The sequence below is a fragment of the Pagrus major genome, chromosome 15 (genome assembly GCF_040436345.1).
Source record: "Pagrus major chromosome 15, Pma_NU_1.0".
Classification (NCBI taxonomy): Eukaryota; Metazoa; Chordata; class Actinopteri; order Spariformes; family Sparidae; genus Pagrus; species Pagrus major.
In genome coordinates, this window is record NC_133229.1 from 26,387,485 (window position 1) to 26,531,663 (window position 144,179).

At 41.5% G+C, this 144,179-nt stretch overlaps 1 protein-coding gene across 1 annotated transcript; it reads right to left on the reverse strand.

Annotated features, from left to right (window-relative positions):
- Nucleotides 1–17,176: 17,176 nt before the first annotated feature.
- LOC141009049 (contactin-associated protein-like 4) lies at nt 17,177–88,299 on the reverse strand. Its single transcript, XM_073481458.1, has 26 exons — nt 88,215–88,299; nt 68,254–68,364; nt 60,971–61,164; nt 55,956–56,103; nt 53,144–53,347; nt 45,084–45,259; nt 44,828–44,974; nt 42,830–43,097; nt 42,174–42,323; nt 41,927–42,098; nt 38,108–38,214; nt 36,171–36,290; nt 35,717–35,917; nt 35,271–35,433; nt 35,008–35,135; nt 34,657–34,827; nt 33,095–33,313; nt 30,959–31,198; nt 29,432–29,632; nt 28,337–28,344; nt 28,041–28,101; nt 25,670–25,803; nt 25,128–25,215; nt 21,383–21,598; nt 19,314–19,385; nt 17,177–17,364 (listed from the first exon to the last, which is right to left on the reverse strand). Exons 1-26 carry the CDS (start codon nt 88,297–88,299, stop codon nt 17,177–17,179), a joined length of 3,972 nt encoding a protein of 1,323 aa, XP_073337559.1.
- Between the last annotated feature and the right edge of the window lie 55,880 nt (nt 88,300–144,179).

Here is a 144,179-nt window from a genome sequence, read left to right on the forward strand (position 1 = left end):
TTAAGTAAATGTAATGAAGTAAATGTAAATCGTTATTACCCACCTCTGATAGCACTTACTAATTTCTCAGTATGTGTTATATGATTGCTATCTAATGTGACGTGGAAACACTCCTGCATTCTTTTCTGCATTGATTTCCTAATCCTCGTTATAAAATCACTGAAACAGGGATATTGAATTATGACTTTATTTATAGATCAAAGCGGTGTAAAATCACATTGCAACAACGATAACAACAACAACAACAACAAAAGTGGCAAGGTAAAGCATCTACCCTCATCAATTGTTGACAACTAGCCTACATTATGGAAACATCAGGTTACTTTTTTTTTATCTGCGCCGTTCTTTTTCTGTAGCCTCTTCACTTGGGCTACATGACTGCACAGTAAAAACAACATTTCTCTTGGTGCTGCGTCTGCCAGCTGACCCGTAGTAGGCCTACGCCCGCTTCCTCTGAACTGATGCGCGTTCCCGTCGGGGGCAGTCGTTTTTCGGCAAGCAGTCTCTTCTCGGCACTACACCGTAATTCAACCCTCATTTTTCTACAGAAAAAGGAATAGCATTGTGAAAGTGAGGTTTATAGGGAACCAATCTGCAGACAGTGTCATTTTTCTACAGCCATCACACTGTGCAATCAGTATTTACTTCAGAATCATGAGCTAAAGCAAGAGAAGTTGTCTATTGCCTGTTTAAGCAACAACTTCATGAGCCACTAGGATGAAGTTCAGAGTAGCAGGCTGGCCACACTGGAGCATGAGCAGCGCGTGTGAGTCGACGGGGTCAAGGAAAATCCTGTCATCATATTTACTGACTGTACTATTTATGTACACACACACACACACACACACACACAAGACTTTATATCCTGTTTTTTTCTTCAAATATTACAGAAGGATATCTTGTTTTATCCCTTTTGAAACAGCAACTAAACACTGTTTTCCCTCCTTTAGTGTCCTCGTCTGTCTTCTCTCATGCTGAGCTCTTACAATGGATAGATGAAGGTGCGTTCGTTTGCACTGAAGCGTGACAATGAAGGGAAACTAATATGAAAGCTGGCTGCTCGGATCGCCTTTTCAATTACCTTTTAATGAACATGGTAAACTTCACTAAACAGTCAAATTAACTTTAAGTGGCTGCATAGCTATCTTTCTATCTGCCCTGGTGTGTGTGTGTGTGTGTGTGTGTGTGTGTGTGTGTGTCAGAGAGAGAGGGACACCCACACACAGCGTCCGAGAACGGCAAAAACATCACAACAAAGTGACAACAGCTGTGGAGAATTAGGAGCTCGTCCAAAGTCTTTGTGTACATGTGTGAGTATGTGAGGACGCACCATTGAAAAGGTGTGTGTCTCTGCGTGAGTGTAGATCTAAGCTCGTGCTACCATCAGGGATTCATAATGTGTTTGATCCCTGTTCTCTCTGAGGGGAAGCGAGGCGGGCGTTAAGGATGAAAGATGTGAGGAGGCGCTGCAGCCAGCTCAAACACCGCCAGCTTTCGATGGACGACCTCAGCTGCCAAACCCACTGATCAGATCGCTGCATCAGTTCTGAGAGTCGCAGCCTTCACACATCATCTCTAACAGCAGCCTTTAGAGGATCCTTCTTTGTCTCTCTGCATGTTAAAACAACCAACGTTTTGTAAAAACCAGCAAACAAATCAGTCCACTGGGTTTTTAAAGCTCTAATTTAGTCTTGTCAAGTGAATTGCCATTGATTCAGGGAGATAACTTGCTCATTTCTGCTCATACCTGCTTGAAACTGTTGCTCAGTTCATGTCAGGCGGCTCAGTTTCTGAGCAGTTGCACCACGATGTTTCGTCATTTGCAGTCAGAGCAGGAAAGTCTTCAGGTTGCATAGACATTGCTTGGGGAAAATGGAAAGCGCTGATACGATCTTCCCACTAATTGTCAGTTTGGGTTTTTAATATGTGAGAGATGCTGACAGAGATTTGCCGAAACAAAAGCATGGCCCTTATAGCACCATATGCTTTGTGGCTCAAGGAACCAGGGATTCACGGTAAATGATGAAGCACGTGTTCCAGTCAAACACTGGGTGGATTTATAACACTGATCAGGACTGTCATCCAATGGTTGTCTACGAAAACAAGAAATACGGCAATTCTTGGAATTTATGTATAAAAATCAGTTAAAGATATTGCAGGATGTAATCAACCAGCTTGGCAGGATAAATGCTGATAATGGATGTTTCTACAAACCATCAATATGTTGAAACTGTATGTTTCTTTAGCTTGTTCTTGTTCACAACACTGTGCTTATGGTCTGGTTAGGTTTGGGCACAAAAAACACTTGATTATCATTAGAAAAAGATCATGTTGTGGCTCAAAATATCTGTTTTTGTCGCCACAAATACGACTGAAAATTGTCCCGAGGTCTCCTTAAAAATATCGAGTGGTTTGACGCTTAAAGAAACACAGAACAGACATGAAAATCAGGTCATAAACTTGTAACGTGAACGTTGTAGGACATGTTTTGTACAAATGTCAATACGGTACATAGCGTATGACTCGCACAGATGTGGATTGAAGAAACATCTGGGCGTCTGGGCTGATGTAAGTCAACAAAGAGCAGCCACAGTGAGCTGGGATGAGGAGTTGTATATAAAAGGCTGCACACCTTCAACTCCTCAGCGAAGTAACCAACTCCTACAGGTGAACTCTGGGAAAGCACCACATTTAAATGAACCTATGGATTAACAGCAGAGATGGTCACATGTATAACACATATGTGCTTACTTCGTCAATATATCGCTAAATAGACTACTTCACATGGCGTACTTCGATCTGTTATGGAAACATGAGGCCATCCTTCATGAAAGACTCAGCTACAAACTTTTCAGTCGTCTTTCGTGCCTACAGGGATGAATATTTGACACAGGACAGTTTTTCAGAGGAGAGAATCCATTCACCTTGCACACAATTAACTGCTTTTTAATATTTATGCATCAATTATTTCCTCCCAGAATGCTTCAGGCCTGGCATGCGTCTCTCGATGTAGTTAAAATATTAGTGGCCTTTTTTGATTGGAGATATTTTGATTAATGTTGGTGTGTAACACAGAGACACAGGAGAGGAACAAAGTTTGGTGTGCTGTGCTGCTCAGGCTGACAAATCAAAAGTCAGCTCATGACACTTCTGTTTGCACGCAGTCAGTGGATGGAAGATTACCCATGAGGCTCTGGGACTGGGCCATGGCATGCAGACAGTGTCTGTGGATGTGACAGAGTAGGGAGCTCTCAGTCAGCCGCCCGCAGGGAGCGAGACTCGGCGACGGACTGAATGCTGAGTAGGTTTCAGAGACTCAGACACACCTCAACACTTCAAACACTGATGGCTGAACAGCTGCTTCGAGTGTTAGTCACTACACTACATGCAGTCATCAGTGTGATGTGATACTCAGCACATCACTCCACCTACACAACAAAAACAACAGCACAGAAGTGAATGCTATTAACACTGAGCCTTTGAAACTGATTAGAAATGTGCATACAAGGTTAATTCCAGTATTTCTTTACTAATCATTTCTTTTTCCTCTCTAACCTTCAGTCTTCCAGCTGGTGTCTGCTGCACACCATCAGCATGTAAAAAGATATATTATGGCTTTTTTTCATCCCCTCAGAAGAAGCTATTTGCTTTGTGCCGTTCATTTTATTTAGTGTGAAAAACATCCACAGAAAAATAAGTAACAAGTAGAAGTCACAGTAAACGTGAAGCCGTAATTAGTTTTTGTTTGAAACGATTAAAAACAATACAAAGTACGAAAAAAGTGACTGTGACGAAGTCTGTAAAGTGAGTTTCATTTCCCGTTGGTGTCAGGTGACGGACAGTAAGCATATGTATATATATGCTTACTGTCAATCGTTCTACACCATGTTGTTGTTCACGAATGGACAGAAAACACACAACAGCAGTATCTTCATAGATCTTCTTCAAAGAATAAAAAGAGAGGGTGTGGCCGAGGAGGGATGTATGACTGTTTCAGGAGCTGTCGCTGCCGCTGAAAGGCAGCAGACTGTTGAGGGACCCGGAGCAGATGGGCTCCTTCAAAACATACAGGTGAGAATGTTTCTCCTCGCTGGTTTTCAAACTTTTTAAAATGTACCTCCTAATGATCATAGTTTCAGATTTTTTTTTTTTTTACTAACAGGTGCACTGGAAGTGTTCCACAGTGCTCTCCTCAAATAACTCCCCAAACGCCGGGCTTTCTCCTACATGGGGAAGCGAGCTCGTCTTGCCATCTTCGAGCACAATGAAAACATCGTGAGAAGGAAGCAGGCCAACGCAGCTGTGTTATGATCTATTAAAAGAGCTTGCAACAATTGAAATTAGAATTTTCTGAGCTGAGTCAGTTGCCAGTTTTTTGCTGATGTTTTGCTTTCATGGGGAGGGCATAAAGTATGAAGTTAGATTTGTTATTTGCTTTTGGTTCCTGCTTTTTCTTATCTTAAGATGTATTTTCCTTTAACCATCATCGTTATAGTCCTGCAGAGTATCAGCCATATTCATATAGTATGCTTTTAAAGATTTTAACATTCGAACCTAGATGCAACATTTAGTTTTCTCTAGCAGAAGATCCATATTTCACTCAAATGCTGTTTTCTGTCTGCACAGTAGGTGTTGAAAAAGGTGTTCAGTCCCCACACCACAGTCTTATCAACATGCTCATCCAAAGAGATGACTGAGAGATGACAGGTCTGTTTTAACTGTCCGTAAGATTGTCTATAAGGCACCAAAGAGGGAAAACAACTAGCCTGGCTCTTTCTAAAAATGATGGATGGATGAAAAAATCCACAAGCACCTTTTTCTTCACTGAAAAGGCCTGCTACAGGGCACGATATCATGTTTTCTTGCATATTGGGAAACCAAGAGGGCACTTTTAATGCATTTTTGGTCAAACATGGGTTAGTGGAGGGCAGGGTGTAGAGGTGTCGATCCACATTTGTTAGGTTTCTTAGATATATCCATATCTGCATCAACATGCATGATGATGATATGGTAAATACATGTGCCTGATGTTTTTCATTTTGATAATGCAGATCTTAAATTCTTAAAAAACATTCCTCTTTCTGCACCTGAGCTGCACCAAAACACATCACTTGTTGGTTGACCCACAGCTGAACTTTCCAACAAATCGTATTAAAGTCTGCTCACACTTTGGAGATATCCTGCTAACCACCAAGCAGACGAACAGAAACATTTGTGGGACTGAGCTTGGGAGTGAAAACATAACCTCCAGTGGAGGGAGTAATAACTGTTCAGCGTGAAATTGTCAGATATCCTCTGTTTTTGGCCACAAAGACAAAAAGATCCCATGAAACTTATTTCTCAGTGTGTTGATGTGCTGACTGAGCCAACAGAGGTCATTGTTGATCCTAACACACTGATTAACAAACATGGCAAAACTACACGTCTGGCTGAAAATGAAACGATGAAATGAAAATGATGTATTGATTCAGATCTCATTGTAGCTGCAGGAGCTGTGTTTCAGCTGAGTGTGAGTTTCTCCCACTGATTAGGATGCTGCTGTGATTTTAGTGGGAAATACATGTAACTTCTAATTTGGGCAGAGTTACTTCTGCCATTTTTTTGCTGAATGTGAAGTGCGTTAAGGCCATGATGGATTGTGTACATATATGCCGGCATGGCTGCACAGTATCTGTCTTTGTCACCATGCAAAGACAACAAGCGTCCTTTTTCAAAGAAGCCAATAAAACAGAAGAAATCTTCTGATGCAGCAGAAAATCTTTGCTGAGTGCAACCATTCCTACATCACATCTCTGAGTATTGTTTTAAAACTCACCTGTTCACTGATGATAAAAAAAAGCAGCCTCTGTGGAAGCCCACCAGCCCTCAGCCTCTGATCTGTGCCACTTTTATGTTCATATCAAGCTGTCTTGATGTTATTGAAGCCCTGCGGAGCTCTGAGTTGTGCTCGGTGAAAAACCCTGGAGATCTGAGTAAAAAGAGAAAATAAAAAGGAAAAAATCGAGCACGGCTGGGAAATTGTGTGGGATGGAAGTTGTTGAAGTTGAAGTAACACAGTGTGTTTTATTGACTGACGATCCTTATTTTAAAGCTGCACTCGTTTTTTTGGCCACTTGGGGGCCAAAGAAACACCAGAACAACTTGAAAGGCAAAGATTAACATAATACACAGCAACATTATCATTTATTTGCTTAATAATCAGTCAGATATTCACTCTTCTTTTGCTAATTTTTGCTCTTGTTCAATACTCCATAAAACATCTGTTTACAGTCTGTCTCAGGCTGATACATTTTTAATTTTCTTCACCAGCTATGTAACATCCCAGAGAGGTAATGGGGTGAGAGACGAAACAAAGCCTCGGGCTTCTGCTGCCATGTTTGTTAGTGGTCAAATAAACAGCGAATACAAACTTGGAAATTGATACGAAAGGTTACCACTGAGACAGATGAGGTGAGCAAATTTATAAACAAAAAAGAAAAACTCTTCACAGCTCTCTCACTGGAAAAAACAAATCAAATAAAGAGACACCAAAACATGTTTACCCACTCTTAATCCAGAATACCACAGTGGAAACAAACAAAATGAAATCTAATGCCCACGATCAAAAGATGCTTATGTAAATGCCGCTCCACGTTATGATTCCCACAAAGCTCACATCAAGGTTAACTGCACTGCATCTAGTTAAATCCATTAAATAGTGAATTTAAGCTCCTTTGATTTGGCTTTTGCCCCCAACTCGCTGATTCCAGAGGGCAAATTCTAATTTCATTTGATGCAAGCTAGACAATACTCGCGTTTGGAGTAGCTGTGTCAACTTTTTAGCAGAAGTGGCTCTCGGAAAAAAACATGCGCTGCGTCTATTTTTGATGGAAGTGGACAGCAGCTGCGTCAAGCTGCATAGAACAGATCGAGGCCGGAAGTCAGTGGTATAGGAGTGGTATAGAGCATCCGGTCATAAAAACACCCTGTGCATACTCGGCATGATACGACCCTAGTGTCGTGAGTCTGTGTGTTTTGTTTTCTTGGTTTCCCTCCATGCCTGTGAGTGGAGGATGGCACCTGATCTCCCTCACCATTACGCCTTGGTGGTGTATAAGCTAGCGATCCAACATTTAGCACCAGAGTTTGCTCATGGTGGTCATTTCTGGAAAACGAAGGGCTGACCACAGGAGAGAGCAGTCTTTTCTTTATTCAAACACCTGCAAGTGGACGCATCAACCACAAGTGATTGTGGGCTGCTTTTCTTTTTATACATGCACACAACCTAAACTTACACAAACCCCTTCAGTTCACACGTCACCACTCTTGACATAATTAGCCAAGAATAAAACATCATAAGATGCAAGAAAACAGCTTAAACCAACTCGTTCAAAGACGACTCCTTAACCCACGTCCATATAGGAGCCAAAGTTAAGTGACTCAAATAGCTTTCAGGTAGGTAGGATGTAAAGGATGTCAGTCACTTAGGGAATGTAACGTGCAGCACTATGGCTGTGACATTACCACTTCTGTGTTTTGAGCAATCAGTCACTGGAGAGGTGGACTCGGCTGTGACGTCGATGGACAAGGAAGAGGAGGAGACTTGATTCGAGTCAAACTTTGTTGCTAACTTTGTCCGTGTGCTGCATAGATTAAATAAAAGAACATGTGACATGTTTGAATACATAGATTACACATATAATTTCCAATAATGATGGGTAACCCTCTCAGCGGAGTCAGGAAAAGCATGACAGTCCGAGCTCGACACCAGTTTATCCCCGCATGTATATCCAGAAGGTCACGGATGAAAGAGGGAATGTGCTGACAACTAAAAAAAATAAATACACGACTGTCAAACAATGCAGTGATTATAGATGTTCATACAGAGATACATCATTGAGAGACATTAGTGTTGAGTACAGGCAGATGTGTTTACTAGAAAGCAACAGGCCATTAGATAAAGTGGAGGAGGAGGAGGATGACGAGGGAGGTTGACTGTGGCAGGGAGGGCACATTTTTCCTTTTAACAGCGAAGACATTACAGTTTCCTCAGAGGGAGACACTCCATTTATTCAACAAGATGATGAGGGTCCACATCAGAGCATCACACACAGGAAAACTCTCTTTATCCGTCAGGCACTCTGAGGTGTCAATAAAGAGTCAGAGAGAGAAAAAAAGCCTTATTCTTGATTTGCTGAAATCTGTCACTGTCCTGCAGAGTTCAAGGATCTGGAAAACAGTAATCCATCACTGCCTTGGCTCTGTGGACTCCTGGCTCTGACCTTGAGCCATAAACAGCATTACTGATGTATTACAGCAACCGAGACTGAATAATTACACAGAAGAGGAGGGGACCTTTAGCACGCCGCCCGGCTCGCTCATGCGCGGCTATAAATATGGATGGAGAGTGATTTGAACACTGCAAAAAACTTATTATATGCAGAGTGAAAAGCGCCGTGTGGGTGGTGATTGTGATTGAGCTGGAACGCCAACTCGGGTGGCTTCCATGCAGAGCTGTCACTCTGAACCCCTCAGCTGTGCTAAATGAATATGTACGCGGCTGCAAAAACACACGAGTGACGACTGCAACATGGTGAGAGATGGTTTTGTGATGTTGAATCGTGTGTGGGCGGAGGTGCTTCACCCTTTGTTCAGTCTGATGGACTTCACATGTGGTTTATCTGGACTTTAAGCAACAAAGCAGGGTAGGGAAAGAAACGCACGTCAAAAGAATATTCATAGCTTCCTTTTCCATTCAAAATCCTTCATTTGCCTTTGACTCACGTGAAGACAGCGTGACACATAAGTTGTGTAAGATAAGATTTTTGCGAAACTCAGTGTTTGAATCATTTGGATCAGCATTGTAAATGTGGATTCTATGACAGCACTGGTTTGAGAAGCTTTTCACATGACATTATTTAGTCTTAACTTTGGTTAAGACAAAACTGAACATAAACACCCTCTGTGCCAGTTGTGGCTCGCTATCTTGCGGCTAATGTGCAGTGACCTATTTTGGCTGTTTGGGGCAAATAAACCTGAGGTCAAACTCTTGTGAGTAACTCAGACTCAAATGATCCCAGGATTAAACTCAATAACTCAATATTAAACAAATAACGGTAACCGATAGCTTGTTAGCCTTAGCAAGCTTCACCCACGCTCCACCTCTTTGCCCATTTATGATGAGCCGGGAGTGAGGCTCAGTCAGGTACAGCCAAGATGGCGACATCCTGTACCACCTGCTTCAGATCTTTCAGGACATAACAGATACTCGTGCCTCCGGCCTTCTTTAAAACAATGCTCAGTTGTGTATGACAGTCATTTCCAACATTTGTATTTGACCCTTCCTGTCAGGGAGAAAGGTCCTGTTCACAAATGCCCAGGATTAAAGGATAACTAAGGGTGAGGATGACTGAACACGTCTGCGAGCTGGACTTTCCAGAACTGATCAATGACTTCACTTCAAAGTGCCAGAATAAAGCCGCTGGTTTAGGTAGAATACTTGTGCTTTTTCTTTCGCTTTTATACACTACAGTTGCTGTGGCTCTGTACTACAATCACTGTCCATTATATCATTAATTGATATATTCTTTCATAGTTTGCTGGTGGTTTTTATTTAAATGAATGTGTTTGCCTCCTGAAGATGCATAAACTGTGTCGTGGCATGTAAAGAACGAAACACCCTTCAAGTGGCAACAATTTAACATCATCACAATAACAAATGTAATTTCAAAGTTATACATACTGTGTTGTTGTGCAATGCAGTGCACATGTAGGTTTAGCATTTTGCATGTCAGGGTCCGTGACGAGTTTGTGTCACTGTAAAAGGCGCCTATGAACAACATATTGCTGCATTTTATTTGGAGGACATGCTGCTACAGGTGGTCCGTGTTACTTTACTTTAATAGGTAATGGTTACAGTATTTCTTCCTAATTTAAAGTGCCTGGGCTACAGTAATTCAACAACATTATAGATCTGGAAAGTCAGCATTTTCCCCTGTCAGTTAGGTATTATATTTAGCATTTTTATGTGTACATGCAGTTTATTCCCTGCAGGGACAGGAATGATTACCACAACATTTTCAAATGGGCTGAATCTGCCTTGTGGGGCAAAAAAAAAAAAAAATCAAACTGAAGATATTTGTTTGCTCGGCCGCAGCGAGCTGTCTGAAAAAATAAATGTAGAAAACTCATCTGAGCTTAAATAAATCCATTTGCAAATGCATCGTTGGTATTCCCCAGGTAACCACTAACATTTATTATTTAAACCTACCTCCATCTTTAATACATCACTTGAAAATATTTATATTGCTCCTTACTGGGTGCATAGATTTTACTTGGGAGCGCTCGGTTCACCTCAGAGCAGGTCAGCAGTAACGAACACTTCTCAACATCTCGCTCAGTGATTTTGTATCTTATAATATATAACTAAAGAGAAAAGTCAGTCTGATGCCGTTTCCAACAGATGTTATATATCTTGTTAGGTCAAGATTCTTGACAGAAGGATCAATAAATAATAATAATCATAATAATAATAATACATTTTATTTATACAGCGCTTTTAAAAACTCTCAAAGACACTTTACAAGAATAAAATACATACAAGAATACATAAAATCAGGTGCATGGTGCATAAAATCAAGTGCATGGTGCGATAAAAGGAGAAATATGTAGAAAAAAAATCTTTTTCACTGTTAGATTTAAGTTGAGCTGAGTTGAATCAAGGTAAACTATGACTTCGACAAGCATCTTCACATCAGCGGTGTCAGAAGTGATCTCCTCCCACGCTGCCTCCGGTGCCGGCCGCGAAAATGAGAAACCTGGCAAAGAACTGTAGTCAGCACATTTGATCAGGGACCATATGGAGTGTTAAAGATTAAGTTATATAAGGCATAAACATGTTGCCACTAATGATTACAGCACTTTTCTCATGTAAGATACATTATCCCCTTACGTTATGCATTCGCCTGTCTAGATTACAGTGTATTAGGAAATAAAACTATTTATGGGCAGTCAAAGAGCACTGATGTGTTTGTTAATCAGTTTTATCTGATAGTCAAAGCGGCATTCACGCTACACCCTTCGGCAACCACGCAACACTGACTGGCTGCACCTGATTGGATGAACGCTATTTGCTGCTCCGGGATTTCCAACCTGCCTAACATGGTGGCTCGTTTGGAGACTTTGTCTTATATTACAAACATCTCAGCGAATGTGTTTCCAAAAACATTTTAGGCGAGCTAAGCCATGCAGCTGCAGAATCTGTCTTCATTTTAACCCGACGATGTTTAGTTTTTTATAGTTATTCAGGAGTTTCAGAGGCAGTGTGTGTAAAAAATAAGAAGCCTTTGCTAACATGGCTTCAGGAGCACTTTGTTAATGCATTCCTATACAGCAGTCGGATCAAAATAGCTCTTTCTCTGTTTGTTCTCATGACAGCACAGCTGTCAGGTAAGGTGTTAAATATGAACAGCAGGGAGATCTTATCACCGCGACAGAGAGGTGCATTTATAGGATTCAGTTAATGAGGTGATGAGTCAGGTGTGAGCTGAGGCAGGCGACCTGAGTGCCTCTGACTGACAACTGAGCTGTGGTTAGTTTGAAATGCTCAGCTCAGCTACTTCATGTCTTTTTAATGAGCTTTTTCTCCAGTAAAATCTGATTAACTTAAACGTTTATATCTATTTCCAGCTTTACATTTGAGAAATATTTAAATAAATCTCCTGTCTTAAACTTATAATGAGCAGCAGATGAACAATAATGAGTCCACTGGCAGATATGACACTTTAAAAAGACTAATAATGCTAATTTAGTCATTTAGAAAAACACACTAATCTACTGTTGAAAGAAAAAGACATACGATGAGAAACTGAATGTAAGAAACTAATATTTTCATGCAGCCAATAATGAGGTTTTTTTTTGTTGGATGAAAACAGTAAAGAGGCTTTTTTAAAACGCAAAGAGATAAATTCCACTTCATCCTCAGAGAGTCTGTGATTAAAAGCCGTCCTCTAGAATTGTTATTATGGCCGTCGGAGATTAGCCCAACTTCTCACACCATCCGTCATCATCATCCTCGGTGTTATCTCAAAGTAGGAGTTATGTGCAACGATGTTGTGAGTCACATAAATATCCCCAACAGACCGGTGGCAGTTTATGACCGGTCCATCCACAGCAGACAGCAGTTCCTTCAAAGAGACCAGTTAAATTAGCCCTGAATAAAAGCCCTCATTATACTGTCACGAGTGGTACAGCTGGGCTTTTATTTTTTAAAGCTGCTTGTGCATACAGTTGTGTGAAACATTGGAAAAATGTGAGTTTTGTTAACATCAGCATATTATTTACTTAACACTGGGAAGAATACTACGGTGGCCGACGGGTGCAAATCACAACAGCAAGTCAGAAAACATGATTGCAAATTCCAAAAACACAACAACATCATCATCATCATCATTTTCTGACTTGCCGTGGTATTTCTGACTTTCTGTTGTGTTTTCTGACTTGCTGTTGTGATTTGCACCCGTCGGCCAGCGTAGAATACAGATATAATAGTCATGTTTTTGACATATATTTTAACATGTTAAATTTTTAATCTCCATCTACAGTATATTGGCATCAAAATACACTTTTTCCTCTTTTTTTGGAGAATATTTTAAAGGCGTAATTTCTAAATATGGCTGTAAATCAATAGTAGCTCCAAAAACAAAGGAGGCAGCATATCATCGAAGAAACCGTCAACTGCTGCTTTTTGCTAGCTATCCATGGCTGTTAAAGCTCAGCTAGCCGTGGACCCAGTGACCCGAGAGTTTGCCTGGGTCAAGACTTTGCGTCACAGGGGACGTCACCACAGGCAACACACAATATGTAATTTCTGCTGCTGAAGGGGTCTTAAAAGAAAGAAATGGGTTTGCCAAGTGTTGTGTGGGGAGGGCCGTGGGCAGAGTGGGCGGACGCGACCCCAGCGGGAGGAGTAAACACAAAGAGTCACATCGGACTCTGCTCCAATCTTGAGCCGTTTACAGATAGAAGGAAAGCTCGGAGTCACCGTGACGCAAATAAACTTGGTCAAACTCACTTTGCTGGATGGTGAACGTACCTCTTCTGATCTATCTGACGCGATTCAGGCACAAACGTTGAAAGATGAGGTAATGTTTTTACAAATGTTCCTTCCTCGCTCTTTGACTCCTCCAGGAAGTGACGGTGAAACACTCCGTTAACTTGAGTAAACTTCTGGATTTCTCTGGGTTTGAACATTGTCGGAGAATTGCAGAATTCTTACATATTAAATCTTTTACTGGTCATGAGCGGGGGCTGGAGGTTAATATGAAATCTTCCACTGCATCTGTGCTGCAATCACACTCGAAGTAAGATGAGAGGAAAGAGGAGGAAGGTGAAGAGAGGCTCGACAGCCGTGCTGTGCTCTCAGGTGTGATGTAGGTGGGTAACTATTAGTGTCACTCTCCACCTAAAAACAGCCTCCAGTGCTGACAGCTAAAACTGACTGTGATGCTGGTGTCATGTGGCAGGTCGTACTGCCACTGTGTCGTTCCCAACTGACATCTGCAGCAAAAAAAAAGTTGTCATGAGCCACATTCGACTCAGTGGGAGTTTCGCTTGAGCGATCCAACCTGTGGCCTACGTGCTGCTGACCCGTGACGACTGCCCTGTCAGCGGTGAACATGCTGTCAGCCGGGCTGTTTAACAGCACTGGCCAGCTCACAAAGAGGACTGTTACACTGCCAGCAGCAGCGGCACACAGCTGAGAAGTCTTTTAACATCAATAAATGTCACATTCATATGCTGGACACACTTCCCGCCATGATTATGATGGATGTACAGGCGGTGCAGAGCCAGAGGTCTGTGCAGTTGTTTGTTTTCAGGTGGTTTTTTGGAGCTGTTTGTGTTTGTGCTGCTGCAGCCTCGTGGGATCTCTAATCAGATCGCAGGCGGCTGTTAATTATCCAGACCGCATAGTGTTTTATTGACATCACAAAAGCTTTCCCCTTTTTTTTTCAATTTATTTATAACCTCTTCATTAAATGCACAGTTTTGTTTATTTCTGAGGCTTGACAGCTGCATCACAATTTAAAAATGCATGATGAATAATGTCCACAAGAATGAGCTTTTAGTTTCTCAAGTGACAAAACAGAAATATCTATTTCATGAGCCAGCTGCACAGAGGAGGGACGGGCACACCGAAAGATGCAAGCAAACTCCTGCACACTGTCTAACTGACAAGAATACATTTACTTTTATTTCAATTTCTGTGCCCTGATGAGACGCTTCCTTTGTTGGTTTTCCGCTTACGTCCAATCCAGTCACCACATTAAACAGTGATTGGTTGGCAATGTAGGTTCACCAAGGGCTTCACTTTCTGTGCCAGCTTAAAAAGTTTGTGGTTGTGGTTGTGGAGGAGGCAATGCAGCACTTTTTCAGATTTACTGTGGAGTGTTCTCGCCTTCTCAGCCACAATAATATGGTATTGCAAAAACAACCGCCCTTGACAGATGACGACTTGCTTGAATCAGTGTGATGCACAAAATCTTGGATCTTTGGATGTGATCATCTCCTCTGTTTCCTCCATATATGCCGACAACAAGCAGAAGGTGATCTAGTCTCACACTGCCTCCTCCAGCCCCTCCCAGCATGAAGGAGATCCCAGACTTTACAGTGTCGGACATCTCGTCTCAGCAACAGCACGTATGTTTCTGCAAAACCACAGATAAGTTGAAGCTGAACCACAAACACGACTGACTCGAACGGCTGTCACCCAGCAGCCTCGTTGTATGTAACTAACTGTTGTTGTTCTCTCTAATGAGGTGTTATTGGAAGCACTGGATGTATCCCTCTCTGTAAATTATACCTGCTGACAACCACACACTCGTCTGGATCATCAGAGTCCTGTGTTTGTGTGTGTGTGTTTTTGTGTGTAAAGCAGGAGGACAGCAGGCGGCGTGACGCCCCATCACATCTCAAAGCTCTGTGTCCCCGTGTGATCGTTTCAGCATGAAGAGAGGAGAGGTGGGCCCGTGACAAGAATAAGCCTGACATCTACAGCACATGAATGCATCACAAAGCAGCAGACGGTGAAGTTATCTCCTCTCTGCAGACAGATGCTTATTAATATCTTGCAGAAATGTCACATGGTGAAGAAAAGACTCATTCAGTAGCAACTTCTAAAGGGCTCAACAAGCACACATGTAAATTTATGGTGATCAAACTGAGTGTTTTTCTGCAGGAATAATTGAGTCAGACATTAATTTTCTAAACCTGAAATGATTTTGCTTTTTGTTTGAAAGGAGTTCATTGATTGACCTCATGTTCATTGATTTAACTCTACTCTACTGTATTAATTTACAAACACCACTTTTACAATAAATGCTAATTGAAAAAGAGAATAATAAATGAAATGAATGAACAAAAAGGTTAAAGGAGCAATAAAAGACGAGCCCGCCTCAGAAAAAAGATCAAACATTTTATTTTCACTGAACAGAAATTGTTTCTTACTAAAATATCTGTACAAATTAAAATCTTACAGCGTCACTCATGTACAGTTATCCTCCACACTGTTGACATCATTGTGTTGTTATAGTTCAAAAGTGATGACACCCCAAACCAGAAACTGATCCCTCAAAACAATTCAAAGTGACGTTCAGTAAACGCCTCACGCTGCATAAAGCTGCTCCTCAGTCTGTGTGTTCATTAGTTGTACAGATGACAGGGCTTTGTCAAAACACAATAAGCTGAAGCTGATCATGTTACTGGTTTTCTGTTCAGTTCATGTTTGTCCGAAGTGGTGGAACAGCAAGCAGCGTGCCACGTCTCCCCGTCAAGTGCTGCAGGGATGATTTTGAAGTTAGCATCGTCCTGGTTCCCTCGACAGAAAGCCTGTGGGATTCTTCAAGTGGATTTTGGATTATTGCCGAAAATAATGATACTTTCACATTTGGTTCAGCCAAATAATCTTCACAAATTAACGCCACTGTGATTTTTGAAGCGTGAATGCAATCACCAGAAGTGAAAAGCTAACTCTATTTAAAGGAACTACAGTGGCGGATGCAGGATGTTTGAGGTGCAGCGGCGAAATAAAATGGGCACCAGCTGTATGTGGTGGGGCACCGGGCGCGCAGAAAGTGGATGGAAAGACATTTTCTCCAGTGGAAGGGCACTTTATCATGTTTTATCTACCATAGGGGCATCCAAGAGGGCACAGTTGCTGTTCATACTGCTGAATCAGTTTTTAATTTCACGCGTTCGGCTTCCTTTACATAACCTGTTATTGATTACGGTCACTTCACATGAAATTCTTTTGAGCTCCATCAGAAGATAAAACACGATTTTCCTTTTCACACTTTCATACTTGTTTTGCTTGTCAGAATCTGTCTTCAGAAAAATGACATTCCTGTTAAAAATACAAATAAAATGCTTTAGTTAGAACGATGTCGGGGACAGAAAGACTGGCATCTGTAGTTAAAAATGGCAACTGTATCCGTCTCAATACCTTTACCATTCGAAACTATACGGAGAGCTGGAGGAAGGAAAAGGCACGGAAAGGAGGAAATTTAAAAAATAACATAGGAGCTAAGCTTCGCTTCAGGCTGTAGCGTAATGAAAGAGAATCACGGTGAATAAAACACACAGAATTTATGAAAGAATGAGAAATGTTCAATGTGAACGGATACATTTTGCTTTCCCACAGTCGGTGCAAACAACATGAAAAAACATGAAACTGAATTACTGGTAGCTAGGCTCACTGTCTCGATTACATTACAATTATTTTCCAACATTTTCAGTGTCAGTAAAATGTATTTCAGCCACCTCAAAAATACAGTTCATCCTTTCAAACATTTCAATAGCACAGAGAAAAGACTGATTGATATAAAGTCATAATTATAAGATTTACATCATTAAATATTTACAATTGTTCTGATAGTATTGACATACATTTTGTTCTTGTGCATCTTTATACAGTCTTTACAAAAATACAACCACAGAAGAAGAAAAGAAACAACACAAACCCAAAGAAGACAGAACATGAGTGAATCGTTCTGTTTGTGTCTTCCTGTCTTGTTGAGCCACAGCTCGGGCTCAGTTCTGTAATGTAAAGCACTGAGGCTTGACAAGGCATCTCCGTCTCCGTCTCCGTCTCCGTCCGTCTCCTCAGCAGCTCCGACACTGTGCAGCAGGTCAAACCTCCACCTTAAATAAAATACTCCTTCTGGTTCTCACTCGGACCGTTCTGTGAGCTGCTGAACGCCAGCTCCGGGCTGTCCTCGGGTTTTACTGTCTTTACTTCCTGGCTCTGGAATGTTCCTTTCCTCCTGTAGATGACTCGGGCCATTACGGCTAACGCAGACAGAACCACAAAGATCACCACCGCTATCACACCTGCAGAGGACAGAAATGGTAAAAGTTACAGCGGATCAGCGGCGGGAATGTGGACCGTCTTTACTCAGTTTAGACCGATGTAAGAGCGAGCAGTCGGTCATTAAAGGGGCTCGAAGTGATGATTTGTACCAATTTTTATCAGCCATATGTTAAGTGACATGAAAAACGAGAGCTTCCGCGTCCCTCTCGATTGCCTATTCAAGCCTGTGGATGATTTGTTGAATTTATTTAATGCTGCTGGACTGTAGATTTCTACGTGAAGGGCCGTGGATGTGACTTTAAGCATGTTCTCGAGTGCCTTGTCTCAGCGCCTCTCTGCTCAGATAACAGGGAGCAACAGTAGCTAACATAAACTAACAACTGGCTTCCTGCACAACACAGAAGCTCCTCAGAGCCCCATTAAAAACAAAATGTCAAGACTCAGATTTTGTCGCTGCAAAAGTTGAGACGGGCTTTTTCTTTACAGGGAAAATAAAGAAAATCGACCTAAATTAGACAAAAGTACACAAAGTCCTTGTACATCCACTAAAAGCGCTTGTTTTGCCACTCACTGACCGAGGTTGTTACTCTAAGTGTCTGGCCACATTACAGACTTGATTCCTACACAGACAAAAAATTTTTTGGTAAAGAGTAAGATCGTTTTTGTCTCTGAGGCAACAACAATGGTGGAAATGCAGATCAGAGTTGGAGAGAGGAAGCTTGGAGTTTACCAAGAGGAAGTGCCAGCAAGAATTAATTTCCAAAGTCATGGCTGAATATTTAAAGGGGCAGAAATTTAAACTCAGAATTTTAATATTTACAATATTCATGAGGTAATAATACAAACTCAAAATATTTATTTTATCCATGACTGATTAAACAATTCCTCCAGGATGTTTAAAATTGTCGTTTTACGCTTTGGCTTTAGTTTGTTTAGGAAGTGCTCCATAGTTTAATAAGTTTCAATTGGAAATTCACGAGACTCAGCGGAGCAAAATGTTGAGATTCCCATAATAGATGGAGCATATCAGTTGCTGACACATTGTGGTTATCCTAACTTGCATGACTTCACTTCAATAACCACAGAGACAGAAGTGAAAAGAAAAGAGCCTGGTGTAAAAATCAGTGTAATAACTGATAACAGTGAGGTGAGCTGCAAAACATCAGCTTCCCCACACGACCGCAGCACATGATGTTTTACAAGGTTTGATCCTCGGCCAGCTATTTCAAGCAAGAATAAAACATTTTTAGTCGTAAACCTTTACTGCTAAATTCAAACGCTTCCTGTAGCTGTGTTTCAAACAGTCGCTGGCTAATATGATAACTGCCTCAGTTTTACAGATTGTGAAATGTGAAATGTATCTGTGAGTTTGTGAAGATCTTAAAACATTCATACTTTGGTACATTTTTAATTGTTAGCGTGCAGGAAGCAGATTACACATGACGACTTCAAAATCCCTATTTTCAAATGGGAAAGTTTAAAATTGGGGACGAAACATTTCATTCGGAGATAAATCTCTTAGTTAAAACTGTTCAGTGACCCAACAGGCAGCAAGAAAAACATCAGATTGCTTCGGCTCCATCATTAGTTATGCAGTCAGCTCATTTTCCCCAGACTCCCCGGGCAATTTCATCTATTAGAAGGTCTCTGAACCAATGTTAGCTTAAAAAAAAAGCACATTTAATGTGGACAATAAAGTCATTTGTATTCTAATTAGTTTGGTTTCCTTTGTGTGCTTAGACACAGTCACGCTGTTTGAGGGACGACTCGGGGTTTCATTTTAAACTGCTGCACAGCATGCAAATTTTATGAACGCGCTCCTGCCTGACAAGCAATGAATATTTCAAAACAAATGAAAGGTCTCCACAAAACTTCGTGTAAAGGTGCAAAAAAGACCTGGTAGGAACACAAGTTTGAAACAGCGTCTTAACTGATACTGATTGATGAAAAAGCCTCGCTGCTATAGTACCTCCAATTAGAGCTGAGTCACTCCTGACGGCATTCACCAAAGGCTGACCTGTTCCCGCTGATCCAGACTGGCCTGCAGCAAAGACAGACAGGAGAAATAGAATACAGAGACGGAGATGTAGACGTGAAAGGAGAAAAGAAAGTAGAGATACAGAGGAAGGATCACAGGGGAATAAAAAAGAAATAAAAACAAGAAATGAGATGAGGATAAAATAAAAAGGAGAAGGAGGAAGGAGTTCAGTCAGGACCTGACATATAGAAATGTGAAAGGTTCTGCAGAGGGATGATCACAGGAGACATGTGGAGGCAAACAGGAGTCATATACAGGCCTACCATCATGGCAGACGCAGCTTATTGGATACCACAGCGCACAATCCTCTGTATGAGTGACCACAGGGGAAAGATACAGCACAGGAAACTCTTTCCTGGTCTGAATTAATTTCCTCATGTAGTGCCCATTAACCCAATGCCATTACATTATGAGAGGCCCATAGGTCTCATTGTAAAGACCGAGAGGTAGCACCCACACAGAGATCTGGACAGTACCGCCCACGATAACCTCAATAATATCCATTCATTTGAGCCCCTTGAGAAAAATGCGTGCTGTAATTGTAGGCATCCACCTTTAATGTTAGACTCTAGTTTCTGTGAGGGCACGCAGGTTGTTGGAGAAAAGCTGGAGTTTGGGTTTTGCTACTTGCTCGTCGTTATCCTCTCACTTTTTAAAGCGATATGTTGCAACTTTTCATTTCTTTAGGTTCAGTTTTATGTTTTATGTTGTGACAATGCTGTGCTTATGGTCTGGTTAGGTTCAGGCACAATAACCAATTTGTAAGGGTGAGGAAAGGATCATGTTGTGGCTTTGAATACCTGTTTTGGTCTCTACAAACACAGCTGGAAAATGTCCTGAGGTCTCCTTAAAAATATCCAGTGGTGTCACGCTTACAAAAGCTGAAACACAGTCTTGAACACCCAAACATTTGAATGTATCATTGATTTGTGGAAACGTTAACAGCCAACATTTTATCCTGGCGGCTGGGCTGCTCCGTCTTCCTTCCTCACTCTCTGATGTATCATCTGACGTTTTCACAGAAGTTGAGTAAACTTACAGATTTTCTTCAGTTTGAACATTGTTGGGAATGTTTGAGATAATTTATGTACACAATTTAACAAAATAGAGAGCAAAGGTCTCGTCTTTTTTTTACACTTCAATACGGAACAATATGTTATTTATTATATATGTAAATCAGACCAGGAAAAGTCCTATTTTCCAAGGAGCATTTTTATCCATAACACTGTGTCATAAATCCACTGTTTTTTTGTTTGTTTTAGATTTGCTATTGTATGCTAAGTTAAGCTGAGTCCGAGAAACTTTTGTCTCACAAGTGTTGAAATTCATCTGAACTTTGAGTTCTTCTCACCTTTTGTGTAAGTGAAAATAAACTATGATGATACAGCAGCTATTGTGTGATAATATTTCCATTGTTTCAGAGAGGACAAAGCTGTTTCTGGACATATTTGAATAAACAAGTCTCAAGCCTTTGGGATGCCATTTCCCACAGCAGCTGTTGACATTTGAGAGCCAGTGTGTTTCTGGAGAAGCACTTTTTATTGTGGTGCACTACAGACTGGAGCACGTCATACTGTGTAACATAGACTTTGAACGTCGCTACAAGTCTTTTGTGTTCAACAAGCAAACATAACATTGGTTTTGTAGCATTCAGCAACAGCATTCAGCATTTTGGAAGATGCACTGTACGGTTAATTTTGTATTTCACTCAGAAACTGGAAAACTTCCCCGTTGTTACTGTTGCTGAAGTACACAAGTCCTTTGTTTGGTGTTGTTGATAGGTACCAAACAGCCTCAGGGTGATCACCGCCACCCTCAAGGCTTACCCTGATTTGCATGTAGCCAAAAACAACAATAAAAATGCAGATATGTGGCTAAATGTCTACGGCACACGTGTATTAAATCAGATCTGCATAACGGTTACTTGATATGACGAATGCAAATGGAGCCTGAGGCGGTTACAATGCCAAGAAAGAAAAACAACAAATGTTTCCTCTGACCTGATAGGTGGTGTGTTTTTTCTGCTGCATAGGGATTAGCTGAAGTGGAGCCACAAATGGACTGGACCAGCGGGCCGGTAACAATGACAGGGCTGGTGTCTTGGTGGAGCAGAGCAGCTTTCAGAGGGCTGACGGAGTTAAAGAGCACAGCTGACAGACAGCCTGTGAAACCCAGAGAGGCAAACCGAGACAGATCCAGGTCCAAATCTCCAGAGTCTGAGGAGGAAAAGAGAGAAACAGAGCTTGGTGTATCAGAACATTAAAAAAAAAAAAAGTATTTGGATGGAGAAATGATCACGTTAAGATCTTTTACTGGGACAAATCGTGAGGTCAGCCACGGGACAACATGTTGGAACGTGGAAAAAGTTCATATTCGAGCTGTATTAACCTGTTTGAAATGTACAGTCCATAAGCAAATTAGGCTGAGGGCGCTCTGAAACGTATCAGTAAACTAAGCTAACGTTAATGTTACGTTATTTTGCTATGAAAATGGAGGACGGTCGCAGCAGAGCCGTCCTGAGCGGACAGTAACGACACCAAAAACACCTGAGAAGCGACATGTGGAAGCATTTTGGGTTTCTACATCGTAGATGGCAAAGTCACAAACAAAGACAACAAATTTGCGGATTCAGCTGTTAGCTAAATGTCCAACTGAGGCAGTTGCGCTCGGTACAATCTCGTTTGACTGCATATTAATCAGTACGTTTCAGCAGGCCCCCTGCCCGAAGCTTGTGAGAAGGCCATGACGGATAAGGCAAGGTAGAGGTGACGGGCGTATAGGAAGCAATAAGTTAATACAGCTGTTAAAACAGTATCATTCTTGAAGAAGAAGGGGACGAACGTGATGTCAGACGGGCTGTAAAGTTAATAAGGTAACAAAAATCATGATGTGTTGCGTGACACATCATTGATTTTTGGAAAAAGTGACAGCCCTTATTGGGAGTGAGGTTATTTTTTGTTTATGTTTTCCTGTCAAGTAGGATGTGAGGGATGCACTTTTTAGTAAGATATCCTCCAATTATGTTGATTTATTTTGGCATGATAATTATAAAATACTATACTAATACTAATTAAAAAATCCCCTGGAGGGGAGAAGGCTGAATATTTTGCTCATGACAGCGCTGCAAAATTACCTTTGTGTGTATGACACATAAATCAAAGAAATCAAACCAATCATAGACCTTCCCTCAATATAACCTGTCTGATTTATAACCCATATATCAATGTCTGAATCTAATGATGCCGATAAAGACAGGCGTTACTTTTTACAGTGTGCTTGCAGTGGCAGTGCTACACCTGGAAGCGGGAAGTCCCACAGACTCTCATCGTATTAACAACCTATTTCTTAGTCTGTCTCTGAAGGTGCTGTTCAAAAAGAACATAACTGGGTCATGACAAAGTAAATTACAGTGGAGCTACGTCTCTGTTAGATATCTGATCTGTTTAACAGGCTCACCATGTGGAAAGAAAACAAGAGCAGGGGTAATTGGTGGCAAAGTCTTTCATGCTGAGGGAGGCTGACTCCCTGGTTAGATTTCAGCTAATGCAACATCAGTGTCCTGATGTTTGTTTTTGTCCGTGTCTGCTCGGGGAGAATCAGAGGCAACAGCTTCTTTTGTTCCACGCTGCAGTAAACCCACTCTATATGAAAGCATTGGACTGATACTGAAACATTCATTATACCCAAGTGGTACCTGACCATTGGTCCACAGAAGATGCAATATGTATGAGGTGGGATCATCCAGGAACCCTTAACCTCACAAGAGAACATCCTCAAAAGTATTGTGTTTTTTATGCGTCTGGCAGTGTGAGTGCGCTGTCTGGAAAGTTTGAGAAGTTGCTGTGTACACACCGTGTTCGAGCACAGCAGCAAACAAGAAAGAAAAGCCTTCTTGCTGAGCTGAGTTGCAAAATATGAGCTGAGGATTTATCAGCACATTTTTGAATACATCGCTTACCAACAGGTGGTCTAATAAACATCTGGAGCGCATGCTGTACACAGTGAGCGCCGGCCTTAAAATTGATCTGCGTTTCGGCACAAGTGGCATAATAGGCGCAAATCCAGAAAAACGTTGTGGCAATAGAGAGAGTCTGTTATCTCCACTTGAGACGATGCACTTTTATTATATACTCCATGGATTCCTGTATTAGCTGCTAAGTAGGAGCTCTGTTTTTTGTTTGTGGAATATTCTTCCAGCCTAAAAGCTCAGCCTTACTGAGATACAGTGGGCTCGTTCAGCTGGTGGAGCATTGCAAAGTGAGCAGGAGTCAAGACAAGACTCTTCGAAAAGTTACACTGGAGTGCAAACTGAAGCAGATGTAATGGGAACCAGATGAACAATCATCAAAGTATCAGTCTTAGTGAGTCAGTCAGTCCCACCCTTTGACTGTAAAAGATACGGATGGGACTTGATGAAGGCTGTGTCTTAAACCTGCATTTTTTTAAATGGCCAGCAGGAGGCGACTACACTGGTTTCAAAAAGAAATCCCATTGAATCTAAGCTTGTGAGAAAATCAGCCTACTTCTCACTTGATTTATTACCTCAGCACACAGTTTCCTAATGAGTTTAAGGTCTCAGTTACTAATTTCAAGTCTTCCTAAACACAGCATGATCTGTGTTTTGTAAATTATGGTCCCATTTAGAGGAAAAAAGATGATAAAGCAGGGTATGCTTTAGGAGAGACAGATTTGCCTCTTCGCTAGTTATGTCTGTTGCTAACCCGGGCAGTCTCAGCAGAAAAAAAGACAACCTGCTTCTAAGGTTAAAAAGGTGCATCTTCTTTTCCTGAACTTTTGATTATATAATGCCTCTTTTTCAATTGTGAAAACTAATAAACAAAGCAGAGAAAAAACTATGAAGTGCATTGTTTTACAGGTCAGGGATAGGAAAGATCCTTCCTCTGTGGCTCTTCCTGAGGTTTCTTCCATTTATTTCCCCTTCTCTGCTAAAATAGGTTTCTTGGGGGGAGTTTATTCTGACTAGAATCGAGGATGTGAGGACAGAGGCTGTCGAACACCATACAGATTGTAAAGCCCACTGAGGCAAAGTCATTTCTCATTTTGGGCTATATAGATAAAACTGACTTGACAACTATTGGATTAGTTGCCATGAATCTGCCATGTCCCCATCAGGATACATTGCAAAAACGTTCTTGATGCACTGAATATTTTAGAATTAACTCAGACGGGATTCAGATTTGTTGACCGCAACCCCTCGGTGCAGGTTGGCCTAGTTTGCACAAACCATAGATCAAAACAGATTATGATCTACTGTACATCCCAAGAATATAAGAATAGACAGTTTCCTGACACATTTTTACTACCGCTGCTGGTTGAAGCAGTGAGGAGATTAATGTGGATTATATTCAAGTGATGCTACGAGAAGTCAAGTAAGACCACAAGTACAGCAGACTTTAGACTGTATGATGTGTTGATCAACAGCAGAAAGACCGCAATCAAGCCGAGAAATGCTCATTTGGAAAGTAAATATTAAGCACATCACCCCCGGCAGTCCGACTGCACTCTGCCAAAAACTAACGATCTGAATCCCGTCTCATCTGGGTGCTGATGGCACCAGGTATGAATATTTGTTCTCTGTTTGATCTTCACTCCCTTAATCCTCCAGACAACACTTTCCAATACCCCATTGTCTGGTACGGCAGAATATCTTTTGAAATTAGTCTGCGTCTGAGTGCTCTGCAGCCTCAAAGGCATCGTCTGGATCGCTGTAGCTGTCTCACTTACTGTGCACTCTGCCAAGAACCAGCGACCTGACGGCATTGAATTCTACATCAGATGTCACGTTGAAGTCCTCTTTGGTGTTCTGGTCAATCTGAGAATTAAAAAAAAATGAAAGTTTCAGTTTAGTTTATCAGTTTTTGAAGAGAAAGTACACGTTGACATCAGAGGAGGGTAAATGTGTCAAAGCATACAACCGATTACACAACTGAAAAGATTTGGTTTTGAGATTTTCCTCATGATTGCAGAAACTTTGTATGTTTATCTGAGCCTGAAAAACCAATTGAGCATTTTACGCAGGGGGATGGAGAACTCAAATCTAGCAGAGAAAGTCTTTTGAAGTTTGGAGAAAAATCACTCTCGGAGGTGTTTCCGAGCTGCCGCCAGCATGTTTCACCGCAGCTCAGCCTTTATTATCAGCTTGTCGCTGAAGTCGACTGACAAGAGAGGATGCTGAGAAAACCAGTGTGACTCAGGGTTTAGTACCGGCTGGAAGGAATATTTCAGTCTTTTGTGTGTTTGTGTGTGTGTGTGTGTGTGTGTGTTACCTGCACAGAGACAGCATCTGCCAGTCGGCTGATGGTGACAGCATGTAGCTGTCCGTTGGCCAGGTTCCTCACTTTGCTTCTCAGGATCTCAGGCTCTTTGCTGCTGTCCAGTCTGTACCTCACCTCCAGCTTGTCTGGATCAACAAAACAGAACACTGGTTTGTTCCTGTGTGTCTCGAACAGAAAGCAGACCAGACTTTCCGATAAACAAGTAAAGCCTTTTATTACCTCTACTAAGGAGGTAGTGTTTTTACCCGTGTCCTACTGACAGACTACTGACAGATTTCCTGGAAACTTGGATAAAGGGGATGATGCAGGGATTATTTCTTACTTTCTTTGACATTGCGAGATATCGATAACTTTCTCAGGGAATAGTACATGGATACAGACAGAAGAAATTAGACTTATTTCGGTTGCTGGGTCGATGAGTCTAGTGTGCTATGGCCTATACCTAATAAATATTTTAGGATAGAGGAATAAGATTAGGTTGTTCTTGGGATTATAGGTTTTTTTTTTTTGAATCAGCCATCCATCCATTTTCTTCCACTTATCCAGGGTTCCTCCCCAGCAATGCTTTCCAGCTCCCTTCTGGGGAATCCTAAAACGTTCCCAGGCCAGATGAGGTGTATAATCCCTCCAGCTAGTTCTGCCCCGGGGTCTCCTTCCAGTCGGTCATGCCCATTAAACCTCCAAAGGAAGGCACGAAGGACGCATCCTAAACAGACGCTTGAACAACCTCGACTGGCTCCTTTTCGACACGGACGAGCAGTGGCTCTTCTTCCAGCTCCAGGAAACTTACCATTCCTTTAGTCACTACTCTAAACTCATGACCGAAGGTGAGGGTCGGAACATGGATTGATAAATCGAAAGCTTCGCCTCACCGCAACGATCTGGCGCTACGCCCACAATACTGCTGACGCCGCACCGAACTGAACTGAGCTGTCCATCTCACGCTACATTTTCCCTGAACAAGACCCCGAGGTGCTTAAACTTCTTTGCTTTAATCTAACACTAACTTCAACACTTTGAATATTCAAGAGTTTCAGTTTTAGTTTCATAAAAGCCACCCACTTTAAAACAACTAACAGAAGTACTAAAGTTTGCTGAAGCCGCCCTCTCACCCATCATCTGCTTTCGACAGAAGTTTTATTTCAGAGAGTATCAATGTGTATCAGGAGGGAACTGAATGTTCCAGAGCAACAGCAGCGGAAGAACAAGACGGAAAAAAGTATTCAATATTGTGCCAAGTGCTGCCAGTAATGGTCCTCAGAATCAAGTTAATTTGTATGATTATCACGTTGCTTCAGCCGGATAACTTTTTATTCCATTTACATGAATACCCTGTCACGTCTGTGTGGGTGATACGACACATAGGAGACGTATACTTTCCATTTTACAGTGCTAATGCATAATAACTAGTGCATATTAAAATATTTTGACTCTAGCAATTCACATGAGCATGTCTTGGATGATAATTGTAAATGCATGTATTCCTGCTCCGGCCACAGTGTGATTGGATAGAAGAGTTTCAATGTATACAGACGAGGCAGGAAGAGAGAAAAGTGAGAGCAGAAGATGAAACATTAACATCATACATTAATCATATTTTTCAGACCTGCTAATTATTTTTTTAACACTTAAAGCTTGCCTTTTTTTCCCACCGTACTTATTAGAGGAGAGAGTCAGTCCTGCAGCATCCTCACACGGTAAAGACCACGATTAAGAGGTCACAAGCTAAAAGACAGCTGATAGTCTGGACAAGCTGGTGGGCCGGCGAGAAGCTGGTGACGGCTGAACTTTTCACCGGTTGTTAACATCAGAGTTTCACTTTTATTTAATGAGGAATTAGTGAGTCTGAAACATAAGAGAAGGTGAATATATGGCAACTCAGGTTCACAGTTCCTTCATTCCTCTTTGGTGATTTGACGTTTTATTAGTTTTAATAAAACAGTCAAATGAGTTGAAGGGACATTGTACACTCTTCCGGGCTTTTCATGACGCTAAGAAGAATAAAGATTACTTTAAAAACATGAAAGAAAATACCAAATCAGTCCAAAGTACACGTTAAACCGTGAAGGTTACAGCTTCTCTCATTGCTAACGACACAGCAGAGCATCACCCGAGCTGCTCACAGTGTTCCCACAGAGTTTTATCCCCTGAAAACAAACACTGCTCCTGAGTTTCTGATGAACGTACGCTTCAGTTTTAATGCAGCAACCTGCCGACCGCCTCATCATCATCATCCTGGTGGCCATCAGCCTCCACCAGTCTGGGTTATTACAGCAGCCTATTCGCAGTCTATTTGCTGCTAATGTAGGTGGAATCCCGCTGCAGCCTTCGTCGTCCTTTATTCAATCCAAAATGACCCCACTTGCTCCTCTTCTGACTGAATTCATTAGAAGTTGATTAAACAGTGAAGCGTGAAGCAGCGGAGGAGAGGAAAACCAGATGAAAGGAGTGATAAAGAGAGCTGGAAGAGTCAAGGAGAAGAAGAAGAGGTGAAGGATGAGAGGAAGTTGTTGATTAAGAGGTGTCTGATCGCCGATGCATCATAAAAAAAATGCAGTAAAATATCTCTACCTGCTTTGGAAATGCAATTAAACCTGTTATTTTAATACGGTGCTGAATAATAAGCTGTTAGCTTGTTTCATTTAATTAGTAATTATATCTACACACTCATTTTCACTTTATGAGGAACAGTGAGCCTAAACGAGCGCACTCTAATGAAAGAGTCCTGCGATAAATCTTCACTTTATGGAGGTCATAACGTTCAGTTTTTATTGGGACTGTTTTAGAGGCTTCGATTCAGCTTCATGGTTAAAATGTGGATCTATGGACCCTCTAACACAGTGAATTGTGGAAGTTAAAACCCTAAATGTGACAGCACCATGCACATTATGGATTCCATATTGTAACAGGGAAATACAGTGAAGGTGTGTTACATGCTCCCCCCTTTCTGATCATGTGATGCCCTGATGTCACTGAAGCATGGTCGGTTGTCTTCTTCCTCTCTCCAGGTGAGCCTGCTCAGGCTGATTGAGGAGTCAATAAAGAGGGGGAGGGGACTCAAGGCTGGTCTCTTTTCCCATTCCTGGCCTGACAGCAGCAGCAGCAGTTCAGACTGGCCACATGGAGCTTTGATTGTTTGTTCTTTTCCCTTTTCTGGCGGGTCCGGTGGTTCAGTTTTGTGGCGCTATTTCTGCTGTAGGGTTTAGTTTGGGGAAGGGTAGAGGCCCGGTTTCGACGGCCCTGTAAGGGTTGGACCGAGGTGGCTTCCCTTCTTTTGTTCTTTTTTTGGCGGCCCGTCAGTTTGTAGTTAGTTGGGGAGGCTGTGGGGTTAGTTAAGTTTAACTTTTGATTGATGGTCATGTTCTGCCTGAAATAAAACTCTTCTATTTTTGGACCTCTTGACTTGTGTAATTATGTTAGACCTCTTTGAACCACAAGCTTTCCTTTGGGGTCGTAACAAGGTGACAGTAGGAATAACAGGGTTATGAAAGCTGTGGAGTTTGTTTGTTGGGTAAAATCAGTAACCAAACTCATACTTAAGTAAAAAACTTAAAAAAACTTACATGTATGTACACACTGTATACTGTGTGTCGATTGATTGTTTCCAAAGTAACTAAAGTTATCAAAAGCCTCCTTCGTTCAGTAGCATTCCTGCCAGAAAAGGTGTCTCAAGGACCACATTGTGCCATGATGACACACACACACACACACACACACACACACACACACACACACACAGGACCTGATGCTCACCGTGCTTGTTGAGCAGCAGAGCCAGGTACTCTCTGTGGTACGAGCCGACATAGAGGAGCAGAGCAGGACTCTGGCTGGTCCTGAAGCTCAGGGAGATGTCTTCTGCTCTCAGGGTCACGTCAGGCAGGGCGCCGCTGCTCCTGTTCAGCTCTTTGAAGGTGTAGCTGATGGATGTTCCCGGCTTGAAGCTGGCTGAAACCTCTACAGCGAGGGAGACACGATGAATGGATTTTAAATTTGGCTGCTGAAAGATTGAAAAGAAAGTTCACCTTACAGCTTCTGCTTGTTATAATATATAACTTTTTCATCCTGCGAATACACCCACTTAACAACTCACATGACAGGATGATTTGCATTTAAATGTGAATATATATTAGTAATAGTATATTCTATGTCTTCACACTGCATCTAAGTAGCAACTAATCCTGTAGGGGACTGGACTGTAACTGCGCCTCAGCTGCAGCGACAACGCCTAATTAGTGAGCTGGAGAAGAAGCAGCCGCAGAAAGAAGCAACTGACAGCTGAAAAGAACAATAAAAAAAATTTGGCTGCTAATTATATCACTGTTGTGTGTCGGAGTTGTGATTTCCGTCGCGGGTAAAGCTCTGGGGCACGAGCTGCAGCGAAGGTGGGGTTGGTTAATTATAAAATACACGTGAGACTGTGCTATTGTGAGGATGTGATGATTCAATGTTCCTGTGATAACGAGCCGTAAGTAAGTCTAGGTGTGTGCTCTTAAAACAACTTTATGAGATGCATTAGACGGTAACAAACAACAAAGTTTAAAGAAATGTCAGAGAACATGTTAAATGCTGAGGATTTCCCAAAAACCTAATTGCAGTATATTTACCTCCGTGTTTACCAAAACATTTTCTGTCATTTTGCAGACTGTAACAACACGGATAAGAAAGATTTTGAGACATTCAGGCGTACTGCAATCTTAGAAGACAAAGGTCAAAACAAGATAAATGATCAGCCAACCACAGACTATAAATGGCTTTAACATATAAATCACATTTCCCACAGGAATATGATGATAAGCAGCTCTGTATGTGTGTGTATGTGTGTGTGTTTTATTTATAGACCACTTTCAGGTGCTGCACTCGAACACATATTCAGGCGGCCATATTGTAGGTCAGCAGCTGGCCGACCGCTGTCGACCGAGTCCTGTGAGTGGTTCAGTTGTGCATTTAACTGTGGACTGATTATTTAACCTCTGATACTCCCTCTGTGAATTATTTTGCATGGCACTGCACCAGTTTAACCTCCTGAACCTCGCTAATACCAATTGCAACAAACTCGTGCCGTGCAGCCAAAAGCAGCTCCGACCCACAGAACTAGTTTGTCTTTTCATTAGACTTTAAAAATATGACTAAGATCTCAAGATAAATCTGTTCTATCAGAATGATTATGAATTGACCAATACCATAGTACTCAGGTTAGCTATTACTTCTGTTGTCTTGCGAGTCATTTGTAGTTAGCAGTAAGCTCATTCTCCTGTGCACCAGATGACAAAGCCTGCGTACCTCTGTCGCAGAAGGCTCCAGTGTAAGCAGATGGGCCACAGTTGCAGGAAAAGCTGTTGGGTCTCTCCACACATCGACCCTGGTTCTGGCAGAGTGAACCGTAGCTGTTGCAGTGACCTGGACATCCGGCCTGAACCCCCGGGGTGATCTTGGCTCTCTCCTCCAGGTCCAGGGTGACACCGTTCAGCTGCAGAGAGCGAATACAACCTCGAAAGCCCTTCTGCCTGGACGCAGTGCCTCCTGAAGACACAGCGGAGACAGGATGATACTGGTTTTAAACTTTTTAGCTGACATGATACTTTATTAATGCAGACAACTTTTGAAAGCATAGTTTTAAATTTGACAACTTTAACAAAAATAAATGCAGACCTTTTATTTATTGAGTCTTTTCATAACATGCAGAAATGAATGAAAAGCAAATCACATCATCTCTGTGATCAAACTGGGAGGTGACACTGACTGATACCTGATTATAATACTAATCGCTGAAAACACTCCTGCACCTCCAGAGAATTCGTCGCCGTCCTCATGCCGGTGTTTTTTAAAATGATGAGGTGATGAAACGCACTGAAACACAAGCTGGCAGGTGAAATATTCATGGAGTTGGCTTTTCTTTTTGTCAGCCAGGCACCTGCTGATCGTTGAGATGCGGAAATTTGGCGAGCTGTCAATCTAAGTGACAGTCTGCTTGTCCTGCTGCACTCACTGACTGTTACAGGAAAACATTTTCTCCCTTTCTCGGGCAGAATTTTAACTCAAAAAGTTATTGTTTTCCGACTTTCTGGAATTACGACCTCCAGCTGCCCTCAGAGTTCAGGCTCTGCAACATTATAATTGTCTCGGGGTGCCAAACTGGCAACCTCAGGACTCTCATGATGAGATAAACAGCTTTCCAAGACAGCGAAGATGATGAGGTTAGTATCAGGGTCCAGAGTTTCGTCTGGAGCTGTCAGGAAAGGACTTCCATAACTAATGGACTAGTCCAAAAACTGTACCAAGGTTACTGGAAGGAAACTAAACTAAAAACAGAACTTTTCACTGCATCAGCTGAGGGATTTTCTATCAATTTGTGAGGATTTTCTGTCAGTCTATTAAGTGTTTATAAAGGAATTACTTCCACACTGGCTGTGTACCACATATTGTTGAGGTTTAGGAACAAGGATTGTTAAAGGTGGATTTATTGTCACTTTCAACATGGATCAATAACAAGAGACAGCACTGTGCAGTATGAGCTAGGATGGGTGATGAGTTTTGCTGAAGGGTTTAGTTTCTGTCACTATCTGATATTTTTCATTAGAAGCAGAGGACACAAAGATGTTAAACCACCAGCCTTGACCGCGAGGGGTCAATGAAATAGTTTTTGTTGGTCGTGCGGGTGGAAAAAGAGAAGGAAGGTAAGACTAAGGCAAAGACAGAGAATACGGCAACAATAAAAAGATAAAAAGCCTGACAGCCACTAACACAACACCCCATTTACAGCTGGTATTAAAATTTGATTCTAAAAAAAAGGAGAAATACATGTTAAAACGAGGTGCAATGCTTGTTGATGATGATGTGATTGGATCTGCCTGAGGAAGGTGTAAATGCAATCTGTGAAACGTGCTGTCATCTGTACACAACACAACGCCGATACAGATATTAGTTTCTAGTTGTTGTTCAAATTTAGAGAGTGAGCAAGCGAGGAAGCTGAAATGAACAAGACTGTACTGATTGAATGTCTATTTCCAGCGATAAAAGGGCCAAAAGTTGCGTTATTCAACAGAACGTGAACTGAAGAACGTGAACTAACTGTGCGGGACTCATCTGTTGCTGCTGATCTGCTGTTAACAAAGCATTTACTTTATCTAGTCACAGAGAAGCAAACACACCAGTTCTGCAACAAACCAAGACAACCTGACATTGTATTTTTATATGAAGAAAGGAACAACTTAAAATAGTGTATTAAATATGCCGAAATTGCAAGAGAGTGCAAGTAATTAAGAATTTGTTGCAGACATCAATTTTCAAAATTTATAAATGCTCCTCTAACTCAACAATCCACAAAATACCATCATTTTTTAAGGGAGTCTGGGCTGTTTTGTTGAGCAGCAGTCATGTCACAGCCACACATACACACACATACACACACAAACACACCTATAAATAACTGGCTGTTAAGCTGCAGGTGGATGTGCCCGTCAGCTGGAGCCTCCTGCGTGGCAGCGGGGAGCTCATCGAGGCGAAGCGAGGCTTCTTTAACGTTCCGCTCGGCTCGGATGCGATGCCACCTGTCGTCGTTCAGCGGGGAGCCAGCCTTAACACGAACCTCCAGCGGACCGTTACCCACGTCGAAGGAGAAGAGGACCTCAGTGGAGGCTGTGTGAGGGAAATCCAGACTTATTGTACATAAATCAACAAATCTATTCATCGTTATTCTGTATCTCCCTACAGTCTGTTCTTCACATGTTTGACAGTCCAGGTGTTTTCAACAAACACACACAACAACAGTGCCAATGTTGCATTGACCAAACTGTTACCAGCAGAAACACACTGCATTGTTGCAAATATGCTGAACCTGTGTGGTTTACTCATTGATTTCCTCTCATTGAGTATAAAGTACCTTTTATCCTCTCAAACCCTCTGTTGTCACTTGTTTTTTACCTCTTGTTACACTTTACTGAGCCATTACTCCCTGAGTAACTCACCATCTGTGTGAGGGATGAATATGAAGTGATTTCGACCCAGTCGCCAGAATACGTTAGCAAAACGTTTCTGCAAAACCACAGATTTCTGTTGCAACTTTATGTTTGTTCAGGTTCAATTTCTCTCTTGTCACAACGCTTTCCTTATGATGTGTGTTGGTTTAGGTACAAAAACGAGTTGGTTATGGTGAGTAAGGCATCATGGTTTGGCTTAAAGTAACTGTTTTGGTCGCCACAAACATGTCTGGAAAGGTCGCCAGCTCTCCTGTAAAAATATCCACCGTTGTCATGCTTACAAATGCCGCAACGCAGACTCAAACTGTGGTCAGTCCATAAACGTGTCATTTGAATGTGATATGCGGCGTTTTTTGCAAATGTCTGCAGGAAGGTTAATTGCTAACAGAAGATCCTGGTGACTAGGCTGGTGATTTTTGCAGAGACACACAAGCTTTGGTTTGCCCAGCTGGTTAAAAACTCAAAGAACACATTACTTTACTAAGTCTTTAAAAGTAAAACTGGTGTTTTTTTAAAAGAAAATACAGCATGTGTAAATTAAATCTGAAAGAAAATTGTGCAGTCAACCTTTCTATCCATTATAGATTGAGGTAATTTAAATGTATTCCCCCTCTCGATTCCACCCTCAGGTTCATAACTGACTTTAAAACTCATCACGTTTACTTTACGACTTTATGAAAGTTGGCTTGCTGTCATTGGCAGTGAGAAGAGAACAGCACGATATTTCACATACATTTCGAAAAGCACCACTCGGCCAACTACCTAACTAGTTGGAAATGTAATGCAATACCACTGCAATGATTTCCCACGGGAGGAAAACTAAATGGCGTTGATGCTGGAAAAGTTTTCTAGGCTTGAGGAGGTCTGAGGTGGAGTCCCAGGCAGGAGCGTCACCTCCAGCTGAGTTCAATCCAGGAGAAACTTTAACTCCCAGGATGATCCTTCCTGCTCACATCCTAGTGAAGTCTGGATTAGACATCTAACCTGAGCGGTTTGACTCACAGCTGAGTTCGATCCGGATGAAGTCTTTGATGCCCAAGTTTTCCAGGAAGACCCCAGAGGACGAGGTGGTTTTGAACAGGAAGGAGATGTCGGCGCTCAGCTCTCCGTGGAATGTGGGAAAGTGGAGGTAAGATGTCTCCTTGTCAAAAAACGCAGCGTTCCAGACATTTTCTGCAAATAGATTAAAAGTTATTAGTTCTGGTTTGAAGTTACAATTAAGGAGCAAAGGAATTAGTTTAAAATTCAGCTTTTACAACAGACAACATCTGTGTTGTACTGACATGTAACACACACTAGCGTCATTTCAAACACATGTGCAACGTGACATTAAGGGCTCTGGACCCGACTTACTGTCTCCATGGCAACGGAGATGCCCCACTTTGTACGCGCTTTCTGAGCCGGGTCTCTGGACATCACCCAGCACCAGAGACCTGACAGGGAGGGTCTCCTTATGGGTCAGCAGGCCTGAGTCGTTAGCCCTGGAAGGAAGGGAAAGGATGAAGCAGAAAAAGAGCAAAATAAGATTAAGCAGTTAAATTGTCATTGTTATCAGCTGCAGGAAAAGACAAAAAACAAAAAAACAGGAAGAAGAAGCAGTATAATTCACACAGTACCATTCAGTGCGGTCAGCGTCACAGTTGCAGTGGTGTTTAGGGTCCACACAGCTCTCCTGCAGGCCGCAGGCGCACCGCTGGCTTCCTGGTGGAGCCCCGCCCCAATACGTCTGCACCTGTCCTACACCTGGACCTCCAACCCACCAGCTGAGAGGAGGGCCGTCTGCAACACACAAATACACTTCATTTTATTGACTTACATTGGGAGCTTTTCTTGACTTAACTTCTGCCTGAGTAGTAATCCCTCATTAAGAGTGAACGTAACATCATGTGTAAAAATCAGACGACTGGTCCCCTCAAGATCACACACAACTTTATTTTCAGTAGATTTCATCATCAGTGACACAGACCAGGCAGCAGTGTCAGTCCGGTTCCTGCTCGTACTGTACAGCCATCTGTTTTAAATCATCTCTACGTGGTGTCACAGAATATCAACAAGCTTTTACCCGGCGTGTTGAGGAGGCGTGACTTCCTGCAGTGGTAGGTCAGCTCCTGTTCGCAGTGCTCCGACTGGGTAATGATGGCCGCCAGCTGCTCCTCCTCAGAGCTGTATTCAAAGTGAGCCGAGTGCTGATTCTTCCCCAGCGACGGTTGGACTCTGGTCAGCTCCGTGTTATTGTGCTGGATCACCATCCAGGTTTTGTCCTCTGACGGAGAGAGAGAAGAATAACACAAAGCACAGTAGACTTTCTTTTTGTATGTCTGTATCTTTATTTTTCATCTCGTATTTGTATGTGATGTGTTTGTGATTGTATGGAAAAAATCAGCGTTAAGATTCTTCACACAGCAGGTTCAACACTCAGGAACAGAGGATGAAAGAGCGAGAGGGGGAGAGTGGACATGAGTGGGCCTGCATGGTGTGTGTTTGATGTGTGTGTGTTTGATGTGTGTGTCCGCTACCTGTCATGTCGCAGTATATTAGCTGTGGTCTGATGGGTCCGCTGCCATCCACATCAATATAATAAAACCCTGATGTGTTGCCTTTGTGTTTGTACGCCTCACAGGACTGCTCGTATATCGCTGAGGAGAGAGAGAGACACACATCATCGTCATCATCGTCATCGTAATTTATGTTTTCAATATCCTTTGTTTGATAGACTGAACCTTCCTCACAACAACAGATCCACGCTGACACTCCTCCCCACACTTATCATACAAAGTAGGTGCTATACAAAATATATTATCAAATATTACTACAGGAAACCTGTAATACATTCTGCTATCAACCTTTTAAAATTGCTTTTCCAAAAGTTTATGCTGGCTGAAGTATTCTCTGTGCAGCCATGCAGGACATTTTTTTGAACAATTAGTAAACACCTCATGGTAACAACAAATAAGTCACAGCTCCAGGGTTCAGAATAGTTTGGCAAATAACCTCTTTGGGAAACCACCGATTTAAAAAACAAGATATAATGTAGTAATTAGAGGTTCGCTCAGGGGGATGTTGTTACCTTTAGACTGAGCCAGGCTATCTTTTTGCTCCAGTCTTTATGCTAAGCTAATCTACCTGCTGCTGGTTGTAGCTTCATATTTAATGGTTATGTGAGAGTGGAAACAATCTTCTCATCTAACTCTGAAAAATGAGGTGAATCCCAAAATGTCTGACTATTCCTTCAACTGAGGTCTTTGACTTATGACTAGAAATCACCAGTCACCAGAATATAATGTTAGCTTTTACGTTTCAGCACTCCAGGGATAGGTTCAAATTTGTGCCGACAATTGTAAGTGTGAAACCACTGAGGATTTTTAAGGAGACATCAGGACATTTTTTGCAGTGACAAAACCAGTTAATACCAAAACATGATCATTGTTTTTGTGCCTAAATATAATCAGATTACATCTTGGGGTGCAACGATGAAGTTAGCCCGCGGTTCGATATGTACCTCGGTTTTTGGGATCACGGTTTCAGTTTGATTCGGTACAGATTTTTTGTGTGAGGAGAAAACGTGACAGTATTACTCTCCAAAATTCTGTCTTTATTTTGCCCTTTAGCAACAACAAAAAGCGTTTTACATTTCTGGTGTATTGTATAACGTTAAAAATATCAAATTCTATAAAAATAAAAAACTTTCAAATGTGAAAAGTGCCAAAAGTGCCTCTTGGCCTTCGACTACTGGTATAATAAAAAGTAAAAGTGCACTTATCCTGACAGCTCACAGCTGGTAGCCCATATATAATCCGAGAGAAACACACAACACGCAAAAATCTGCAAGCCATAAGTGCGTATTGAGCCGTGGATGGCGTAGCGTATGGTTCATTATCATATTGAGATTCGTGGCACCCCTGATAGAAATGTAAAGTTGCAACAAATCAAAGGCCAAAGTTTCAACATATCCGTGGTTTGCAGTAAAAGACATTGCCAACATTTATTCTGGCGGTTGGACTGTGATAACAGTCTCTGAAGATGGTAATCCATCCTGGATGATTGCAAAAGGGACACTTTACTTGGTCTTTAAAACAAAACAGTAACATTACATCTGAAGTCTCTTTCACATCAGAGCCACATAACAAGCTTCTTTATTTGTCCCTATTTTTAAACCTTTCTCTTCATCTTCCTCTCTTGTTTCTCCTCTTCCTCTCAACCTCCCTCTCCTTTCTCGTGTCGACTGTTTCTCTCTGCACTGGGACCTCTCAACTCTTCGCACAATGATGATTGCCAGAAAGAGGTTTGATCTCAGCCTGACCTTCCACCATCGCCACAACGTCTGCAGGGACTTCAACTTAAAAGCAGCAGGTTGTGTTGTTAGAGGAAGCACAATGTACAAGAAAGCTAATAGAGCCCACGCTGTGTGTGACGTATAGAACGACAACAACCAAACAAAGCTTCGGGCCCTTACAGCTGTGACAGGTGGCGCCGCTGTAGCCGGTGGTGGAGCAGTTACAGTGGAAGGTGCTCCATGATTGACTGCAGCTGCCTCCATGTTCACAGTGACTCAGAGAACACCTGAGAGACAGAAGAAAAGCAAACATTTACACCCAACACTCGCTTTAACCTTGCCCCGTGTTTTAGAGGTGAGTACGGTGCAGTTTGTACGAACATGTACCATTACTTTAAGGAAATCACACACCAGCTGGTCCAGGAGCTCCGCCTGGATGATGGTCGGCTCAAGGCTTATTATTATGATTCATTTTAGGATGAGTCGGGGACAGTTCGACAATGACATCAGGTACTTTTCTGCTACGAGTTGAACTTTCAACTATCACTAGTCAGGGGATATGGTATAAAGAGACTGTTTTCATAGCAAGTTGTGCTGATTGAATGGATCTTGCACATGACTTCCATGTAGACTACAGTAAGTTAGTGTCCCATTTTTAACATCATTTTTTTGTTTCAGCCACAGTGTGGTTAGGTTAACGTGACAGAACTTCCTGCTCAGGTAGAGGAAAAGATTGGGGGATTTGTCTTTTCATCACTAGGGTGCACTGATTTGACCGTCCCCCTTGGAGTAAATCAGAGAGCAAGACACCCCAGAAATTCCTAGAAATGTTTGTGAAAAGAGCACAAAATATTAAAGATTGCAAGTGGTAACCAAAATCAGAAAAATCAAAAGAATTACATGAAAAGAGCACAAATTAGACACAACGTCCTACAGTGTAGGACCAGGGTTTACTTGTCTGACACCAGTGTTCAGTTTAGCCTTAGATTTAAATGTGAGGAGGAAGAATAATTATGTTATGTTATTAAGGAAAGGTTTCCTGATGATAAACATCAAACACCTCCGCTGTCACCCTAATCGAATCCCATTAACAGACTTTTCGATAATTCTTGTTTTTATCTGTTCAAGCAATTTGTGAAGAATGATCGAAATGATAAAAAATGACATCAGTCTTTGGACGAGATAGGATAAGAAGGCAAGAGGAGAGGATCAGAAATACTTCCCCTCTTATTCTTCCTCCACAGCAGCAGTCACGGTGCACCGGAGCACAGCGATGACTCCCCTAGTGTGAACATGTCTAACTACATGTGTGTGAAGCAGTGTGAAGTGTATTTTCCTCCACCGATAACAGCTGAGGCTCCAAACTTTCCATCACAACACAGACTGGAACAAAGCTCTGTAAACAATGCTCACACATTCAGGTGAATATTTGTCTTCTGTGGACTTGAGAGAAGCTGTTTTCCTGTTGATCAGCAGCGTGTTTGTAAGAAACTCTGCTGTTTTCTTTCTGATTCGGAAAAAATAATCCTGGAGTTATGATTTTGTCTGCAAAAACTTCATGTGGGGTTTTCTCACAGTCCGTGGCTTTCAACACGTTTGAGCAAACTCTGCTGCTGTTAACTCGGTGTCAGGACTGAGCAGGGGGTGGCGAACAAAACAAAGAAGGGAGGAGGTGGAGGGGAAGTGGGACAAAGAGAGAGACAAAATGATGGAGATACTACTGAGAGAGAGGGAGAGGAAGGAGAAATTAAAGTTGAGAGATGGACTGAAGGAGGGGAAGGAGGGAGGGGGTGACAAATGGGATGCAGTTGGGATGAATGGAGCTCGGCGACGACTGGGTAAACATATTCGGAGGGGGAAATGAGGTCAGCGAATTGTGACTGCAGGGAGACGGAAAGAGAAAGAGAGAGGGAGAGGCAGCATGTATTTTTAATCTTTTAGTCAGTGTTAGAAAAAGCCTTACTCAGCAGGCTTGTCACATGGCAGCGCTTGCTTTTTAGCACCAATTTCTTTGCCTTGCTTGTTATCTGGAAGTAAGCTGGGATGGAGGCAGGTGCAGCACTTTGTATAGACTCCACTACTCTGTGCTTTTAAAATATACGCATTATAAACTCCGGCAGCCCATTGTTGCCGCGCTTATCTGCAAATATGCATGTCTTGCAAAACATGTGTCTCTTCCTCCGAGTCCGCTGATAGACTCGCTGTGCATGCGAGCAGTCGAGCGGCGCTTATTTCTGGGAAGCACGACGAGGGTTGGAGGTGAGGGGTTGGAAAGTGCAAATCAGTTTTTCAAGTTGACATTTTCTTGAAACAAAAAGCTGCTCAGAGGATAATATGTTCGTCACACGCCAGTGGGCTGTAATGATTTGGAAAAAAGGTCTGATGTCATGTTCTGTGTTAGTGCTCGCACACAACACAACGTTCGGATGAGACGGTGGAGCTCGACCTGACATTTAGTTCAATGCAGAAAGAGCAAAGAGAAATATTAGAGGCCGTGGTTTCTCCAGTGTTTAATGATAGGGAGATGTCTGGATTATTGATTCTGTCCAACGCTCCTGTGGATTTTTTAATGTACAGCATCTATGTTGGTTTGACAGAGCTTTTGTCCCCGGCATAACTTTAATATCCTTACAAAATATAATTTTGTCCACCAAGCAACTGCCATACAACTGCTTTTTTTTTTTTTTTTTTTACTGTTCTGTACATTTAAAATGGATGAGTTAATCTAAAACAGATGCACAGAAACCTTTTAAGAACAGAATTATAATGAACCCAATCACCAGATTTTGAAGGTACCTCAAAAACTACAGGGGGCAGCATAACCCCTCACTGCTGCTCACTATGCTGGACTCTTCGGTGTCCATTACCTGTGGAGCTAAGTGGCACTAAGTCGTTTAAAGACAGGGATACAGTATGGAGGTGATTTATTTATTTTGTGAGTTCATTGGTGAACTCGGGAGACAAAACGGTTTGAGGCTAGCTGGTTAGTATGCTAACTTCAGTATACATCTCTGCAACACAGTACATAGATCACTTTGACATAACGTCAACACTGTTGTTTCTTTACACTCTGTTGATAATGTGAGTTCATTTTCATGTTTTAAACCACAATCTGTCCATCAAATTGTTCTTTGAATATTGACACTGTATGTTTGTGACATTATATTCTGGCAGCTAGGCTGTTATAATGCACCAGCAGCTTCTTTTGTTGACGTGTTTTTAAATTAAATCTCAACACTTCAGGATGTACTCTTTAAATCATAGAGTGAAGTTTCATTTAACATTTTTTTACACCATGGAAATAGTTTTGAAAAGAGCACTGGAGTCCAGATGAACAAAAAAAACAACCCATAAGTGTCAGCAAGATGATAATAGTGATGATGATCGTCTGGCAACAACAATTGAGAAAGCAGAGGCAGAAAGCGAAGCGGGCAAATAAGAAATATATTTCCAAACCTGCCAATACACCCTGTCCACTGACTTGGAACAAAATATCTCAGGATTTTTCCAAACTCAATCACACAGTGAGGCACCGAGCCAACCCACTCTAAATGTGTGTGTGTGTGTGTGTGTGTGTGTCCTGGATAGTTTATTCTCTCTGTAATAGTCCATACAGTGTGCTACCACTGCCTCTCGCAAATAAATCACTTTCTGAAGAATCAACGAAAGCCAAACCACATTTCGGCTCAGAAGAAAAAAAGACGCTGCTCCTCATATGATGCCAGACGGACAAAACAATAACTGGACGGTTTTCTTAGCGAGGAAACATTTTGGGAAACGTTGAGCCAAACAAATCCCTCTGTATCCAATCCACTGCTGTCTAATAATCCATATGTAACCCCATTTCACAGGAAACCAGCCACAAAGTCTTCAGAGGGAGATTAACTGGGTTTACAAAGGACAAGTGGTAAGAAAATAAATCTTGACAATGTCTTCTGACGCAGAATATTCAGTATTACATAGAAAACATTTCCTACATAAAGCTAAAAACAAATGTACCTGTCAATGATGCCACACATGTCGATCTGCAGGTGGCTGTAGTTTCCCATCATCCTCTGCTGCACCACGATCAAGTCCACTGGTTGGTCGTCCACAGCCAGCAGACGCATGCAGCCCTGGAAAGCCCTGAAGGGGTTCATACACTCCTGGCCATTTTCTTCAGGAGGACAACCTGCAACAGGAGAGGAAACATCAGTCAACCAATCCAAGAACAAAGCCTGTTTATGCATGTGTTCATCTGTCTTACCCCCGAAGAAGAGTTGACTTCCTGTGGCAACAAGAAATGAGGGACTGGCGTGTGCAGAGGCTCCTTCATCTCCGTCCACGGTGACGGTCAGATGTCCTCGTCTGGAGATCAGCTCCACAGAGTGCCACTGACCGTCATTCAGAGCTGAACCTGAGGACACACACACAACATACTGTACACAAAGATACACAAAATATCGACTGTCTTGATCTGAATTTCATGAATGTGTATGATTAGAATTTCAGTCATTCACTTATCGATTCTCTGTGATTGCTCTGTGTCACAGGGAGGCCAGAGGTCGGTCTGATTATTGAAACTGATCATGATTCAGCATTTTAGCTCAAACACTCGGGCTCGACTCTACTGACATGACTCAGGCAGAAATGTTATACAAGGTCATGTTTTAAAGTTTAATTAAAGTTACATTTTTTCTTGTTGGCCGACTTCCTTCCTCACTGCCTGACTCCCAAAATTTAGAGCGACAGGGTACCAAATGAAACCCATCGTTACCTTGAGTAAACTTGTGGATTTCTCTGGTTTTGACCATTGTTGAAAAAAATGGAATAAAGAGGTGAACAACTTTACAAAATATATAACAAAGATCTTGTAGTTTTTTTTATTCTATATCTAAATGTGAGGTTCTGGGTCGGACTGACCTGCGCTGAGCTCCAGCGGCGCCCTGCCAGACTTGTGGATCTGTAAATGGAGCCTGGCTCTGCTCAGGTACAGCCACACCGCCCCCCCTTGCTTTGGGAGATCGAAGGTCAGAAGCATCCCCGCCTTGTTCCACGTACGAAACTGAAGCCCCACCGACGTACCCGTCGATGACGGCTCTGTCACCCCAGGCAGGCAGAGGAAGCTCTCGGGGCTGGTGAAGGTCATGGCGACGAAAACAGGCTCGGAGCAAGAAAAGGTCACGTTACCCTGAGATAAGTGGAGAAGGAGAAGATACAGAGAGAGAGGGGTTATTACCGTAAAAGAAGGAAAAACATGATAATGAATGAATATGAATTCATTTCCAAGGCTGTGTGGCGGCGACGTGATGCACACAGATCTCATCAGCAAGTCTCCTTAAAGAGCACAAGCTTATTACCATAATGATAATAGCCAGGCTTAGAATAAGCACAAGGAAGAGCAAACTAAAGGCAGCAATGTCACCCAACAGCTTTCTAAGGTCAGAGAGGAAGTTTGGGAGGAGCAGGAGGGCTGAGAGACAGAAAAAAGGAAGAGGAAGCAAGAAATAAAACTGCGATTAAGGGACTGGGAGCAGTCGGACGTCTCTGCGGGCAGGCTCGTTGTTCTGAGAAGTGGTAATTACAGTAAGTCCACTGCCAGAGCAACAACAGTGATATGTTACATCCCAGGTTCCCTACTGGGTTTCTATTTTCAGTGGAGTATGCAGCAACACAGACACCTGATCAAATCTAAAAGCTCTTTGCGGGGGAGTTAAAGCGATATACAGTAACTCAGACTGAAGAGGAGAATGCCGTAGAGATTCAGCGGCGCACACACACAAACACACAAACGCACAACCAACACGTCGTCTCATTTACACTGAAGAGGATGTAAGAGAGGAGATAATGTCTCACTTCTTAAAATTTTAATAAGTGCACCTTAAGATAACACTGTCACTTTTCAGAGATAAAGATTGTGTACTTAACTAAACTTAGTCTTTTGCCTTAACGCTTTTATTATTATAAAAGTCTTTTGATCATAACATGGTCAACATTTTGCAGACAACAGTGATTGATACATAATTGACAATATAAATGAAGTATAAGTGTAAGCAACAACAATAGTCCAAGGACACCTCAAAGTGTATTATTGTGTTTCTGCACTGACATCATCAGCTTGTTTGTAGTCAGTTGAACACATGGTCAGGTCATTATTAGCTTTTGTTACTACGGTGACCAGCAACTTAATAAGCAGTAATTTGCAGTGTGGTTTCAGGACGGTGGTTTAACTGTTAACTAGATGTTTCTTTGAGGATTTTAATGAACACCTGTCAAGCAGTCAAAAACTTGACATTTTCAAGGGCCAGTTGTGGGAAGTAACAAAGCACACTGCGGTAACAGACTACACTCCCCGACCCTCACGTTTTCAAGTGGTTTGTTGGCATTGCTTTCATAAAGAAAGCTCGATCACTTTCTATTTTCCTCAGCGGAGCAACTAGTAACAACGCAGCCTGGCACCACATAAGAATGGTGCCAGGCTGCCAGCCCAGTTTAAGAACAATTTGGAGACACACTTCTACTCCACTACAGAGGGAATTATTGTACTTTTCACTCCTCTAAATTTATCTGACAGCTTCAGTTACTTTATCAATATGAAATATAATCAACTAATAAATTATTACATTACATAGATTTAAGGGGGAATTCTGGTATTTTTAAACCTCGGCCCTACTTTTACTTTTAGTACTTTAAGTATGTGCTTGGTGGTATTACTACTCTGAGTACCTCTTCCACCACTGTCAATTGTCTTGGTATGATAGGTGCTAAATGTCCCAGTTGACATTGTGTTCTCATGTATCTCATGTCCGACCAAGAGTTATTATTCATGTCCCCTTACAAGCCCTCAAATTGTGGCTCCACAGTGGTAAACACAAACCCACACACACACACATTTCATCTGCACTTTGTGAGCCGGTTTACCTTCACAGTGACCCGCTGGTCTTTCTGTTTAGCGAGGTCCACCAGATTCACGCCGTTATAAACAAGGTTTTCCAAACAGCCTTTAAAGTTTCTGTGTGACCCGACTGACCTCCAAGAGCCGAGGACCCGATATGCTCCGACACTCATCTGCACAGAGAAACACAAACATTAAACCACACGTATCAAAGTTGAGCGACTGTGACTCCATGTGGGTGTTCTGGATGTTTGTGTGCAGCCCACACCGACACAAACACACCTGGTCGTGGTCCCAGTGGGTGAATCTCGGTGGAATCTGCACCCACAGCGTGTTTTTGTCCACGGTGAGGTTGAGGTGGGTGCTGTGATGCTCCACCGTGACGTCGTGCCAGTGTTGGTCATCCAACAGGCTGCCCAGAGACACCAGCTGCTGGGCGTCTGGAGAGGAACTCCTGCCTGGAGGAAGAAGAAATAGTTAGATGAAGACGTGGTGATGGTAAAAGATGATGATGGGAACAATCTGACAGAGGAAGTTAAGATATTGAATTTTTAAAACAAAATAAAATACAATAAATGAGTGCAGACGCCTGAAAACTGATATTGATATCAAATATTTGAGTTCGCTGAATGTTCTTTCTTCTGGCTGTCAGCTTGTCTCTTTTGTTAATTCTTAAGATTTTTCCTCATATTTTATTCAGGGAAGAAGTCCTGCTTTGATATATTCTCCTCTGTCTCCTTCTCTCTCCGGGAACAAAATGTCCCTCCTAGTCTAGTACTCGTGACCGGCCTTACATCTCAGAAGTAGAACCGAATCTACATCTACAGCTATGAAAGACCAGGAAAAGGTAGGTGATAACACCAAACACTAAAGGTAATAGAGAGAGAGATCGAAAAGGCATAAATAAATGACAAAGGAAACGCTGTCGGCTCTCTGCACTCCCCCAAAGTGTTGGCAGATCTGCTGAGAGAAGGAGGTGAAGACAGACCTAAATGCACTTGATCATTAAATATGAATTAGATATTGTTTGAAAGGAGACAACGTTGTCTTTGTGGGGAAAGGGAAAGAGAAGAGAAAGGGAAAGAGAAGACAGACAGACAGAGGCCCAGACAGAGTGAAATGTGTTCAGTCATCAATCATCATTGATCAGTCAGACAGACACTTTGGCACCGCAGAGAGAGACAGGAGAGAGCGAAGGAGACAGACAGATAAAGAGGGAAAGAGTGACGAGTACTTAATCATCAGCAGACAGATGTGAGCACATGTCAAAAAGGAGAGGAAAACAGGGAAATGAAGGCAAGGTCGAGTATATTTAATCATTACTGATACACACATCTTTCATTCAACGTTTGTTGAATGAAGAGGTTCTGTGGAACATGTACAGGAAGCTGGCTGTTTATGGTGGCGGACCCCAACGTTAGCTACTGAGACGAGGCACTCGAGAACGTGCAGAAAATCCACAGTCCAGCAGCATCAAACGACTTCAACAGGCTTGTATAGGCAACTGAGAGAAGACGGGGAAGGTCTCATTCTTCACGTCATGTTACAGTACTGAGTGTGTCCCCAAAATGTTCTCTGGTAGTCAGTCTTGCATTGTAATCCTGTTGGGCAGGATGCAGTGACGGGGGAACACAAACCATGGCATTAAATCCCTGCAAGAGAAAGTAACCTGCCAATTGCAAAGACTCAAAATCTTAGAAAGTATTTGTTTAAAATCTAGTCAATTACACTTAATATAAGACAAATTCACCTAGAAAGTGGCAATTTCACAAGATAAATGGGACTTCATTTGAGGCAATTTTCACTTTTTTCCATTGGCAGTTTGTCCAAACACCTTGGATTCATTGTTTTTGTTGTTGTTGTGGTTATTGAAGTGGCATTTTCTCCAGTTAGGTTTCTAGCTTATGTATTGGCAAAACAAAATCTGTCTCTTTTGTTCAGCCCTGGCTCTGTAAATGGGAAACAAACCAAGCCACACAACACTATTAGCGCCAATCAGCAATAGGTGGCACAGGACGAGGGGAAGGGGACGGGGAGGGAAGATGGTGGGCATATACTAAGACATCTGAGAGTTGAAAGGCATGAAGACGGGTGTGGAGGTTTCTCTCTTTCAGCTTGAGGTGGGTAAAATGAATATTTCAGTAGTGTCAGGTAGCATTAAATCATCTTACACTTCAGTTTTCCAACATGTGCTGTTGTTGTGATATAAACGATCTCATCCTTTCCGGCCGTTTCCAGTAAGTAAACGATTTTTTAAAGTGAAGTGTCTGAACTTCTCCTGTTTTTATCACACGGGAAGCTGTTTAAAGTTCCTCAAAGCTTGCTTTACTTCTTACAGTGTAGCTTTCTGCGTTAGATCATTCCAGACAGCTCCCCGAGGCAATATCACCTAATCATCGGCTGCCTTGCTCCTGCTTCTACATCTCTGAATCTAATTTATTTGGAAGATATCGACAGGTCTTATCAGATGACAGTGTGGCTGTAATCACTTCAGCATTTTCATTTTAATTCCGTTCAGCTTAAATGATCAAGACGGCAACACACAATCAGTCAACACAGGCGAGATGTGAAACCCTCGGACCTGCTCACTACAAGTTCTCCTGGAGGAAAATGTATGAAATCTGTCCAAAAAACAAAGTCAGAGAAAAGGTTATTATTACATTAACATTCCACTTCTGTTTTAGTTCTTACTTTTGTGAGACTTTTCGAGACGCATTGAAAATATGCGTTAACTTTCTGTTATTGTGCAGGTGCTGTCAAAATGTCAAAACTCTGTGTGCTGCCAGAATCAAGCAGACACTGTAATTGTTTCTTTTCTTTTATTTGTTCCTTTTCTATTTCATGTCTGTGACTGTCTACATAATCAGTCAACACGACCGGCAAGTTTTAAACATCAACAACAATCAGCAATCTCTGAACATATCCACCGCTATGACTCCAGAAAGAGTTTGAAGGAGCCTCGCTTCAAAAACACTCTGACTTTATATATAACAAGCCACTACATGAGGGCCCATTTGAGCCTCACAGGCTTACAGCTAATCAGCTTGTCATTGTGAGTCAAACATGGCCTCTGTGTTAGTCAGCTGTGAGCTGTAAAATTAAGCACAGCCGGCTCTCTCCGACATGAATGTGTTGATTCTCGGATGAAGGCTAAGCTCTTTATTTACAACCCTGTAAGACTGAACACAAGTGAGACGCCTTCCTATAAATCCAGCCGGGCAGAATAGCATGGCAAGTCAATACTGCAGTATTGAACATGACACACAGCTCACCATTCACTGAGACAGCTGAGTTGACAGACTGTATCCAGAATGAGTCATCATCGGCATCCAAAGAGCATCTGTTTGTGTATATGTGGGTGCTTAAAAAAGGCTCTCAGTAATCAAGATTCTCAATTTTTGTATAGAGAATAAATCAAATAAAATAAAATGGAGCAAGACAGACCAGCGCTTCTGACATATTTCTGGTGCTTACAGTCCATTCAGTCTGCGCATGATGGAGATTCCAACAGCAATGGAGCCTCAAGGCAGAGCAGTTTTAATACGACCACAAATCAATCTTCTCCATTTCAACAGCGTCTATCTGAAACTCGGAGCTCCACAGGCAGCTCCTGTCAACTCCTCTGGGAAGAATTTGAGCCCTTTCCTTCAGGTCATAAGTGAACCACACAGATAGAGAGTGTGATAGAGTTCAATTCCCTGATCTGTTTTTCCCTGTGCTCTCTGCAGGCTGTCCTTATCAGAAAAAACGACCATATAGGTCGACTATGACAGCAGCTTATTATGTCTCATTTTTCCATATCTTCTTAGGCAGTAATAAGGCAGCAATTTGTCAGTAAAGGAGGAAGTCAGGGGATGTAAGAGACCCAACCATCAAACCCAACCTCCGGTGGATGCAAGTCCACGTTCACGTTACATGTTTATTACCTGACTATCATAACGGGATGCAGAGGGGATGAGTTGGAGGCGACAAGGCTGCCAAATCGGTGACCGCAGCTCGAGTCTGCGTTTCAGCATTTGTAAGTGTGAAACTACTGGATATCTTTAATTAGTGACCATGGTTTTTCAACATTTGTCAGCGTGACACCACTGGATATATTTATGGAGAACTGGGGGCAATTTCCAGTCATGTTTATAGCGACAAAGAGCGGGTATTATTGAAAGGAAATCGCCAAATTCCAGCCTTGTTTTTGGCAACCAAAACAAACATTTTAGGCCAAACCATGCTGTTTTCCTAACCCTAACCAAGTGTTTTTTGTGCCTCAACCTAAGCAGAGCATAAGCACAGCGTTGTGACAAGAGAGAAATACAAAACTGAACCTAAAGAAACGTACATGACCAACATCTTCTGGTGACTGGATTGGAAGTAGTTATTAATTTAAGCCGAATCACAATGTTTTCCTAAACCCAACCAAGTAGTTCAGTCTTAGAGCGGTGATGGTCTGGTACGCCTGCTGTTGGTACGCTGCAACGCTCATGTTGTTTTAGTAACAGTGATATACGTCTGACGTTTTGGCCGTCCCCCCATTCAGTCGTTGGATTTCTATCATTTTGTCTTGTGTCCATACGTGTACACAACGTACATGAACTGCACATACAGCGTGCCTTCATGCAAACAACTTTCCCATTATACAGTTTCTAAACTTGAAATTAAGCATACATAGCATATAAAACCATTATATGCATTATTCATATCTAGCAAGCTGTCTCATCTTTTTCAGGGAAAAGGAACGCTTAGTTTTTCTTACTGAAACCTTCATCCTTAACAAACAAAAAGCTAAGCCAGAAGGCAAAAGATCAGTGAACACTGATTCCTGGCATATTCACTTTCACAGAAGTAGAGAAACAAGCTGAGCTTAATTATGAGCCAGTGAGCTACACAACTACAAACATTATGATGAATGTATAGCAGCAAGGAAATGAGATGCTTTTGGAGAGAGCGCATGAATTTTAATAAGCCAGTGTATTTATTCAAACAGTTTGGACGGCTCCAGGCAAACAGAGTGGAACTAAGTGTCTTCTGTTAAGTGCTTCTGAAGGTTGTTTAGGGTACACCGGGGAGCAAAGCTCTCATAATGGGGTTTTACAGTGGGGGCCAGACCGGCACACACTAATGAGAATCGAATGCAGGTAAAGGTGCATGTTATTTATCTCTGTTTTTCAAAGTAAAAGTTTTAAAGGGGTACATCAATGGCCTAAATATTACGTCTTCAGAGCCACAGAGCTATGAGTCAAGACACACGTCCACAAATGTATCATGGACTCTGATGATTATGCATAGGAGCTCTGCGTGACAGACAAAGCTGAATAACCAAACGTTCAAATCCCAAAATCCATCAGTGTGCAAGGAACAAGTTACATGTCATGCAGACAGAAAGTCTGGTTCCTGACAAGAATCAAAAACAAGTTGGAGAGGACTGCTCCTGAAAACAACTCCCCCGACCTGAGAAAAAACATTAAAAAAACCCATATTCATTGTGTTGCAGCGAAGAAGAAAGAGAAACACAATTAACCTTGTTGTCACTCTTCAAGGCAGCGGCATGTCTGAAATGAATCAAGTCAAGTTCAAGCTTCAAATTTACATTTATAGCACAGCAAAAAGAGAATAAAAAATTGGTTTACAAATGGAAAATGTTCCCCTCAGTCTGTTTTCTGAGGTTTTATTGACAAGCATGCACAGAGACACCTGGTACACAAAGATGTGCTACAGAGGAAAGAGCGAGGAACAAATCAGAAGCATCCAGATAATGACCTAGTTAATGAGCAGCTCCTGAATCACTCCGAATTGAGGACCATAAAATGATGAACGATGAGGCTGAGAGGTGGTTGAATGATTAGTTTGTAGATATCTATATGACTTGCAATAAAAACCACTTTCTTCATAAGTTGTTTCTGAACCAGCCACTTATTCATTATAATTACCTCATCTTTAGTGAAAGTGATACATCACAGTAGCTCCTTATCACTTCATGATAATCTGACTGTTACCTTCCATTTTATGACCTCTCAAGTAAAGATCTTACCGGGTGGACTGGCATGGCAATAAACAACAGGTAGGTAGAGAAGAGATGGCAAATAAAGCTAGAAGAGTATGTACAGAGTTGATATTTGGTGTGAGGACTCTTGATATGTTGAAACTTTACATTTCTTTATGTTGCTGTTTGGTAAAATGTTGAATATTTTGTCACAACCCTTTTGATCTGGTTAGGTTTAGGCACGAAAACCACTTGGTTAGGTTTAGGAAAATTATGTTTTGGCTTAAAATACCTCCTGTGTTCACCACAATCACGGCTAGAGATGTCCTGACTTCCCGTCCGGAGGCGTCCTTCAAATATCCAGTGGTGTCACGCTTACAAATGGGGAAACGTAGTCTTAAACAATGGTCACCAGCTTGGCAGCCTTGTCACCAAACTCCACCACCATCCCCTCCACCTTACCGATATGAAAGCCAGTATGTATTGGGAAAGTTATATGACATGTCTTTTTAGAAATGTCAATATGGTAGATGATGGCACAATTGTGCACATATCAATGGTTTGCAGAAACATTAACTGCTAACATTTTATTCAGGCGAGCATAGCAGAGACTGGGGTTTTCCCCTCCAAAAAACATTTGACAGAAGTCAAAGCCAGTTTTTCAACTGTGCACACACGAGTGTTCTCCTGCTACATTCCTCCGACCGCAAAGAGAATAAATTTAGTGAATTCATGCATAAATCTAATCCACCAACTGCTGCAACAGGCTAAGACCTTTAATTATGCTTATTAAATTCACAAAAGTAATGTAGGTGTCTGCTAGGAGGACAGTCTCTCATGAGATGTGACTGTATGTGGTGTTGCTCTTAAACAAATGACTTCAGGATGGATCTGGATATGAAGCAGCATAAACTGCAGGACATGAGCTCCGCAGTTTAGATGCCACTGAAATGAAGAATAGTAGAGCAGGGTGACACATAAATCGAATGTCTGTGAGTGGAAATATTTCTCCAACGCTTGTCTGAATAGTATTTCACTGCTATGTAAATCAACAGCGTAACAGAATATACACACCAAACAACAACTGAAAGAAGATGAGCTCAGCTACAAAATGAACTCTCCAGCAGTTTGGTATTCAACTTCCAAAGTTGAGAGAACTGGTCAGCAGATATCGACATAGCCTGACTTTTAGTATCTGGTAGTGATGAGCAATTACACCATTATATGTATGTGTTCAATCAACTAAATCATCTGTATCCGAATCTGTACTCGGATTGGGTGGGGCTTAAAAAGCAAGTGGGTGGTGCTTAAACCAGAGAGGGTGTTACTGACTAATAAATTGCTGATATAAGCCTGAAGTGATCATAAGGCGCTATCTTTATCATTTTTTTGGAAAGTATTTACAGAACAGCCTCAGAATTGGGAATCAGATCAATGTTTTGATGTTTTTTTTATCTACGTTCATTCATTGTTCTCCAGAGGGAAAGTCCAATGTATGTCTAACCACCCCGACCACCCCCTGACCCAAACTTTCCTTGCTCTTTATACTACTGCACTAGAGCGGTGCTTCAAGAAGTGACACAAGAGGGGTAGAGCGTCAAACTTAGAAGCACAGGGCCACTGACCAGGCTGCTGTATTTGATGCACTAGGAGTGACAACAGACTGTATGAGTTGAGCTCTAAACACTGGAAAGTCTCAAAAGTACCATCATCTTTCAAAACCGACACCATCACGTTGTAACACAGGTTTTCTGTGCAAAAAGTCTGAAGCCCAATTAGAAATACGGAAGATGAAATCCTCTGGGTCATTATTTTAACCCCCTCCAGAGCTAAACAAGACATTATACAACTGTCTGCTGATGACAAGTAGACTACACTTAATGTGTAAAACCAGCAGAGCATCCCCTAAATTCATGATACCAAAGCATGTACTAGACAAAGAACAGAAACTAGTGGTCAACAAACACCATGATATTATCCACCAACAGATCTATGGGGAGAGCAATAAAACACACAGCGAGGTTCAGAAATCTCATTGATTATTGATCTTGCTAAGCGCACAACCACAAATTAATCATAGCAACAAGATTCATGACATGCATGTGATCACATGCAGTAAATGCTTGGCTTGGTGACATTAAAGGATCAGTCCGTAGGAATAGGTGTCATGGCTTCTAATACAACCGCTACCTATATATTTGCATCATCTGGATGTGTTTCTTTAAGGTACAACACACTTGATATCAGTTTAAATTATGTCTGACCAATCAGAAACCAGCTCCAAGTACCTGTTTTATAATTCAACGCAGCCCTGCTCTGACTCTGAGCAGACATGACATTTCGTGCATGAGGATTTGGAGAGTTGTACCTTTTCGGAGGAGCAGGAGGAGCTTTCCTTTCTCTAACTCAAGGGTGAGGCTGTGCTCGCTATGTCCCTCTGCGTGAAGAAGTATCCCAGAGTTCCACAGGGTTTTAAATTTCAGAGAGATGCTCTCCCGCGTCATCTGTCTCGGCCTGGGACTCAGCCTGAAGAGAAGGCTGCTGCGGCCGTCGAAGCTCACCACGTCGGAATCTGAAGAAGCGACAAAACCACACGTTAAACAAAGTTCAACACTGCGAACTTTTAACTGTCTGTGCCTGTCATGTCACTCTAAAGAAAATGATACACTAACACTGACTGTCATGTTGCTGAGTGTTGCTCTGCTACGATTCTCACGCCCACTGTGTCACTATCGAAGCATCAAATTAAAACTGTCAGCTGTGATGCGTCAGTTACTGCATGCAGTGCGATTGGGTCTTTATTGCTGACAGTGATGCTGGAAACAGCACAAACCCCAAATTTACTGTACAGTTTGTTTCTCTTCCTCTTTTCTCTTTGGATGAATCAAAGTCAAAGATGGTTTCTTCACCATGTAATCAAACTGAACCAGTAGACAAGCCTGCTATTTTTACCACCCTTGCTCTTTCCAAGATCATTCATTTCTGCACCATGGTTACAAAAACATTTATTTTTACCAGCCACGACAGTTTCAGCTGGTAATTGTTTGTTGCAGTTTGGTTAGGTTTTGGCGCTTAAACTACTTGGTTTGGGTTATGAAAAGCCACGTTTAGCTAAGTGACGTAATTTACATACATTAACTTGTTTACGTAATATATAAAAAATCACTTTTAACTCTTGGTCTCAAACTGGACATGAACTTCGGTCTCTGGAGCTTTAGGAAGTGACAGTGGTACCTGTAGCATCAAACTTAGAGGCGTGAGGCGACTGACTAAGCTGCTGAATTGCTCACATTGGGATTGAGTATGAGCTTTTATATTCCTGTCACAACTGCAATATGCAGTCTTGAAACTTTACAGGTGTGTAGTTGAGATCAAAATGAGGGCTGCTTTTGAAGATGGATGTGGTCTGATGCATGAACACTGAGTATTCAGGTAATAATGTAGTAAAGACTACTGAGTAGTCACGGGTCAGAACGGTGTCTTGTTGATTGGCTGGTACACAAGATCGTCTCTACTCCATAAAATGTTTGGTGCATTGAGTTGTCTGATATCACAATGTGATTTACAACAGTTTCATAGTTTTACCCGTGTCATTTCCTCATTTTGTAATTGCCTGTTCCAGCACAGTTGGGTGTGTGTTTGTTTTTTAATCTAGCTGCAGAGATGGATTTGCATGAACGCTGTCTGGGGCCAAGGAAGAACTGATTAACTTTTTTTATACTGGCTTGACTTCTTACAAATTACTTCTGCATGCATTCATGTAACATAATGAAACTTCCTCTAGCAAACAGCATAGAGGCCTTCTATTTCTGCCATGAGCACAGCTGTTGTGTCCTCTCCTCTGCCCTCACTTCTTCTCCTCTCATGCTGTTTCTGGTTGTTCTGCCCATTCCTCACCTGTCCACCAGGTGCCAGGGAGCCTCCCGCAGTTTGTCACACTTGGCTCATTCCTAACTAACCCTGATCTGCTGCCTGTTTGCCATCTGCTCCACATCACCAATCTGTGTTGTGTGTATACTGTGAGATAAGGTGTGTTTCCGTCCATCTTTACATGCACATTAAAATCTGAAATTTGACATGCTGGAAGATAAATACTGCAAAAAGGTTTTTTTTTTGCTTGGGTTTTTCATCAAGACCCATCCATTATTCCCTGACCCATCCTCCATCCAAATACTGTAAATCCATTTAGTATTTTTGTGTAATCCTGCTGACAAACCAACAAGCCATCCAACAAACATAACCTCCTCGGCGGTGGTAACAAAGCTCATAGAAACCGATTTTCTTGAATAAACAATGACATTATGGGGCATTCTTGTACTGTAGGCAAGCCACCCATCCATGCTTGATGTCAGCCTCCTCTCCTTTGTGTCAGCCATGGCTAATGAATAAAAATGCCAAAGGATACGGGTGGATGAGAGAAGACAAATTAATTAAATGAAATAAAATACTGTGAATGCCATCTTAGATGATGGAAATACCACGATGTATCATGTCTAAGAAAGCAGACATTTGCTCTTTCAATCTGCCCCTGATGAAATTTAGTTCCTTTAAAAGATCCCTGGCATTTCAAGACTTCTTTAGATGTTGAATTTTAAAAATGAAAAATTAAGACATCTAATGCTGAATTTAGACTTCATGATATCAGCCGGTTGGGGTTTTGGGAACAAAAACAGGCGAAGGGCACGACAATTGATTTTGACCCTCCGCAACAGATTCCACAATGTGTTTGGAGACGTTGACCAATAGGATCACAGAACTGCAGAACTGTAAACACGCCCAAGCAAAGAGAAATGATAATGTAGCATCGAAGCTGTGATATAGACAAAAGCTGACGGTCATTTTAAGACCTTTTTTGGGTTCCTTCAAACATAAGACAGCCAGAATCATACACTTCACTTCATTGGGGAAAAAACAACGTTCCTCATTCGCAGTGACATCATGCAAGTTGTGAAGGATGACGAGCTCTGTCATGTCACAGCAAAAAGTTTGACTATAATCACCCAACTTCATGTACAGAAGTTCATTAAATTAACAATTAAAAAACATGGATGCTTATAGAAATGCTTGGATTTAAACAAACATAGAGAATCTTACGTAACACTCATGTTCAGGTGTCGACTGTCATCTTTTCAGTTTATGTTTGTAAGTGAAGGATTAAAAACAAAAAAGCCCAAACTGACTATAGGGACATCCGTAGGTCTCCAGTCTGAGTCCAATCCGACCGTTTGGATTCCAGTCCAGGGGGATCAGGCGGACGTAGCGAGCGATCACCGGGTGCTGGAGCTTGTGCTGGACCACACTGTCTGCGTTAGTGTTCCCTGGAAATGCCTTTAAAAAAAATAACAACATCATGTTAGCAGATTTTCTGTCTGTCCATCCATGCATCTATCCATTTATTGCTTGTGTGACGCCTCAAAGATAACTGTTAAAATTCTCCCTCTGGATCTTTATTGTCGTCAAATTTCTTTCATCTTTTTATTGAAGTTGAAGTGCAGTCCCCAGGGCTTTTATGAGAAGTGATATGTTTGATTTTCCTCTTAATGAGGGGAATATTGTGGAGATAGGGCCACGTTCCTGGTGAATGCTTTCTCAATCAGGTAGAAAATTAGATTTGTGAAGCACTAGGTGTACTTTTATATGTTTTAGACGCTTTGGTACACACTCAGTCCATGGAGAATAACATTTATTAACCTCTGCAACGCTCACACACTCTTTACCTTTTAAGCTTCAAGTTGGACTCGATCTCAAGCCTTTATATAATCTATAAACCATATCCTTTTGTCTGCTTTCCATCGACTTTTATTATTCTTTTCAGGTGCTTCGGCTTACAATGGCAATGATGTAAAATAGTTTTAGGAAACAGTGCCTGGCCACATATTTATGACTCAGTGTCTGTTTGATTTTAGTTGTGATGTTCTTACTCTTGGCCAGCTGCCATTTCAGTGTTTTGCTTAAAAACTTTGTTCTAGCTCTGGGCACTTCATCCATTTTTTAATTTATATGCAAATACAGTAAGCTCAACATGCAATTTAATTACAGAACTCCAGCACTGTTTGAAAGTAAAATAGCTGTAGCGTGGCTTATTGAGCAATGTCTGTCATCAAATACCCAAAAGTCCTTGAACAAAACCACTGAATCCCTTCTGGCTCTACGCCGCTGGTGTAGTTGATCCTGACCTCTGACCTCCATATGAAGGAAGGCAATATAAGACTAGTTCTGAATACTTGTGACATTAAAGTGTCTACTCGGTGTTGTGATTTTAAATGAGGATGAAAGTTTACACATGAGATTTGATTTCCTTAGAGAAGGGAGACCTATTTTTGAATATATAGTGTGACGACTGAAGGACATCTGCATATTCGCCTTTCTGTGTGTTGCTGCTCCTCTGACATGTTGTCTTATCTGAATGAATTCTCATCATTTGGAAGTCATTTTTGTAGCAGTGATCTCACGGCTTTAAAATGAGTCCTAACCTCCAACAAATTCCTGCTGAGGAGGGCGAAGAGAACAAACACTTCATTTAGTCGAGGCATTCACTTTTGAAATACGACCTGAGTAAAGGTAGAAAATCCTCCAACGGGAGGCTTTGATTAAAGACTGAAGGACGGAGGTTTGAGGGAAAGTCAGGGAGCAAAGCAAGGAGAGGAAAGCTTTTATACGGGAGCTGAGAGTAAAAGAGGGACAATGTCAGAGAGTCACACCAAACTTAACTTGGACAAAAGTCTGTATAACAAGTACCAAAACAGAAGAATACTTCACTCACGCTACACTCAGCTAAAGCAGCTAACCTTCAGCATAAGAAATAATATAATATCATCATATAATAACACGTTGAAGACGCAAAATATCGTAATACTACTTGCACATTGACTCTTAGGATGACAGCGTGCATTACAAAAACTAAATGTTTGTAAAAATGATTTAAACTTAAATAAGAAATGCATTTTAAAAATTCAGGAATCAGTTCCCATGTGTGTCAGTATTTCAAAAACAAAGCCCCTGAACAGTTACTTCTAGTATTGAGGATTTCACTTTAACATTAAATATTTAGAACATTAAATATTCATGACTAAATATGTGCCATCAAAGCGACGCAGCTACTCTGCGTCATGTGGGCCATGCGGTGGTTTGATCATGTTTGATTGGCAGGACTGGCAACATAAGCCTACGTCATCACATTTTGGCTGCATTCTAATAATCCTTTTTTTTTTTTTTTGCTTAGGAAGGTTCCTGAGTGAAACGACCCAAAAGTTAGTGGCAGTCATTATAAGAGCTGGTCGAATTCTCCAAACGCTGAGGAAAGGTGCTTGAGTGCCTCTTCTCTCCTGCAGCATCTGGTTCACTCAGCAAGCAAATTGTGAATTTTTAACAGGAGTGAGAATCCCACCACCTACCCCCGCTAGAGACTACTAAAGATCCAAGACGAAACTGACAGAACGGTGGGATTCTGAGAAAATCGCCACGGGCCTGGACATGAGACATACTGATTTTGAACTGCCTGTGGGGAGAATGAAGATGAAAGAGTCAATTCTTGATTACAAGCTTTGGTTTTGCTCTCTACTTTCACATATTTTGATAGAAACACTTTCACTATCTTGTTATAATGTAATTAAAACAATGTTATAATTCTCAATAATTTGTTAGTTATAGATCCAGGTCTGGATAAGATTGTGTCTCGGTCCAGACATCCATCCGCCGTTGATCTCAGGAGGGATGGAAAGGGAAGGGAGGTTATGGGGATTTTTCTAACAAGGGGAAGGCATCTGCATTATTACGGATCATCACACTGCATTTTATTTTAGGATTGATGCTACTCTGATGGGTTGTTTTCTCTATGCTTGTCTCAAACGGTTAACTACAGTGGTTTATGAGCTGTAGTCTCCCCAGCAAACACACCGACCCCTTCAGCCTCCTCCCCAGTCTTCACCTGGGGTCAACCATCCTCTGTGCCTCTTTTATCATCTTCCCCTGTCAAAAAATCCTATTGGATGTATTTAGCATGGTGTACCAGCCCCTTGCCTCTGAATACTTCAAACCACTGACAACAACAGAAATAGACAAGTCTCTTCTCACTGTAAAACATCACTGAAGAACATAGTGAAATCAGTTCATCAGTAAAGTTTCATGTGACTAAATGTAACTCACATCCGTTACATTAACCTCCACATCTTCACTTCTTATTGCCGGTTTCTAGCTCTTCTCCTGTTTAGCACAAAGAACCCATATTTGCGTTTCAAGATGAGGCTCATTAACAGAATTGCCTTCACCTGTCCCATAGGGAAACTTTACCTCTATTAACACTTCAGGATGCTATATTCCCTGATTAGGATAGTATAGATTCTCAACGCCAGCTGCTCTTTCACACCTTTCCAGTGGATGTGAAGCGAGACAGAGGAGAGAAGAGAAAATTAGAGAAAGGGAGAGCATTACTGAGCCTCACAAACTCTCTGGCCTCTAAGCTTAAAAGAAAGAAAAGGTCCTGGAGGAATTGTGACTGATGAAGCAGCTCAGCAGTCGACTCTGTTCCCCGAAAGCCAAATAAACTAGGCTGACTAATATGTGGGGCTTTAGGAGGACTTTCGAGACATGCCGCGGATTTATCCTGATTTATGCTGAGTGTGGAATCAACAAGCTTTTAAGCTGCGAGAAGCCTTTTTTCTTGTTCTCTCGCTCTCTCTGAAGGAGTCTTAGCCTGACATTAGTTTTACCCTCACTGTGAGAGCCTTACCTCGCATCAGCTTTAAATTGAAGCCGTTCGCCACAGCATCTCTGTAATGGGGAGAGTTTTCTGTCTAAACCGGGCGCTGCCTGCGAGGTAACGCTTGACTGCCTTTGCATATCCAAGTGTAATGTGGTCAGTACAGCAAGTGAGAGAACTCCTAGGTGGAAAAAAGATACATTTCTAACGGAAGAGAGTATGAGATGCTGGTTTCTTTGTTAATTTTAAATAAATTGTAGGGTTTCCTCGAGATACAGCCAGCCAGGCATTCTGCGCAGTGGCAGAGCTCGTCATGGTGAAAGCTGATTTTTCTATTTTATTAATAAAGGGGAAAGATTAATAATGGTTGGTAATGAAAAGCATACTGGTATAGTTTTTATGCTGTTTTTATATCCAAAAGGCGTTGTGCTGTCTGCTGGATGATGCTTTGGATGGCGCTGTTTTACAAGTAATCTCCTTAACTATCCAATGATTCACTGCAGTGCCATAAAATGAGTCAGGAGGCATTGTTTTCCCCGGTCGCTATCGGTTGAATAACTGAAATAACTTTGGAAACTGGCAAAGTGGGAGAGTGATAGAAATTGAGGTAAAAACAAGAGTGAACAGATGGGAATTCCCTCGATGAAGAGCGCTCCGGTGTTGTGTCAAAGTCTTGTTGATATGTGTTTCCTCTTACCACCGGGACTCGAGATGGTTCGAAAACCGGCATGCTTTCTACTAGATCAGTAAATAAAGAAACCTGCCGTCTTAATACAGAGTGTTTGGTTTGTGTTTTGGTAGCACTGAGACTGGGATTTCTTGGTCAAATTGGGATTCTTGCAGTTGCTTTGGACAGTAGCCAGGCTGCTAGTGGTGGGGGGGTTGAAAAGTTGCCTATTTCAGCTTTAAACAACTTTTTGCTCTTTTTGTACCATTTATACCAGTGCTTCTTTTTACAACTGTGTGTTATAGCTGAATATTTTACCCATCGGTGCCGTCCTGTCTTCTGTTCAGTTAGACTTTGTCAATGTTGGCCTTCTAAACCATCACAGGTTTTTTATCCGGGACATCCTGGTTGAATTTCGATTGTTGTCCTTTCACAGTTTCTTTTGTTTTTGGTGAAGTAAATGGTAAAATTTAGTCAGCACAGTGTATAAGGATGTTGCACAACTGCACGTTACATGTATTATCAGCACACTACATGCACAAATATTTGTGTCAACCTTTTCATCCCAGCTGGAAAAACAGGTGTGAAAAAAACAGTGTCTGAATTCCATTTTGCTGGTTCGGTTTCAGGGTCCTGTTATTGTGCATCACTGTCATCCTCACTGGGACACAACTGAACCGTTATTATTACTAAGACCTGTGCTTTTCCTTCTGTGACATGCCAAACTGACTGCTTTGAAATCAGGCTTTTGTCTCTCCTGGTTCTGTTTTGATGATACCGACTTTCCTCCTAACACTGACAAGTCATTACACACAACACAATGCACTCACGTCTATACTGTCTTCCTGTCGATACTGTCTCCAGTTGTGTCCCGTGTCGCTGAACATCAGCAGGTAGGCCGTCAGCCAATCGGAGCTGCCGTAGCGGCCTTGCGTGGCAACAGCTGTGATGTGTGTCCGCTCACCCAGGTCGACCTCCAACCACTGATATCTGTCTGAACTGAGAGGAGACCAACCTCCTGCTCCTGGAAGAAGAAAGAGAGAAACACTTTTTCAGCATCCAGAGAAGAAAGTTCTGATTTTTCTCAACATAAAAATAATATTTGTGCTCGTTTAAACACTGATTAAAGACACTTTATTCAAGAAAGTTAGTTAAGAGTGCTGGAAAATCAAAGGTTGATAAAAATTCATGAATCATATCGACTCAGGTACACGAACAGATCTGCATTACATTAACAAAAAAGTTTTCAGACGCACACAAATCTATGCAGCCTTTTCACTTGTTTCCTGAAAGAGGACAAATCTTACTAAACTCATCTCATCACACTCAAACTTTTCCAGAGTTTAAAAGCCCTGAGCACAAAGGCTTTATCAACTCGTTTCTTTGATGTTTAATTTGGAACAGTCAAAAGAGTTTAATCTGCAGCTTAAGGACTGTTCTCTGCATAATAAAATCTGCAGATGAGGCATTTATGGTCAACACTGCAAGTCTTATACAATATTAAAGTGGCCAGTTCACGGCATACATTCATATAATCTGAAGTGCAGGGGCCGAGGACCATAAGATGAAGACACATTAAATAATTAAAATGCCATAAGGTGTGTGTGCTTGTGTGGTCAAAGTGACATTTTGCTGTCAGAACATCATCTGGAAAGATTTCATTTCGTCTCTCTTCATAAAGTCCTTTCCCTGGCCTCTTTTACTGGTGGCTGTCCCTTACTTCAACCACAACTTGGGGACCACTAGAGGAATGTTTTTCCCCAGTTGGTCCCCATTTTGTTTGTTTAAGACAAGACACACATGCATGTAAGTACGTGGGGGTGTGATTCAAATCCTGTCCTTGGTTTCAAACTGGAGATGCCAACAAACTTAGCAATGTACCACCGAAAAGCTGTTAACAGTGCAGGATTTGAAATATTGTTTCCGACATGTTCATTAGACTTCAAGGATACAGTAAAGTTATGTTGGAAACACCGAATATAAAAAGGAAAACTCCACCGAGAACCTTTTAACAATCTCCTTTTAGGTGATTTAACAAGCCCTGCAGCATCCTCTGAGCATCTTTTCCATTGGTGAATGGTTTGCCAAAATTAGGCTTTCCCCCCTTTGTTAACCATTTTCTACTTGAATGACAAACATTATTATTATTATTATTGTTCTCTCCTTTTCATTGGGGAGAGAGTCTTGGGCAAAGTTTGAGTAGAAACAAGGTAACAACAAGCTAACAAGGTTATTTGTCATTGCATACATGATTGCATAGTGGAACGAGAGTTTTCTAGTTTCATCATGGTTAAACAAGCATTAAACATATATTGCAGCGTCCCTCAAAAATGAAGCTACTCGGTTTCAGTGCTCCAACTGAACATTGGCTACTGCCGGCCGTGGCCAACTCAAAAACAATGAACCTGCCTGTATATTGTTACAGTTGTACATTTTCCCTAGACTGACACATGGTCTCTCCAGAGCAGGAGCATCAACACACGACCTCTCTATTGGGGTGAACGCCACAACAAGATGGTGATCATAATATGTTCAGCATTACTCACGTTAAAGCATCAGGTGAACACTGTCCGTAAACTTTGACTGCGTTTGAGCACCAAGCATCAATGATGTAAACACAGAGTCCACCTCTCCCCATCCTGCCAGAGTCCTGCACTCTGTCAGCTCAGAACATGGTCGGCCTGTTGAGTGCAACACCTTGGTCCAGGATGTTGAGGTGGAGACAGTACTCAGTAAAGTTGTTTGGCAGCCTGAGTCCCATTTTGTCCATTTCATTTTCCTTGCAACCAGGCTTTTCCCCCCACTCCCCGTGGCGGTTGGCCAGTCAGGTCAGATGGTCAAAAGATGGTCATGGGACGCGGTCAGAGATCTTCTCAAAGTCCGCTGCTCATCATCCAAAACTTGCTCTTCCTTTTCCAATGCAGATAAATGTATTTCTGTCATAGATTATACATGTTTCAGTGATAAAGCCGGACAAAAAAACAGTTTGAAGGAGGCGTCTGCATATGCCTTTGTTGCCATAGACAGCCAGGGGAGAACCAATAAACTAACTAAAGTTATAACCTTCAAATAATCTTGTGAAGACAAGGAAAGGACAAAATGTCCTCACAGAAATACAGGGAAAAGAAATAACCAGAAAATAATGTCAACAGACCATAATTCACGCTGATATACAACAGGCTGAGATGTGTTTTTAGCTTTAAAACTGCTCACTCGTGGACGGCTTTGAAGACAGATCTCTAATTAATAATGACAACCACTGACCGTATCAGTGTCATCCTTTATTCACTACAATTCCTTTTGTAGTGACAGCCATAGATGGCAGAAATGTATTGATGTCTCTGGTAAAGTTCTTTGAGAGAGAACTTCTGAGCCCGGGCTCTCTGCCAATTGAGCCACTTGGTTATCTGGAGAGTCAGAGGCTGAGCAAGAGCCCTCTGGGAAAATTAAAGGAAAATCCCCTCAGTCCTCGTCTCTGAATCCTCAACATAGGAGCGAGAAGTTTCAAAACTTCTCCAGGAATGTACACTGGCGGAGTCAGACCCCAATTTAAAGTGGAAAAAACTTGATCAACTTTGCATTTCCAGAGATGTCTGAGTTTCTTTTATATGTTCTTAGTATCAGACAGCCAAAGTTTTTCAGAGAGCATCTCATAGTCATTAGAGGAGACACTTCCCAACTCTCGAGGCGTATATTGTAATGTTGGTTGGTTCAAACATGGTTGAAAAACTACAGCGCTGCCAGAGATAAGTGTTTTTTGAATCAAATATCAAGGCTCTACCCGAGTATGTGTCTGCCCTCTGCAAATTTTAAACAGTTAGAAGCTGGAGTTTAAATGTTGAAGATATCACAGTATAAAGTGTAGAGGGCAAGAAACATGGGAAAATGTGAGCAATATATTCGACAATCATTCTGCTTTCGGATGTTAAACATGAAGGATTTGATCAGCCAACAGACGATTAAAACAAAATACACAACAGTAAGGTTAAATGTCTGACCACTTGTGTTTATTCTCATCTAATTTATTTCCCTCTAGCATTACTAGATTTAATATTTCAAGTGATTTTTATTAAATTACAGCTGGCAGTGCTGCTGTAGAGGCACTATGATTGGATTCAGATCTGGTATTAACATCCGTCCTGAGTGATCAGATCACAAGTGGACAGCTGGGACAACAATGTTTTTTAAGCAAATAGAAAAATCTTCGTGTTTAACATTTGCCAAATTAACAAGAGTGCCCAAATATTTAAGAACTTGTTGTTGACAGTGTTTCACCAAGTTAACTCAGCAAATCACAAAATGTAATGAATTTTTCAGGGAGTCTGGGGGCTTTCCCTGTTTACTTTGCAATTACCATCAATATAATTCTGTCTGTTTTCAAACAGCTGCTAAATGTTGGCAGGAAAAAAGCACTTGGCTGGTACAGTGACAAACTGAGGCTTTTTACAAGGAAAGAAACAACTTCTTGTTTTGCATTTAATGTCGAATTTTGCAGTATGATAAGTTTCTCCAAACTCAACAGCTCTTAAAATCACGCAATTTGTAAGGGAGTCTGGCATATTGCAGTGACCAGTTCAAATGTTAGTTGAAACAGACATCTGCTGCTAACAGTGGCAGGTCAACAGAGTCCGAACATATAATTAACACAAATGAGACATTGTGTATTTCATTCTGCTTGTTGTTGCATCTTCTTTGTCATCTTCTTGATCCGTGGAGGGTCTCAGTTGAGTAGGTGGTCCTTCAGTGTGGTCCAGGACACATGTCGCCACACGCAGCCCAGACCACCTCCGATTGTTGTCCGAGTGATCGGATCTGGGATGAGTCTTGTGGGTGTTTACACCTTTGCGTAGAGCTGTCTACCTGTGATCGGATCACTGACAATGCATGTTGACACCAGGTCTGGACACGGCCTAAAATCACAATTTATATGTGTTAAGGGTCGTTTCGACTTATTCTGATGGAAGCAGTTTTTTGCCCATCCACCCTCAGGTCTGTGCCACAGTCTCTTCCACATAGTCAGACATTTTTTTTAAATCCTACAAAAGGGGCTTTGATGTATAATTCAGATAATTGACTCACCACTTATTTAAACCAAGCCTTTTTACAAAGGGAAAAACACTCTTCTGGCTGATAACTAGCTGAGGAATTAGAGTAGAATTTGTATTATTAACACTGCTCCTTCACGGGTTAACGCACAGGTTGATAGTGCAACAAGACCGTGTTTGCAGGAAGCAGCTCAGTGTTTCTCTACAACAGAGCTGTGTGCTGCGCGGTAAGTGTCTCTGCTCATTTTGCTGGTAAATTAACTCTGAATGAGGCGACTCCTCGGAGGGTGACTACGGAGGCTGAGGAGCATTCGCAGCAGCTGGGGGAGACGAAAAACGAGCAGGGGTTTTTAATTTATTCAGTGATTTCTACTGAGAACAGCTGGTATTCTTCAAATGAAGCTTTTAAGTATTTATTTTTTCACATCTGAGGTGTGTGATGCTGCTTTCAAGACTCAATTCGACTTATTGATCAGTCTAATTCACTTTTAAACTGTAATTCAATTGAAATCTCAGGTTGAGAATCAATAAGGCATTGTAACCTGCGAGGTGTTATTGTAAGGAAGTTAGAGTTAAACCCTCACAATATGAAATAGATAGATTGCAAGATCGGAGGCTTTTTATATAATCTATATACTCTATGCACATTTAATATTGTTTAATAATGTTGACGCGATGTTTGCAGAGTATTAAACGTGTCTTTATTTTCTTTGTTCGGGTGTCAGACAAAAAAAATGTACAAAAACCAGGACACATCTTCACAGTCATTCCTTTTTAGGTTTTATCTTATTTCTTCTTCTTCTTCATCTCATTGCTTCTCTCTTTTCATCCGTGCAGATAAATATCTTATGCTTTTGCCATTCAGATACGTCTGATGGTCCTTTAGAGGCATCTGATCCTCCTTAACGCAGATCAAACTCAGATCGGTAAACAGACAGAGTGGGTTGACTGAAGCGAAGAGAACGCAGCGGGTGAGTCTCTCTCACAGTTCTTGCCATCAAACACACCATGGAAACGGCAACCTGCAGGCTGTGCCTCCCGCCGTCTCCCAGGTGTTGAAAATCACCCAGATCCTCTGTCGTGTCGCAGACGAAGACATCACAGCGCTCCCGTCTGATTCTTGTGGCTGGTACGAGTGCAAAGCAGCCAATTCTGAGGGGTGTTTGCTCAAAGCCTCTGTATCAGCACATTTACTACGTTTATTCAAATCCAACTTTTGTGTCAGTTCTTCTGATGACAAGCAAGTTTTGGGAAATGTCATGTACTTATCTAAAACACCTGCAACAGATGTACTTATAACAGAGCCTTAGAGAGGCTGTACTCTTGGCTTTATCTGTCGGTTTGTCCATCATCACCCTGAGATGTCTGTCAGTTTGTGTGACTCCAGCTGCTTGACGCTGTGTGCTGTGTGTCCTGCAGCGAACTGAATCATGAGGTGAGCGGTGTTGCTGCAATACATCAGAACAGAAACAGAGGGAAGCCTCCTTTTACAGCTGGTTTTATCTGCACAACCGGCTAAAACACTGGGGGGTAAAAAATAAAATAAAGAACAGAGAGTAGAAAAGAAGAAAGGAACACAGCGATGAGTTATTGATGTTAAACTGCTAAATTTTATATGTGAACAGGCCTACGGGGAGAATAACTGAGGAGGAGATGGAGTTGTTGAAAGATCACGCTGTGTTATAGGACGGAGAGACCTCCTGTGCTTTATTAACGGTGACATTCAGTCCCTTTATGATCATTTAATTATCATGATGAAATGGTTATTCTTAATTTTTCTACATCTTTAAACACGGTATGTGATGGAGGTATCTTCGGTTTGGAAGTGAGAAAATCTGGTCGAAGAACAGCTGCAGCCGCGGTGTGTTTGGGCCATGCATGTCCACCACTCTAAACTGCATTATTGAAGCACCTGAAGTGGAAGGCTACAGTTCTTTTGGGTGATTCTGAATCTATAAATAAAGCTGGGGAAGACCCGTTTCACCCGCATCTTTGACTCTACAACAGAATAAAATGTTGGCGGTTAACCCGACTCTTGTCCAGCAGGTGAGCCAGATGTGGCTCGGCGACATGACTGTGATCATCACGCACTTCCAGCATGGCTCAGAGTCTTTTCACAATTTCCTGGTTCAGATGTCTCCGCAGCAAAGCAATAAAGAGAGAAGCCAGTTCGAGACTCTGTTTAAACATTTCTAAGATGGAAACCACTGGCTAGCTGTAAGGAAAAATGGGACAATTTCCAGTCCTGTTTGTGGCGACAAAAAACTGGTCTTTTAGACGGCAAGTTGGGAAATCTCCAGCTGTGTTTATGGTGAAAAAACGGGCTGTTTATAAGGAGACCTTGTGACATCTCAAGCTGTGTTTATGATGACCAAAACAGATATTTTAAGCCAAAAACATGATCTTTTCCTAACCCTAACCAAATGTTTTTTGTGCCTAAACCTAACCAGACCATGATCATTGAAAACTGAACCTAAAGAAACGTAACCACATTTGCAGAAACGTACATTGCCAACATTTATTCTGTCGACTGGGGTTTTCTGTGTAGTTTCATACTGGGACGTTACAGTAGCCTCAGGGCTTCTCCACCTTTTACATGTTCAAATTCAAGCTCTTTGCAAGCTTTTTTACGGTGCATTTTAAAGCTTCTCCAGCAACTCAGGACAGAAATCGAAGTATTTTGGTATGAAAACCCACCAACAGCTAAGTGTCCTGTTGGTAAAGACTTACATACAGTGTTATAACAGGTGCCTGATACAAAGAACAAAGAACCAGAAATGGAATAATAACTGAGGCCATATTTTGGGACTCTTTGTACAAACATTGATTTGCAATTCAGTAAAAATGCAACAATAAGGCATCACTGAGACACAGGCTCACTGTGGGTTTCCAGGGGAAGCCCTGAAGTATTCCACACCATGCTGATATATTTCACAGACTTTGATCTAAATGCAGCTTAAGAAAGATTCAACCAAACCAACTGGTCATCATCTTTCAGTCGACCAGTATGGGGAGAGTCCTCTACACCACACACATTTAATAAGGAGAAAAAACATTAAGAGACTCACCTTCTCTCCTGTTCAGCTTAGCAAATCCTGGCCCATGGCTGCCGGACAAGTGTGAGGAGCTTCTGAAGGACGATGGCAGAAGATTAGATACCAGCGGACTGTGACAAACCTCTGTGAATCACAGAACAGAGGGAAGAGGCGATTTAAAATCATGACATAATTCACAGAACACAAGTTACCGCTGGCGTTGGACCGTTGTGTTTTCTCCTTCCACCCTCATACATCTCACACTGAGAACGCATTCTTCGATTTCAGTGCTGAAAAAGAGATTAATGGAGCCCAAACCCTTAATTATTAGGCCTTATATCAGCCTGATGTTAACAGCTTTTTGACTATAATGAGTCTTTACTTTACATCGTGTCCTAACTGTCTGACAGAGCAGACTCATTCATTACATAAACTGGCCATTGGAGTTGATCAGTGATGTCAAAGGAGGCTGTACATATAATACACACCCTGATCTTTATAGACTTCATAACGCTGACGCACAAACACATTTTCCCTCTTTTCAACTGACTGCCTCTGTCCCTGAGAGTCCAAATACCTCTCAGAGCTGCGATATCTCTCGGTGAGATTATATTAATGAAGGATCTTGAGCTGTCTTTACTTTGTTTAGTCGAGATTTAATCAGACTTGGCCTCGCTGCTTCATTATTGGATTTCTGCCTGTCGCGGGAACTTAAATAAAGACTTTGACTTTGGTCTCTCTTTCATGGGAGTTACTGGGGTTTGTTCTTTCTTGTTGTATGTTGTTTACACAGTGCTACATAGTTAGAGAGTGCTACAATAACTTAACGGTCATGGGATAAAGACATTAATCACTGAGTCTATAAAGAACTGACATATTTATGTACAGTGTTCTAGGACATTAGTAAAAGCTTGAGCACACAGATGCCGCTTTGAGTCCATAGCATCGTACTTTTTATGTTAATATCCAGCAACATCTGTGCCCTTCATCTCCAAATAAAAACATATTGTTGCAGATGACGCAGGGGAACAACTCTGTGTAACAAAGAGGATATTTGATTATAAAATGCAGAGTCGATACTTGAAAGGTTTCCCATAGCCGTCCTCTGAAAATGAAACTTCTGCAGAGAAACATGTTTTAAAGTTAAAGTTTTGGTTGTGTTCATTGTTCTCCATTGTTTCTTTGCAGTAAATCTTTTTTTCCCATGAGCCAAGATGCCATCTGACACACCTTTATCAGCAAAAAATAAATAAAATAAAATAAAATACAGTCATCAAACCATTGAGAGGCAGAGGGTAGGAGAAACTTTGTGTCCCCCCTGGCCGCCTGGAATATACACCTATTGTTTGAGGTTTCATTTTTTACCACTGTTACTCATCTCCGCCTGTAGCAATGGAGCTAAAAGAGCACATTTGTTTTGCGCACGAAGGCCCATATCAAATAAAGGGGAGACACCAAAATGCACTTCGGCTAACTGATTTATTTACACAGTTGTAAATAAATCGCAAAACGATGTGATGTGGATCATAGTAAATTCTGGTGTCAGTGAGCTGATGTGAGTTGAAATAGGATGTGCTGGAGTTCATAGGTCCAAACGAGGCCCAGATGTTCCCAAGTAAAACCTAAGAGGCAGCCCTGCCGACCAACTACATGATCCTGCACAATCAAAGACAACACACTGTCCTTTTCAACACCAAGTAAAGTATTTTGCCTTAACTACTAACTCAAGTCTCACAGTGTGGGAAGTTTATCCCAGAAAAGATTGAATTATGCAAGTAATGGTTGCAAACTGCTTATCAATGTCTGTGTGAGTCTTCACTTCATATAAAGAGGAAGGAAGATAAATAGTTTTCATGCATCAGATATCAAAGTTTTATCTGTGCCTCTCATAAAAAGTCATTTTCCGTGCATGGAAATGTTATGGGTGAATTCACAACACTGGCACAGAGATATGACCCCACTCAAGATAAATTGAATAGCCCAACACTGAAACCATTAGACTCTTACAGCCAACAACCACATGGCTGACCTTCTTTTCACTTTCAGTGGTTAAGGTTGCTTCAATAATTACTACACACAGCCAGACACATTAACTCGCAGAATAGAAAAAGACTATCACCGTAGAAACCATAAATTACCGTATATTTTGACCCAGAAATTATTTTATGAACCTCACGGGCTGGACCTCCTTCTGGTTCAGCGGCTCGCAGCTGCAGAAGAAATTGCAGGAGACCACTAAAGAGAAGTTCATGTGGATGACAGAAAATGAAGCACAAAACACAGTTTTCTTCACTTGAGATTGGGTTGCTGACAGCAACCAGCGGAGCACAAAATCCCCTGACACATCAGCAGGAAGTGGACGTAAATTCTGAGTACAAGCTGGACCCCCAACGGCTCAACCCTGACCCTGAATATAGTGACAGACACCCTGAGAAATGTTAAGATACTCAATCTTTCTGACTTATCCCAGAGGCTTTGCTGGAGTCTTCCTTGCACTGTGTCAAGCCTAAATATTCTGACATGAGAGATTACCTTTCAGTTTTGATATTAGCCAGCTTTAAAATGTCGTTTTTTGTGTGTGTGCTTTTTCAGAGGTGAATTTGTCAGTAATACTCTTCTTACATTTCAAAATATGTTCCTTTCTTTCTTTATCGCACCATGCCAGCTTTGATAGGCATCTGTCAGCTTTCATGATACATATTTGAGTGAGAAATGGCAGCTATTAGCAGCGATAATGATCAAATCAGCATGAAATTTCCTGCAGTCGACTGTTGCACAGAAAAGCACAGTCAGATTCATTTCAGTTATAATATCTGTAACATTAGTATGGACATCCTGCTGTGGCACTTGGAAAAAGATGATTGCATTGTATACAGGAAAAGCTTCACTTATACAGGGTTTAATAGATATTATTGATCAGCCACACATGGTCTTGAAAAGAGACTTATTCATACCTCCTCTTTTTTTTCTATAACTTGTAAGTGCAATAACATGATGCATTTCCCATCCAAAGTCATCAGTCTGCACCTCTATACGCTGTCAAGTCACACGGAAGCTTGTTAAACTGACCGACCACAGAGTTTAACAAACGTTTGCACTCTTTATTCAACAGCCTTGAACAGTGTGAGCTGTCGTACCTTAAAACAGACATTCCTTCCTGCAGTTTCAGTGCAAAACCCTCAAATACCTTATTAAAATGCAGAGCTCTGACCACATCACTGGAGCCACCAGCTAAATCTGACAATTCCCTACTTGTGAAATGAACATTTTCCACTCATTGCTTTCGTGATTCATGTAGTTGAAAGGCAGAAAAACAACTCCCTACGTTCATCTCTTCATAAGCTCACAGTCATTCTGGTTTGTTTTCTACCCCCTGCGTGCGCTGACGACGCATCTCATTGATCACACTGCTTAAACATGTCTTTAATAAGACATTTTGATGGTTTTTACAAAACATTACACAATTTGTTGTATCTTTAAAGACATTTTACACTTACTTTAGACTGAAAAATCCATGAAAAGCTGCTTTTCCACTAGCTTTTGTATTAATTTTACTAACTCAAAGTGCTTTACAACACAAGTCAGCATTCATCCATTCAAAAAAACACATATGGAAGAGCCATCAGGAGCAAACTGGGGTTCAGTATCTTGCCTAAGGACACTTCCACACGCAGCCTTGCAGGGGCCAGGAACGAACCACCAACCCTCCAATTGGTGGACGACCGCTCTACCTCCTGAGCTACAGCCATCCCATAATAATCAGAAAGTTAGAGGATTCAGAAAGTAAATGAGAGTGTCAGAAGTCAAATTGTTATTCCATCAAAGAGGACCTTCCCAGCCTCAAATCTTGGTGAGACTCAAGGTTTCTCAGGGTTTACAGAAACTAGATCGGTTGTATCCAAACCACGCTCAGGTGGACCCAAAGTGGAGGCACCATCATGATCATACATCAAGCTTAGTTCCCTTAGAGAAAAGAGACCGCCCCTGTAGTGGTCTTTAAGGACGAGGAGCAGTTTCTAATCCACTTCTCAGAAGAGGAAACGTGCCTTGAGGTGAGCTAAGAATACCAGGATTTCCCAGGGGATGACTGGAAAAAAGTCCTATTTACTGATGGATCCAGGTTAGAGATTTGTGGCAGTAACAGGAGGGTGTATGTAAGGAGACAGAATGATACCACAGTGCATCAAATCAACCCTAAACGTGATGGTGACAATTTTTCAAATCTGGGGGTGTTTTGCCTACTGTGGAGCACCACTCCATTCTTCAGAGACACGCTCCACCCTCTGGTTTGATCTCTGTGGAGAAGCGTTCAGACTGCAGCAGGATAATGAGCCAAAACCCACCTCACAGCTTTGAAGACACTTTGAAGACTACGTGAAGACCAAGGAAGACTAAGGCTCTGCTTTTATAGTTTCTCTTCACAGTCTGTTGTGAAAGCCACAACACTGCTGGTTACAGCTCTTGGCTCCTACTCTGTTTTTTTCCTTGACTTTTGGTATTTTTAGGCACTTCTAGCTTTGTAATTTGTCACATTCACAGTGTGCCTGTTTTAACACACTTAACACACTGCAGAAGCATTTCGGAGGCACACAGAGTGATATCACTGCTAAAGGAGTGTTATCCTGACAGCCTTTGCCCTGTACTGTGAATCATTAGTCTTTCCCACGTTCAGCTCTCACACCCAGCAGAGTGAGCTTCACAGCTGCCCTCTCATACATCCTCTCATCCACATATCTCTCCATCTGAATACAATGCAGCTAATGCAATAGCACAGTATCCACAACATTCATGATTAAATCAAGCTGATGAGCATCTTCGTCCACTTCGATAAACAACAGCAGTCGGGAGATGTACAGGTTCAGAGCTCTTCAAGGACCCTGGACACATCTGCATCTTTTCACAGTGATAACATTAAGCCATGCATCTCTGAGCACAGTAATCACACCAAGGACCATAATCCTGCAACCAAGAAGCGCAGTGATCTTTTAACAAACCTGCTCATCCTCAGTGACGAAGAAGGAGCCAAGGCTGATCTACCTTCCGATTGAATTTGTACATTTGTTCTTAAAATGGATTTATTCTTAATGTGTTTCAACTCTCAGCAATCTGAAGTTATGAATACAGTAATTAAATGCATGCACTTTCCCCTGCCAGTGAAGCAGGCATTAAAATGTAAATGTAATGTAAGGATAAAATGAGAAAGAGAGAGCGAGAGAGCAGCATAAATCATGCATTCAATGTACACTTACATTACATTTTAAATTTCTGACATGTCATTTCTGTCCTGCGTAACATTCTGAGTGCCTGAAAGCACTCCGAGCGAAGCCGTCCACCCTAACTCAGAGAAAGATGCTGTGTCACATGCCATCACAAGTCACTTCTAACTTGTGGGAAACGCTGAACATTTACTGAGCTATGTTTGGAGCCTTTTACCTGCCAGTCATAAATACACCTGTGATTCTGGCCTTCTGAAGCTTATCCAGTCAGAAAATGTCAGTCAGCTCAATATGCAGTTAGTGTAACATGCACAGTATATATGCAGTACATACACAAGATGATCCTGGAAATATATTTAGTTATATTTTTCAAAACTAATCATGCAATTTAACATTATTTTAGATAAAGGAGCTCACTGCAGAAGCTTTTTAGGTTGAATACCATGTTGGAATGCAACCCAATGGCAAGAATAAAAGTAAGCTAAGTACTTTTCTGCAAAACGACAAATACGTTCAAGCTGATTCTTGTGTTGTTTGTTTCTACTTTGTGTTTGTTTGGGTTCAATTTTCCTTTTCCCCCAGGTAGACAGGCTGTGGCACAAAAACACTTGGTTAGGTTTAGGAAAACCTCATGGTCTGGCTTAAAATACAAACAAGGCTGGAAATGTCCCGAAGTCTCCTTAAAAACACCCGTCCTGGCACCAAAAACACAGCTGCAAATGTGTCCACGTCACCTTCAAACTATTCAGTGATGTCACGCTTACAAATGCTGAAACGCAGACTCAAATTGCCGTCACCCCTTTGGCAGCCTCGTTGCCTGTCACTCCACCATCATCCCCTCCACCTCCCGATGTGAAAGTCAGTTGATAAACACTTGTACAAGTGTCAGTATGGTTCAAAGCCCTTGACGCGGACAACCTTGGACATATCTGTTGTGCATGACGCCCAACAGACACAGTTACAGAATTTCTTGCAGGGTATCAACAAAAATACTATAATCAGACAAGCAGATGTTTAGAAAATGTCCTTTCTTTTGCTCCAAACACACAAAAAATACTTTGCAAAAGCTCATCAACACTTAGAGACCACACAGAGAGTAAAAAAACATACAAGCTCAAGTTCCTGGTTCCATCCCTCTCTATATGTCTAACACAGATTAAAAATCCACTGGGCTGTTTGTAGTCTCCTCCCCTGGCGAGAGGGCGCTGACCCTCTGTATGGTGGAGAATTTCTAACACCGTGAAAGCAACAGCCGAGTCAGAAGTCTGATGGTGCTGCTGTTGCGTTCACTGATGCATGTCCTAAGTGTAGTTACCGCCCCACCCACATTTAATTTAGGACAAGGGCGTAGCAAAAGCATAGCGGCACCTTGGGGAGCACGAGCAGTGAGGGATTTCTGTTCGACACCTTTCTCGTTTTAGAACCGCTTGTGGCAGCATGTCAAGAGTCTCTGCAGCTGTACTTCTCTTCTGAAGCAGCAGGAAAGATTCAAACATTTACAAGCACAAAGCTTGCAGCCACTTTCCGAACTGTTTTTTCCTGCTGTTTTTCTTCAACACATCTACTTTACAGATTCTTCTAGTCTTTTGAATACAAAGAAGTGCAGCAATCTGCCGCAACTCCTTTTCGCTCTGATTTTGCCAGATTTACCTTTCATCTACACAGGCAGAGAACTGAAAGCCTCACAGCTGCGGTGTTGGAAAGGTTAGAGAATCTGGCTCACGAAGAGAAAGTTACAGACTTTAATCGGCGCCCTGGCAGGAAAAAATACAAATGACATTGCACCCTTGAACAAGCTTTTATAGTGGAGTGATGAGGGAATAAAGGGTTCAAAACAACAATAACAAAAAAATCTCTATTTAATATCCGTGATTTAAAAAACATTAAACCCATCAAAACACTGAATGCAGTGTATTATTTGTCTTTATTTTGTCAGAATAGCTCGCAGCTAATTAACAATATGAACAAGAACGTGATATTTTGTCACAGCAGGTGACTTTTTCTCATTTCAAACACATTTTACTTAACTAGAAAAAAGTCTTCAGGCTCTTTCATTTCATCGAATCAATGCAAAACAATGTTAAAAGCATCAGTAAGGAAAAAAAAGTGCACCGGTGCACCAACAGACGAATGAGAACAACAGTATGGTAAAGACGACACCTCTGTAGCCATGCTGTTGAAGCCATCTGGTCCATGTACCATCCAGGTTTTGTACAACGCACGCCACATGCACTCATTTAGCCTTCACCGGCACTGCAGCAGCCTAAATTATACATAAACATTAACATCCAGCGTCGTGGAGGTCAGCGCCTCATTTCACTGCCAACACCGGAGCTGCAGTCACACTTCATTATGGCTTCGTGTTAGAGCCTCTGCACCCAGGAAACGTTAAAACATTCTCACCTGTTGAAAAGTTCTGCACTCATAATTACAATCTCCTCCTTCTGCGTTGAACTTTTGATCTCTGAAGCAGTATTTCAGGGAGATCTAGCGTGCAGACTAAGCTAGTGATCAGCACTTCTGGAGCACGCAGGCGTTCAGTGTCACACAGATTTTTTAAGAGGTCTGCTGACACGACGGACCGAACCCAGACTGCTAAAACTTCACCCTGCTGCCTCTATATTACACCCAGGGGCCATTTCCATACAAGTGCTGGCTCATTTTGTCTTGGTTTGACTTGGCACATCAGCCCAGTGCAGGGATTTGCATTTGAGTGAGTGTCAGTGGTCTTGCCGGCGGTGTATCCCGCACCGTTGGCACTGGACAGGATTTGTTGGAGGCTATTTGGCCAATTCAGCATGTAGAATAGGCAGAGGCTTGTTTGTGAGAGAAATCACTCTGATTGGCTTTTCATCTGAGTGGATCAGTGCACGTAAAGGGAAACTGAAAGAGAAAGGGAAAGCCCCTCGAGCCTGTCGCTGTTGTATCCATGATTTCACCCATTTAGAGCTGTTCCTCCTCATTTTTCTCCACTGACTCTTCGACCAGCGCCGTTTGTAACTTATTTTCAGACATATTCTCTATTAGAAGCGGCTATATTAGCATGAATGGTGTCAAAAAATGCTGCTTAGTCACAACAGCGATTTTTATATCAGAGGTATAGAGACATACAGATTGTTGGGTGTCGGCTGTAGTCTTTGCGGTGTGTTCGAGTGCTTTCTGGTCGAAACATTGGAGAAGTGAGGCGACACAACAGTCGGTCTTCGACTCTGCTAGTACTTAGATGTCAGTTTGGTTTAAACTGCCTTTAAACTGACGACAGGCCTGTCTTGAATAGTGGTCTATGAAGCAGCTTTTAATACTCTTCCGCCCCACAGTCTTAACAGAGAGCACCCGCTAACACAGCTCCGCTAATTCAGTGATGAACACCTTTCATTTCTTATTAAAGTTTTCATAGTAATTAGCCATTTATGAGCTTTTATTAAGAAGCAGCACGAACCAGGAAATGTTGGGTGTTCACCAGCAGTAACTTAATACGACTCTCTGCTGAACAGCTGAACACGAACATGATGAAACAGTTAAATAAAGTTGACATCAGAAAGTACAGTCAGGGACACAGGAGAGAAACTAAAAAGATTCATTTAGAAGCTACAAAACTACTGAGAGACTTTCTCATCTGGTCTCCTGCACAGACACCGTCAATCACAACACACGCTTGTTTGAAGGGATGAAGGGGGATCGTCTCGGGCTTGCGACCGTCACAAGACGTCACGGCAGCCCAACCCTAACCCAACTCGGCATGCTTAAACCGATAATGAAAACACAAATCAGCGAGGCAAGATGTGACTCGGCACGGGCAAAAGTCCTGCAAGCAGTGAGGTCCCCTGAACCCAAACGCTCTTAAAAATCAGTATGTAAATGAAACATGATTGACAACAATGATGAAACCATTTAATGATATTTATCAAAAATCACAACTTCCTTAAACAGCTTAATATCCTAATTACTGTTTAGACATTCTGGCTGTTTGTGTTGCAGTTTGTTTGAGCTCAGCATAACACTTTTATAAATATTCAAAGCTTAGCCTATGCATATTTAACAACATTTCCCGCTGTGGAGCAGAGAGAAAATTTACATGGAAGCAATGACGGTGACACAGACACTTTTCTTGAAATAGTTATGAGTACAGTTCAGCTCTTGGAGAAGTGTTTCAGTACGAAGTTTCTGAAAAATCCCTCCAGAATTTTAATCACGTTTGACTTGAATTAATTAGGTTTCTGTTATACCTCTGCATCCAGGTAACACACTGTGTGACTGACTGTGGTTTGTCATCATTGATGTCGTGTTTTTCTGACCTGGATGATGTGAAGAACTAATTTGGAAAGACAGATATATTTCTCAATATTTCAATAATGGAGGGGAAGCTTTGATGCTTAATCATCTCAGTGCATTGCAGCCATCGCTGTCAGCGCTTTGACAGATTTTATGATCATTACAAACAATCCTGAGTTGTTTTCTCCTGAGAGTTTTCTCCTTAGTATGCACGATCAAGAGGAGGATGAGAATCCCAGCAACGACTGAGATGATAGGAGTCGTGATAAATGTGACAAAATGCACCGGTATCGTCGGTCTGCTGGGGCCGCAGCAGGTGAGAGTTGTGGATTCGTCATTGAATCCCCGCCAGCTGCAGGACTGCTGTTCTGTACCTGACCCTGACCCGAAGTGCCATAAAAATGAGGTGAGGAGAAAGTTTCAGAAACACTTTGCTACTGGAGGAACTGCAGGTGTGCTCTCCTCATTCTGAGCTCCCTCTTCCACCTCATTAACTCATTCAGTCATTAACTTGCTCATCAGGTACCTTATCTCGGTTGCAATCTTAAAGTTTTGGCTTCGACTCAGCCTAGTCCTGTGGCGTTCAATGTCAGCTACGAGCTTTCATACCAATGACATTTCTCCTGCTCTTACATTTACCAAGACGCTGCATCTAATCTAATTATCCCTCGTGGCAGCGTGGAGTGTGAGAGAGAACAGATGGCAATTTACAGTCTAAAGGAATATGGAAGACGGCTTCAGCATGTACGTGTTTTGTTGAATTATGCCCAAGACTCCTCCAGATGCCTCAGAAGTAGATTCGGGCAACTACTGAATAACAGAGTGGTTGTCTGTTGAATTCTGAATGCACCAAATTGGCTGTTATTCAGAAACGTGTAGAAAATAGCCCTCGACTGTCATCGACGTCTTTTCAAGCACCGTAAAGTCGATTTAAAACACCCGACACAACCAGAAATATATGAACAACACTGACCTCAGTTGCAGAGACTGTGTGTGTGTGGTGTGTGTAACTAATGAAGGAACAGAGATATTCAGTCACATTTCAGCTGTGTGTTCGCACACTGACAATGATTTCAGGGCAATGTTTGTTACACTTTTCCCTCTTTGTACTATTTCTTCTCCTCCACCACTTTTCTTCATTATCTTCCTTTACTTTCTCTTCTTCTCCTTAGGATTCAACTATTTCCTCTTCTTCTTCTTCCTAATACGTTTCCCCTTCCTGTTCTTACTCATCGTATTTAACTCTTCTTTCTCCTCGTCCTCCGCCTCTTCTTCTTCTTTTACTTACTTAAATAGTTCTTCTTCTTCTTCTTCTTCTTCTTCTTCCTCCTACAGTTCATCTTCTTCCTCCAGTTCTTCTTCTTCTTCTTCTTCTTCTTCTTCTTCTTCCTACAGTTCATCTTCTTCCTCCAGTTCTTCTTCTTCCAGTTCTTCCTCTTCTTCCTCCTACAGTTCATCTTCTTCCTCCAGTTCTTCTTCTTCTTCCAGTTCTTCCTCCTACAGTTCATCTTCTTCCTCCAGTTCTTCTTCTTCTTCCAGTTCTTCCTCCTACAGTTCATCTTCTTCCTCCAGTTCTTCTTCTTCTTCTTCTTCTTCTTCTTCCTACAGTTCATCTCCTTCCTCCAGTTCTTCTTCTTCTTCTTCTTCTTCTTCTTCTTCTTCTTCTTCCTACAGTTCATCTCCTTCCTCCAGTTCTTCTTCTTCTTCTTCTTCTTCTTCTTCCAGTTCTTCCTCCTACAGTTCATCTTCTTCCTCCAGTTCTTCTTCTTCTTCTTCTTCTTCCAGTTCTTCCTCTTCTTCCTCCTACAGTTCATCTTCTTCCTCCAGTTCTTCTTCTTCTTCTTCCTACAGTTCATCTTCTTCCTCCAGTTCTTCTTCTTCTTCTTCTTCTTCTTCTTCTTCTTCTTCTTCCTACAGTTCATCTCCTTCCTCCAGTTCTTCTTCTTCTTCTTCTTCTTCTTCCAGTTCTTCCTCCTACAGTTCATCTTCTTCCTCCAGTTCTTCTTCTTCTTCTTCTTCTTCTTCTTCTTCTTCTTCTTCTTCTTCCAGTTCTTCCTCTTCTTCCTCCTACAGTTCATCTTCTTCCTCCAGTTCTTCTTCTTCTTCTTCCTACAGTTCATCTTCTTCCTCCAGTTCTTCTTCTTCTTCTTCTTCTTCTTCTTCTTCTTCTTCTTCTTCCAGTTCTTCCTCTTCTTCCTCCTACAGTTCATCTTCTTCCTCCAGTTCTTCTTCTTCTTCTTCCTACAGTTCATCTTCTTCCTCCAGTTCTTCTTCTTCTTCTTCTTCTTCTTCTTCTTCTTCTTCTTCTTCCTCCAGTTCATCTTCTTCCTCCAGTTCTTCTTCTTCCAGTTCTTCCTCTTCTTCCTCCTACAGTTCATCTTCTTCCTCCAGTTCTTCTTCTTCTTCTTCCTACAGTTCATCTTCTTCCTCCAGTTCTTCCTCTTCTTCTTCCTACAGTTCATCTTCTTCCTCCAGTTCTTCTTCTTCTTCTTCTTTTATTTACTTACTTCTTCCTCCAGTTGTTAAGTTTCCTTCTCCTGTTCTTCCTTTTCTTCTTTTTCCTCATCCTCTTCTCTTCTTCTTCCACAAGTTCTTTCTATTCTTCTTCTTCTTCCTTCAGTTCGTCATCTTTTACTTTCTTCTTCTTCTTCTTCTTCTTCTTCTTCTTCCCCCTCCTGTTCTTCATGGCTTCTTCTTCTTCCTTTCAGTTCTTATTTTCGTAACCTCCATCTACTACTCAAAGCAACTTCATCCTCTTCATCATCAACATAAGCATCATATTCTCACTATGTTCATCATATCATTGTATCATCATCTTTTCCTCCTCCTCCTATAATTAATTCATTTTAATAATAATAATGTAAGGAAAACGTCAAACTTTCCTCCACGAGGGTTTGAATCTGTAACTCTACTGACTTCTGCACCTACAGCCAGTGTTGCTTTTATTAAGTCCAAAGCAGGACCCGGAGTGACAGAGCACCGTGACCTTAGCCGAGTTTGACAGATTTTTGGACCAACTACAAGTCATCTCAGGTGTTGACAGAGCCGTGTGATGAATGAGTGTGTGTTTAGAGAGCCGGAGCTCTAGTGGGACTGGCCTTCAGCAAATATCAATGCGTCACAAACGCAGATGGATGGACTGCAGGCTTCAGTTTCATCACTTAACTGCTTATCCTTGGGTTAATAAATCTAGATTCCTGACTGACGGTTACAAGTTTACCCCGACGGCCGCCGCTGCCACAATGCAGCCTTGACTTCATCAGGTGGCATTCATGGCTTCTCTTCTCTGAACACACATTTTCATAAATGACACTAAAGAAGAAATATGAGACGGGGTTTCACCTCAGCTTCCTCTCACTTTTTCTCATCTCCGCTGTCACAAACTTCAGCTTCTCATGAATCATGAGGACGGATGAGGTTTTGTGAGGAAATACACAACACGTACACCAAAATTATATGTAATATCCGCAAGTTTATGTTCCAGTCAAGATCCAGCTGATTGAAAAAATGTTGAATTCTTAGTGGGAATCTTAGTCTCCAGTCCAAGAATGATTGATGTGTATAGAAATAAACCTAAGTCTGGAGTTAGAAACCAAAATTTGCTTCTGTTTCCATCCAGTTTTAAAGTCCTAGTATTTCCAGAATGAAGGCAACATTTCTAAAATATAAATTCTGGGATGACAAGTCAAACTTGAAAATAAAGGAGGAGGCCAAAAGAAGAAGACACAGATGTCATCATAGATGCAAGATTAGATTTTCTTTTTTACCCAGCTGAGACCTCCGTTTCTCCCTCTGAGCGGTGATTGACAGGAAGCACGACATGAAAACACACAACTCATCTCAGGCACAGCAAGTTCAAACTAAATGAAATTAAAGCTTCATGATCACAGGGATGGATTTGAAAAAAACATGAATGACAGCAAAATGATCTCCTAAAAAATGTGGAGCTCTGCTCTCTGAGTTCAGGAACCTTCCGGGAGGGATAGAATCTGGATGATTGGCACAAATTTAAAGCGCTTTTATTATCCTTTAATAATCACACACTCTCAATATTGCCCCACAGTCTCCTCCAACTGATGCAAGCTCATTTCTGCAAGGCTGCATGTTCAGGTGAATAATAATGGAATGATGTGATAGTTTATTGATTTGTTCCCACCTAAAAGAGGCACGGATCGACCACACAGCTGCAGTGCTGCTGGAGATTCAAAGTTTTGCTCGAGACCACTTCAGATTGGTGAGAGCCTGAGCCTGGATTACTGTACTTACTTACTCAGAGATGAGGCTGCTGTTCCAACATGGTTTCTGTCAAGGTGCTCTTGACCAGGCCTCAAAATTATGCAGATGTCGTGAAATTAATGTGCTTCATTCATAAAAAATGAGAGACACTTTTCCCCTTGATGAAAGGATTGCAGACATGGCAGTAGTTTCATGTTAAAATGGGTCAGTTTGACTTTGACTCCTTCAATCAGTGTTCATCATGCGCAAAGGACAAAAACAGCTGTTCTTCTTTTAGTGTGAGCAAACCGTTGTCAGTAAAGTTATCCAACTGGCTACCTTCTTGAGTAAAAGCTAAATAGCCGACATTTGCTGCTGTTTACCTCCCAGTTTTAGAAGAAATATTGCGAGTCCAGCATTAAACTTTATTGGAAAAGCAACACCAATATTGAAACTCTTGCTTTTCCTCTATTTCTATCACTTCACTTCTTGCCATCAAATGTGGTTTCTTGCTAGGAGCAGGTGGTTTGAAGTGGCTAATTCCTCATCCTCTCATGTTGGACTGAGGGCAGACTGGACGCCACAGTGACTCACTATCGCCTCTCGAGGAGCAAAGTGGTATTACGAGACTTGACGGGCCACGGCTAGCTGGTTAGCATGCTAGTTTTGAAAGATGTCTCTGCAACACAATACAAAGACATCTTTGCCATAACGTCAACTGTACTTTGTCATGGTTCGGAGTTTTTGTTTCGTTGTTTCCAGTCCCATTTTGTAGGTTTTATCCACATTTGGCATGTTTCGTTTGACACTTCCTGTCTTTATCTTTTTCCCGCCTTTTTTCCTGTTCACCTGTGTTTCATTTGCTAATTAGTCCCACTGTATTGTCAGTTTGTCTGTATTTTCATGTTTGTCAACCAGTTTTTGCAGTCTTCTTGTTTTGTTGACAGCATTTTATTGCCTTGTTTTTGTGGATTCAGCGTTACGTCTTTAAAGCTCACTATCTGCTTTTCAGCATGCCTGCCATGGTGTCTTGTGATTGGGTCCCTTTTGGCTGAAATCTAACATTATTTCATCACATTCTGTTGATAATTTGAGTTTAATTTTTACGTTTAAAACACTGCCAGTCTGATAGCACAACATTGTGTTTGTATCAGGCAGCTTGAAGGGGAGAATATTGATGCTGTTTAAGAATTTGGTAAAAATACTTCCATCACTTAGTCTCTTGCTGAATAACTAAACACACCAGAATCAACAGCTAAAGGCGATGATTCCCACCTTCACACAGCTCAGGGACAAAATCAGCTGACTCTGAAGTGACAGAAGACAACAGTTCCTCTGTTTCGTCTCTACGGATGCAGCACCGACACATTAGTATTAACTCGAGAACATCTGGTGACTGTGAGTGTCGAATCATTCGTTATCTGGACACAACATGCACACACAGAATCACACTAGGCAGTATGTGCGCACACACACACACACACACTACTGCTGCGGCGCTGCTTAGCATTCACTTGCTCTCCTCACATCATGTTCACACACACAAACCTGCACATATGCACAGACACACGGGTTCAGAGAGCAGCCGTATTATCTGCCATCAGGCTGCGATTAAAACGCACACTCCGCTGACTCCAAATCAGCTGAGAGAAGAGATAACAATCCCACGGAGGACTTGTGCAACCACACTGGAGAGACACAACGAAAAGTCACTTTCGTCTTATTATTGTGCTTGAACTCGTGTGTGAATTTTCTTCCAGACAGACGGCAGCCTGGACGCACACTTTGCCTCATCTGAAGCGTTTCTCTGTATGTCAGCTGTGAGGAGCCTTTCTCCTTATCGCTTATGCATTCAAGGCAGCATTATGCAGATAATTGGAGGAGATAAGTGGCTATGATTTCACAGCTGGACCTTCTAGGTTCACACAATTTGGAGACCAATTCTGCGTGGTGAAAGAACTCAACTTTTCATTTTAAAGAGCACACCCACCACAAAAAAAGTGGCCATTTAAAGGCCAGATGATTTAGAAAATATCTGACTTAAAACTTCAATATCAAAAAGTGTACTTTATGCCGTCAGAATAATATGAAACTTGCTAATCACGTAAACATTTAGTGGACCGGCACATCCGCAGTTCACCTCCTCAGTACTGTGTGGGTGTGTACAGACGGTTTGATTGATTATGTCCTGTCTCACTTGTTATTTAATTTGTGGTAAATGGTAAGACTGTATTTATATGGATCTTTTCTAGTCTCACTGACCACTCAAAGCACTTCAGAACACAAGTCAACATTTAATGCACACAAATTATTAACATAGACTGAATTGAAGATGCAAATTCGCTCTGTGTTTTCATGCGGGTAACTTTGATCGAGGGAGACAAATACCTACAAATGGTAAACTTTATGTGTCTCATTAGATTTCAGATATCACCTAGCCTACATGTTGTGTATTTAACTCAGAGACATGCCCTGTATGACTCAATGAGCATTCTTTTGATTGATGATGCACATTACGACAAAGTTCTGCTGTTGCTGATAGTTAAAGCTGAATTTATTCCTGAGCTGTGCCACTTAGCTCAGTAATGTATTGCTAGGCGGTATATATCTGTCGGAAAGTGTTTTAATAAATTAGTTGCAGCAACTTTCTGCTTCTTACCTGCAGTGAGAGGTTACAGACATTCCCCTACACATCCAATTAGCCTCTTAGATTTCGGATTCTGCCAGCTGAGTTTCACAGTTAGTGTCCACGATTGCTCTGCCAACTGCTGTTCCAGCACGGTACACAACCCCCCCTTTTGAAATTTCAAGATGCTCTCAATCCCCAGCCCCTCCCCTCTCCTCACCTCCGTTATTATTGATGCATGACTTTTCTTTGTTACAGAGGGCCTCCTCCACAGATGTTTCTGTTAAATGTCAGCTCTAATTAAACCCTGTGTAGGTGTCTCTAATGTGATTACTTGGTTTATAATGAGGTTATCAGCAAAGGCTCGGCCTATTTCATGAGCAGTTTAATTTAGATTCATTTTTATTACTATAATACAGTATATTTACTTATTGTTATCTGGGCTTTTTCACAATTCTTTCCAAAACTTCATATAATAAAAGGTACTAAATATGGATAAGCCCCAGTGAAAATAGCATTATATGTTCATATAATTGGTTGTTCTGCACCATCCTACTATTTTCAGTGGAAAGTCATGTTATATACTTATTAGTGGACTTTCACATCAGGTGGTGGTGGTAGCGTTTCTACAAGGCTGCCAAACGGACGACCAGAGTTCGAGTCTGTGGGGACATTTCCAGTCGTTTTAGTGGCTATCAGTCTGACCGTCTCCAGGCATATTTGTGGCAACTAAACCAGGTGTTTTTCATGGGAAGGCGGACCATCTCCAGCTTTTTTATTGGCAACCAAAACCTGTATATTTTTCACAGGAAGTGGGACCACCTCCAGGCTTTTTTGTGCTGACAGAAACAGGTCTTTTAAGCCAAATCATAACGTTTTCTCACCCTAACCAAGTGGATTTTGTGTCTAAATCTGAGTAGAGTATAAGCACAGCGTTATGACAAGAGAAATAGAAAATTGAACCTAATCAACCCAAAAGTTGCAACATAAAGAAACAGTACTTAGCAGACATTTATTCTAGTGATTGGGTCGAGGTGGCACGTCAGCAACATTATGAATTCTAATGGCCATAAGTTACTATTCATTATTCTGCATCACTTGAAAGTTTGTACGTCATTGTACGGTGCAAAGCCATAATACTGGCTATAATACTCTGTTGCTCAACAAGAATACCAATAATGGACAATTCTGCAGAAAAACTTCACATGAGTAGGTGTTGTACATTTCCTTTCTTTAGGAATCTTTATGAAGAAAACTAAACTGCTCGTGACAGACTCATCATCCATCATACGGCTCAAACACCATCCCACAGAATGTAGTAACTCCACCCACTGTTTCCCTTTGTACACTGCAGCTTCAGTGCAGAGCAGGGTCAGTGTGACCGGCTGCAGAAACAGAAACATCTGCCCTCTCATGACAGTTTTACCTCTTTTGTTCACTCTGACAAATAGCTTGAGTCAGACCTTGCCCATGGCACTGGCTCAGCACTAACACAACGTCGCGTGGAGAGAGGTCTGGGCATCGGAGAGATTATTAAATGGATGATGAACTGTGTGTTTGCTCTCTCAGAGGGCAAAAAAGGTTTCAAGCACTTCTTATTGATTTGAAAGACAGCTGCGTTTTCTTTTCTTTAGGTTACCGCAGTTGGCTGAGTCCAAACTATTTACTTCAGGGCAAAGAAATCTCTTTATCTACTTTATTTTACTCTTTCAAAGCCCATAATATCACTGTGTCCCTCTCCAGAAGATGTTGTCTGTCAAGGGAAATATAAACCTCACAATGTAATGTCTACCATCTATCAGTCTGTGCCCGCTCTGTCCACATTGAATCCTTTCAAACCATCAGTGAAAACTTAAAATCTGCCTTTAGGTCCGGTTACAAGGAAGCATAAAACATCACCAGAGCAAGACTGAAAGCTGATATCAAGGCAGAAAAGCACAGACATCAGCAGAGACTGAAGAGAGAGCTGATTACCAACAGCACCAAGAATGTGGCAGGAGATCCAGAACATGACAGGCTAGAGTACAGTCCCATCTTGCTTCACACATCTGATGCTCACTATGATCTCTTTAACGAAGAGTCTACTCTCTTTGAGGACCAGAGGACCAGTCACTGTCTGCATCTACAGCAGATGTGAGAAAAATCCTGCTAAATTTGAGTAAAGCTACTGGACCTGATAACATCCCTGGACTAAAACGTGTCAATCAGTGAGTCGATGTTATTTTGACATACAGTATTTACAGTAAACATTCAGTCTCACAGGAGAGTGTCTTCGCCTGCATTAAGACAGCCACCATTGTCCTTGTACCTAAAAAGACTGCAGCTCTGTGTGTGAAAATGATTCCCCAGCACACAAAAGGAAATGTACCAGCAATTTGGACCCTTAGCAGTTTGCATTCTGAACCAACTTGCTGTTGCACAGACATTTTGACTCTTTTTTACAGCATCAGCCGTATTAGAGACCATTATTTACTATTATGTGACTGCCACTTTAATGGGCTGTCTTAGCAGGATTGTTGCTAGCCTGCCAGTGTCTGGCACATGTAAACAGCTCCTCAGTGAAATGATTCCCCTGTTGACATTTCCATCAACACAGTGCATGAACAGTATCCAAAATGCAGCAAAGATTGTGTTATGGGCTTTTGTTTCTCAGGCAGAGAAAGTAGATACAAATGTGAAATTATTTAAAGCCAGAAAATGACTGAGAAATTAAATTTTAAAAAGAACAAACACGCAAACAAAACAAGCCCTTGAAGGCGTATGAAACATAGCACCACAAAAGACAATTAGACGAAAATCAATTTGACAGAGGAAGGTAACATGAAAATTGACTATTTTTGTCTCAAGTTTGCTTTTGACTACAGTCTCTCTCCTCATTTCCATCTCTATTATCAACACTGAATGTATTTTGTCATCAAAACCTCTGAGAGGAAAAAAAATATGAATGATTAAATTACCAAAACCTACACTGATAAAAATGATGCGCTACTTTACATTCATGGAGTCATTCTTCAAAGTGCCACCATAGACTTCTGCAGCCAGTGCAGCTCCAATGGAGTGGTTGTGACTTGAGTGCCTTGCTCAAGGGCAACTGTTTAAAGGTCCAATTCGTAAGTAAGTTGATTTTAGAGTCCCTTTCCAAACTCATCAAATACTGTTGCTTTGAGACTGTTGGTCAGGTCATCCCAAAGCGTCAGTCTTTGTCCAGGTACGAATGAGACTCAAAAATCAACTTTCTTACCTTTTTGACCTTTAATAGGCTGAGTGAGAGGAAAGTGTTTCTCATTCACCTTCCCGACCTGCACACTATATCCCAGTGCCCCATAGAAGACCAGTACATGGCAATCCCTGCATAAAATGTTTGAAAAGAAACCAGATGTTGCTGTCCTTGTTAGAAATCCCCAAATTAAGATGCCTTTCAAGAAGACTTTTTTGCTTTAGTTCATCTCCAACATGCACAACTACAGTAAAAACTAAGTTTTTACATAGAGGGAGAAATTGCCTGTATGATCAGTAACCCCTGCCTACTTTCTTTCTGCAGAAGACAAAAGAGCAAAGCTTTTTCAAATATTTGAGATGTAAACTGATCAGTACTCAGCATCAGATCAACAACCCAACATCTGATCTCTACTATCACCCAAAACAAAAAATCTGACTCTACTCACCTCCTCTTGTTGCCCAGTGTGAGCTGATAAGTGTCAGGAGGACCTGTGTAATAATTCCCAGGACTTTTTTACTCCAGAGATCCATGATGAAGTGGAAGGATGCTGCAGAAAAGCCCGCCGGTGAAGGAGAGAGATACTCTGCCTCTCCTCTCCTCTTAACTCCACTCCACTCCTCCTCCTCCACACTCTTACGCTTTCTAGATCCCTGATGAATTATGCACTTGTGCGTCCACGGCGCTCAACAACATCCACCTGGCTTCACAGCGATGACAGCGAAGGCAAGAGGCTACTCTCTGTTCGGCTGCACCCTGCAGAGTGAGGGGAAGGAAGAGAGAGAGAGGGAAAAAGAGAGACAGCGAGAGAGAGAGAGAGAGACAGAGAGAGAGAGAGAGAGAGAGAGAGAGAGAGAGAGAGAGAGCCTTTACTACTGTCACAGCTCCAGGTACTTTAGTCACTCATAGGACTTAAAGACCCTGTCCTCTGCCAAAATCCTTCAGCAGAAAACTCTCTGCAGGCTACACTATTCTGCTCCGACAACGTTTGAGAAAGAGTCATCTCAGGTCCCATTAAGCTCCGGGCTGCTGCTCACAGTCTATTTGTCATCATGTAATGCAGCAGTTCAGGTCCGCTGGTCACGCAAGGGATCCCCTGCACAGTGAGTCACTTCTAATCAATTGAAGGCATCCCACTGAGAGAGGATACAAGAATTAAAAGTTGAGAATGTAATTATAGGTAGAATTCTCTGTATTGTCGCTGTATCTCATCTTCTCATCTCATACATAAATGTGAAGATTTAACAAAATTTTCCCCCTTCCAGGGAAAGACATCTAGTCTCATCTATGACTATGTCTCGTCCTTTTTTCCCTTTATTTTGAGTAAAACTGAGATTAATATCTCCTTTCCAATACCTGGCCAAAAAGCAGATAAAATGTTACGATAATGAATACTGTACAGAAAGCATTATCAGGCTAAGACAGAAGCAGGAAAGTCCCCCACGCCTTCCAAGTTCTTTAAACTGACTAGAATTGCAACCCGTGACAGTTTTTAGGCACTTTTGGACCTTTGAAGTGGAAATTGCATTGTATTTAAAAGAGCCTGTCCTCATCAGACAAACAACAATAAAGATTGACTAAGAAAGCAGCTTATTACGGCCCATATCAATTTATGTTGGCGACCTCTAGCGGCTGCACTAATTACTACAGCTGAAGACAGTCAGGATAAACAAGCGTTGGACTTTCATTCAGGAGACTGTTCATGTACAGTGTGTAACCAGTTAAGGTATTTTTAACTTGCTAACATAGTGAAGTAACGGAAGTTACAGAAGTAATGATGTGATTTTCAGCCAAATGACAATGTTTTCCTAAACCTACCGTACAAGGTCCAGAACTCGTGTTGCTGTTACGCTGCAACGGTCATGTAGTTTTTGGTATGTCATTTTGGGAGATGCTGACAATCAACCTATTCAGTCTATTCAGGTATGAGGAGGCATTGATTTAAGGAGTAATTGGCCTTCCAGAAAGAATGTGACAGTGGCACCGCTGCACTCTGAAACCCAAATTTAAATCTAGGATTGATTTTAAGATTCTGTTAACAACTTTTAAAGCCCAACGTGGTCTGGCCCCCAGTTACATTATAGAAATATTGACTCCATATGTTCTGAAATTGCAACCTAAGATCATCTAACATACCTTTGCTAGACTAACCTAGGTCAAGGCTAGTGACCAAGGGCAACTGGGCTTTTTGCCATCAGAGCTCCAAGGCGCTGGACTACCCTGCCCAATGAGATTAGGCTGGCTACACACTACCTGTTTTTAAGTCGTTGCTTAAAACATATTTTTATTGGAAAACCTTTCTGAGTAAAGCTGCTGGACCTGATAACATCCCTGGACTGAAACGTGTCAATCAGTGAGTCGATTTTATTTTGACATACAGTATTTAACATTCAGTCTCACAGGAGAGTCTCTTCGCCTGCATTAAGACAGCCACCATTGTCCTTGTACTTGAAAAGTCTGCAATTTGTCTGAACGACTGCAGCCCTGTATGTAAAACTGACTCCTAGAGCACATAAAAGGAAACATACCAGCAACCTGGACCCTCAGCAGTTTGCATTCAGACTGATAGTCTGTTTTACTTTCTATTTGTTCGTGTATGGTGGCCCATAATCTTATTTTAACCTGTATTATATGTGAAGGACTTTGTAACCTTGTTGAGATAAGTGCTATATACATAAATGTATTACTATTAATATTATTATTCTTTCATCATGGTGGTTTTTCACTCCAATGACTTATGCTGCATGGCTTTCATGTTTGATATTACTGTTTTAACAACTCCTCAACTATTTGTACTGCTTTGCTTGGCATACTACCACTGGTTATTGTATTTTTGCATCAATCTTTCACTCCTGTGGCTCTGCATGATTTGCACAGCTGTAACTGTGCATGCTGATTTTGTTATCATGTCGTCATTTTTCTTTTCTTTCTTTTATTCTGCTAGTGATTAAAATGTTTGTATCAATGTTCTGTGTGTGTGTACCATGATGTATCTGTAAGTTGCATCTTATTATGCAACCCTGTGTTGTAAAATGACAAATAAATAATTAAACTTGGTCACTTTGTTGTTTTTAGAACATTTTACCAAAGGACTGCAGCTGAAAATTAGCTTGCACATTTACAGAAATGTTAATGGTATGTGTTGTCCTGATAACAAAATAAATTTAAATCCAACATTATTTATGAGAATTTAAGTCCATTAATCTTTGGAATAAATTAAAATGAGGGAAATAATGGAGTAATGGAAGAATCTCAGTGGAAAAAGAAACTTTCATTTTTTCACCACCTCCAGCCTTTGTGATTACGCACAAAGACATAGAAAAGAGGACTGACGATATGTATCCTTTTCAAAGGATAGTTTTTTTTCTACATCTGACACAATCACTCCGCAGCCATTTGAAAACTGTCACACAATGGGAAGGTGAGAGATGTAATTTCTTTTCTAAATTGGGTTTTCACGCACAATACTGTGTAAATATCTCAGTTCTGCAGAGAGAAGAAAGAGATTATGCTGCAGTCTTTATCAGTATGATCACAGTTAATATTACTGTTCCTGGATTGCGCCACTGTGCTTGTTTTATCTGCCACGATGAGTTACCATACAGCCACACAGGGATGTTGGAGAGGCTTTCAGGAGCAGAGAGGCAGGCGGCATGCAAATGAGGCAGGCTTGTTTATGGAGAGAGAGAGGGGGAGATGCTGCTGCCTGCGTCACACTAGAAGTATAGTTTTTACTTTTTTTTAAAATGAGAAAGCAAGAGAAAAAAAAAGTGTTTTGTTCATCTTTGTGTCTGGAAAGTTTGGACAAAACTGAGAAAAAGTGACACTGAGCATGAAGTCTTTCATCTCTGGATTTTGTGACTAACCTTGGATTCATTGTTTTCATTTCGACAATGTTTCCAAATAGTTAACTTTTTCTAAGTGTTGAGGTAAGACTTTCAGTGCAACTGCAGATCAACTCTAACCAGGGTGGCAGTAAATATTTCCAGTGAAAACATTTTTCAGCATATGCAAATACTGTAATTCTGTGTGTTTAACCGATTCAGGGTCTAAATGCTGATGTGGAACTGGAACCATCCCCTGGACTCAGTTCATTTCAGTGTTTTTGTAAAGGATCACAGCTGATATATTATCCAAGAGAAAACACCATCCTGTAATGCTGGTAAGCAGTGGCTTTTTGGGTTTGGCCAACATACTACAGTAATTTATTTAGCTTAGCACAGACTTTTTGCCAAGCTGGCACCAGTTTGGTCCAAAATGAAATGTCTCAACATCCACTGGATGAATTGCCATTAAATTCAGCTAACATTAATGTCCTCATTAATATTGGTTATCCTCTGATTTTTCTAGCACCACCATGAGTTTATCCGTGTTTTTTTCCCCCAATATCTCACAGATTGTCATGAAATTTGGTGCCCCTGAACCCATTTTAGCACCATCATCAAGTCAGAGTTTGATTATTGATATTCACATCAGCCTCAGCTCTAGGACACTTGTTTTAGTGCTAATTAGCATGTCTAAACATGCTAACACACTAAGCTAAGGTTAACATTAAACTACAGTATGATAACATTATTGTGAGCATGTTGGGGTGCTGATATTAGCATTGAACTCAATGCACCAGAGCATCACAGAGACTCATAGTTGTCAGATTTTTACAAAAACTGGAACCAAACACAAGACACACACAGAGGCAAGAAGGCAAAAGAACAAAAGCGAGCTTTAATGATGAGCTGATATCCATAGTCCAAAATCCAAGCAACAAAAAAGCAGGCAAAGTCCAAAAAAGCATCATGGGGAACAGATCAGGAACGTCGGGAACTCACGAGGACCAGAGAGGAGACACAGGATGAAAGCAGGCTGACAACAGATGAACCAACAAAGAGTGAAGGGGGGACACACAGGCTTAAATACACAGGGAGTGATTAAATAATGAGACACAGGTGTGCACAGAAAAAGAGCAGGAAAAACAAAGAGAGGAAATAGTCAAACAAAAAACCAGCCACAACAAAAAGTCTTGTTTAATAATGCATTTGTTGGAGTTATGCCTGTTGCTCTTATACAAATGGAGTAACAGACGTGCTAACCACACAAATACAGTCCAATTTCTCCAATCCTCCAATATTTGTGAAATACTGCAATTTTATTTTCTCCCCAACAATTTTTCCACAGAAAAAGTCAAATTGAAAAAATGCTTATGTTTGTACATCCAGCGTCGTGGCTAGCTGCACAGAATGTCATGTTTGTGAGCTCTCCAAAGAGATTCCTGAAATCATTTCTGCCCTTGATAAAACTCTCTCTGTGGAGCAAATTGTATTTCATATATGTAATTGAAGTACTTTAAACACAGATGTGTTGCAATTTTCAAATATTACTGCAATGAAACCCAACTTTTAGCTCAAAGTTTTGGAGAAGCTTCTGCAGAGATTCAGTCATCAGGCAACATGGATTAAAGAGCACAGCAGAATTATGCAGTTAGATATGTCATTGATAATGTAACTTTTATTGTAAATAAATAACTGTTGACAACTGAAGCTTGTTCTGAGTAAAACAAGGGACTTTGCTTTGACATTGTTTGTTTGTTTTTGCCTGTTTTGCTTCGACTTTGTCACTTTGCTTTGCAGCTGTATGTGAGCCCTTCTGCAGCCTCCTGCCAGGCCTCGTTTTGTATAACTCATTTTTTATTTTGCATACCAAATGAAGCCGGCCAATGACTGATGCACTCACACTCTACTTTATATTCACAACACCTGCTGCAGGCTGTGTACGGATTTTGGCTTTGGCCTGAAAGCTTGTTGGCCAAAACAGAAAAGACTTAGAGTTTGTTTAGGAGGTGAGCAGGGATGTTGTAAACTGCATTTTGTGTGTGATGATGGCTTGAAACAAATCTTTACTCTCCTTTTTGTTGAAAGTGGCAATAAATTAGCCATGAGCTCAAAATTTGACACGCAGGAACATTTTCCTTTTTCTCTATAGAGCAGATATTAAAGGTCAGATTTTATTGGTTTCCATCATTTTAATGAATTACATTTAAACTATGAACTTCATTACTCTAAATAAAGTACAGCAAAGAGAGACAGAGGGAGCGAGGAGCACAAACTGTCGAGAGAAACTGGATTTTTGAGTTTTTCTTTCATGTTGGGTAATCCTGTGTAATTCTGTGATTTAGCAGCAAATCTGTATGCAACGATAGTGTCAACATGCGACAGCAGGGGTTTGGCTTTAATGCGCTTTTGCTCGAGCTCGGCATAACACGAGTCTTCAATAGTGAGGTGAGAAGAGAAGCGGTAGGAGATATTTATTTTGTTCCTCATGGACAAAGTTAAGTCAATGTCCGTTCATGGAGCACTTTCAAACTTACCACACGAGGCAGCTCGACTCGCAAGAACACGTGATAATGTGATCGAGAAAATCTGTTGAGGCACATTCACCAACCAGCATCCTCTGAGGAGCTGCAGCCGTGGTTTAGGTGTGACAACAAGCGAGAGAAGCAACCGTTCTTGTGAAAACAACACCTGCGGCCCCTCAGTAGGTTTGCGTAGCTGCTATAGCGTCAGTCAGAGTTTGATTTACCAACTGGTTCCTCTGGTAGCATTTTCCTGTTGTTGATCTTGTTGGTTGAAGTTAGCCAATGACATCAATGCATCCTCATACCTAAACAACTCAATAGGTCGATTGTCAGTGTGTCACGGCTCAACGACACACTGACCAGACCTTCGACGTATGGCCGCAGATTGGCCAGGATTTGGCGAGAAAAGTACATGGTTAGGTTTTAGGAAAACATCCCTGAAAGTCCGGTGTCCGATGTGAAGTCCAAATACCAAAATCCAAAGAGCAAGTAACAAAAGACCGGCAAAGAAAAGTGTGAGGAAAAAAACTACAGAAAACCATGAGGAACAAAACAGGAGCACACGAGGACCGGGGAAAAGGCACAGGAGACATGTGGATGGAAACAGACAAATCGACAAAGACTAAACTAATGACTGGACTTAAATACAACCTAAACTAACGAGGAGATGCAGGTGAAGAAACAAGAGAGCAGGGAAGGAGCTGAAAAGCAGGCAAAAACACCGGAAACAGGGCTGGGGAGGAACACAGGTGACCAGGAAAAAGGGCGGGAAAACAGAAGACAGGAAGTCGAAAGTAACACATGAGACAAGAGGATATAATCTTCAAAATAAAACAGGAAATAACTAAACCAAAAACCCAAACCGTGACCCGACTTCCTACAGACTTTTCACTCTTTATATTACTTCTCCTCACGTCCTCCTCCAAACGTAAATATGGGTCATCATAAGCTGCTTTCATTTTCAACCTATGTGGGTGTTTTTCTGATGAGGACAGGCTCTGTAATAGACAGTATTGAACAGATGGTTTATTCAATCACCTGCCAAAGATGTTTTTCTTGATAGAACAAACAGTTTCTCACAGGTACTTTCCAGATGGTTTTGTGAAATAAACCATTTTGTGAACGAACCATCTGGTGCGCCAGGTTACTTCTTAACAAGCATGAAAGTCTTCACTTAATTTTTGTGAGGAAATATCCGGCTCCTTGATAGAAAAAAGTCAAAGTTACAAGCCTGTGTACACAAAAAGGAGAGAAATCAACTGCAACGTCCAAGAAGACACTGAGCTTAACATATGCTGCATGTGCCTCCAGTGCTGAGCTGAAGCTAAAGAATCCTGATCAACCAAAACTAATTTTGAATTGGAGTCATGTTTTTCATTCCTCTGCTGCTGTTTTTTAATGATGACGTATAAACTTTTAAACATTTCTTTTCTAACGCTGTTACAAAAACTGAGGTGCTAATGCTCAGTCCTCGGTCACATCCAATATGAGTGAAAGATTATCCCGCAACATGAAGACTGACTTGTTTGCCGGGGGGCTCTGCGGAGCCCAGGCTTGCCTTGTTTATTGGACTGCCTGAAGCATTACCCTCCTAGAAAACTGCATCCTCTTGCAGTTTTGAAATGCTACTGTCTTTTTCAATTAATTGCACAACTCTCTCCGAAAAACAGTAACAGCAGAGCTCCTTTATGTAAAGACTTCAGGTTTATGCTCGGCACTGCCTGGTGCTGCTCATTTCACACAAGTGGCTACATTTCCATTATTGACCCCAGTTTGTTTTCCATTATTGACCACAAGAAATGTTTGTTTTCTTTGTGCCACGGCTGACCTCCAAACAGCTACCTTGGATAATATCTTCTCATGAATAATGTTAAGGAACATCAATGAAAGGCAGTGATTTAGTTTCCCTTTCAAAAATCCTTGCCTGCAAACTCCGTACATGGTCAATGTGAGAATCATCAATTCTGTATGTGTTGACGTATTGTAGTTTCCCCTCAACCTGTCATTAAAAGGAAAGATAAATCCATAGAAGACGAGGATGGATATCGTGCTAACCTGCGTTCCCAGAGATGTAAGCTGTGGCTGCGTTGCATTCAGGGCTTGTTTGGCTGCTACCTGTGGAGAAGCTGCCATCTTTGTATCTCCATGGATTTCAAGCTTAGAACGGCCTTGATCATAAAATATTTCAGATTTATTGGCTCTCCTATTGCTTCTTCTGGGATGGGTGGATGGGACTCTGCTGGTAGCTTCAGTTGCTGATCAAAGGTGACCCCCACCTTTACCGTCAAAGTTCTCAAACTTTCCCAACTCTGCCCATTGAGATGAAGCAAGCAACTTTTACAACCCAGTTGCCAGAATAAATGTTGTCAGTGTGAGTTTCTGTAAACCATCAATATGCTGAAACTTTATGTTTCTTTATGTTGCAACTTTATGCTTTGTTAGGTCCAATAACCGTTTATTTTCACCACAACTTGTTCATTGATTTCCGTTACCACCCGAACAGCGGCCTCTGGCTTGGCAGCTGTCTCGCCCAGCTGTTGTGCCACCACCATCCCTTCCACATCCCAATATAAAAGTCAGCAGCTTACATGCAATGTGCATGTGACATTGTAGAAATGTCAATATTCCATGTATGACGAATTCAAATGTGAACTTTTAAATCGCTTAAAAAGTTCATTTGTAACAAAGCTCTGTGAATGTGTTTCTTGTAGTGGCTGTCTTTTACATGGTCATCTATTTTTAATGTAAGTGTTTTCTCCCTGGTATTTTTTATTTCATAGTCTGCTCGCCTTCTATGTTATTTCTGCTTTGTGTAGCCTCTGCCACCAGTGTGTGCTTTGTGTGGTCACCAAGAATAGGAAATTGCTATAGATGCAGCCAATTTCCATGCATTTATCATCTGAAGGCAGGCTGTTTAGTTATTCAGTTTCAATTTGTTTTTATTGCTTGTTATTTTTTTTTCAATGTTGTTCTATTTTCTCTGTAGTTGATTCTTGTTGTGTTATAGTGCAAAATGGCCAAAAAAGAACCAGCTCTTGCTTTCTTATATTGAAATAAACACATTTGAGGTAAACGTATAAATGTATACACCAAGTGTTCTGTGTCCTTCATCATAACCTGAAAAGTATGCTGTATGTTTGGCATGGCCACCTTTGATTGTGACATGATGTGACATCAACTCAAGAGACACTTCTACAAGCACTGCCTCTTTGACTGAGTGCATGACTAGCTAACAGGCTGTCTCACTGACTAACTGACCTGCTTGCTCACTGACTGACTGCTCTTACATTTTTCCTGCAGACAGACGACAGCTGACTTCTCCTCAGTGGCTCTGACCTCGGTGAGCAGCGGCAGGAATGAATGTGTGTCCTTCGGTGTTCGGGGAGCATTTAGGCTGAGCTGGACTTTTTCGCCATGCTGCGCGGGGGTGCTGACGGGGTTGTGAAGCGTGATATTAGGTGTGAGTCTTCGTGCCTGGACGCCTCAGAGCCTTAACGATCTCAAAGCATTGCTGACGTGTTGGCAGTGACTGACAGGAGCCGCTCAGCTGGAAGAAAACGATGCTTGGAGCCACGTTAGAAAGGAGGAAAGTCACGGGGTAAAAGTGCTGTCAGGACACAGATTACTGAACAGCATGGGGCGTACAGTACAGTGCATGCACAGGAAGTCAGTTTCCTTTTTGCTAAATAATGAAATCCGATGCACCCTGCCTTAAAGATCCCAAAGAATTTTTAGTGAAGATTAAGTGTATTACGCTGTTTTAAGCTTTGTTGATAAATAATTTATGTGATCTTTTGTAGATTTGGTTTCTTGTGAACCACTTTAAGGTAGGGAAGGCGATTCTGGAGATAGATAGACCCACAGCGTCGGTATAGGATGACCTGGCAATGAAACTCAACAATCAACTTCTTTCTCCAGAATCACCTTCCCTACCTTTAATGATTAAACATGATAACTGTACTCGATAAGCAGAAAGATGAGGGTCTCACAGCCAAATCTGCATGGGGCGATGGCGGGGTACACCACAGGGCTGACATATAAGGACAAACAACCAACGCTCACATTTAGAGTAAGCGATTATCGGAAAACATAAGCGGAAACATTTGCTTGTATGTCTTTGGATTGTGGGAGGAAGCCGGAGTACCCAGAGAAAACTCACGCAGACACGGGGAGAACATGCAAACTCTGCACAAACCCAGGACCTTCTTCCTGTGGGGCAACAACGCTAACCACTGCGCCGGCGTGCTGCCCTCACTCCCTGACGAGGAAAGAGGATAAAGGACTATGGAAACCCTCGCCAGCTGTGCTTTTATTAAAAGTTGAGCTCATGTACTTTAAGACCCTGGCTACAGCTTCAGAGACAGATGAAGAGTAGAGGTATTCTTGACTCCAACCTTTGGGAACACTAAGACAGATAATTTCAACAATATATAAACTGTGACTTCACCTTTAGCATCAGTGAAAGTAAATTTAGGGTCTGACAAAACATAAAGTGCACCCAGACTTCTTGAACATAAGATACAAAACATGATTAAAAACCTACCAAGCAATCTTGTACAACTACAGTCACTCTGTCGGGTTATTCCAGTAATATTTTCCAATCCGTGGCAGTATTTAGGGTCACATTTAAGTCTGTATGTTTTTTTGTGAAACGGATAATTTAATGCATTAGTTTTTCAATTGTTCCATTTTTCATTCTGACTTCAAACCAGAACAGAATGTTAAACCCTGTAAGACTGGTGTTACTCTTATTTTCCTTGTTTTTTTTTTGTTTTTTTTATTGTTTTGTTTTCACACAAATTACAACCTGGAGAGAATGTGCAGACAAAATGTAATCAACGTCTGCTTGATATATAGGGGAATGATTTTTTGTGCTATAGTGATGGATTTACTTTGCATTTTAATACAAGTTTGAAGTCAGACTGCCTTCAGCAGCACACATGCTCCAAATACTCAAAGGTAACCTGCTCTTTTCTCTTTACCCTGCTGTTGTACATCAGTGCCACACTGTCGTTAACATGTTACACTATACATGTCTAACAGATGTGATCATTTCCCACAAACACAATGTTGTAAATTGACATTGGTTAAGGATTGATATCGCTTTGTCTGACCTGTTTCTGTTAACAACATTACACTCAGTCAGTAAATCAGTCACAGTGGTGACCTCTGACCTCTGCAGTGGGTTTGTTCTGTGAGTAATCATTCTGTGAATCTGACGCCACATACATCCGCTGATACATCCGCACTATAAATAACCCACATCGCCGCCTGTTATTTCATTGCTGCACTAAATTTATGAAGGCGGTAAAAATCTCTCTGCAGTTGCTCTGCTGATTTCTCCGTACAGGATGTATCTCTGCTGCCCGGCTCAGGATGCCGTGATCGGGAACAGGCGAATTAATAACAGAGACAGAGATAACCTCTGCTCTCCAACCCACTCGCCATCCATATCCAGGCTAACGATCCTCTCCCCGTCTGCTTCGATCCTTTGTTGTCGCTCTCTCTGTATCTTCTTTTTTTTCCTTGACGTCCTTGTTGTCTGTCACTGCCGACAACTGTTTCCTCTCAGCCAATCTCCCGCTGACAAGAGCTGCCAGCGTTGATCTGAGCAAACTTGAATGGAAGGTAAAGTACAGCCGGGCTCTTTGTGTGACCTTCGTAGTGACGACTGACTTTAACTGCGTGGTAAATGTGAATCGATTCAATTCTTGTAGCACACAAAGTGAATTTTCAAGTTCACAATGTTGTAAAGTCAAACAAACATGACATTAAATACAAACCTACAAGACAACTTACAAGACATATTGAAAGTTGTTGGAATGCCCAGATACTCAATTAATCACCAATCACAACTTTAACAATCACAGGTTGATCTGTAGTTGTCTGCAGTTTAGGTTTCTGCAAACCAAAGATATGCTGAAACTTAATTTTTCAGTTTTATATTGTGACATCGTGTGCTTATGGTATTACTACTGTAGGTCCAGGCACAAAAACCACTTCACACCAAAATTTGCGTGCATATGCAGGTTTGTAAAAGCAGGTTAACCTGCAAAAAAAAGGCATTCGACTTTTTCACATTGCCAGGAGACGAGTTTGCCTTCTGTTATTTTTTCCTTGTGTGTCACCGTCTTTATTACAAATGCGCACAGCTGATCACAGCCAATCAAAGCCAGAGCCGACTAACCGGACTATTGCAGAGTCAATTGACAGGAAGTAAATGCAGATTATACGCATTCACATTGAAGACAAAAGCCAGATGTTAGCGGGTGTTAGTGAGTTTTTTGGCCGAAGTATCCAGTGGTGTCATGATCACAAATGTTGAAACGTCATCTCAAACAGCGGTCTCTCACTTGATAGGGCTGCCTACCTGTCACACCACCACCTCCATCTCCTGACATGACACAGCTCATACACGTGTAATTTTAACGTGCTGATGACAAACTTGTCCACCCAATCAGCTTAAAGAGAAGATTTGGCATTCTTCCTTGGTGTCATATATGACTAAATCAATTTATTGATTATCAAAATTGTTGTCCATCATTTAACTAGTAAACTAATTGTTGTAGCAACAAAAATCACGTGAAATCTTGTAAAAGCATAATTTGTTTAACCAAATTAACTGAGGACAATATGACCTGCACCAACATGTAAACACATATAAGTCTAATAAAAGCTATTATATATCTGTCTATTATATATTTGTCTAAGTTCTAGTCAAAATATCTCATCAGGTTTAATATAAGGCACCTAGAGAGAAACATTTCAGTGAGGTGACTTCTTTATAGACAATTTTCACCTGTACCATTGGCAGGTTTTGAAATTGTTTACAAGTAAGAAACACCTTACATTGATTTTTCTTTCTTATTTTTCGAGTGGCATATTTTCCACTGAGCTCGTCAAATTGATGCTCAGCTGTAGTCGACTGTACTGCACTGTAAGTGAAGCACAAAAGTGGATTAAACGCCTCAAATTGCTTCCTCTTATTCAACATCATTCAAGCTCTCAGTGGTTAATTCATCAATGCGATTCTCTGAAAGCTGCGGCGCTTCTTAAAGCACGACTCCGGCGTTATGAGCCTCTGCGACCAGTTCCATCTCAATCACCGAAGATGTGCACATTTAATCAAGCGGCTGTTTAAAATGCCTGCTGGTGGAAGTTTATTGTGGTAAACCAGCAGAGTACGGAGGTGACGAATTAATGGAGAGCCTAACGACTTTACAGGAGGGTAATGGGGCTCTTTGTGCATCAGTGGCTTCAGGTTCATGGGGTTAATGGGGTATTACTCGTCGAAAACTGTGATGGTAAGTACGCTGCTGTAGAGGGCTGAGAGCGATGTAGAGAGGGAAGAGTGGAGTATGGAGGAGAGGAGAGGAGAGGAGGAAGCACTTTAAAGATGTAAACTAAAAACATGCATCAGTCGATACTTTTATATATTATTTATTGTTTTTATTGCTCTTGCGACATAGGGAATACAGTAGTTCAATTACAATAGTGTTAATATTGAAAACATTAAATATAAGGCATGATCAAAGCACGATATCAATAGATATATTATCCCGAAAAGTAATTATACTTGTTTTTCAATTTGCCGCTGAGAGCTTCACAGCGGAGTCACCATACTGTCACTCCCACATACTGAACTGTAGTAGAGGACCACATCACAGTTTGTGTATAATCACAGTCACCACTGACAGAATTGGCAGAGCTGTTAGCAGCATTGACGTTGGGGATTTACAGCCATCGAATTTTACAGTTAATGCTGTCGATGGTGTGTTGCTGTACCTGGAGGCGGTGAGATAATGATGTGTTTGCGTTGGTCAGACAGTCGACTGTAAAACAAACTCTGAAATATAAGATTCAGTGATGATATGTTGATGATCTTTCTCACTCTCAAATTACATATAAGTTGTTGTTATAGTTGCAAGCATCTCCCTGTCCTATGCGAAATCAGATATTACAGAAAAAAAACACGTTAGTGTCCAGAGCAATAAAATTCCACTGTTATGGAGAACATCAGACAGAAATCCTCTCATGTGTGAACCAAAACTTATGATAAAACATTTCTGCATTACGTCTAAAAATGCCTAGACCTTTGTTATATATTTTGTTGAGTTGTGTACTTGAAAGAGAGAAGACTTGGAAGTTGTTGCAGGGACAACGACCGCACCTCTGAGCTCCCCTCGTGTTACCGTTTTGAGTATTCACCTACCTTGAAGTAAAGACTGTTGAACTGAAGTGGCGACGCACACATTTTAACTTAAACCTAAACAAGATTTAACTACAGCAAGGACAGACACAGCCCCATATTCACGATAATTGTTCGGTGGCGACCTCAAATGGTTGTTGTGATTATTACAAAGGAAGAATTCAGGTGAGTCAGGATCAGAAGCATGACAAAGTCTGCATATGATAATTATGGGACTTTCACCCAGACGGCTGCTGTTTGTGTCCCGTGTGCAACCAAAAGTCAACGTTGAGTTATTTTAACTTAGTTATCAGTAAATTACTTTAGTAGCATACTTATTTCAACCCAAACTGTGATCTTTTCCTAAACCTAACCAAATTGTAACTGTACAATAAAGGTGGAGTACATCTGTTGCTGGCAATTGACCTTTTCAGTCGTTGAGGTATGAGGATGCTGTTAGGGATGGAATTAGGCCAACTTAATGCTCAGTGGACCAACAACATTTTGTCACTTTAATTTGGAAGACTTGTTGGCAATTACACAACATCTAAAGGAGGTTAAAGATCTGGGACAATGAAACGATTTTGACTGAAAGTGGTTCAAACAGACCACATATGTTTGTGAGAACGCGTCTAAACAATGAAAACAGATGAGATTTTATTTCTGCCTGCAGAAAAGAGTTTTGTAAAGCTCCACAATGTTCGGCTTACTTTACCCTTTCTGCACTTTTCTGATTTTTGTTCCATGAGTTTTATTTATACACATATATTGCAGTGTTTTTACTTTGTCTTTTCTGTTGTGTTTCTGCTCACTGTTGCACTGAAGGTCGTCGTGTGGGCAATTTTTCAACCTGTGCTGAAATTAATTTTGGCCGCCCGCCTCTATCTCTGTCCCTCTCTGTCTGTCTGGAGAAAGAAGACGATAAATCATTTAACTTAACTTTTCCTTTTGTCTGTGGGGGCACAGCGGTCTGCAGCAGAAATAAAGTTTTTTACAGTGACTTCTTTCCTGAAGTGATTTTTATTGCAGTGCCATCGTCTGGGACCTCTGCACTGATGCTTGGATTGTTTTGTTAATTGGTTTTGGTGTCTTAGCTCTGCTTATGGTTTTTAAAACTTATGAAGTCCTGGCAGAGGCCACGTCCAGTCCAGAAACTTTTTCCTATGGAAGCTCTGAATCATATGTCTGTGAAATATTAAAGATGAATCGTGCAGTTTGTAACCTTGTAAGTCATTTTTTCACATTATGAAAATAGGGATAAAAGCTTGGAGCAGCTTTTTGATCTGATGAATTTAAAATTGATTAGCACATCCCAGTTCGCTGTATTTGTTATGCACCTGGAGGCTTGTAATGAATGATTTTAAGAGTGTGTGTGTGTGTGTGTGTGTGTGCTTACGTCTTTCCTGTCGTTTCCTGCAATAGGACTTTTACACTCATTCCATTACTCAACGTTTCTGCCAAAAACCTGCTTGAAACACTCAGTAAGAGACAAACAGAAATGACTAAAAAATTGGCTCCAAACAGTGTCGAAATTAAAGTATCAAATTATCAACAAAAAGCTCAAATTGAGTCCTTTATGTCCATTAAATGATAATCAAGAAGTGGTGACAAAGCACAGGCAGATAAAAGGACTGTATTCAGTCTGGGCCATGCAGCGCGCAGCCTGTCTAATGTATTCCTATCCCTTTGTAAATTTGTCATTTGTTGCATTTCAGTTTGTCGCTTGCGAGCACTGATAAGGGAAATGGAAAAGGGAGGCTTGGATCTTCTCCAAGTTTTTCAAAAATGATTTTTCCCTCTTGTCGTCCTTCGTTTTGGAAGGTCTCACACACTCTAAAAACTTTGGAGCCTCATTAGCGGTCCCTAAACGGAGCATGCTGGTGTTTCGCATGTTTAAAACCATTAACAAATCATGCTTACCTGCCATTACAGCTGAGCCTTTTACTAAAGCAAAGTAAAAGTTTTGGAATAAATGAAGTACTTCCAGCTGCAGCCACAGCATGCACGACGTGGAGGAGGTTGAACTTCCAAATATGGTCCGTGCGTAGGATGACTTGGTGACAGAAGTGGCCAAAAACTTTCAAGTTTATTAATATTTGAGGCAGAGGGTTATAAGTTACATCTATGCTTAATGAAATAATAATACAAGGATCCATAGTCTGAACCGAAACCAACTCTTGGAAAAGCAATAAAAGTCCCAGATGGAATACACACATCATATACAGTTGATCTGTCTTCTCCCTTCATTGGCAACAGGACAGTTTTCTCTCCTCGGTGAGACAGTTGAAGGTTGCCGTCAGAGATACAGCCACAGTAATACATACGAATTTATTCAAATTACCCCCAACGTGACTTAATGGTAATATTCTGGGATTTTTTTTATAACCAGTTACTATTTCCATCTTTCTATCCTTACAAATAAAGAATCCAGTTGCTAATTTCCCTTGTTAATCTAATTTTATGCTTATGCATATTGAGACCAATTAACGTCTTCACACCACACAACAAGTTAGATGTCCCTTGTTTATATTTTGAGACAACAGTACTGTTGTTTATTTATCAGTAAAGAAAAAAAGCAGACAGGCTTAATCAGAGCAGTGGTTGTTTACTCTGCAATAACAGTCAAGTCCACTCTTACGTGTCTTTCACACGCTCTGGTGTCGGCTTATGCTGCCTACCACTAGTAATACACGTATTGCAGGCACAAGCATATATACCACAAATACAGAAGTTCGACAGAAGTTAGTTGGAAGGTAAGCCGGCATGATCAGCAAGAAGTTAAGCAGAAATTGGTTTGAAGTTTAATGGAAACGCATGACTGCTGATTGAAAAATAGAATCATTATAGGTAAACGTGGTAATTTGGGGGAAGAAATTTCAAATGTATTAGTTTGTAATTACCACCTACTGACAATTAAACTTGTGGACCTGTAAAATGAAATGTTACCAAACTTGCTTCATATCTTTTAAATCCTTCAGTCATCTGATGTTGAGCAAAGTTAGTTTTCTTGCTGCATTGTGAAGTTCTGAGCTTCTGCTTTGAAATTGGAAAGGTGCTGCAACTGGGAGCGAAACTTCACTCAGGAGATAAATAATATAAATGCATTAAAGTCATGAGAGGAATGATTTGGGATTGGTAGTATCTTTCTATATGGTTGATGTTTGGCAGCTGACATATTTCCAGGGTCAGTCTGTCTTTGAACTCACCACACAGGGAGATTTTCCCCAAAAGATCCCTTCTGGGCAGATGTGATAAAACTTACATAAAGAAGAATGAAAACAGTATTTTGGATTTCATGTCAAGCAAACTTTAAGTGAAGGTTGACTTTGAAAATGACGACCAATTATATAAAAAAATTGCGTAAGACTGTAAAACTGATCCTTAATTATTCAAAGGGAGCAAAGCTTTCTATCAGCATACCATCACAGTCCCTGGAGGATGAAGCATCTGAGGGAAGTTTCGAGGATTTCCTCTGGTTCGTTAAGCGTTCTTCAAAGCCTTTTTTATTTTTCAGAGCAGCTGCTCCACGTTCCATTTGGTATTCTGTTTATGACTGTGGAAACAGGAACCGTGTCATTTTGTCTGCGCTGTGCAATCAAAGCCCATCCGCGAGCTTTGATTACATTTTAAAAACAAAAGAAACACTTTTTGTCAAGCTGACGGAGGAGTCGACTGTCTCATCGTGATTTAGCCTCTATTGTTTGCTCAAAGGAATCTGTGATTGTGAAGTTTACCTGTCATCAGCTCCTCACACACACACACACACACACACACACACTTCAAACCAATCAGTAGTCGGAGCAGCCGCCTGCACTGCTTCATTAGCAGACTATGAAATGGAAGTTAACAGATTCATACCATGAAATATGGCCAGCAAAGGCCAACTATGATAACACTGTGCTGAATCACAAGGCTGCTGAAACTCTGTCAAAGTGAACTCTGTCAAAACTTTACCTGGCTCGCCCCCATATGAGCTCTGTAGCTGCACTAATTGACTCCTTCCTGCTGTGCATATTTCCATCAAATGAGAAGAAATTTAATAGTAGAAGAATCATTAACCAGCTGCAGCCAGACTGTGGAACTGTTTTACATTAAAATAATAAATAATTTTGTTTTGTAAATTGCATGGCTGTGTAATGGCAGTTCTTTGCCAGCTTTCTTCAGCTCCTCCGATGCTTTTCTAGCTGGTGCGTCACTCCGGCTTCAGGTCTGATGCCATTTTCAATGCAGACAGCTCATCAACTTGAGTGACAGGAAGGATGTGAGCTACTGAGGTCAAGTATAAGCGGAATCAAGCATTCAGCGATTCAAGGCAAAGAGTTGCATAAAGGAGCTTTAATCATAATAATGTACTTTATCCCCTCCCTGTGAAGACTTTACACGTGTCCTCCTGCAGGGCGTTAGAGGTCACGGTCAGCAGCAGAGCAGCACCACTAGAGCTGCGAGAGATTCAGCATCTTGCTTAAAGACACTACAGCGGTGCTGCCCGCTCCCCCACCTGACTTGAAGCCTTCTGCTGGCCTCCAGCTGAATCTGTTTGACTTTAAGGTTTGATTTCTATCTGCTGAATAAATAACTGGATTCCCCCCCAGTGCATGTTGCAGAAGTTTCATCATCCTTTAGATCTATATTCAAAGCTGCTTCACATAGATCGAGCGCAGAATAAAGATAAACGGTGATAAAGCATCTATTTCAGGGGACTCCTGCCTATTTAGCACATCTGCATCGCAGGGTTGTGATGAAAATGCATGAGTCTCGCTATGTATTCGCATCATAGCAGGGTTATGAGCAGTGTTAATCATGCACATTACGTGATAAACACAAAATTAAAGTTTCATTTTTAACACAGATTTGATTGCTAGTTTGTCGACTTGTAATGAAGTTTTGGGTAAAAAGTTCAACAAGGAAGAGCTTTTCTCTCACATTCTGCCTTAATTCCTCCTCCATCACTTCTCTTTCCCACACTGTCAAAATCCCTACAACCTCGAGGCAAACGCTCCCTGGATGCTGATCTTCAGATATCATTGTGATTCTGTCAAACCTACCACCGTGACCTTTATGAAGTCCAGGGAGACTCAGCTGGGAGTTTTCATCAACCACCTGCTGGATTTACTCCACCACTACCACCAGTGTCTAGACTCTGCAGGGATCCTGTTCTATCTATTCTCTACATCGATTGATGAAGGTGCTTCACATCTGTGGAGACAGATCACCAAAATCTTTCTCAACTGTTAACCTCAACAACACATTTTCATGAATATGCTGAAATATAACTGAGAATATTTATTTTACAGCTCAGTGTTGAATTTGTTATGGTTTGTGTTTTTTGGTTTTGTCATTTCCTGTTTTATTTTGAAGTTGTGCCCTCCTGTCTCACGTTTTGCTTTTCATTTCCTCCCTTTGTCTGTTTTCCCGCCCTTTTTGCTCCTCACCTGTGTTTTGTTAGTAATCACCTGGTCTATTTAGGCCCTTGACTTCTCTAGTTTGTACCTTGCCTTTTGATTTGTACTTTCCTTTCGACTGTACTATGTTTAGCTCTCATCTTTGTATTTTGGCTATTTTGGATTTTCAGCTTTTGTTATTAAAGCTTGCTTTTTGTGAAGTGACTTGTCGGCATGTGTGTCTGCGTTTGGGTCCATTTTGTTTATCAAAATTGTGTAATATACCCGTTGATCCACGAGAGGATACTGTGTCACTGTTGTGTTTCGCTTTGCCTCGTTATGAAAAGTATATACGTGTATGAAGGTGCAGTATGTAGGCTAAAGAGCAACAAAGTCTACACAGAGAGGTTTCTGGGGTGGATGGATGGCATTTATGTGGGCTAAGTAAGTTTTCTTACATAACATCACATTCATAATGTTACATATGTAACATCACAAGCGTAACTTATGGTATGCACGTAACGTTCTGAACTTTTTCCAAATCCTTACCAAGTGGTTTTGGTATCTGTAACTCACCAAACTGCAACCGTCAGCTGAAAAGCTTCTCAGCAAGCTTTAATCTGAAAATCCAACCCGCACATTGCATATTTATTCGTGCTTACTTGACAGCAGAATGAGAACCTGAGGCTACTTTTCTTGCTTTGGCGAGGCAAAATGTGACACGGACACGATACAGGGTTGAATTTAAATGTCTTTTTTTTCTCTTTTTTTTCTAAGGAAACTATCAGAGTGCTTCCAGATTGGAGCAAATCTCTGAGCGACCAGACGGATCTTTTCACTTTTCATTGAACTCTTGTTAACTCGCTGTCATTTCCACAGATACAGCAGTCTAATTTATAGTGTAGCTAAATATGGCCACTAAATTAATCATATCTCATTTATTCATTTTGAGATGTTTGTTTTTTTCCATCGCCTTGTTTTAGTTAATCTTTTCTTATAACACATCTTTGTAATGTTGTTAAAGACACTGCCTCTGAAGTCACATGGCTTCCACCTCGTTTCACTCATTTTATCTGAATTAATTCACAGTGTGAAAGTGTAAAAGTGACAGGTACATTTAATCTCCAACACAATTAGCAGTATAAAAATTGGTGATGTTCCCGTCGACAATATTGAATTTTAATGTTGGGACAACACTGTGGGTGTGATCTGATTAGGTTCAGGCACAAAACCCACTTGACAGAGCTCAACCACAGACTTGAACTCAAATGCACGACTCAGAGACAGTTCAGGGTTTTTCTTTAATTCAAGGTTTACTTGCAAAAACAGGTCGATACACAGGAAATCCAAATGATGAGATCTAGCAAACAAATCACAAGGGCTAGGCAAAAAGGCTGAATATCCAAAACACGGGAAGTCAAAAATACACAAGGACGAACGTTGGAACGCTTGCTACTAGAGACACAGACGAACTGGTGACTACACAGATGAGCACACAGACTATATAAACAAAGGAAGGAGGAGATAATGAGGCAAAGGTGCAACACATCAGGGCGGGGCAGACAATCACCAAAAACACACAAGGACAGGAAGGGGATCTGAAACGAGAGGAGAGTTAGACGCCACCATAAAACAGGAAACAGAAAAACTGAACTAAAAACACATGAAAGCACGCAGGACATGACACCACTTGGTTAGGGTTAGGAGAAGACGGTGTTTTGGTCGCCTCAAACGTGGCTGGAAATGTTCTGAGGTCTCGTTAAAAACACCCAGTTTTGTTGCCACAAACACAGTGGTCTCCTTAAAAATATCCATTGGTGTGACGCTTACAAATATTGAAACACAGGCTCGAACTGCGGTCACTGGCTTGGCAGCCTTCTCGCTGGTAACTCCACCACCGTCACCTCGACCTCCTAATATGAGAAGTGAGGTCATAAAGATGTAATGTGAACATGATTTAACATGTATTGCAGAAATGACAATATGGTACGTATGACTGGTTTGTATAACCGTTTATTGCCAACGTTTCATCATGGCGACTGGGCTGCTAACCTCAGAGACCTGCAAAGATTGGTGGTATGGTTACTGCTAGAAAATATTCATTCCTGTATTCATTCCTGTATCAAAAGGCAGGTTAAAGACTTTTATGATAACTATTATAGTAGTAGTGTTATCATAAAAATCATCATCCTCTTTACTATTTCCCTTTTCTAGTTGGAGCACATTGGGAGCAGCTGGCTGATTGAATTTGATGCCTGCTGCCTCTCTACCTCACTGACCCCTGGAGATATGATGCAGTTTAATTAATGATTTGATAGCCGTTGAGGTGTTAAGAGGAACACAGCCATGAAATATAACTGAGGAGTAACAGCACAGCAACGGCAGGATTGCTTAACACCTGGTTCTCCATATGCTCTGTGTCTCGTTGTGTTTTTCCTCTCTGTCTCCGTCCTGCTCTCTCTGCTTTCCATCTGTCTCACTGTTTTACTCGTGCTCACACACACGCACACATAAAACCTCTCAAGCAGCGGGATGCATGAAAATGCGTAGGAAATGTGTTAAGCGCTTCGCAGACATTTAACCGTAGGAGCTAACAGGATGTCGGAGGGGGAAAAGTGTTATTTTGACTCATTAAAAAGCAGCAGTGGTTCCTACTTGTATCAGGCCAGTGTCAAGCGATTCTATCTGTGAGACAATTTAGATGAATAAACAGCACTGCACAGTCTGAGGAAGGGGTGATTACCAACTGTGGGGCTGATGTATCGGATCTTATCAGTATGCAGGTGTGTTAAAGAGTGTTAAAGAGGAGAAAATGTGCAGCTTTTTATGTTGGAGGTGTCTAATAGCACAGAAAGTTAGCATAATTTAAAAGTACAATATGTGACTCCTGGCGCTAGGCAGAAGATCTTTATTGAGTGTTGATTGGAGGGCCGGGGCAACCGTTTACCGACGGGAAGAGAGCTCAGAATTTACTTTTAAACTTTTGGGATTAAAAAAGGTGGATTTATCTTCACTCCTGTTTATCAACCTGACTGCAGCAGCGATCATCAGAGCTGACCAATGTTTTTGTGTGTCTGTAATGTTGACTGTTGACTGGAGCTGGAGGTGGAAATGTACTTCATAAAGCGTCGCTAACTCCCTCAAGACTCCTGATACGCATCAAAAGTGAGGTCTATTCTGGGACGAGAGACCCATCATTCATGCAAGTTTTGTGGAGATCCAATCAGTAGTTTTTTGTGTAATCCTGCTGACAAACCAACCACGCAACATACACAGGCAGAAACATAACCTGCTTGGTGGAGTTAAAGACGCCGTAAGACTGACAACCTGTTCAGTTTGAACCAGTACATCCTGAGAGAGGCTCCAAACCCCCAGCGATCATGAACTTGAGTAGAAGTAGATGAGTAAATTCCAACACTACATTACCAAATATGTATTTAAAACATGTATCTGATGACAGTATGATGCGAATTTGAATGCAGTGAAACGCCAGCACAATTATTCATAACAAACAAGAAAGAAACTACACCGCAGCACTGCCAGCTGTGAGAAAAAAACAACCAGAGGAGAAGAAAAACACAGCTCTCCAGGTCAGAATGATAAGTTATTAAAATTTGTGAATTTCTGTCATGTAAATTTGCACCCTTCATCCTTGAACTATCTGGACTGCCCACAGAGAGCCTCTATTTTCAGCGCTGGCTTGGTTTCCTCATTATATTCAATATTTCATGTTCTATTCAATTATATATGCACGGGAAAGGCTTCACTGTTGCATGTTTCAAGCTTAGCATTTTTTAGTAGCAGTGAGCTAGGTGCTGAGTTCATATCGAGGCAGTATGGATGAAGAGGACGACACGTATAGGCTGCACACACTAACTACAAACATCCTAATCCCACTCGTGTCAGCCTGCTGCACACTTCTGGCCCGGATCTGTGTCCACTTTGCCCTTGTCTGCCTCTGTGTGTTTGGCTGGCAGTGTGTGTGTGTGAAGAGCAGCCATCTGTTTGAGAGGAGAGCTGGCTCTTTGTTTTTTAGGAAATAAAGCATTAGCGGCTTTTGTTCTCCTTTTTGTTTCAGAATATTCAGCCTTTAAATGTCATCAAAGGAGCCAAAATACCCGAGCTTTGACTGATCCTGTTTTTTTGTTCACGCAAAATAATGTGGTATAACAGTTTTTATTTGACTATATCTCACTGTAAGAGCTCCTCAGAACCACTAAGGTGAGTCCCATGTATCCACGACAGGGAGTTCATAGGGAGGTCGTTGTATGACAGTCCTCTATTTCAATATTTGCTGTTGCTTTTCTTTGGAAGCATCCAATTAAGATGACACGAATGAAATGATTAAGGTGAAAGCTCCTTCTTGGTTATTTTGTATGATAAAATGAACAATTTACTAAGAGCACAGAGTCATCAATAAGCAGGCTAATGTTCATGCAGGTGAGTAAGTACCCGGGGGAAGTCAACTTTATCATTAATCAGTGTTTACACTCACATGATTATCATTACAGGATCTTGACTGCAGTGCAGGGTGGAGTGGCTACATCTGGAAGGAGAGGAAGAGTTAGTATAAGGCAAGGTGAACAGAGCATAACAACAGGGTGACTTTAATGAGCTGGCTGGAGATGTGTCAAATTCTGCAAAAGCCCTGATTAATCCATGACATTTTCTTTTAATATAGTTTACAGTTAGGGTAGGACAGCTAAACTGTGGTCCACATTAGAGGAGAACTGTGGCCAAGATATAGCCACGTAACGCTGAAACAGCAAATTATCATTATGACACAGATTTGGACTTAAAAAAACAAGATATGATGACAGATGGACTTTGTTACCTTTGGACCAGGTTAGCCGTTTCCCTCTTTTTCCTCTAGTTATGCTAACCTCAGCTGGCTTCAGCTATAAACTGTATTTTCTGTACAGATGTGAGAGTGGTATCAATCTTCCTGATTCTTAAACAAATAGTTGTACTTCCCAAAATTGTCAAACTACTGGTAGACAATGTGTTAATGATCAATAACTAATATGTCCATCCATAAAAAGACAGGGAGCTGCTAACCTGCTTCATTCACATAAAACTGTGTTAAAACTGCAACAAGAGAGCTGCAGCGCAAACCAAAGTCATCACTCTCATTTCAGGACAGAATAATGACATTTTCTTTCACATTTAAACCATAATTTCATTTGTTGACAGTAATTGCTCCAATGTTCATTTGACAATGATTGAAAAAGTAATGAAAATGGTACATTTAGCAACGTCAACAACAATTTTATGTTGTGAACATCCGAAAAAACTAAAAATGCTTTTTTCATTTGTTTGATCAGTGGCTGAGATGCATATCATCTCTGCCCAGCCACCATCCGCAGCAGGGCCTCCTTCTCTGAGGGAATTAGGATGCTTATATGCAAAAATAATTATCCGGTCTTGTCTCATTATGATGATGCTTTGGCAATAACACTATAAGGTCGTGATTAGTGTGAAGTGACCCAGCACCTTTATTTTCTGCTTAATCCTCTCATTATTTAATGGAGTTTTTAAAAGGTGTGACTTTTGTGGAGCAGCAGGTTTTGTTTACAGAAACACCAGCGTGACAGCACTCAGCCCGCTGTGTCCTGCATGAGCACGCTCTGACAACCCCTGCTGTCGTCTAGTCACCGCAAATAAAAGCATGTATTTAGGTGCTGTGAAAGCACACCAGCTTAAAAACAAATTACTGAACATAATGTGTCGTCTCATCTAATATACAGATGTTGACAGACTGTCACGATCAAATTAATGACAACAGCATTTTTTTTAGGTTTCCAGAGAAGAAATTGTGTTTATTTTATACCATGGTTGATGTCCCAGAACCAGAAAGTTCAAAATGGACGTTTCTTTTTGTCGCTACTTTTGTTACGTTTGTTTAGGTTGAATTTTCTATGTCTCTCTTGTCACAACGCTGTGCTGATATTCTGGTTAGGTTTCAGCACAAAAAACACTTGGTCAGGGTTAGAAAAACATCATGGTTTGGCTTAGAATACGTGTTTTGATGGCACAATCATGGACGGAGATGGTCCGATTTCCTGTGAAAAATAGGCAATTTTGGTCACCACAAAAACTGCTATGTGAATGTGATATGCCACGTTTGGTACACATGTCAACCTTGGTTGTTACTTAGGTTTGCTGAGAAGTTGACTACTAACATTATATCCTGGTGACTGGGCGGGGGAAACATTGTATTTGTGCATGCTTAGGCGGACAATATACTGATTTTCAGTTAAATAATCCAACCCAATCACCAGAATAAATGCTGGTGAGGCATACAATGGCTATATCCACACTTAGGCTCAATTTTCAATTTCTTGTTTTGACAATGCTGTGCTTATGGTCTGGTTAAGTTTAGGCATGAAAGACACTCAGTTAGGTTCAGGAAAAGATGAGGTTTTGGCTTAAAATACCTGGTTTTGTCGCCACAAGTACGGTCTAGTATGTCCCAGCGTCTCATCAAAAAGATCCCGTCTTGTGGCCACAACGTGGATCAAATATACCTGACGTCACGCTAAAAATATTCAGTAGTTTCACGCTTACAAATGTTCAAACACAATCTCAAACCAACCTTGGCTGAATAAATGCTACGTACATCTGTATTAAAATGTCATGTTACAAATTTATGTTTAGGTAAAACTATTACATTAATTTTGTTTTACTTTTCAAGCTTGAATGATAATAGAATTGATTGAAATATCTAAATTATACCCGATCTAACTCTCTTGGGAAGACACAGAGTTGATGCTGGATAAATATTACCTTCATTTAATTAATTTCCTGAACTTCAGAGGCATTTTACTTTTACTTACTTTATCTCAAATAAAAACTTTTCCTGGATTTTCTCTCTGAGGAAAGTGTCGATAAAAGGTGCTGAAGCTGTTGCACGCTGAGAGCTCCGCAAGTTCCTGTTTGCATAACCTTTAAAACACTGTATATTATTCAGCATTTAAGAGCCACTGTAGCTTCATTAGCCACCATTAAATTCCCTAATTATAGTTTTAACAGGCCCTCTATTATTGCAGCCTGTATTTTTCAGAAGTGCTGGGTTTTATCTACACATCTCGCCCTCAGCGTGAACAGTTAGTCTATAAAAGGTTATTGTGCTTCGGGTCATTGAAAAACCTTTCATAGGGCCCATTGAAGTAATTATGAATTCTTTATTCTGAGCAGCTTAAAGTCACGAAGGCATAAAGCAGCTCTGTCCCCCTGTGCTAAGCCTGAACAATGTGAATGGAGGCTATTCACTGCAAGGGATGTTTCCATTTAAATCCCACAGAAGGTCCAATTTATTAAAAAGGATTTAAAGCCCTGAAGGAGCAGAAGAGTTGCCCAGGAGGAGACTGTGGCTCGGTGTGGTAAAGCGTTTGACAACTGACGATTTTAAAATGAGGTACTCATCGTTTTAATTAAAACTTTACATCCAGTTTGTTGCATATATAACCACAGCACTGCATCTCACAGCCCTCTTTCCCTTCCCCCCTTATGTTTCCTGCCTGTGCCTGTACCTTAGCTGTCCAAAATCGCAACAAAATAACAACAAAAAATAAAAAAGGCACATTACTCGTGACCACAGGTTTTCATAGATATTTCCATGGATATAAAAACTACCATTCTCAAGTTTTCGCACTTCTTCCATCGTCACAGTGCAAAATACAGAACATGCAGTTAAATACGAGCGCACTACAATGTGCTGAGTTTGCACCAGTCCGGATGACACCCTTAAAGAGTAAAATGAGGCAGTACAGGGTGGAAGGTTTCAGGTCTGTTTCATCTCATTAAAGTGAGAAGAATGAGAAGAAATATTTAAAGACAGTAAAGAAAGATGCAGTATCATTTCAAACATCTCAGCCTGTAATATATTCTGACATCTATCCTCTTTGGAAACTTTTTGGATCTCTACTAGAATTTTAAATGCATTTTTCTTCAATGTGAACACTGCTGGTTTATATAATGAACTGACCAGTAGCTTGACTCGGGTTTAACAGGTTAACAAGGGTGCTGAAAGCAAACAGGAAAAAGACAATGCATGTGTTTACAGGCTAATGAAAAAAGTTTTTATTAATGTATATTGTAAGGTTGAGCGTTAGTTGTTTCACTCTCTTGTATTGATGTTTCTGCAACTCCTACCCACCGGACATAGAAAGAGATCACTTAGTTCACTGTTAATGTTTCAAATAACAAATCATGTAGTCAAATGTAGTTGAGTCAGCCCATCATATATCAGGTCTAATATTCTTCTTTTATCAGTAATCTAAGCTGAGGAAGCCCGAGAGCAAGGTGGATGAGGATGAAAGGTTAAAGAGGTGATGCATGAAAGTGTTCCTGAATGAGAAAGAGAGTCTTTTAGATCTGAGATCCTCTCATGTTTGTTTTTATCATATCGGCCTCTGATGTTCTTCTGATCATCTGAACTTAAGCCAGGCACCAGGGAGATACAGAGGAGGAAAAAAATCATCCAGCGGGGATGAATAATCGAAGGATTTACACTGTCACTTTCTCTTGGCTTCTTTGAAACTCCTTTTTTTTGTCTTGCGAGGTCATTTACTTGCAACGTCTGGATTACAGCCGTCCGATCACCTTAATGAGAATGCCAACATGCTGATCCTGAGCAGGTACAAGATTAATCATGGCCATTGTCTTTGGTTGGGTCTAGATTTGCATATTGCCGGCACTGTTTCATCAGCATTCATAAGATGTACATAATAGAGTTTTACAACATAGTCCGCAACTGGGGCTGGTCATTTTTCATTTTAAGCTTATTTTCAGGAAAAAAGAAAATACCCATATATTGTTAAAATAGGGAAGATATGCTTCAGCTGGTTTCACATTTTTATTACTGTGTATTGTATTATTGTATCTTATGTTCCAGCAAACGAAAAAGTTGATAAAAACACAAAATGTTCTGCAAACTGTATTTTTATAACCTGACTCTCCTCCATACCTTTGCATTACTAATGTTTTTAATCACATTTTCACCCAATTCAAAAATAAATCCCGTCTTTGCAAAGAAATATTGAAGAAGCTTTACCTAAAATAAGCACACACATACACAAACACACAAACACACACACACACACACACACACACACACACACACACACACAGTATACAAGCCATCACAGGCTACTTCCTGCTTCTTAGCAGCAGCAGTGTGGTGCAGCCAAACCAGCTCATCAGTCCTAAACTAATCTGCTCCAAAATAGCTTCACTTAAGCAGCGCTGCCTCCCATCCTCGAAGCCGTTAACGTGCCTTACATGGAGCAAATTGATTTTTCCGGCCTGATTAGACTCACCTTCCCTGTGATTGGTGCTGATGATTGACTGCTCAGTGATTTCCCGACTGATTCTGGTGGCTGTGATTGCCAGGACAGAGTGTTGGCAGAGACCACCTCTGAACACGGATTAGTAAAGGCTGCGTGGAGAATACACTTCTTAACTCCAAAGAAAAAGAAAACAGAGTGATGTCCAATTTACAGAAGACTCTTCTCTACAGACACTCCTCCTCCATTGTTATATTGTGCTGTTTTTATTTTCCAAGAACCAGACAGACTGTTAGCACACTGGTGGATAGTGTGCTAGCACATACACAGTGCAGGACTTTGACAACAGAATCCAGAGTTCTGCATCCTGACATGTTGTGTGGTCCAAGTCACTCAGGACTTTGTATTAAAGGTCCACTGTGTAGGATTCAGGCGGCATTGGCTCAAATGAAATGTAATGTTCATGATTATGTTTTCATTAGTCTTTAATCACTTAAAGCAAAAAACTGTTTTCGTCACCTTAGAATGAGATTTTATATCTCTAGAGGGAGCAGGTCCTCTTCCACAGTCGGCCATGTTGCACTGCTATGTTTCTACAGTAACCCAGAATGGACGAACCAAACACCGCCTCTATAAGGGGTCTTTTGCATTTTTTGTGGCCACCACAGCGAGGGTAAGACTAGTGGTATCAAGTTGGTTTTAATCCACAACTTTACCGAGACATTTAATAAATCATCACTGGAAGCACACAAGATTGGATAAAACAATATTACCTCCTTATGTTAGCAGACAATGTAATCTGAAATGTAAACAAGCAGGTCGACTGTAAAGCAGCTTATTACGACCGATATTTACCTGTCCTGTTAGGTGGTGACCTCTAGTGGCCTCAGCAATTATTACAGAAGCAAAGGACGAAGTCAGAGGAAGCTGTATAAGGAGTGAGAAAGTCTACATATAAGAGATCAGGGACGTTTAGTCGGGTCAAACAAGTGCAGGACTTTAACTGAAGAGATCACCATACGTGTCTGGTGTGAGAGCAAAAGTAAACTGTGAGTTATTTTAACTCACCAATATAGCGAAGTAACGCCACATAAATAACGTAACTGCAGCTACGTACGTAACATAGGTAGGTTCTTAACAGAAGTTACAAGTAATGTAGTTGCCTGAAACCCAAACCATGATGTTTTTCTAAACCTAACCAAACTGCAAGCATACGACATACGGTCCGGTGCTGTTGTTTTGGGAGTGACTGGCAATCGACCTTTTCTGGTATGACGATTGTTGGACCAGCATTATGTTTCTTTCAAAAAGGTATTTGTTGTTGCATATAAATTGCATATAAACATCATCTTTGGGAGACATGGTTGAACACCTCTCATAGTCAGTGTGATAATTTGCAGTACACAAATCCATGCATGTGACACAGAGAGAACAGATGGACAAAACTGTTCTAATCCTAACTCTAAAAACTTTTCAGAAATGTAGAAATACAAGAACATGTACTCAAAAAGTGAGAGAGAGATGAAGTGAGAGGGATGATAGTGCAGATGATAACGGAGAAGACGTGTCTGCTGTTTTCTCTCCTGTGGAACATGTCGAGACCTCCGACTGGAGGTGTAAAAGTCGCTGAAACAACCACCGGAGGAGGCAGAAAAACTTAACACTCACATATAAACGAGTGTCTGTCAGGGTGTAAAATCACAAACTGTCCTCAACCTCTCACACACACACACAAACACACACACAGTAACAGATGGCGGATGCTGTGAAGATTTGTAGTATTAATTCAGTCTGTAGTTTGTAGGTTTAACAGGTTCTAATATCCAATAACTCACAACCCCAATTTCTTTGGAGGCAAAGCAACACGTCGGAGAAATTCATCATGAGGATATGCTGCAGATACATTTTGTAATGGATGTCACACATTAAGTGTTGTTGTAATAGATTGTGTGTGGCGGCTTGTTTTCTTTCCAAATTAAATCTCCAGTTTTATCTTTTTTTTCCTGTAAATCTTCTGTTGATAACGCTGCTGTAACAAAACAATTTACATGGCTCGATCTGTGAAGTTTATCTACGTATCTGCTTTGTCTGTCGAAGCACTTTTTTTGTTTTTAAAAGGTGCTTTATAAAAGAAAACTCATATATTGTTTGCTAACGTTTGATTGCATTTAATGTAGGTCTGGTTAATATAGTACATGTACACACACACACATGTTGGTTGTACATGAAAGTTATGAAATAATGAAAACAAAACATTAAAGAAAGTAAAACTGACCACAGACACAACAGACAACTTCACTTGACTTTCTCTGAGTTTAAGGATCAGGGATTCTACATCAACATCCAGCAGCATTATTTTGTGAAATAATATAAAATGTGTGAAAAGAGATTCTTGACGCCTGTATGCTAATCTGCTCTAATATCTGATTAGCATTTGTCCTTGGTGGAGAGCAGTGAACCCCTCAAGCCTGTTGGTTATAGAGTGAAAAGATTAGTGTCTGCCATCAGGGGGTAATACACACACACACACACACATACACACACACACACACACACAGACACACACACACACACAGAAGATACACAAATACAGCCCACACACGGATAATATACACAGAGTCTCAGACACATTTCAGTGTAGATGATTGTTAGATATATTAAATTCTCAGCGTTGAGTCAGAACAGCCCAGAATATGAGCTGGAAACAAAGTGTCTGAACAGTAACTTAAGAGGTGAATGCAAAAACAGTTTGTTTTTCAGCAGAGATGATCGTCAGATGTTGGGCTGCACAGTTAATCACAAACCAGTCAAAATCACAATATGGTTAAGTGCAATATCCAAATATCAAGCAGCTGTAATTATTTGATAAAGTTGCAGCAACATTATAGTGAAGTACTGCTGTGCTGCAGAGATGTTGGAACATGTAGAGACCCCAACAGATGTTATCAACATGATTTTAATAGTTTAATTTTTAATAGTTTTTCCAGTGGAAATGAAAATTGTGATGCAGAAATGATCATTCCCACTTATCAGGAATCATATCGCAGCTCTATAGATTAAAGAAACATATCTGTGGTTTGCAGAAACAACATTTATTCTGGTGATTTGATGCTTACATTCACTCATTTACTCTGTGATATGGGGCAACAGTGAGCTATGTGCACAATTCTGATAATGTTGCATTCAGGTAACCTTTATTTCACCTGTTCTCATTACAGAGAGACAAAATGTTCCCTGACGAGGCTGAATTTGAAGAAAAAAGTGAAAATGTTTCAGACATCTTGGACGCATATTCCTTCTCAGCCTTTTTATCATGATTTCAATGACTACAACCGAAGATGTGAGAATCTGCTATTGAAATAAAGCCACTTAAACAGCTGAAACTGTGGTTCTATGCAATATGAGATGTCTTCAGAACTTTCACATCAACTAGCATTTTGATCAATCCGTGTTATAAAACAAACCTTACCGCCAAACATCCTGTCTGTTCCTTCTAGTCAAGAGCAAAAAGGAAAATTGGAAAAGAAAGTTGGTTTTCTCCTTCACAAGATGTTCCTGTTGGATCTCTCCTTTAATGAGTTATCTTGCTTTCATCCGTTGTCTGTGTCACCTGCTGTGCTCACTGGGTAATGGGATGAATGTGTGCCTGTGCTTCTTTTTTTTAAAGTCTTGTCATATTGTCAGCTCTCTAGTTTGCAGCGCTCAGAGGAACCGACTCTTTACTGTAGCTATGAAATGAATGAATAAGCCTCTTTTCCCTGAACGGTTCCAGTAATGGATTTAATGGTGTGAAGTTGGAGTCTTGTACTCTTGTTTAGCCTGTGGGGGAAAGTCTGCTTTTCTGGCCACTAAATGATCAATCTAAAAAAGGGGATGAAATGCCATTTTCGATCAGCAGATTGGCCTTTCTGTATAAATCTCATTAACTCAGGAACATGCCATTCCCCCCGTCACTCATCAAGCCAAATGTCACAGAAAATTGGCATCTTTTGCTCTGGATGCAGAAAGAATCCATATGAGGCTATGAAAAGTTCAGAAAGCTCCTGTTCATAACCTCGAATGGCTGGGACATCTGATTTTCATTGTGCTAGTTAGAGATTACCGTGGTCCTGCAAGATGGTCGGGTGACTTTTATCATCCGGATAAAAGAGGAGAGGCAGCTCATAATATATCACTGAGGAGCAAAAGTGTGGAGCCTGGAACGAGAAGGGTTTAAAGGATTTGGTGTCAGAAGGAAAACAAGAAGAACACACAGTGCTACTATACGCCGTTTGCTATGCTGGCTTTCAAATTAGCAGTCAGAAAAACATACTCTAATTGAAATAAAGCAAAAAATAAAAATAAAATTGAAAAAGGTTACTGTGGTAAACATCTGTTTGTGAATCAATCGAGCCCTGCAGCTGCTGGCGAACTTTGAGTGTTTGGCTTATTTCAACTTCAACAATATTTAAACAGAAACAGATGGTTTTAGGAAGTCAGCGTATAATCCCATCCGTCAGGAGACACCTACTGTCTATGATTGATAGCCCAGCATCTGTTTGAAGAAGATACTGAAGTGGTGAATAAAACGTGACTATGCAACTGTAGCCCATCCACAACCCGCTCAATTCATCCAGAGTCCAGGGAGGATTTTGATAAATAAGTTGCGTGTTTGTCCAATCAGATGTCAGAGGAGTTCACTGATTTTTGAGTGAAGGAAAGCACTTATTGATCATCTGTCCAGCCATTGCCAGAAATGATCTACGTCTTGAGTAAATTACCCGAGGCCCTGCTTGTTTACAACTTGGAGAACGACTTTTATACAGATTTGTGGTGTATATTTCATGAGATCTGTGTTTTTATTATGCCTCCACATAACCTTTTTTCTTTCCAGCCCACTTGCAGTTAAGGATTCTGCAAAAAAAAAAAACACAGACAGGTTCACATTTGTACTATACTGCCGAACATGTCATATCACAGTCACATTTTATGTTTATGACCTGAGTTTCATATAGTGCTATGGAGGGGGTGGTGGTGGAGTTATAGGTGAGAAGGCTGCTAAGCCAGTGACCACAGTTTGAAACCTGAGTTTCAACATTTATAATGTCACGCTGAGAGCATAAAAGCTGGACCTAAATGCAGAAGATGGCAGGTAGGCGGATCAATGGATGAACTTTTATTCAGCACGGCAGCAGGCGCAGACAAACACAACAGAGCATGACTCAACAAAGACTGAAGTGAAAACTGGACTTAAATACGAACTAAACTGATGAGGGGATGACGTGCAGTTGGAGACAGGCAGAGAAACACAGATGAGGGGAATAATGTGAAGAAGCAAAAGAGCAGGAAAGGAGCTGGGAACAACACTGGGAACAAGGCAGGGCTGATGAAGCTGATGCAGGGCAGGTGTGGAGGAAAAAGCAGGCTTGGGAGGAGCACAGGTGAGCAGGAGAAAGGGCGGGAAAACAGACAAAGACAGGAAGTGGTACACATGGAAAGAAATAACTGAACTAAAAAGCCAAACCATGACATATAAGTGTGAAACCACTGGATATATTTGATGAGGGACCACAGCTTTTAAACTTTTGTAAACGTGACACCACTGGATATTTTTAATATCAGGAAAATTTCCAGATGTGTTTTGGCGACAAAATCAAGTGTTTTTCAACAAGACCTCAAGACACCTCCAGCCATATTTGTGGCGACAGCTAAAAACAGGTATTTCAAGCCAAAACATGATTTTTTCCTAACCCTAACCAAGTGGTTTCTGTGCCTCAACCTAATCAGATCATAACCATAGCGTTGTCCCAAGATACTGAAACTGAACCTAAAGAAATGTAAAGTTTGTCAGCATTTATTCTGGGGATTGAGATGTTCCTCTTCACATGCTGTTGTACAGTAAAGTCCTGGGCATTAACAAGTCTTCATTTTTTATCATGTGGTCAGCTGATTTTTTGATTTGGCTCTGTGTTGTGTACTGCAAACAAAAGTCATGTTGCAACCACCAAATAAACACCTTTTTTAAATGATGTTTCAATCCTAACAGCTGTTTTTATATTTGTGATGGGAGCAAAAAAATGTAGCTACAAAATGGTTTGCCAATTTGAAATATGTTGGCTGTTGCTTCAAGCAATATACAAAGAAACACAGCAGCAGAACTGCTTCAATGTCGGTGAGAGGAGCCTCTGCAGACCCATGTCCACTTCTCTCCAACCACAAAGCCACCCAGAAGCAACCTGTGACACTCCAACATGTCTGACACGTGTACTCACCACCTCAGGTCACATCCTGATAACCTGACAGATGCTACGAGGGAGGAAATACTGTCAGAAGAGGATAAAAAAGACAGTGGTGCATTTTGCAGTTTGCTGTATTTCACATTTTTTTAAAAAAGAAACAAGAACGAGACTAAACAGAAAGCTCTGTATTGATCCTCTGGGTGTTTTTGCTTTTAAGCTTGGGCAAGTCTTCAGTATCTTTACCTTCAGGGAGGGAATACAAGTTTCAAAGATGAAAATCAATAGCTTTGAAACATTTCCAGAACACATGAGCTAATACGAGCTGCCTTTGAAGGCATCTGGGATAGAAAAAGAGAGAGGCTGCTCTCAAAAAATCTAACGCGAGGAATCACTAGACGGACGGTTGGATGCAGTGCTTTGTTTGGCCTGCATATATATGGCAGCTCAAACAGAGAGGACAATCCCAGTGTTGTCATTTCTGTGGCTGACTAGATTTACTCTCTGGATGCGGCCCAGTATCAGAAAGCTGAACTGCCAACAGCATCAACACAAAAGCAGGTCAAATACCTCTTCACAGGTGGTTCAAACGACACCATTGACACGCCCACTGACCACATGTTACACAGAGAAATAACTGACCATTTATTTACCCACTTCTCCTTCATTTATTATAGTGTAAAGAGCTAAATCTACCGCTAATCAACTCCCTGTTTTCCTTCTACAGCTGAACTCTGTGCTGGATCATGAATAGATGCTCAGGTTTAACTGCCAGCTCTGAATAAAAAGCCCATGATTAGCAGTCATTAACTATAACTGCTCAGTCATTTAGTGCAATTTTGTTCCTTGTGTGCTCGGAGCATCAGTATTGAAAAGAAGATCATCATCTTCTAGCTCTTCACTGTGTGTTTAATGCCGTGATTGCAAATTCAGGTCATGGATTTTGCTGTTGAAAGGTTTTCTCAGAGTTTACTGAAATAAATGCACACATTTACAGTCAGTTTCTGTCTCAGGGAATCAGAAGATGTGGTTTGTTGCTATAAGCCTGCTGTGTTGTTTTCTGCTTCCACTTCAGTTATCAGAGAGCCCGTCTCTGTAGCAAAATTTTAAATGTTGCGATGTTAAATTTATGCTTGGAGACTGGTAGAGTTCATCCATTTGGAAAAGTTACACCAAGATTAGATTTAGCAAGAGCAAGAGACTTGGTAAGCTGTGCACTGTTCAGGCAACCAATGATGATGACGATTAACGAAGTCAACCAACCCAACAATCGGTAGTTCTGCCCAGTTGGCAGAATAAACTGATGGCATTTAATGTTTCTGTAAACCACTGATTAGTCATACACACCATACTGTAGCAACATCTCTACAACACTTATCATGTCATGTTCATGTATGAGCTGACCTTCATGTCAGGAGGATTATGGGATGGCGGTGGTGTTGCTGCCAGGCGACAAGGCTGCACAGCTGGAGACCAGTATGTTTGAAAAAGCGTTTCAGAATTTGTAAGCGTCACACTGGATATTTTTAAGGAAACATTTGAATATTTTGGTGAAATGTCAGACTATCATTTGCTCTGTTTGTAATTTTACTGTAATGCATATGCTTTGTAACTGTGGATCCAAATACCACATGGTGCTCTGAACCCATGGGCCTATGTGTTTACCATTTAGTTCATGTTGATGTGAAGCTGTTGCTAAGGAGTTGAAGGAGAATCAGGTCTGTTTTCTTTGCTTCTTGAATGATCCTTTCAGACACTCCTTCTGACTTGTTTTTTTCTCCTATAATTTAATTACATTATAATCTACTTATACTTTATACTGGTGATTGGGTTGCAATGAAAGAATAATGTTCAGTCTTGTCAAAGCTTATATAACTGCACACTGCACACTATCACTGTCATCATCTGTTCTGGTAGTACAGGACGAACCTGAAGCCGGAGTGAAGGAAAGTGGTGAAGTCGATTGGGAAGACTCAGATTTTTTTTCTGAAAATATAATAAACTGTGATGGCTGCCAGAGGTGGCAGAAAGTACTGACATTCTAGACAAGAAAAAAAAAAAGACCCTGCTAAAAGTAGAAGTACTGATTCAACCTCTTTTCTCTAGTAAAAGTACAAAAGTTCAGGCTCTGAAATATGAGTGTGGAAGTAAAAAGTGTCCATCTGAAGGACATATCTACTGGCCATTTCTGTGCAAAGCTAACTGAACTTTATCTCCTCCCCATTCCAGTGTCCCTCGCTGTCTGTTTCCATCTTGTTACGTCTTTTATTTTATCTTGTCTCACACGTCTGTTGGCTTGATATGCACTGATAGGTTGAAATCAATCTTCTGATCTTGTCTGACAGCGTGCATTGGTGCAAAATAAAAATAAAATAATCTATAATTCTCCTCAAATGCATTAAAACTAAAGCCTGTTTTGGAAATGTAAAGAGTAGAAAGTACAGATGTGTGTTAAGATGTAGAGAGTACAAGTAAAAAGTTTTTCAGATACCTTATAAATCTACATTAACGAAGTATTTGTATTCTGTTGCTTCCCACCTCTGATGGCTTCTGTTGTTCATACTAATTACCCAGGTGTTTGCCTGTTTAGTCAAAACAGCTTTTGTTGCATGAGACACATCACTCCCTGTGTGCCAGACATTTACTGACAAATATATATATGACAACATTATTAACATTCTCATTATCTCCTCTGCGCTGTCGGATTCCCTGGTGTGTAAAAATAAAAGCGAGGCGCTGCTGAAAACACTGTAAACGCAGGTGAGATATACGATACAAAACGTCCACTCGTTGTTTTAATGGAGTCCATAAAAAGGACAAAAGATTCAAAGAAATACCAAACGGTCCTCTGTGAAGCGCAACAGCTTCCTAGGGGTTTAATTTTGTGGCTGCCGTTATCCTTGTCCTGCTTCAGCCTGGCTTGGATTGCTTCCCATTACTGGCTGGAGAGAAGATGTTCAGCTCTTAAAGCCTGCAGTCACTCAGGCCTATCTTAATTGAGATCTTCCTCTCCGGCCCAACAGTCTATTGAATCTCGTCACTTTGGCAGTGAAAGCCGACTGAAAAACAAAAGATGGTGAAGAGTTACAGTAATACCTGTACTGTGTGTGTGTGTGTGTGTGTGTGTGTGTGTGTGTGTGTGTGTGTGTGGCATCCTTTTCAATCTCTTCACCTTTGTCATGATGTCTGTAGAGGCTGGTTCGATGGCCCGCCGCTTGCCTGGCTGAAGTTCAGGTGCCCGTTCTGAAAGCCTCGTCCTCCTGGTGGTCCGAAGTTTCTGTGTTAGAGGCGTAAACACCAGCGCTCCTCGAGCACAGACAGCTGGCAGAGCTGACCTGCAGCCTGCAGCTTCTCCAGGAAGTTACTTTTTCATGCTGCTGGCGGCCTCTCTATCAAAGCAAAACAAAAGACATTCGCCAGGTGTTACGTGGAAAGCCAGAACTGAGGAATAAACACCCGGCATTACACTGAATTCTGCTCTGATCTGGAGCCATTTAGGCAGAAGGAGAGTTCAGGGATTACTCTATAACTTTTCAAATTAAACGGTGGATTTATCTTAACTCCCATTTATCAACCTGACTGCCGAGGTGACCTCCATTGCCGGGTGCTTGTGTATTGTAATGATGACTGTTGCCTGGAGCCAGAGGGCAAATATACTTTATTTCATGAAGACGTTAAAGAGAGGGGAGAGGAAAAGAAGTGAAAGAACCGGAGCCTCTGGTGAGTGCTGAATTCACTGAGAGTTGACTTGAATGTAAACACGCTAATGTTAGCTTACAGCTAATGTACAGTAAACTAATAAACACTGCACGAGGAAGGCGAATAAACACAAACGCTCCTGCGGTCATCTGTAGATTTCTCTGGAACATTGTTGGACATTGCAGCTGTAAAACATGGGAGGTCTCTCTTTCCTTCACTCGATCACAGCAAACACCTGTAGCTATTAAATGGATCCAGAAAGTGTGAGGAAACTGTACATGACTAGTAGTTTTTAAGAGTCAAACTCTGATCTCTACTCATGAAATTTTAATGTGATTCTTCTATTGATCATCATTCCTGCTAACCTCTCTCATTTTAAAATAGCTCGGAGGCTGCAAATTGACTGAAAATCTGAAGACCAGTGGAAGTGAACAGTTCACTCCCACAATAAATCTAAAATACGGGAGCTGACCTATTAAATTGGACTATTTTCCCGCCAGCTACTGACACTTTTTTTCATCGCTTGATTTGCATTTATTCTGAGAAATGCCAGATATTTCATATTGGAGGCACAATCTTCAGTTATCATTGGAGAAGAAGAGCAAAGTAATGTTCCAGACAGAGATGATTTTCCTCTAAAAAACCCCAACCTCTCCTCTACCAGGCAGCGGGGCGATGAACCCTAAAAAACCTAATAGATCACATAGAGACATTGCTGCTTTTCCTAATGGTGTCTCATTTCAGAGTAAAATAGGTCGACACTCAGCTGGAAGTTTCCACTGCCCTAGAAAAGTGGGGGGCAACAAGAAAGATGCATTTAGTTTAATATCAAAACCACGACACAGACAGACAGATAGATAGACAGACAGACAGACAGACAGACAGACAGACAGACAGACAGACAGACAGACAGACAGACAGACAGATAGATAGATAGATAGATAGATAGACAGACAGACAGACAGACAGACAGACAGACAGACAGATAGATAGATAGATAGATAGATAGATAGATAGATAGTCTTTCTGAAGCTACTTTTACTGCCTTCTTTGTTCTCTACTAACTATCATTGATCTCAGTGTCTTGATTAAAACGCCCATCACTGTGGACTTAATTCAGCGGTCGGTCAGCTCCTTCTCCAGAGCCAAATATGAATTAGACTGTGAGCAGCAGACAGGCCACACTGACAGAACATAATTACAGCAAAAGGTCAACAGAGACCCAATCTGCTCTGTGACAGGATGGGAAATGCTGGCCGAGCCAAGAGTGTTAGACCCTGGCAGAGACAGATACGCAGCTGCTGGTTGTTCCGAGCTGTTTAAACGAGAGCGTTTACACTTCAGGACCTGTTGTTGTTTCACAGGAGCGCAGACGAACGTGTGCTGCTGTTATACACAACATGAACCTCTGCTGTTCAACAGTTATTCTACGATCGAGCAGTGAACTATGCTAATTTCATTGGTTTCATAGTAAGTGCTTTACTGTTATGTACTAACATTTAATGATTCAATACATGCATCAATAAAAGTGCAGCTTTGAAAGGCCACTGGCAATTAAATTAAATGATCTAAATGTGTTTCTCTTTTTCCTGGAGCTGTCTTGTATCATGCTGTATCAGGACCACTGTTAGAAAAAATGGAGAGAGAAAGTTGTGATAATTGGAGAAAATGTTGACGTTGATTGGATTACATGTGCATGTTTTAACATGTGCAATGTTTCATGAGGCTGGCTTAAGGGTGGGGTTAGGGTTAGGGTTAGGGTTAGGGCTAGGGCTAGGGTTAGGGTTAGGGTTATGGAGCTAGGGTTAGGGTTACGGTCGTCTTTTGACCGATTGACTCGAAATTCGTCACGAATGTGGTCCTCTACTCGCTGAATGAGACACAGCAGTCCCCATCGGATTCCGGTGAAATTTGTATTTTTGGTGAATATTTTAAAGAAAAAAGTGGCCCATTTTTTCAATAGCTTCCAGGTCTTTGGACCGATTGACTCGAAATCGCTCCCAAATGTGCTCCTATACTGGTTGAACGAGACACAGCAGTCCCCATCGGATTCAGGTGAAATTTGTATTTTTGGTGAATATTTTAGTGAAAAAAGTGGCCCATTTTTTCAATAGCTTCCAGGTCTTTGGACCGATTGACTCGAAATCGCTCCCAAATGTGCTCCTATACTCGCTGAATGAGACACAGCAGTCCCCATCGGATTCCGGTGAAATTTGTATTTTTGGTGAATATTTTAGTGAAAAGAGACAATGTTTCATGAGACTGCCTTAAGGCTGGCATTAGGGTTAGGGTTAGGGTTAGGGTTATGGAGCTAGGGTTAGGGTTACGGTCGTCTTTTGACCGATTGACTCGAAATTCGTCACGAATGTGGTCCTCTACTCGCTGAACGAGACACAGCAGTCCCCATCGGATTCCGGTGAAATTTGTATTTTTGGTGAATATTTTAGTGAAAAAAGTGGCCCATTTTTTCAATAGCTTCCAGGTCTTTGGACCGATTGACTCAAAATCGCTCCCAAATGTGCTCCTATACTGGCTGAACGAGACACAGCAGTCCCCATCGGATTCCGGTGAAATTTGTATTTTTGGTGAATATTTTAGTGAAAAGAGACAATGTTTCATGAGACTGCCTTAAGGCTGGCATTAGGGTTAGGGTTAGGGTTAGGGTTATGGAGCTAGGGTTAGGGTTACGGTCGTCTTTTGACCGATTGACTCGAAATTCGTCACGAATGTGGTCCTCTACTCGCTGAATGAGACACAGCAGTCCCCATCGGATTCCGGTGAAATTTGTATTTTTGGTGAATATTTTAAAGAAAAAAGTGGCCCATTTTTTCAATAGCTTCCAGGTCTTTGGACCGATTGACTCGAAATCGCTCCCAAATGTGCTCCTATACTGGCTGAACGAGACACAGCAGTCCCCATCGGATTCCGGTGAAATTTGTATTTTTGGTGAATATTTTAGTGAAAAAAGTGGCCCATTTTTTCAATAGCTTCCAGGTCTTTGGACCGATTGACTCGAAATCGCTCCCAAATGTGCTCCTATACTGGCTGAACAAGACACAGCAGTCCCCATCGGATTCCGGTGAAATTTGTATTTTTGGTGAATATTTTAGTGAAAAGAGACAATGTTTCATGAGACTGCCTTAAGGCTGGCATTAGGGTTAGGGTTAGGGTTAGGGTTATGGAGCTAGGGTTAGGGTTACGGTCGTCTTTTGACCGATTGATTCGAAATTCGTCACGAATGTGGTCCTCTACTCGCTGAATGAGACACAGCAGTCCCCATCGGATTCCGGTGAAATTTGTATTTTTGGTGAATATTTTAGTGAAAAGAGACAATGTTTCATGAGACTGCCTTAAGGCTGGCATTAGGGTTAGGGTTAGGGTTAGGGTTATGGAGCTAGGGTTAGGGTTACGGTCGTCTTTTGACCGATTGACTCGAAATTCGTCACGAATGTGGTCCTCTACTCGCTGAATGAGACACAGCAGTCCCCATCGGATTCCGGTGAAATTTGTATTTTTGGTGAATATTTTAAAGAAAAAAGTGGCCCATTTTTTCAATAGCTTTCAGGTCTTTGGACCGATTGACTCGAAATCGCTCCCAAATGTGCTCCTATACTGGCTGAACGAGACACAGCAGTCCCCATCGGATTCCGGTGAAATTTGTATTTTTGGTGAATATTTTAGTGAAAAGAGACAATGTTTCATGAGACTGCCTTAAGGCTGGCATTAGGGTTAGGGTTAGGGTTAGGGTTATGGAGCTAGGGTTAGGGTTACGGTCGTCTTTTGACCGATTGACTCGAAATTCGTCACGAATGTGGTCCTCTACTCGCTGAATGAGACACAGCAGTCCCCATCGGATTCCGGTGAAATTTGTATTTTTGGTGAATATTTTAAAGAAAAAAGTGGCCCATTTTTTCAATAGCTTCCAGGTCTTTGGACCGATTGACTCGAAATCGCTCCCAAATGTGCTCCTATACTGGCTGAACGAGACACAGCAGTCCCCATCGGATTCCGGTGAAATTTGTATTTTTGGTGAATATTTTAGTGAAAAAAGTGGCCCATTTTTTCAATAGCTTCCAGGTCTTTGGACCGATTGACTCGAAATCGCTCCCAAATGTGCTCCTATACTGGCTGAACAAGACACAGCAGTCCCCATCGGATTCCGGTGAAATTTGTATTTTTGGTGAATATTTTAGTGAAAAGAGACAATGTTTCATGAGACTGCCTTAAGGCTGGCATTAGGGTTAGGGTTAGGGTTAGGGTTATGGAGCTAGGGTTAGGGTTACGGTCGTCTTTTGACCGATTGACTCGAAATTCGTCACGAATGTGGTCCTCTACTCGCTGAATGAGACACAGCAGTCCCCATCGGATTCTGGTGAAATTTGTATTTTTGGTGAATATTTTAGTGAAAAGAGACAATGTTTCATGAGACTGCCTTAAGGCTGGCATTAGGGTTAGGGTTAGGGTTAGGGTTATGGAGCTAGGGTTAGGGTTACGGTCGTCTTTTGACCGATTGACTCGAAATTCGTCACGAATGTGGTCCTCTACTCGCTGAATGAGACACAGCAGTCCCCATCGGATTCCGGTGAAATTTGTATTTTTGGTGAATATTTTAAAGAAAAAAGTGGCCCATTTTTTCAATAGCTTTCAGGTCTTTGGACCGATTGACTCGAAATCGCTCCCAAATGTGCTCCTATACTGGCTGAACGAGACACAGCAGTCCCCATCGGATTCCGGTGAAATTTGTATTTTTGGTGAATATTTTAGTGAAAAGAGACAATGTTTCATGAGACTGCCTTAAGGCTGGCATTAGGGTTAGGGTTAGGGTTAGGGTTATGGAGCTAGGGTTAGGGTTACGGTCGTCTTTTGACCGATTGACTCGAAATTCGTCACGAATGTGGTCCTCTACTCGCTGAATGAGACACAGCAGTCCCCATCGGATTCCGGTGAAATTTGTATTTTTGGTGAATATTTTAAAGAAAAAAGTGGCCCATTTTTTCAATAGCTTCCAGGTCTTTGGACCGATTGACTTGAAATCGCTCCCAAATGTGCTCATATACTGGCTGAACGAGACACAGCAGTCCCCATCGGATTCCGGTGAAATTTGTATTTTTGGTGAATATTTTAAAGAAAAAAGTGGCCCATTTTTTCAATAGCTTTCAGGTCTTTGGACCGATTGACTCGAAATCGCTCCCAAATGTGCTCCTATACTGGCTGAACGAGACACAGCAGTCCCCATCGGATTCCGGTGAAATTTGTATTTTTGGTGAATATTTTAGTGAAAAGAGACAATGTTTCATGAGACTGCCTTAAGGCTGGCATTAGGGTTAGGGTTAGGGTTAGGGTTATGGAGCTAGGGTTAGGGTTACGGTCGTCTTTTGACCGATTGACTCGAAATTCGTCACGAATGTGGTCCTCTACTCGCTGAATGAGACACAGCAGTCCCCATCGGATTCCGGTGAAATTTGTATTTTTGGTGAATATTTTAAAGAAAAAAGTGGCCCATTTTTTCAATAGCTTCCAGGTCTTTGGACCGATTGACTTGAAATCGCTCCCAAATGTTCTCCTATACTGGCTGAACGAGACACAGCATTCCCCATCGGATTCCGGTGAAATTTGTATTTTTGGTGAATATTTTAGTGAAAAGAGACAATGTTTCATGAGACTGCCTTAAGACTGGCATTAGGGTTAGGGTTAGGGTTAGGGTTATGGAGCTAGGGTTAGGGTTACGGTCGTCTTTTGACCGATTGACTCGAAATTCGTCACGAATGTGGTCCTCTACTCGCTGAATGAGACACAGCAGTCCCCATCAGATTCCGGTGAAATTTGTATTTTTGGTGAATATTTTAAAGAAAAAAGTGGCCCATTTTTTCAATAGCTTCCAGGTCTTTGGACCGATTGACTTGAAATCGCTCCCAAATGTGCTCCTATACTGGCTGAACGAGACACAGCAGTCCCCATCGGATTCCGGTGAAATTTGTATTTTTGGTGAATATTTTAAAGAAAAAAGTGGCCCATTTTTTCAATAGCTTTCAGGTCTTTGGACCGATTGACTCGAAATCGCTCCCAAATGTGCTCCTATACTGGCTGAACGAGACACAGCAGTCCCCATCGGATTCCGGTGAAATTTGTATTTTTGGTGAATATTTTAGTGAAAAAAGTGGCCCATTTTTTCAATAGCTTCCAGGTCTTTGGACCGATTGACTTGAAATCGCTCCCAAATGTGCTCCTATACTGGCTGAACGAGACACAGCAGTCCCCATCGGATTCCGGTGAAATTTGTATTTTTGGTGAATATTTTAGTGAAAAGAGACAATGTTTCATGAGACTGCCTTAAGGCTGGCATTAGGGTTAGGGTTAGGGTTAGGGTTATGGAGCTAGGGTTAGGGTTACGGTCGTCTTTTGACCGATTGACTCGAAATTCGTCACGAATGTGGTCCTCTACTCGCTGAATGAGACACAGCAGTCCCCATCGGATTCCGGTGAAATTTGTATTTTTGGTGAATATTTTAAAGAAAAAAGTGGCCCATTTTTTCAATAGCTTCCAGGTCTTTGGACCGATTGACTCGAAATCGCTCCCAAATGTGCTCCTATACTGGTTGAACGAGACACAGCAGTCCCCATCGGATTCCGGTGAAATTTGTATTTTTGGTGAATATTTTAGTGAAAAAAGTGGCCCATTTTTTCAATAGCTTCCAGGTCTTTGGACCGATTGACTTGAAATCGCTCCCAAATGTGCTCCTATACTGGCTGAACGAGACACAGCAGTCCCCATCGGATTCCGGTGAAATTTGTATTTTTGGTGAATATTTTAGTGAAAAGAGACAATGTTTCATGAGACTGCCTTAAGGCTGGCATTAGGGTTAGGGTTAGGGTTAGGGTTATGGAGCTAGGGTTAGGGTTACGGTCGTCTTTTGACCGATTGACTCGAAATTCGTCACGAATGTGGTCCTCTACTCGCTGAATGAGACACAGCAGTCCCCATCGGATTCCGGTGAAATTTGTATTTTTGGTGAATATTTTAAAGAAAAAAGTGGCCCATTTTTTCAATAGCTTCCAGGTCTTTGGACCGATTGACTCGAAATCGCTCCCAAATGTGCTCCTATACTGGTTGAACGAGACACAGCAGTCCCCATCGGATTCCGGTGAAATTTGTATTTTTGGTGAATATTTTAGTGAAAAAAGTGGCCCATTTTTTCAATAGCTTCCAGGTCTTTGGACCGATTGACTCGAAATCGCTCCCAAATGTGCTCCTATACTGGCTGAACGAGACACAGCAGTCCCCATCGGATTCCGGTGAAATTTGTATTTTTGGTGAATATTTTAGTGAAAAGAGACAATGTTTCATGAGACTGCCTTAAGGCTGGCATTAGGGTTAGGGTTAGGGTTAGGGTTATGGAGCTAGGGTTAGGGATACGGTCGTCTTTTGACCGATTGACTCGAAATTCGTCACGAATGTGGTCCTCTACTCGCTGAATGAGACACAGCAGTCCCCATCGGATTCCGGTGAAATTTGTATTTTTGGTGAATATTTTAGTGAAAAGAGACAATGTTTCATGAGACTGCCTTAAGGCTGGCATTAGGGTTAGGGTTAGGGTTAGGGTTATGGAGCTAGGGTTAGGGTTACGGTCGTCTTTTGACCGATTGACTCGAAATTCGTCACGAATGTGGTCCTCTACTCGCTGAATGAGACACAGCAGTCCCCATCGGATTCCGGTGAAATTTGTATTTTTGGTGAATATTTTAAAGAAAAAAGTGGCCCATTTTTTCAATAGCTTCCAGGTCTTTGGACCGATTGACTCGAAATCGCTCCCAAATGTGCTCCTATACTGGCTGAACGAGACACAGCAGTCCCCATCGGATTCCGGTGAAATTTGTATTTTTGGTGAATATTTTAGTGAAAAGAGACAATGTTTCATGAGACTGCCTTAAGGCTGGCATTAGGGTTAGGGTTAGGGTTAGGGTTATGGAGCTAGGGTTAGGGTTACGGTCGTCTTTTGACCGATTGACTCGAAATTCGTCACGAATGTGGTCCTCTACTCGCTGAATGAGACACAGCAGTCCCCATCGGATTCCGGTGAAATTTGTATTTTTGGTGAATATTTTAAAGAAAAAAGTGGCCCATTTTTTCAATAGCTTCCAGGTCTTTGGACCGATTGACTTGAAATCGCTCCCAAATGTGCTCATATACTGGCTGAACGAGACACAGCAGTCCCCATCGGATTCCGGTGAAATTTGTATTTTTGGTGAATATTTTAAAGAAAAAAGTGGCCCATTTTTTCAATAGCTTTCAGGTCTTTGGACCGATTGACTCGAAATCGCTCCCAAATGTGCTCCTATACTGGCTGAACGAGACACAGCAGTCCCCATCGGATTCCGGTGAAATTTGTATTTTTGGTGAATATTTTAGTGAAAAGAGACAATGTTTCATGAGACTGCCTTAAGGCTGGCATTAGGGTTAGGGTTAGGGTTAGGGTTATGGAGCTAGGGTTAGGGTTACGGTCGTCTTTTGACCGATTGACTCGAAATTCGTCACGAATGTGGTCCTCTACTCGCTGAATGAGACACAGCAGTCCCCATCGGATTCCGGTGAAATTTGTATTTTTGGTGAATATTTTAAAGAAAAAAGTGGCCCATTTTTTCAATAGCTTCCAGGTCTTTGGACCGATTGACTTGAAATCGCTCCCAAATGTGCTCCTATACTGGCTGAACGAGACACAGCATTCCCCATCGGATTCCGGTGAAATTTGTATTTTTGGTGAATATTTTAGTGAAAAGAGACAATGTTTCATGAGACTGCCTTAAGACTGGCATTAGGGTTAGGGTTAGGGTTAGGGTTATGGAGCTAGGGTTAGGGTTACGGTCGTCTTTTGACCGATTGACTCGAAATTCGTCACGAATGTGGTCCTCTACTCGCTGAATGAGACACAGCAGTCCCCATCAGATTCCGGTGAAATTTGTATTTTTGGTGAATATTTTAAAGAAAAAAGTGGCCCATTTTTTCAATAGCTTCCAGGTCTTTGGACCGATTGACTCGAAATCGCTCCCAAATGTGCTCCTATACTGGCTGAACGAGACACAGCAGTCCCCATCGGATTCCGGTGAAATTTGTATTTTTGGTGAATATTTTAGTGAAAAGAGACAATGTTTCATGAGACTGCCTTAAGGCTGGCATTAGGGTTAGGGTTAGGGTTAGGGTTATGGAGCTAGGGTTAGGGTTACGGTCGTCTTTTGACCGATTGACTCGAAATTCGTCACGAATGTGGTCCTCTACTCGCTGAATGAGACACAGCAGTCCCCATCGGATTCCGGTGAAATTTGTATTTTTGGTGAATATTTTAAAGAAAAAAGTGGCCCATTTTTTCAATAGCTTCCAGGTCTTTGGACCGATTGACTTGAAATCGCTCCCAAATGTGCTCCTATACTGGCTGAACGAGACACAGCATTCCCCATCGGATTCCGGTGAAATTTGTATTTTTGGTGAATATTTTAGTGAAAAGAGACAATGTTTCATGAGACTGCCTTAAGACTGGCATTAGGGTTAGGGTTAGGGTTAGGGTTATGGAGCTAGGGTTAGGGTTACGGTCGTCTTTTGACCGATTGACTCGAAATTCGTCACGAATGTGGTCCTCTACTCGCTGAATGAGACACAGCAGTCCCCATCAGATTCCGGTGAAATTTGTATTTTTGGTGAATATTTTAAAGAAAAAAGTGGCCCATTTTTTCAATAGCTTCCAGGTCTTTGGACCGATTGACTCGAAATCGCTCCCAAATGTGCTCCTATACTGGCTGAACGAGACACAGCAGTCCCCATCGGATTCCGGTGAAATTTGTATTTTTGGTGAATATTTTAGTGAAAAGAGACAATGTTTCATGAGACTGCCTTAAGGCTGGCATTAGGGTTAGGGTTAGGGTTAGGGTTATGGAGCTAGGGTTAGGGTTACGGTCGTCTTTTGACCGATTGACTCGAAATTCGTCACGAATGTGGTCCTCTACTCGCTGAATGAGACACAGCAGTCCCCATCAGATTCCGGTGAAATTTGTATTTTTGGTGAATATTTTAAAGAAAAAAGTGGCCCATTTTTTCAATAGCTTCCAGGTCTTTGGACCGATTGACTTGAAATCGCTCCCAAATGTGCTCATATACTGGCTGAATGAGACACAGCAGTCCCCATCGGATTCCGGTGAAATTTGTATTTTTGGTGAATATTTTAAAGAAAAAAGTGGCCCATTTTTTCAATAGCTTTCAGGTCTTTGGACCGATTGACTCGAAATCGCTCCCAAATGTGCTCCTATACTGGCTGAACGAGACACAGCAGTCCCCATCGGATTCCGGTGAAATTTGTATTTTTGGTGAATATTTTAAAGAAAAAAGTGGCCCATTTTTTCAATAGCTTCCAGGTCTTTGGACCGATTGACTTGAAATCGCTCCCAAATGTGCTCCTATACTGGCTGAACGAGACACAGCAGTCCCCATCGGATTCCGGTGAAATTTGTATTTTTGGTGAATATTTTAGTGAAAAGAGACAATGTTTCATGAGACTGCCTTAAGGCTGGCATTAGGGTTAGGGTTAGGGTTAGGGTTATGGAGCTAGGGTTAGGGTTACGGTCGTCTTTTGACCGATTGACTCGAAATTCGTCACGAATGTGGTCCTCTACTCGCTGAATGAGACACAGCAGTCCCCATCGGATTCCGGTGAAATTTGTATTTTTGGTGAATATTTTAAAGAAAAAAGTGGCCCATTTTTTCAATAGCTTCCAGGTCTTTGGACCGATTGACTCGAAATCGCTCCCAAATGTGCTCCTATACTGGCTGAACGAGACACAGCAGTCCCCATCGGATTCCGGTGAAATTTGTATTTTTGGTGAATATTTTAGTGAAAAAAGTGGCCCATTTTTTCAATAGCTTCCAGGTCTTTGGACCGATTGACTCGAAATCGCTCCCAAATGTGCTCCTATACTGGCTGAACAAGACACAGCAGTCCCCATCGGATTCCGGTGAAATTTGTATTTTTGGTGAATATTTTAGTGAAAAGAGACAATGTTTCATGAGACTGCCTTAAGACTGGCATTAGGGTTAGGGTTAGGGTTAGGGTTATGGAGCTAGGGTTAGGGTTACGGTCGTCTTTTGACCGATTGACTCGAAATTCGTCACGAATGTGGTCCTCTACTCGCTGAATGAGACACAGCAGTCCCCATCAGATTCCGGTGAAATTTGTATTTTTGGTGAATATTTTAAAGAAAAAAGTGGCCCATTTTTTCAATAGCTTCCAGGTCTTTGGACCGATTGACTCGAAATTCGTCACGAATGTGCTCCTATACTGGCTGAACGAGACAGAGCAGTCCCCATCGGATTCCGGTGAAATTTGTATTTTTGGTGAATATTTTAGTGAAAAGAGACAATGTTTCATGAGACTGCCTTAAGACTGGCATTAGGGTTAGGGTTAGGGTTAGGGTTATGGAGCTAGGGTTAGGGTTACGGTCGTCTTTTGACCGATTGACTCGAAATTCGTCACGAATGTGGTCCTCTACTCGCTGAATGAGACACAGCAGTCCCCATCAGATTCCGGTGAAATTTGTATTTTTGGTGAATATTTTAAAGAAAAAAGTGGCCCATTTTTTCAATAGCTTCCAGGTCTTTGGACCGATTGACTCGAAATCGCTCCCAAATGTGCTCCTATACTGGCTGAACGAGACACAGCAGTCCCCATCGGATTCCGGTGAAATTTGTATTTTTGGTGAATATTTTAGTGAAAAGAGACAATGTTTCATGAGACTGCCTTAAGGCTGGCATTAGGGTTAGGGTTAGGGTTAGGGTTATGGAGCTAGGGTTAGGGTTACGGTCGTCTTTTGACCGATTGACTCGAAATTCGTCACGAATGTGGTCCTCTACTCGCTGAATGAGACACAGCAGTCCCCATCAGATTCCGGTGAAATTTGTATTTTTGGTGAATATTTTAAAGAAAAAAGTGGCCCATTTTTTCAATAGCTTCCAGGTCTTTGGACCGATTGACTTGAAATCGCTCCCAAATGTGCTCATATACTGGCTGAATGAGACACAGCAGTCCCCATCGGATTCCGGTGAAATTTGTATTTTTGGTGAATATTTTAAAGAAAAAAGTGGCCCATTTTTTCAATAGCTTTCAGGTCTTTGGACCGATTGACTCGAAATCGCTCCCAAATGTGCTCCTATACTGGCTGAACGAGACACAGCAGTCCCCATCGGATTCCGGTGAAATTTGTATTTTTGGTGAATATTTTAAAGAAAAAAGTGGCCCATTTTTTCAATAGCTTCCAGGTCTTTGGACCGATTGACTTGAAATCGCTCCCAAATGTGCTCCTATACTGGCTGAACGAGACACAGCAGTCCCCATCGGATTCCGGTGAAATTTGTATTTTTGGTGAATATTTTAGTGAAAAGAGACAATGTTTCATGAGACTGCCTTAAGGCTGGCATTAGGGTTAGGGTTAGGGTTAGGGTTATGGAGCTAGGGTTAGGGTTACGGTCGTCTTTTGACCGATTGACTCGAAATTCGTCACGAATGTGGTCCTCTACTCGCTGAATGAGACACAGCAGTCCCCATCGGATTCCGGTGAAATTTGTATTTTTGGTGAATATTTTAAAGAAAAAAGTGGCCCATTTTTTCAATAGCTTCCAGGTCTTTGGACCGATTGACTCGAAATCGCTCCCAAATGTGCTCCTATACTGGCTGAACGAGACACAGCAGTCCCCATCGGATTCCGGTGAAATTTGTATTTTTGGTGAATATTTTAGTGAAAAAAGTGGCCCATTTTTTCAATAGCTTCCAGGTCTTTGGACCGATTGACTCGAAATCGCTCCCAAATGTGCTCCTATACTGGCTGAACAAGACACAGCAGTCCCCATCGGATTCCGGTGAAATTTGTATTTTTGGTGAATATTTTAGTGAAAAGAGACAATGTTTCATGAGACTGCCTTAAGACTGGCATTAGGGTTAGGGTTAGGGTTAGGGTTATGGAGCTAGGGTTAGGGTTACGGTCGTCTTTTGACCGATTGACTCGAAATTCGTCACGAATGTGGTCCTCTACTCGCTGAATGAGACACAGCAGTCCCCATCAGATTCCGGTGAAATTTGTATTTTTGGTGAATATTTTAAAGAAAAAAGTGGCCCATTTTTTCAATAGCTTCCAGGTCTTTGGACCGATTGACTCGAAATTCGTCACGAATGTGCTCCTATACTGGCTGAACGAGACAGAGCAGTCCCCATCGGATTCCGGTGAAATTTGTATTTTTGGTGAATATTTTAGTGAAAAGAGACAATGTTTCATGAGACTGCCTTAAGGCTGGCATTAGGGTTAGGGTTAGGGTTAGGGTTATGGAGCTAGGGTTAGGGTTACGGTCGTCTTTTGACCGATTGACTCGAAATTCGTCACGAATGTGGTCCTCTACTCGCTGAATGAGACACAGCAGTCCCCATCGGATTCCGGTGAAATTTGTATTTTTGGTGAATATTTTAAAGAAAAAAGTGGCCCATTTTTTCAATAGCTTCCAGGTCTTTGGACCGATTGACTTGAAATCGCTCCCAAATGTGCTCCTATACTGGCTGAACGAGACACAGCAGTCCCCATCTGATTCCGGTGAAATTTGTATTTTTGGTGAATATTTTAAAGAAAAAAGTGGCCCATTTTTTCAATAGCTTTCAGGTCTTTGGACCGATTGACTCGAAATCGCTCCCAAATGTGCTCCTATACTGGCTGAACGAGACACAGCAGTCCCCATCGGATTCCGGTGAAATTTGTATTTTTGGTGAATATTTTAGTGAAAAAAGTGGCCCATTTTTTCAATAGCTTCCAGGTCTTTGGACCGATTGACTTGAAATCGCTCCCAAATGTGCTCCTATACTGGCTGAACGAGACACAGCAGTCCCCATCGGATTCCGGTGAAATTTGTATTTTTGGTGAATATTTTAGTGAAAAGAGACAATGTTTCATGAGACTGCCTTAAGGCTGGCATTAGGGTTAGGGTTAGGGTTAGGGTTATGGAGCTAGGGTTAGGGTTACGGTCGTCTTTTGACCGATTGACTCGAAATTCGTCACGAATGTGGTCCTCTACTCGCTGAATGAGACACAGCAGTCCCCATCGGATTCCGGTGAAATTTGTATTTTTGGTGAATATTTTAAAGAAAAAAGTGGCCCATTTTTTCAATAGCTTCCAGGTCTTTGGACCGATTGACTCGAAATCGCTCCCAAATGTGCTCCTATACTGGTTGAACGAGACACAGCAGTCCCCATCGGATTCCGGTGAAATTTGTATTTTTGGTGAATATTTTAGTGAAAAAAGTGGCCCATTTTTTCAATAGCTTCCAGGTCTTTGGACCGATTGACTCGAAATCGCTCCCAAATGTGCTCCTATACTGGCTGAACGAGACACAGCAGTCCCCATCGGATTCCGGTGAAATTTGTATTTTTGGTGAATATTTTAGTGAAAAGAGACAATGTTTCATGAGACTGCCTTAAGGCTGGCATTAGGGTTAGGGTTAGGGTTAGGGTTATGGAGCTAGGGTTAGGGATACGGTCGTCTTTTGACCGATTGACTCGAAATTCGTCACGAATGTGGTCCTCTACTCGCTGAATGAGACACAGCAGTCCCCATCGGATTCCGGTGAAATTTGTATTTTTGGTGAATATTTTAGTGAAAAGAGACAATGTTTCATGAGACTGCCTTAAGGCTGGCATTAGGGTTAGGGTTAGGGTTAGGGTTATGGAGCTAGGGTTAGGGTTACGGTCGTCTTTTGACCGATTGACTCGAAATTCGTCACGAATGTGGTCCTCTACTCGCTGAATGAGACACAGCAGTCCCCATCGGATTCCGGTGAAATTTGTATTTTTGGTGAATATTTTAAAGAAAAAAGTGGCCCATTTTTTCAATAGCTTCCAGGTCTTTGGACCGATTGACTCGAAATCGCTCCCAAATGTGCTCCTATACTGGCTGAACGAGACACAGCAGTCCCCATCGGATTCCGGTGAAATTTGTATTTTTGGTGAATATTTTAGTGAAAAGAGACAATGTTTCATGAGACTGCCTTAAGGCTGGCATTAGGGTTAGGGTTAGGGTTAGGGTTATGGAGCTAGGGTTAGGGTTACGGTCGTCTTTTGACCGATTGACTCGAAATTCGTCACGAATGTGGTCCTCTACTCGCTGAATGAGACACAGCAGTCCCCATCGGATTCCGGTGAAATTTGTATTTTTGGTGAATATTTTAAAGAAAAAAGTGGCCCATTTTTTCAATAGCTTCCAGGTCTTTGGACCGATTGACTTGAAATCGCTCCCAAATGTGCTCATATACTGGCTGAACGAGACACAGCAGTCCCCATCGGATTCCGGTGAAATTTGTATTTTTGGTGAATATTTTAAAGAAAAAAGTGGCCCATTTTTTCAATAGCTTTCAGGTCTTTGGACCGATTGACTCGAAATCGCTCCCAAATGTGCTCCTATACTGGCTGAACGAGACACAGCAGTCCCCATCGGATTCCGGTGAAATTTGTATTTTTGGTGAATATTTTAGTGAAAAGAGACAATGTTTCATGAGACTGCCTTAAGGCTGGCATTAGGGTTAGGGTTAGGGTTAGGGTTATGGAGCTAGGGTTAGGGTTACGGTCGTCTTTTGACCGATTGACTCGAAATTCGTCACGAATGTGGTCCTCTACTCGCTGAATGAGACACAGCAGTCCCCATCGGATTCCGGTGAAATTTGTATTTTTGGTGAATATTTTAAAGAAAAAAGTGGCCCATTTTTTCAATAGCTTCCAGGTCTTTGGACCGATTGACTTGAAATCGCTCCCAAATGTGCTCCTATACTGGCTGAACGAGACACAGCATTCCCCATCGGATTCCGGTGAAATTTGTATTTTTGGTGAATATTTTAGTGAAAAGAGACAATGTTTCATGAGACTGCCTTAAGACTGGCATTAGGGTTAGGGTTAGGGTTAGGGTTATGGAGCTAGGGTTAGGGTTACGGTCGTCTTTTGACCGATTGACTCGAAATTCGTCACGAATGTGGTCCTCTACTCGCTGAATGAGACACAGCAGTCCCCATCAGATTCCGGTGAAATTTGTATTTTTGGTGAATATTTTAAAGAAAAAAGTGGCCCATTTTTTCAATAGCTTCCAGGTCTTTGGACCGATTGACTCGAAATCGCTCCCAAATGTGCTCCTATACTGGCTGAACGAGACACAGCAGTCCCCATCGGATTCCGGTGAAATTTGTATTTTTGGTGAATATTTTAGTGAAAAGAGACAATGTTTCATGAGACTGCCTTAAGGCTGGCATTAGGGTTAGGGTTAGGGTTAGGGTTATGGAGCTAGGGTTAGGGTTACGGTCGTCTTTTGACCGATTGACTCGAAATTCGTCACGAATGTGGTCCTCTACTCGCTGAATGAGACACAGCAGTCCCCATCAGATTCCGGTGAAATTTGTATTTTTGGTGAATATTTTAAAGAAAAAAGTGGCCCATTTTTTCAATAGCTTCCAGGTCTTTGGACCGATTGACTTGAAATCGCTCCCAAATGTGCTCATATACTGGCTGAATGAGACACAGCAGTCCCCATCGGATTCCGGTGAAATTTGTATTTTTGGTGAATATTTTAAAGAAAAAAGTGGCCCATTTTTTCAATAGCTTTCAGGTCTTTGGACCGATTGACTCGAAATCGCTCCCAAATGTGCTCCTATACTGGCTGAACGAGACACAGCAGTCCCCATCGGATTCCGGTGAAATTTGTATTTTTGGTGAATATTTTAGTGAAAAAAGTGGCCCATTTTTTCAATAGCTTCCAGGTCTTTGGACCGATTGACTTGAAATCGCTCCCAAATGTGCTCCTATACTGGCTGAACGAGACACAGCAGTCCCCATCGGATTCCGGTGAAATTTGTATTTTTGGTGAATATTTTAGTGAAAAGAGACAATGTTTCATGAGACTGCCTTAAGGCTGGCATTAGGGTTAGGGTTAGGGTTAGGGTTATGGAGCTAGGGTTAGGGTTACGGTCGTCTTTTGACCGATTGACTCGAAATTCGTCACGAATGTGGTCCTCTACTCGCTGAATGAGACACAGCAGTCCCCATCGGATTCCGGTGAAATTTGTATTTTTGGTGAATATTTTAAAGAAAAAAGTGGCCCATTTTTTCAATAGCTTCCAGGTCTTTGGACCGATTGACTCGAAATCGCTCCCAAATGTGCTCCTATACTGGCTGAACGAGACACAGCAGTCCCCATCGGATTCCGGTGAAATTTGTATTTTTGGTGAATATTTTAGTGAAAA

Excerpts from the sequence above, each read along its gene's own strand:
- LOC141009049 (XM_073481458.1), bottom strand. The coding sequence starts at position 88,299 with ATGGATCTCTGGAGTAAAAAAGTCCTGGGAATTATTACACAGGTCCTC. Across the intron at positions 35,136-35,270 it reads GACGCTGACCGCACTGAATG|GGCTAACGACTCAGGCCTGC; the intron begins GTACTGTGTGAA and ends CCTTCCTTCCAG. Across the intron at positions 25,216-25,669 it reads CAGATGCTGTCTCTGTGCAG|ATTGACCAGAACACCAAAGA; the intron begins GTAACACACACA and ends TTTAATTCTCAG.